Raw genomic sequence first — 121,896 nt, forward strand, 5'->3', positions numbered from 1 at the left:
TCTTTAAAATGTTTCAGCCTTAAGGAGAACGGTGGCCTCAGAGAATCATTTGTAAACTATTTGAGAGTAATTTCTTTGTAGAAAAATAAAGATTTTAATAGTTTTTTGTGCTTTTGCATTGCTTACTCTGTGTATGTTTAGTGCCATCATATGTGGATTCATGGTGATTACATAACTTTCTGATCATAGTGAGCCTGAAGTTGCGTCCTGTCACTGTGGGATATCCTGGACGTCACCTTGCTTCCTCTTTTATTGTGCTTTGAATAGTTTTATAGTTTGCATGCTTTTTTTTCTTTGTCCCGCTTAATCTGAATCCAGAAACTCTAGTACTAACCTTTTCTATTCAGCATGTAAACCACAACAACTGCGGTTCATTTGTTAAGCTGATAAGGTTTTCTCATGGCCAAAGAAGAAAGGTGTTAATTCAACCGATTTTCTAAATACCAACAAGAGTTTAACCTCTTAAGTCATCCATTAAACATTAAAAGAGGCACTTAAAAACAAACACCCTGTGGTTTACATCACATTTATAGGCCAGAACTTGTTATGACAAGTGGACAGTCTTGTTTGAGAGTCACGAGCCAGAACAGTTGTAAGGTGTTACCATCTGCCATGTAGGCTGACGTATAGGTGTACATATACTATTAATAGTAAGTACGTTAGTATTGGGAGGGGTCAGAGGCGGTTACAAACTGAACGCTTTGTTATGAGCTGAGTCAAATAACTGTCCTTGCAATTTAAGAACAAAAGTAGAAAATGCAGAGCAGTGAAAACAGCTGATCAGTAAAAGACACACACACACACGGCTGCTCTACACTGCAGCATTGATGAGACTCAACACATTAATTATAACTAACTACAATAAAATAAGGAAATCAAATTCTGATGGCATATGAAACAGACTTATCCCAGCTCAAAGCAAAGTGGAAGTTGCCCTCTGGTGGCAGCAATATGCTTAACTGCAGCATAAAACATATGAAACGCATAATAAAAACCATTACTTATGGAATTTAAATACTACCTTTATACTTTTTTTTAAAATTTCGGGAAACCTTACATTTTCAAATTCTACACAATTGTCGTAAACGCACCTTTTAATGTATAATCTAATATCCAATCAGAACCAGAAATACTTTATTTATCCCAGCAGCGAAATACAACAAGAAGCAAAACATTAACAAATAGAACTAAAAATAACAATGAGAAATATAGAAATGTACAAAAGGCAATTATGTAAATGTACACTGTTAGGTGTGAAGGAGTGCATGTTAAGTCCAGTTCACAGAGAGGCTATGGAGCAGTGAGCTGTCTGCAGCCAGAGGGGGATTATTGTACAGAGTTATTGCAGACAGAGTCATCCTTAGCAACATCCTTGCACTAATAATAAACATTTGCCTACTAGCACGATTCTTAGGGGTAAACAAATGAATATAAAGAGTTTTAACTCAATAGAAATAGATAGTTTTAGAGAACCAATACAGTATAAATCGCTATCATCATGTCTTATGGTTTGTTTATTGATACTGAATTGATCAGTTTTCCAGAAGGCACTTTAATACATGGCACATTTAATAACCTTTGTCCACACACTGAGCACACCAAGATTTACATTGTGAAGTGAATAGTCTAATTTTTCACCAAACCCGTTGAGCTAAAGTAACCCAATAAGATATTTACACCGAATAACAAGACAAGAAGCGTGTTGAGCAACTCCTTACTCCTGGTTGGTTTCTCAACAGCATAACGGGAAAACAACACTGGACCCATTGTCATGAAACAATGTTGGAAGTGAACATGTTCAGAGGAAGAACCCATGGAAAACTGGATCGGATCCGAAATACCGGGCCAACAGACGTCATGTTTTACTTGAATTCATATTGCAGGATTTGGAGATATACGCTTTTCGTGTTTTACACCCAAAAAAAAGTTATTTATTTTAAGTTAAACCTCTTAATCATGTTAATCAGTTAATCAGTATTAGAACTCAGATGTGTTTTTAGCATTCAATCTTCTATTGAAAGGACACAATCAGCTTATTGGTATTGGATGTGCGTGTTGCATAATCATGAAGGTTTATGATAGGGTACAAAGTCCACTGTTGGCTCAGAGCCTGGGGTTTAAAAGCGGCCTGCAGCTATAAACACCGAGCCATTATTATCTGACACACACATACACACACACACACACACACACACACACACACAAAAAAAAACACACACACACACACACACACACACACACACACACACACACACACACACACACACACACACTGTAGCTGTCGTGTCTGTTTGTACCTCGGAAGCTGCAGGAAAAACACACCTGCGGTAGAAATGTTGAGGAAATCTCTGGTGAACCTCGGACTGCGGGTGAACCGGCAGCAGCACGCCGGGATTCAGAGGGGGAAAGCCGGACTGAATGCGGGGAATCATGCGGGCATCCACCGCCGTGACGCAGCCACCACCACCACAGTGATAAATGACTCCATGAAACAGAAAACTATGGATGATTTAGGCGGACCGAGTTTCATGACTACTCTAAACTGGATGTTTGTAAAGGGGTATTTCAAAAAGGCGCAACAACTGCAGGTAAGTGGAGGGTATCTGTGGATGAAAGGACTGCTGTGTTGTGGTTCGGTTTCGACCTTTTCGACCATAAGTCATTTCAAATTCATTTATGGAGACTGACTTCGATTGTATGCCAAGTTAAAATGACATCATGGCCTAAGTAAAGGATTAGTTACCATATACAATATGTAATACAAATTACAAAATACCAAAATGTTTGTACTAGTGTTTCCGGATTCAGATTAAACGGGACAAAGACAAAAGCATGCAAAGTATGAAATTATTCAAAGCACAATAAAAGAGGAAGCAAGGTGACGTCTGCTGTAGTGACAGGATGCAACTTCAGGCTCACTATAATCAGAAAACATTGTTAAATGATGTAATCACAATGAATCCACATATGATGGCACTAAATATATACAGAGTAAGTAATGCAAAAGCACAAAAAACTATTCAAATCTTTATTTTTCTGCAAAGAAATTACATTATTTACCTCTGCTGTGTGTGTGTGTGTGTGTGTGTGTGTGTGTGTGTGTGTGTGTGTGTGTGTGTGTGTGTGTGTGTGTGTGTGTGTGTGTGTGTCTGTCAGTGCTGTGGTTTTGCATATAAGATGCACTCCCTGAATCCAGTGCTGAAAGGCAAATTGACTCGTTTGTATTTCTGTTGCTGGCAGCAATGAAAAATGACATCACACTCATTAGAAAAGCAAAAAGCAAAAATTGCAGAAAAGGCTTTTTTCAGCATCTCAAATATGGACATTTTCTCAGTTTTTTAGTAACATTACCTTGGAATCTGAGAAACTGCAATGTTTGCTTCTCCATTGAAATATAATCAGTAAGTTACAACCCTGGTGGAGGCAGTAAACGAAGCAATAGATATTTTAATAATCAAAACAAAACTATCTGCATGGGTAGTAAAAACAATGTTTAACAGCTTGATTTGCAGAGCAGAATTGACTCCCTTTACACTTCCAAATATGAATTGCTGAACCGGTTTTTCCACAATATATACAAAAAATGTGCACCTGCACTCTTAAGGTAATACAAGTATTATTAACCACATGCTTGGCCTTGCCGCTCAAACTATTTAGGACATTCAGTATAGTCACAATTCACCTTAATGGAGGCATTATATTGTGATTAATAACTTCAAAAAACTGTCAAGACAAAACACCACCATATGCATACAACTACGGTAAAGAAAATAACTGTAATCCCTGAAATATCCAACATCGAAGTACTTGTTTTTGTGCAATCTAAACAAATAAATAAATAGTAAACTCGATAAAAACCTAATGAGTGTTTGAGAATCAATACAAGTATAACAAAACTCAGGTTAATATTTTATTAGACCCAGAAATAACAAATTGATCAGTCTTCCTGTGGGCAGCTCAATGTGTGTGGTTCTTTGGCGTATTACACATCGAATATCTCCATGAACGACTCCCTCTCTGCCCACAGATTGAGCACAGGAGGATCTATGGCCCTCTGTGGAAGTCAAAGTACGGGCCTCTGGTCGTGGTGAACGTGGCGTCCGCAGAGCTGATCGAGCAGGTTCTGAGGCAGGAGGGGAGGCACCCGGTCCGCACAGACATGCCCCACTGGAGGAGATACAGGGAGATCAGGAACCAGGCCCACGGACCCCTGACAGAGTGAGTTTACTTCATTCTGCACAATTTAACACTGCACAACTGTTCCACTTTTACATTTTGATTTACTACACATATTTCTTTCACAGTATTTTCTTATTATAGTTTTAATATTTGTAATTTACATGTTATTTTTTATTTAGTAAAAGTTTGTGCTGTGGCTCGGGCCAGTACTCTAAAATCATCCATGGGCCACACACAGACTGAGCAAACACCAGTTCAGAGAGACAACATCATAAAGATTACTGCCCAACCTCTTTTACTGCAAACATCAGATTAAATGTCAACACAGCTTCCTCAGAAAACAAGGACAACGCAGGTTCTGGTTTGTGTTCCTCACCTGGTTGTTCATGAGCCATAGTCACAGCAACAAACTGAACGCTTTGTTATGAGCTGAGTCTAATAACTGTCCTTGCAATTTAAAAACAAAAGTAGAAAATGCAGAGCAGTGAAAACAGCTCACACACACACACACACACACACACACACACACACACACACACACACACACACACACACACACACACACACACACACACACACACACACACACACACACACACACACACACACACTATCCCATTTCACAGAACAGTACATTTTCGATTGACTAACGTTTTTTAACCTCTTATCTCGTTTTGTCTGTAAGCCCATTTTCTCTCATTAATCTCCATTGTTTTTGGTAGAATGGGGGCCAAGTGGCAGCGCATCCGCAGCATCCTGAATCCTCGGATGTTGAAGCCCAAACACGTCTCTTCCTACACGAACACCGTCAACGATGTGGTGACGGACTTCATCCACAGAGTGGCCTGGCTCAGGGAGACAAACGGTGGCGGAGTGATGGTCAACGACCTGACGGAGGAACTCTACAAATTTGCTTTTGAAGGTCAGTAGTGGACAAATCAGCTGTGGAAACTCAACAGAAAACATCTGGGTTAGCAATAGAGAGGTTAGAGGAAATAAAATGCAGTTAGAAAGTTAGTGTTTGACTAACCAACTGTGTTATTTTTCAACACAAGTTCAATTGGATAATGTTTTGGGCTCAAAGTATTCTGCAGGATTTTCTATTTCTGTTATTAATCTTTAAAGTTTGTCAATGATATCATCTAAAAAGTAAACAACGTAGCGCACGAATACAGAGCTGAAAGAAGTACTTAGATCCTTAACTTTGATTAAAGAAGTAAACGATCCACTGCTAGTAGAATTAAGAAGCATAATTAGCTAAATGTACTTAATGTTTTAATCACTGACACATTAATGTTAGAGCCTTAGAGAATGGATTTCATGTGTTTCAATAAAAGTAACAAATATAATATAAGTTTTAAATAATTGTAGTTGAATAAAAAGCACCACCTTTATTTTTACCATGGTGGAAGAATTTCCCAGATGCTTTACATAAAAGAAAAGTATCATAAAATACTCAGGTACAAGCCCTACATCCAGAATATTAATTAAATAAAATGATTAGTTGTGCAGAATGAGGAGCAAACTTTAGATATTGCATGTTCATACTTGCAAAATAATTATTACAACAACACTTCTGACTTGTTTATTCTTGCAGAACAGATAATTAGTAATCCATTCGTAATCAGTGTGTCAGTGTGTGTGTGTGTGTGTGTGTGTGTGTGTGTGTGTGTGTGTGTGTGTGTGTGTGTGTGTGTGTGTGTGTGTGTGTGTGTGTGTGTGTGTGTGTGTCGGGGCGTAAACTTTGACACAGTTGTTGGATGTTTTGGCCTTGACACCTGATTAGATACTCAGTTTATGTACACAGAGAAATAGTTTGACATTTTTAGGAATGTGCTTATTCCATTTCCTTCAGATAATTAAGTGATCAGATACGGCTCTCATGTCTGTGTGCTAAATATGAAGCTACAGCCATTAGCTGGTTAGCTTAGCTTAGCTTGGAAACAGGCTGAAAAAGCTAGTCTGGCTTTATTTGGTTTCATTTATATGATAACAAAGTGAAAACAAATATGAATCTATCATTTTAGAGAGGTTTATCAGCGTACGAAGCTAGGCTAGCTGTTTCCCCCGTCTTTTTGCTAAGCTAAGCTAAGCTAACTAGCCGTAGCTTCGTATGTAACTGGCAGCCTTGACAGTGGTATTGATTTATTTTCATCAAGCTCTAGGAAAGAAAACAGATAAACACATTCCCTAAAAGGTCAATATATTCCTTTGAACAGCAGCAATATTTTTAAATGATGGATTTACTTTCTGTATATCATGCTAAATGGAGCAACAGGGCTGTGCAAGGCATGACAAATAATAACACAATGAGTACAATATTGCAGCAGCAGCAGCAGCATACGATTATATGTTATAAGGCTTGTGTTCTGTATTTACTTTGCAATGCCACAAAGCCAGGGGTATATAACATATTATTTTAATAACCAGTTTTGTGTGAAAGAATTTAACACAACCCTATGAAACACATTTGGTAAGAAATGGATCATAATATCACCCAAAACCAATGTTTCACTTTGCTAAAAAAACAAGTGATATCGTTATTTCGGTTTTTTTTATTGGCCATGGTGCAGTTCCACCATTTTGGAGCCAAGATAGCAAACAGTTATAAAGTTTGTTTTATATGTCTTTTTAAACGCAGGTATCTGTTCAGTGTTGTTTGAGACTCGTATGGGCTGCATGGAAGAGGTAGTGCCGGAGGAAACCCAAAAGTTCATCATCTCCGTGGGAGAAATGTTTCGTCTCTCCAGCATCATCATCCTCTTCCCAAAGAGCACCTGGCCCTACATCACCTTCTGGAAACAGTTTGTGGCTGCCTGGGATCACCTCTTCAAAATCTGTGCGCAAGTATTACCTGTTGTAGGCCGTTTGATACTGAAAACGTGTTTTCTATATAATATCAGAATCAGATTCGTCCCACAGAGAGGACTTTGACATATCACAATAGGACAGTGCAGGAAAGACAAACTGAAAGAGTTGACTAACATATGAAATAATGAGGTGAGGTGTGTGGAATCAGATAACTACACCTGCAATGTATGATAGAAGTAGAAGATAGAAAGTACCATCCTTCTAAGTGAATGTTTAACAAAGTTAATGAAGAAGTAGCTAAGAGTCAAACATTAGTGAAGAAAGAAGTATAAATTGCATGATGTTGTTTATAAAACAGTTGTATTTAATGTTTAGATACCAGTAAAGTATTACATTAACTATTGAATGTTATACCTGTAAAAATTAATTTCTCACACTTGATATATCGCAGAATTTTCTATTTGCATGTCTCGATATCTTAAATCTGCACCAGTCTTTCAAAGTGTGAAAACATGACATTTTACACACACATTTAAAGTTGTATTGATGCAAAGTTGCTTGATGATGTGTTATCCAAAACGGTTTCTACAACTCAAGCATTTTTTCTAAACCTGTGCAAATGGGAATTAATGGTTGCCTGGGACTGTGGGACATTTCCAAAACAACATAACATTACATATACCTTATTACTCATGTTAAAACAAAGAATGTAACTTATTAAAACATGTCCTCTCTTGCTTTGAGGAATTTGAAGTATTACAACACCTTTTGCTGTTAGAGTGCAGCTCTTTCTCTGCCAGTCCTCCTCACTGATTGTTATCTCAGAAAAGGGGTTACTAAAGCTCAGGCTTCATGGCCATTTGCATTATCAAATCATTTCAAGGACACTAAACTGCGGTGACTCAAAGTCACAAAGTTCAACTGACAGCTCAGAATGCCCTTTTTCCTTCTGTGTTTTGTTGATTATTTCGCCATCTAGTGGGCAAAGGTATCAAGCCAGTTTCCTCGTGGTAATGGGCTCTATTATGATCATTTTCAGGTTTCATAATTGTATGATACAGGCATAACAAGGCCTCTTTAAAAAGATTGAATGGTTTATTTATCATATACAGTGTAGTTTTGTCAAGGAAAATTCGGTAATCCAAGGCTCCTCCAACAATGCAACATACAGAATACTAAAAAGAGTTGTGCAAAAGACATATTGGTGCAAGTAAGTTCCAGGAAAATAAAAAACAATGTTTGTTCTCTCCCACGATAAACAAAGGTGCCATTCTGCACAATATGCAGGTTTTGTCTTTATAATTTGGCATTGCTATTTCTATTTCTTTTGCAATAAAATAGTCCATTACACAAAATGCTGTTGAAGGAAAAAATTTGAATGTAAGACCTTTTTTTCCCCTCACAGCTGAGGAGCTGGTGCAGAAGAAGATGGAGCAGATCCAGCAACAGGTGCACCTGAAGCAGCAGGTGGAGGGAGCGTACCTCACACACCTGCTGCTCAGCGACCAGATGACCGTCACCGAGATCCTGGGCAGCATCACCGAGCTCCTGCTGGCAGGAGTCGACACCGTGAGTACAGACAGAGTGTGTGTGTGTGTGTGTGTGTGTGTGTGTGTGTGTGTGTGTGTGTGTGTGTGTGTGTGTGTGTGTGTGTGTGTGTGTGTGTGTGTGTGTGTGTGAATATCTACAGCATGTTTACTCTTCCTTGTATTAAGCCCACTCCTAACCCAGACTTCTTTCAAACTGAACATCACCACGCGGTGCTCAGTGGGAGGGCACCAAACTGGAACCTCACAGTAAAAACCTCAATGATAAGCGTGTGTGTTGCTCTCTGTTGCAGACCTCCAACACTATCTCGTGGTCTCTGTACCAGTTGGCAAAGATACCAGAGATCCAGGAACAGCTGTACCAGGAAGTGATCAGTGTGTGTCCCGGGGACAAGGTGCCAACCAGTGAAGACATCGCCCACATGCCGTACCTGAAGGCCATCATCAGAGAGACGCTACGGTGAGAGAGACTGTCTGTCATTTGTTTTAATAGGACACCGGATAAAGAAGCTGCAGGTTCTGGCAGTGGGCCCTTTGTTTGTTCTGGCTGATAGGAGTAAGTCAGTAAGTAAGTCAGTAAGTAAGTAAGTACAATTTTATTTATATAGCCCCCTTCTCAACACGAATATACAAAGTGCTTTACAGGCAGTACACAGTAAACAATTACAGCAGTAAAATGTACCATAAAAGGCAAAACCCCCCGAATAAAACACAACAGTACAAATGAACACCAGTGTAGGGACAGCTAAAAACTCACCTCCCCCGACACCCCAGAAGCGTGTTGGAAAAGGTGAGTCTTCAGCTGCCCCTTAGACATTTCCACTGAGACAGCGGCTCTCAGGCCCCGGGGGAGTTCATTCCAAAGCCTTGGAGCCACCGCCTCAAAGGCACGATCCCCCTTAGTTTTTAGCCTGGTCCTTGGCACCCTTAAAAGGCCTTGCTCAGGGGACCTCAGGGCCCGGTTTGTCCTGTAAGGGTGGATCAGGTCGTGAATGTTGGCGGGGGCTTGACCATGGGCAGCTCTATATGTAAAAACCTGAATTTTGAACTGTATTCTGAGATGGACAGGGAGCCAGTGCCGGGCGGAAAGGATCGGAGTGATGTGGCAAGTGTTTTTGTACCGAGTGAGTAATCTGGCTGCAGCATTTTTGACCTGTTGTAACCGGTTTATAGATGTTTTGTTGAGGCAGGAGAACAGAGAGTCACTGTAGTCAAGCCGGGACGTGGATAGCCATCTCCAGTTCTACATTTGTTAAAACGCCCCTGAGCTTGGCAATGTTCCTGAGGTAGAAAAAACATGTACGGGTCAGAAGTTTGATGTGTTTGTCTAGTAGCATAGCATGATCGAAAGTTACACCAAGGTTTTTGATATTAGCCCTAACGTTGCCACTAAATGGTCCCAGATGGCTTGCTACCTTAGAGGCGATGTTATCAGCTGCTAAGATCAGGACTTCGGTTTTTAAGGCATTGAGCTGTAGGAAGTCGCTAGACATCCACTCCTCAATGGCAGACAGACATGCAGTCAGGGTGTTTACATTTTCAGGTTTGGATCTGTATATCATCTGCATAACAGTGATACGAGACCCCCTTGAATTGACTAATTAAGGGGCCTAAGGGGAGCATGTAAAGGGAAAAAAGAATGGGGGCTAAAACAGAGCCCTGGGGCAGGCTACAGGATAGAGGAGTGCTGTGTGAAAAGAACGGGCCCACAGCCACGGAGAAACTTCTCCCACTAAGGTACGAGGCAAACCACTGGAAGGCAGACCCTGAGATGCCTACCCACTCCATGAGTCTATCTAGCATGATGTCGTGGTCCACCGTGTCAAATGCTGCACTCAGGTCCAACAACACCAGAACTACGTAGTCACCTGCATCCGATGCCATCATGATGTCTTTGGAAACCCTGAGGAGAGCGAATTCTGCAGAGTGATGTTTTCGGAAACCTGATTGGAATTTGTCAAGGATGTTATTGTTATTCAGAAATGTGTGTGTTGATTATCAACGACTTTTTCTAAAATTTTGGACACGAATGAGAGCTTTGAGATGGGCCTGTGATTCTTCGGGAGGGAGTGATCTGTGTTGGGTTTTTTAAGGAGAGGCTGAACAACCGCCTGCTTAGAAAAAGATGGAACAGAGCCAGTGGAGCCAGTGGAGCTGTTTATAATTTGGAGCAGGGGCGGGGCGACACATGACAAAACTTATTTTAGCATGGAAAAGCATCCAGGGGGCATGATGAAGATAGAGCTCACTACAGCGGTCAGGTCAGCTGAGGTAATGCAGGAGAAATTGCTCAGCGTGGCCTGCCTAACTGGAGAGATAGGGAAGGGGGAGTGGGAGTGGGTGATGCTCGACCTCTCATCAGCTACCTTGTCTACAAAGAAAGTTAGAAAACGGTTGCAGACGTCCTTTGAAAAAATGGGAACAGAGGGGGTGGACGGGTTTACAATGGTTGTGCTTGCTGGAGGAGATTAGATAGAAGTGAGAAGAGCCAATGTTAGTCTTTTAAATTTGTTTTTGTTGCTCTGTGGTCCGCAGGTTGTATCCGGTGGTTCCAGGAAACGCCCGAGTCACTGTTGAAAGTGAGATTGTGGTCGGAGATCATCTCTTCCCCAAAAACGTGAGACACATTTCAGACACAAATCCTGAAAAGTTGAAAGAAATGACGCTGATCACTGTCAACTTTTTATAGGAAATAATATAAATCACCCTTTGTAGTCGTGGCTGTATCTCCCTTCTTTCTCAGTATCTGTAACTGATTACAACAACATGTATTCTGTCATTTAATCACGTGACTTTGTACATTCCTCCCAGACGCTGTTCCACCTGTGCCACTACGCTGTCTCGTACGATGAGAACGTTTTCCCCGACCCTCACTCCTTCCTGCCCGACCGCTGGCTGCGAGGAGCGGATGAGAGGACCAAGCAGCATCCGTTCGGGTCGGTGCCGTTCGGCTTCGGGATCCGGGCGTGCCTGGGCAGACGGGTGGCCGAGCTGGAGATGTATCTGCTCCTCTCCAGGGTAAAAACCTCTCTCTGCTGTTGCTGCAAAACATTTCTAGTTAGGCACAAGGGTTAAGCCTCACATGCACCGACTGGTGTGTAAGGATTATTCTCCTCGGCACATTTTAACCAAAGTCTCTTCATTTTTATTTCAAAGTTGATAAAGCAGTACGAGGTGCGTCCGGATCCTGCAGGAACCACGGTGGAGCCGATCACCAGGACCCTGCTCTGCCCGGCCAAACCCATAAACCTGCAGTTTGTGGACCGACCCCGAGCGGGGGTTTCTGTCTGAGCTGGTTTAGTATTCACACCGTGTTCCCCGCCTGTTACCGAGCACTTGTTTTTAGAGCGTTCACATCATGAGGGCCGGCTGGAAGGCACCACAAATCAAACTGGATTCAGTTGTAGTCTTTTGTCTGGTCAGGATTAACCTTTCCTCTAGTTCTTATCTTGTTTAAGTTTTAAGTTTAAGTCCCACAAATTTCATTTTTTATCTTGGAAGATAAAAGGAGATTGTCGTTTAACACAATAATGGTTTAGCCTTGATCACGTGTCCAAGATTTTAGAAATGTATTAAATAATGCCATGTCTCCTAGGATGCTTTCTGTGTGTTTGCATTTGCTCCTCAGGTTTATTGCGTGTTTCGGCTAGTTTTCCCAACTCCAAAATACAAACCTGTAAGTACTCAGATCCTTTACTTAAGTAAAAGTACAAATGCTATGGTCTTAAAATACCCCACTACAAGTCCTGATTTCAAAATGTTACTTTAGTACAGTATGATATATACTTAAAGTACCAAAAGTAAAATGACTCACTCACTGGCCCTAAATGTACTTCAAATATCAAAAGTAAAAGTAGTCGTTAGGCAGTGTGGATCTTATCACGGTATTTTATTATTGTGGATATTATTTTATCCAGTTGTTACACCTGTAAGCGTATTGTAGTTTGTCACTGTGGACAAAGTAACTACATTAAAATAAATGGAGTAAAAACTTTGATATTTGCAGTAGTAGAAGTAGCATTAAAAAGAACTAAAGTACAAATAAATCAAATAATACTCGAGTAAATGTACTCAGTTACTTTCCACCACTGCCTTTAGGACAAGTCTTTGTGTTTTATGTTTTCTCACTGTCACAAATCCCAGGACGTGTAAACTGCCCCCCAACCCAACAATCAAAAGTTCCTCTTTAGGATACGATAATATAAAATGGACCTTTATGAATCCCTGTAGGGAAAAGCACGTGTCAGATAAGAGTAAATAAAACAAGAGTACGAAGAAAACCAACAACAATAAGATTTGGTAAAACACAGAGTATCTGAATTCACATATATACAGCTATGATTGTAGATAATTATGAATTCATATGGATAAATATATATGTGCAGGTGTTTTGTACATACAGTGCAGGTTATTGTTTTTTTTAAAGTAATTCTGTGTCGTTTTATAGTCAATCTTTGCACAATTTTTAATAATTGACCATCTATTTTTCAACATTTTACGTTTTTATGCAGTTGTTTTGCATCTCTGTGATTTCATTGATCTATTCTGTGAAAATGTTTTTACATGATTTTCTTCTTGTTGTCGACCGATGGCCTTTTGTTGTAAATGTTCCAATACAATCTATGCCTTTTCATTAATACTAGTATTAGTTTTTGTCATTCATGTTCACATCTTAGATGTAGGCAACACTACAGCTGTGGTTGGACAACATGTATCAGAACATTGTTCCCACATACATTAACACATAATGTTAATTAAATACTCTTCCATGAGCTACATGTATTATCTGACACATAAAAGCTTTCATTATAAAACAAATGATATAATTGTTCTTTCATACGTTCACTTTGTTCTGCTTAACCCTTGTGTGGTGTTCATATTTTTTTACTCAGCCAGTGTTCGTGGGTCTGGTGGACCCGCTGCATTTTGGGGTTTTTAATTCAACACAATCAAACTATTTTATGTTAAAATACTCAACAGATGTTTACTTCATCCCAATTACAAGCAACATAAACAGCATATATGGTTCATATTTGCCCATTACCTTTGTTAGAACACATTAATGAATTAAAGTTCAACTCTTTTTCTGTTGGTTTTTCATAGAATATACTAAAATAATCAAATATATTATAATCAAGATATAAGTGGAATAATACAACCCGTTTACAAATGAAGCAAGGTTTTACACAACTGATTTTTGATCTGAAATTCAACCCATTCACGTCAGTTTACACAGCACAAGCTGACCACATACAGCAACCAGTCAGTCTAAACAACACATCAGTCCCATTGAACACATTGCCTTTTCATACCAGGCTATACAACACCTGAGGGCAGAGTTTGTACTGTGTATGGGTTGCATATGAACATTGCACTTGATGCATGTATTCGTGTTTTTCTGTCCATCCACACACTTTGCGTGTCAGACACGTAATGCAACAACATTACACACTCACTTCAGCCTCTGCAGATGGTGGTTCTGGGTGTAGGTCGTTTTGGAACTAGCTGATGCTAAATCTCATCCTCTTCTTCAAAGTCGGACTCAAACCTTTTCAGTACTATGATCCTCAAATTCTGTAACCTCTCCTGTACATCATCATCAACATCTTTTATGTCTTCCAAAATCAATTGCAAGGCCCTCTAAGCATTGAATCTTTTGGCCATCTTGGTCGGTTGTGATAAGGAGCCACACTGTATTTATTGAGTCCTGTCCTCCAACTTGAGACTGGGATAGAATATAAAAAATAAACATTGGTTCCCGCAAGACAGAGGGTAAAATGTGAGGGAATGTGAGAACAGCCAGGTGTCAGTGTTTGAACAGCAGACACACACACACACACACACACACACACACACACACACACACACACACACACACACACACACACACACACACACACACACACACACACACACACACACACACACACACACACACACCATACAAAGGTTAAGAGATAAACTGTTGATTTTTTAATTCCCTTTGAGCTGTGTTGTTATTGTAGCAGGTTTCTGAACATTAATAAACCAATGCTGCTCTCTTGTGGACAGTTCTGGTGCTACATGATTTACCAACATGCTAATTTAGCTCTTATTTATTAATTATTTAACAAGAATAATGCACATTTATAAATATGTTTGTATTTATGTCATGGTCCCTGGAAGATACTGACATCAAATATTGATTATTTATTAGAGGTCACTTCCAGTAGCTGCTCTAAAATATCAATAAAGTTTCTTCTTCTAATCAAAATCAAATTCAAATTCAGATTCAGAGGTAAATACGGTACTTTTACTCCACTACATTTACTTAATAACTTTAGTTACTTTACAGGTTTGGATTAATGATGTGAAATACAATCAACGTTAAGTCTGACTTTAGCTCCACCTGGAGTAAATTCACAAGCTGCAGTATACAAAGCCATTAAAACTAGCTGCACCTTTACCAGCTTTGAGAGCACTTAATGATCAATCATTAGAAAGAAACACATCATATTATTCTAAATCGACCAATCTGCAGAATAAAATCCCTGCACGTGTTCCCCCAAGAGGGAGTTTCTCCTCCACAAAAGCAAAATCAGAATGGATCTTTACACACAATGATATGATTATGGTTATTGTTTCATCCTGTTTTTATACAGAGCCTTTTAATGTTGTGGTTGGTCTGAGTGGACCTAATTTAGATGTGTGCATAAGTACTACAGTACTGCATTATACCAAATCAGCTTGTATGGACACAGTACTAGTGTTTGTGATTGTTAAAATAAATGTAGTGGAAGAAGAAATACAATATGTGTCTCTTGTAGAAAGAGTAGAGATATAAAGTACTTCAGTACAAATTTGTAAACAAGTACTTAAGTACAATAATTAAGTAAATGTACTTTCCACCACTGAAAAAGAGTAGAGACTTGTAAAACCACACACACACACACACACACACACACACACACACACACACACACACACACACACACACACACACACACACGCGCGCAGTATGTTAACGTTAGTTGCTCAAGGTGAATTTGAATGACATTTGTGAATCTCTCGGCGTCACTCATCCGGATAGAGAGGCCCGCTTGGCCGACACTTGCAGGACATGTTGACCCTCCATCCAGAAACAACGGCACTATTGTAAGTCAGAGTGGCTTCTCCATACTAAGTCATTAACACACAGACACACTCATTTAGGCGAGATTTCCGTCTGATTGGGAGTGTTTCTCACTGAAGCTGAAGTCTGTGGAGACACACTGGAACTGCAACAGGAACGAGGCCAGGTTTTGCGGTGTAATATTAACTTTTAAGTCGGTTTTAAGAGGATATATGATCCGGGTTTAACACCCGTGTCTTCAGAGAGCAGAGTGGGCTGGGCTTGGATCTCAGTCAGAATATCCGGCAGCAGGAGTAAACATCCCAAATCTCTCCGGCAAATAACGCGATATGGCGAAGGTAAGCACAAGAGAGGTTCTTTTTTTTGTGCAGCATTAAAGTAGTCGCTTAGGAAGTTAAGCTAAGTTTTCAAAACTACGCAGGAAAATCACACGTTAAAAAGTTATGTCTGCAGCACAGTCGTGCACGCAGTGTGCTTCAAATGCATGACATGTAAATGTATTATTTTCCAAACTGCATACGTGTAGAATCAGTCTGATACTTTATTTCTGACTGACTGGTTTCAGCTAACCGCTGCGTTACGTTCACACAGCAGTGAGATGATGCAACAGGCGCTCAGGATTTACTGTACATGGAATGGAGGAGTTTTAGCAACAACTATAGAGAAAAGGTCTTTATACTTAAGCAAAAGTATTAATAATGAAGTGTAGAAATCCTCTGTTACACGTGAAAGGCATGTATTCAAAGCATACTAGAGTGAAAAGTACAAAAAGTACTAATCTTGCACAGCTGCCCATTGTGAGGATAATATGTTACCATTCTTTATTTTAACTATTGATTCATTGAAGTGTTCACCCTCTGCAGCTGGCCAAGATGGAGTTTATTTTAACTTTTTTTCCATATTTAAATTGTAATTAAAAATACTAAAAAACGTTAAAAAAAACAACAACAAAAACAGCAATAATACTAATAATATATGATCACTAATTTGTCAATATATATTTTCATTATTGAATATGTAAGTGCCTTAAGGTCTCAGATAAATGGGTGGATTACAACTTTTTTCTTTTATTCTCTAAAATGTAGCGCAGTATAAGTGTGTCTATAATGGAAATCAAGCAAAGAAAAGGTTTTCAAATTCTTAATATACTTGCAATTTGAAAGGCTAATCATTCCCATCCCCAGTCTGTTCAGAATATAAATGCACTTTTATTAATAATTGCCACATTTTGAAAAAATCTGTCATCAATTCTCACAAAAAACTTCGTAAAGAGGAAGCCCCCCCCCCCCACCCCCCCCCCACCCTCCCCATGACAAAGCCTGACAGTGAGGCAGTGATTAATTTACAAAACAACCACGCCTTAAGGTCCTTTCACTCATCATATGATCCAAATCATTTACTCATTGTCATGGAACACTTCAAAAAGTCAAATTGACATATTTTCTTGCCGCTGACGGATGTTTTATGTCAACTGGACAGCAAACTAAATTACATTAAAAAAATGTCATGCAAAAAAGTCCTTCTGTTCATGAATAACCGAAAACCAACAAGGTAGAATCACAACAGGTAAACGCAGCTAATCCTTGCATTCATGTTGAGTACCTCTGGGTGCAGTCTATACCAATACCGTGATATATTATCAGTATTGTGTGTTTTAAATTGTACTTCATTTGATAATCAGAGACTATTTAAATGAAGCTGTTTTTAACGGCTTTGGACACATAGACTTTAACTGCAGTGTAGCTGAGCATGGTCATAGTGAAAGCCCTCACTTTTGGCTAATGATTTATTTTAGTAACTTTCTAATGATTGAGTAACACGGGAGTATGCATCAGCCACATTCCTGTCATTCCACGGCAAAAATAAATCACCTCTTTTCGGAATTGTGAAACTTGATTGAATCAGCAAGTTTTGGTTTACAGAAAAATGATTATATTGGATTTATGGTAATGAGAGTCTCATTCTGTGTGTTGTTGTTGTTTAAAAGTGTTGAACCTCATTTGGTAAACACATTTTGTTGTTTTTTAGAAACTATGTGGGACCAATTATCCAGTCAGCATCTGCTTCATAGTGGTGAACGAGTTCTGCGAACGCTTCTCCTACTATGGCATGAAAGGTAAGCAGACTTTCAAGATTTCAAGAACAAAAAAAACCTTAAAGCTCCCCCAACCATTTTCATACAACCACTAAAATAAAATTGTGTTCGAATGAGTGCATGTGACATAATGATATCAGTAAATTGGAGAACTTTATTCCTGTTAAATAGCATGCGTTAAAACAGAATGAAACATCAAACACTGCGCATTGTAATCATATATATAATGAAGACTATAAACAGATTCAAAGGCTTTATTTTCATGTGCACAAAAGTTGGCCTACAGTGTCTTTTCTCTCCTTTCTTTTATGTATTGCTTGATTAAGTGTGTTTGATGTTTCACATATCAGATGTATGTGAATGAATAATGATGCTCTGCTTGTTAATCTGGTTAAGCGTGTGGGTCGATAGAGGATATACGGTATAACAGAGAGTCAATAGGGATAGATACGTCTCTGTCCCCCCCCTCACATGACCTCACTTACATTCAGATGTCCGTCACATTACTTCAATCATACGCACACACGCACACACGCACGCACGCACGCACACACACACACACACACACACACACACACACACACACACGCACGCACACACGCACGCACACACACACACACACACACACACACACACACACACACACACACACACACACACACACACACACACACACACACACACACACACACACACACACACACACACACACACACACACACACAGGTAAATATGCCATGAAATCGCTGTTTCCTCTTCAAGCAGTTTGAATTGAAACATTCTGCTAATCATTTCATTTAAAGACTGGGATTGATGCAGGAACTGAATCTATCTTGATTCTTTGAAGTGCAATTCAGAGAGAGATATATAAGACACTGAATACAAATATGAAGAATATATTAATAGAGAAAATAAAAAAACCTAATCAAGAGTTTTGAATAGATGCATACCCTTGCACACAAAAATCATTGTTATTATTACTCGATTCCACTGTAATTCTGGAGCAATATTTTGGTTTTCAGCATGAACAATTATTATGAATATTAATAACATGTGGGATTTTGAGGCCTCATGCTTGTGTGTGTTCACAGCGGTGCTCACGCTTTACTTCCTCAACTACATTGGCTGGGACAAGGACCTCTCCACTGCCGTGTACCATGCCTTCAGCAGCCTCTGCTACTTCACCCCCATCATGGGAGCGCTCATCGCTGACTCCTGGCTCGGAAAATTCAAGTGAGTCCCCGTGTCATCCCTGCATGTAATAAAGAGGACATATTCTGTTAATCTTCAGGTTCATATCAGTATGTTGTGTCTCTACTGGGACATGTATCCAGGCTTTAATGTTCTCATACTGCCTGTGCTGCAGCACCTCTTTTCACCCTCTGTCTGAAACCAGAGCCCAGTCTGCTCTGATTGATTAGCTGGCCGGCTCTGTTGTGATTGGTCAACAGGCTTAGAGATGTCCCGCCCCTTAGCTTTTCACTTACGATGTGTTGGAGTGCTAGCCAATAGAAGTGCAAGTGTTACATGGGGATGTCATTATGTTATTTGCAGACCATTTAGATGAACACCATGCATCGGGCAGTATTTGAACACCCAGAGCTTTGTCTAAATTGTGCAACACCCTCTATTAGTGGAGATGACTCAATGACCACACACACACACACACAGACACCCACAGATCATGTATAATAACCAGCGTGCAGCTCTGAATGTGCGTAATGCCTCTCCACAGGACCATCATCTACCTGTCCATTATCTACGTGATCGGACATGTGGTGAAGTCGGTCGGAGCCATTCCCACCGTGGGAAGCAGCGACGTGCACATGTAAGTAATCAGGACCATATTTTTTTACATTTCTTTCAATATTTTGCACAGGATGATTATCAATAATTAGAGGAAAGCAATAAATTAATCACACTTTTTTTCTGGTGGTCGATTAAAAAAAATAGATGTATATTGAGTGTGTATTTCCTTCAGTAGCATCATCAGTCGGTTATGTGTGTGTGTGTGTGTGTGTGTGTGTGTGTGTGTGTGTGTGTGTGTGTGTGTGTGTGTGTGTGTGTGTGTGTGTGTGTGTGTGTGTGTGTGTGTGTGTGTGTGTGTGTGTGTGTGTGTGTGTGTGTGTGTGTGTGTGTGCGTTTTGCAGCGCTCTGTCCGTGGTAGGTTTGATTCTCATTGCTTTCGGCACCGGAGGAATCAAACCCTGTGTGGCGGCTTTTGGTGGTGACCAGTTTGATGAAGAACATGTAAGACAGCACACCTCCTCTTCAGTTCAAAGACACGTGAAGTTTGTATTCTCTGGACAAAATGAGGAAAAATACCCCATAATGAACCAGTAAAAGTCAGGTATATCCAGGAGCAGATATCACTTAGAGTGTCGATGATGTGATTCTCAATGCTTACCCTGCTTCACGGTACACATTAGTTGTACGAAGAGTTTCTTTAGGTTTTTTTGTGTAAAAGACACCAAAGGAAGTTATGGTGTCTTTAAAAGAGGCTTTTCAGCCACATCAGATCACTTGTAAAAATTCCAGCCTGGATTTACTTCCTGGGCGTCGAATACAAACCATTTAATGGGCATCTTGCCTTGATACTGACATCTGTATGAGATACACCAGGCTGCTAAGTTACCCCAATTTAAAACCACCCAGGTTATTATTAGATACTCATAGCAATGGTTAGTATTAAAAGGATGGGTCAAACAAACACAGGACAATTTGACATTTGAAGGGACTTAAAAGATGACAAAATACAGTTTTTTAAAAGAGGTTTTCATTGTTCGCCTGCAGGGAAGCGAGAGGCAGAAGTTCTTCTCCATATTCTACATGTCGATAAACGCTGGGAGCCTCTTGTCCACTGTGATTACACCCGTACTGAGAAGTGAGCCAACACTTTCTGAATATTCAAATCAAACCCATAGATGTCCGTTGTGTTAAAGCCGTTAACGCTGGCTTATCTCCTGCAGGTGATGTGCAGTGTTTTGGTGGAGACTGCTACGCTCTGGCCTTCGGGGTTCCTGCTGCTCTGATGATCGTGGCTCTAGGTGAGTGCCGATCAACCCAAAACAACCTCCAGTCAAATATTGTCCAGTAGTGACAGTATCAATGGTTGCTGCATAACTTCATATTGTTTCCAATATGGCGAGAGGCCAATAACCACTAATATTTGAAAGTAAAAGAGCATTTATTGGGGTCTATTCTGAGCTACCTTTCGAATGTCTGAGCTCCTCTACTACATGTATTTGTAAAGCAACTCATTTCTGTCACAATCGCATATGTGGATTGGTAAATAGAGATCTTTTTCAGTTAAAACATCCCCATCACACCTTCTCCAAGCAAAGGAGTTCTAGTAGGTTATGTAAAATAGTTTGCATAAATGCACCTGAAAGCTTATTTGAAGCAGTTGAGTGCATGTCTGTATTAGGGATATCACAAGAACCAAACTTCCGTCTTAAGTGGAAACCAAATATTACACTAATTAACTGACTCACAAACTATTTCAGGGGCAATAAAATGTAAATAAAGATAATATTCATAGTTATAATAATAATAAATGTAATAAAAAAGTGTTTGGGATGCTGTTAACTCTCTATTGAGGCGTCTAGAAGCTGCACCCACGTTTTTCACCCTGATAATGATATATTGTGAACAGTTAGAGTGTTGAAATGAGCAGGAGAACAGCTACGTTAGCTGTTAGATTTGAGCTATTAGCTGTTAGCTGTTCAATTGTAGCTGAAATAAGCAGAACAGCTATGTTAGCTGTTTGCTATTAGCTGTTAGCTGTTCAATTGTAGCTGAAACAAGCAGAACAGCTACGTTAGCTATTAGCTGTTAGCTGTTCAATTGTAGCTGAAACAAGCAGAACAGCTACGTTAGCTATTAGCTGTTAGCTGTTCAATTGTAGCTGAAACAAGCAGAACAGCTACGTTAGCTGTTAGCTATTAGCTGTTAGCTGTTCAATTGTAGCTGAAACAAGCAGAACAGATACGTTAGCTATTAGCTGTTAGCTGTTCCCTGTTAGCAATTTGCTACCAGTAAAGGAGTAGCTATATAAAGGAACATTATATCGGTATCAGGAAGTGTTAAATTGTGATAAGAAACTGTTGTTTGTTTATAAAATCGATATTGGAGAACAATTCATGAGTTGATTAACTTTCTTAAAGAAATCGACCAACAGGAACAAAGGTGTGAGGAAATACATGGAATTTATGGTTTTGTTTTTGTGTTGTCACCCTGATACTGAATTGATATGGAGAGTCTTTCTGTTATTTTGACAAAGTTTGTATAAAGTCCAGCTTCTGGTGTGCTGGGCTTCCTCTTGATCAAGACTCCCACTTATTTGTCCTGACAGTCAGTTGTCTCTGCCTCTGAATCCCCCTCTGATACTTCATGCTCTACAGACACGTCTCTGTGAAAACAAGCTGTGATTTTATTACCGGAGGGGCCCCCAACACATGCAGCGAGGGCGAGAGAAAGTACGGACTCAGTGTTAGAGACTTGTTTACCGTCATATTTGTTTTTACTCTGGAAGAATTTCACAAAGCATTGTAAGAGGACAAAACATTCATTAGCCCTCTGTCAGATAGCGCAGTTTTTTCTCAGGCAGAGAAGAAGAAATAAACTAAGGTACAAGAAGTATATTTTCTGAAGTAAAAGTAGCATTAATACAGTCTAAAAATACCCAGTTACAACCAGTCCTGCATTCAAAGTCATAGTCAAGTTAAAGTACCAAAGTATTAGCTCTAAATATGTAGAATGTTTTTTTATCCCACTTACTAAAATGTATTTGTCATTCTTTAACTTCTAATATTTCGAATTTATTTATTTATTATTTTAAATGTTAGGTTTTTTATTTTATTATTATTAATATTTTGGATTTTATTATTTTAGTGATAATATTTTGAAAGCAGTTATTCCAACATACAGTTCCTTGCACTAACTTAATCTGATATTGCATTGGTTCACTGTGGAACGTGCGTAATAAAAGAGACATAGTCCAGCATGCTCTATTGCCACATCTGAGTCGTTCCATTGCTCCCATAACACAGATAAAGGTGTTATTTTTTAATTTCATTTTGTTCTTCTCAACAATGAATTCATGCTTCTGCATTGTCAGGTCGTTTTCATTTTCTACCTGGTTCCAGTATTTTGTTTGAGTTGCATCAGTGGAAATGCAATATGCTCTAGTGAATGTGACTAGCTAGAGAAAGTAACAGAAGCCCACGTATGTTACTCTAATTGCAGAATTTCTTTTCATCTTTTTTATTGGAAAGTCCTTTTAAAAATAAAGGAACAGATCATTGGTTCTTTCTTTTTCCGATTTTGTGTTATCACCCTATGTGGGAAGATCGTTTCCTTGGATACTTGTACTGAGCTGGGAGCATAAAACAAGGGTGTAATCCCAAAGGTTTCAACAAAAAAATCCCGTGTAAAGTGCAGCGTGCTTTGTGTACATGATTGTGTGTGCCTTGGTGTGTCACAACGTTATCCAGGTTAAGATTTGAGTGTGGTCCAACATCCAATGATCTGGCTTGTTTACCAGCAGTAACTTCCAGCAACAATTTGCGATGCCATCTCGGCTTGACCAGGATGAGTTGCATCATTTTCCTGCTTTGCTTATGTAGGTTAGGGCCCATTTGAGTTTCCTTTTCCTGAGCATGTTAAGGTTTAGCTTGAAAGTTCGTTTAAAGGATGTAATCAAGTCCCTTCACCATACCACTCCCTCAGCCATTTGGGCGAAAAAACTCCATTTAGAAATTATAATTATGCCTCATATTACTTATATTTCTGCTTGCCTTTAAATTTGATTGTACATACAACTGCCCTTATTCCTCCAAATTCATTATTCAAATCAGAAATGTCACTTCTAATTGTTTGGTACGTGTAGACTTAGAAATTATTATTATTTATTATTTATTATTATACAGTGTTTCTTTAGTGCTAGAAAATTGCACAATTTGCATTATATTTAGCTTTACACAATAACCACAGTGTTGGAGAATCTAATTTATAGCCTTGATACTAATCTTAGTTACATTCCACCACTGGAAATCCATAGTAGTTCTGATACCGAGCGAGTGGAGTAATTGTTTGCACAACAGCAGAGTGATTTCCAACATAAACAGTTCCCTGCACTAACTCTAACTCCTGTTGCAGTTGTGTTCACTGTTGGCAGCGGGATGTACAAGATGACTCCTCCCCAGGGGAACATCCTGCTGGAAGTTTGCAATTGCATCGGGGTGAGTCGTTTCCCATTGCTCCCATATCACATGATTTATGAAGGTGTTATTTTTTTACTCTGTTGAATCATTTTGTTTTAAAAAAAAAGTGAATTATTTGCATTGCTTCTGCTTCTGTCTGAGCTGTCCACTTTTCCATTTTCATACCTGGTTTCCTGTTTTTGTTTGCAGTTTGCCATCAAAAACCGCTGGAAGCGATCGAAGTATGACTCTAAGAAGAAACACTGGCTGGACTGGGCTGAGGAGAAGTACTCGGTAACAGAACCACTCTTAATGTTAACTCTAAGATGCAACAATTTCAATATTTCTATGCATTTTTATGTCTGAGAACCAGAGTCTTTTCTGAGAATGACAGTTAAGAAGGAAAAAAGAGCATTGGTGGTTTCTCCTTTCTTCTTTTCGAATTTTAAGGACTATAAGATACTAAATTCATCCCTATGGGAAAATGATATTCCTTGGATACTCTGGATACTGAGCTGGGAGCAAATAAAAAACAAGCGTAATTCAAAGTTTCAGGACAAAACAAAATCAGTGGTAAATGATGTAGTGTGTGTATTTCTACATGATGGTGGTGGTGTGTGTGTGTGTGTGTCTACAGAGGCGTCTGATCCAGGAGATTAAGATGGTGCTGCGAGTGTTGGTGCTCTACATCCCGCTGCCAATGTTCTGGGCTCTGTTTGATCAGCAGGTAACTGGTCCAGAACATCATTTTTCGATGCCATTCCCTTCACCCCCAGGATGAGTTGCAATCATTTTGAAAGTCCTTGACTTTTGCCTATAATTTGGTTTAAAGGGGCCCTATTTGAGTTTCCTCTTTCCTGTAGCATGTTATATAGGTTTTGGTGCATGTGAATGGTCTGTAAAGGGTAGAATCCCAGAGGTCCCCTCTCCCACACACTCCCCCTTTGCCAGAAAACACCTCCATTTGACATATTATTATTATTATTGACTTTACATATTACTTATAAATTCTGATTGCCTTTAAATTTGATTACGGTAACAAGTACAAAATTGTTCTTATTCCCAAAAATATAGTTAGAAAGTTAAAATATCATATTTCTTTGTTTGGTGAGTGGAGAAACATGACTCCTTTACTATCAGCATACTTTCGTAATTGAAATCTAAAATGTGTCATGCACCAAAAAGCCTTTGCCAGTGATAAAGATCCTGCCCTGATTGCACAAAATTGCACTATTTCACATTTGTGTCAGTGCCTTGATTGTACAGCACAAGGTCAACATATTGTGTCATAGTGCTCTTATAAAATCCCATAACTACCTGTTATCTTGTCCTATGGCCGAAACTCAACACAACCCAGTGATTATGGGAAACCTCAACACCGCTTTACACATTCCTGAGCTTCATTCCTACTGAAATCATTCTTCATTTAAACACACAAAGCATGGAAGATGTAGAGCACGCCAGAAATGTGCCAGTTCTTCATCATTGTTCTCTCCAGGGAACGACAAAATAACCCTGCTGTGGCCAAATTGCCTTTATGCTAAGCTAACAGTGAATCTGATGATTACACTGAGAGTAAAATCTGTGTTTTTCTTTATTGCAGGGTTCCCGCTGGACGCTTCAATCCACCAGGATGAACATGGCTTTCGTAAGAGTTTCCTAACCTGAAATAACAACCGATAACACTTTTTATTGCACTTTGATATCAGTGGGTGGGTTTGATAATCATCTTCACATGTTGTCTTGTAAGAATGACTCTCCTTTAGGGCTGTGTTGCAATTATAGCATTGTATGCTGGGGAATTACACTGTAATGTCCTTGATAAACCACTAAACCACACCCTAAAAAGTCCCAAAATGTTTACTGCTCTCCGGTTAATTTGAAATCCTTTTTTTTTTTACAGGGGAAACATTTCACTATTGAGCCAGACCAAATGCAGGTACGTGCAGGGTGCGCTGCAAAGTGCACAACAAGGACGTTTCAGAATAGTGAACAATCAACTCTCTGACACCTGAGAGTGTATGACCAATTACAGCCACATGCCAAAGGAAAGAAAGGCAGCTTTTTTTAAATAATCAACCATGTTTTCCTGTTTCTGTGTGAATTAACACACTAAGTACAGCATGTGGTTTCTGTAGTTGTTAGGTCTAGAAAAATGTTGGCTTTTTTTCTTCAGAGAAATGTGACTCTATAGGTTCACTTAACATTGATGTGAACACCCTCAAACACAACTATAGCTCTTACACCTTTTGATATGTTTATTGTAAATGCTCGTTTCTATATTTTTTTCTTGTTTCTCATGCCGTACTTTGCCAGTATGTGTTATTTATTTTCTTATATATTTATTGTACACACCAAGCAATTTTCTCTACTGTGCAGAGAAACAAAACAACAGAAAATGTGTCACATAATCAATTCAATGCCTGAATATATATAGATACTGTATGTATATATCTATATATATCTATATATCTATATATATATATGGATATAGACTTTATATACACCCGCCAACCATCTGGAAACATGTTATTTGATGCAGCGAGTGACTCTGACTTTCTTAAAATGTTTTATTTATTATTTATTTTATTGTTTTTTCTTGTTATTTTTTCTCTTGCGTATTTCCGCTCTTGTTTTTCTTGAAATCTTATTTATCATGCACATATGCTGCATGTGTGCAAAAACAGCTTACCGTGAAAACACTTTTACAGCTTTTATCTCTGCCATCTCTTTAGAGTCTAAATGGAATCATTATGAGTCTTTTATTCACGTTACCCAAACCTTTATGATTTTACGAGGTTTAGTCAGCTTTTATGGAGTCATCTCACGGTGGGTTTTCCCTCCCTTTTTCTCACTAGATGTTGAACGCTCTGCTGATTCTCCTCTTCGTGCCCATCTTTGACCTCATCATATATCCGCTCATTGGTCTTTGCAAGATCAACGTCACGTGAGTAGAAGCCTGTTGTTTTGTATACTCCCACCTTTATTGCAGAAATGAGCATTTAAGAGACCTCTTAAGTGGAGAACGAGCCATGTGACCTTAACGTTAACATCCCATCGATACGAATAAATGGTTAACAAGTGAAGGAAATGTTTGCTAAGCACACGTACAAAAACATACTTTAACAATTGTATATCTCAGGATTTAGTGGCTAATTTTTTTTATTTCAGGATCACATTTCATAACCTGAAATCAGGTGGTTTCAAATGCAAAAGAAAAACTCCACAGAGATTCTCTATAATCACTGGTTTTATTCATGTCTTTCAGAGAATATCTCAGGTTGTTAGCAATATATTTGCAACACTGATGAGGCCAGGGGTTTAAAGTGTTTCTGTGTGTCCTGCAGGCCTCTGAGGAAAATGGCCGTGGGGATGATTTTTGCAGCGCTGGCCTTCGGAGCAGCGACCATGGTGGAGATCAACGTTGTGGTACGTTCTGTATGATGAATCTCCCCTGTTGTTATAGAAACTAAATGCCTTACTTTCCTACACATATTTGACATTATCTGCATGCACTTAAGATCCTGGAAAACCTGGCATTTTTTAAACAAGTCACTGGGGCAATAACTGGTCCATTTGAAGCTCTTTTGCTTCCAAACATTGAAAGCAACTATTGAAAAGAAAACACCTTAAATACACATTAAGGTATTTAAGGATTTAACTAAAGAAAAATGACTTTTAAAAAACTGCCTTATTTGCCTATTTAAATAGTTCAGAAAACCACTTATTTAAATATATTATAATATTAAAAATTAAATTACCAAATTAAAACAATTACGTTATTATTATAGATATTATTATTTGTAACATTCATATTTTTGGGAGTTTTTTTTCTTCCTCTTTTCAAAGGCGGTTGCTCATATTTAATTGATTTAATTCATTCATCTTTTTCTCCTCTGTCTGCTAGAAATCGGTGGTGGATCCTGCCCCGGCGGGTAAATGTCTCCTGCAGGTGTTTAACCTGGCAGAGGGTAATGTGAGTCTGAGGATGCCCGGCAGCGATCTGTTCCAAGAGATGATCCCAAACCTCCAGGTAAGAAACTCATTCTTCTTCTGCAGACACAAATGTCACACTCATGTGAGGGAGTGCTGATCTGGGCAGACCGTATCACTCTTGAAAGTGAAAATGACAATACCTTTTACTTAATAGGTAAAAATCCTGCAAAATCTTAATGTCTCTATTTCAGGACCCTGCTCAATATGAGACGCTTCCTGCATCCGGAGAGGATCTGGAGTTTCAAGTCACCTTCAACGGGAAAACCTCTGTGTGTAATACCACGTTCCACCAGAGGGAAGCATACAGTCTCATCCTATACCCAGACACTGCTGGAATAAACTGCCATGTGGTGAGTGAAGGGAATCTCCTTCTCTAAATATCTGATAAAAGAAAAATCAGACGGGATGAAAACAAACTGATGCGTCAGTATGCTGTGTAGTAAGGTGTGTGTGTGTGTGAGTTTGTGTGTCCTGTTTTAATCTGCAAAGTGGGACCGAGATATAGCTGGCATATAAATGATCTTGGATACGGTTATACCAAACATTTAGTTTTCCATTTGTGAGTACAGGACAAAAGGAACAAAAGAAACCACTTTGGTTTTTTAACTTTCAGGTCAGTGACTACATAAAGAAAAATGAAAATGGGAAACCTCTCCTCCGGTAAAACATGTTTAATCTTCAAAGTCATTCAACTCATTTTTCATTTTAAACTGTGAAACATTTAAGTTAATTCATCCCTTTCTGCTAAGCAAAAGTAGGTCAATTTCACTCACTGAAAAGATAAATGAAGTTCTCTTGAATTCTCGTCTAATTCAACAGGTTCCTGAGCACACAGCCGGAGGCGATCAACATAACTATCGGAGAAGTGTCTTTTTATCTGCCCTCGGAATACAGCATGTCTCTAAACCAGACTGTGGATCGGGGAGAGTGAGTAGGAATTACTCTGGAGTCTAAATTAGTAAAACAGCAAAAATCCTAAAGCCCCTGACTGTTCAATTAGCTTCTGTACATTTACACTTAATAGCATCTTTTTATCTTATCTTCTAAGCTTTCCAGCCTACAATTGTATTGCTTTGTCTCAGTAAAACTGCTGTCATAGCTTCATATCGCTGCTGATTGCAGATTAAATAAACCATACTTACACTACTAGACTGACTAGCACATTTAGTGACAAGCTGGTGAACGTATTAGCATTTAGCGGCTAAAAAGCAGTGTGTTCCTGCAGAAAATAAGCAAGAATTGTACTTCTTAAAAATGCAAACACTCCTCCAACTTCAGAATTTAAATGTAGTTAAGTAAAAAACTGATTTATAAGAATAATACTTTTAATTTGAATAATGCTTTTGTGATAAGCCAGAGACACTTTAGCTTAGACGCTGTAGAAGCATACTTAAAAAATGGAAATGTGTGACTAACTTTTTTATTCAATGTTGACTCTTACAAAGCTAGACAAATCATATGTTTGTTCTTCTCTAATCCTATGCATTCTGCTTTGTTTTTCTCTAATTCTCCTCCTCCTTCCTGCACCTCCTTTCTCTGGTTAGATATTCAGCTGTCAGCTGCAGCTCACCTTCAGGGAAATGCTCTGAACTGAACCTCGGCCTGCTGGACTTCGGAGCTTCCTACACCTTCATACTCGTGGAGGTCAGGATGCTCACTGTATAAACACATCTGAATCCTCAAACAAAATGGCATTAAATGAACCCTCTGTGTGTGTGTGTGTGTGTGTGTGTGTGTTTTTATCAGGAATCAGGTAACATTGTGGCTCAGAGGATGGAGGATGTGAAAGCCAACAGCGTGCACATCGCCTGGCAGATCCCTCAGTACGTCCTCCTTACCATAGGGGAGGTCATGTTCTCCATCACAGGCCTGGAGTTCTCCTACTCGCAGGCTCCGGTCAACATGAAGTCGGTGCTGCAGGCCGGCTGGCTGCTCACTGTGGCGTTTGGAAACGTGATTGTGCTGATCGTGGCAGAGGGAGCCGGACTGGAGCAGGTATGAAGACATGGGAAATTGTGGCCATTTTATTTATTGGAAAACTTGCCTTTCATGACGATTCCCAAAATACTTATGGCTCTCTCTCAGGAGTGCAGGTCACACACTAACCCGTATTTTACTCGCTGCAGTGGAAAGAGTTCCTGCTGTTTGCCGGCCTGCTGCTGGGCGTCTGCATCATCTTCTCCATCATGGCGTACTTCTACACCTACGTCGACCCCGACCAACTGGACAAGACTTACCTGGAGGACTCAGGGAAGGAGGAAGATGATGATGACGAGGACCACGTGAAGAAGAAGTCTAATGACGTAAAGCTGAACAAAAGAGGAAAGAGCACCAAAATGTAACAGTGCTGCTTTACTCCAACTTTTATCTGTAGCTGATTTCAACATGATTGATGATTTATGTGAAATGTTTTATCTGTTGTATTTTTTCAATTTGAAGGTTCTTTTTTGTCTGAAAATGAACATGTGATCCATGGACATTCCTTATGTTTAGAAGTAATGTATTTGTTTGTCACAAATATTGTGTGGAACCTTTTTGTTATACTCCAGTCACTTAAAAATGTTTAACAGGGAAGTATTTTCATGAAATAGTGTTTTAAAGAGGAAAAGTCCTGTGATCAATGGTGTTACTTTAAATGAATGTCAAATGTTATGTTTATATATGTTGCGTGTTGCTCCATGTCAAACAGGCATTTTTTATGAAGCTAAATAATAATCGTATTCTTTAACAGAGGTTCAGTTTACATTGTGTGTGTGTGTGTGTGTGTGTGTGTGTGTGTGTGTGTGTGTGTGTGTGTGTGTGTGTGTGTGTGTGTGTGTGTGTGTGTGTGTGTGTGTGTGTGTGTGTGTGTGTGTGTGTGTGTGTGTGTGTGACCAATGCATCTGGTGGTTTTGTATGTTTAGAGGCCTTTAAAATTCAGTCCGTAACATAAATGTTGATGTGAAAACCTCCCACTACAGTCAGAATCAATCTCAAATCATGATTATGTTCAACTTTAATGCGTCAAAAAAAGATCTGTATCTTTTATTTGCTGTGTCAGTTCCAAATATGAAATTTGACGGCATCTTTTACACAGGGAAGGAAATTCGAAGCTACTTGCACTAACACATAACAATACTTTTTGACAAAAAAGGCAATGGGATTGTATTTTTAGGCCTTTTTGCTCTCTGCAAATTGAACTCACTTACGGAGTAGCAGCTTTAGAATCATACAAAATGTATATGTGATTTATTTTTGAAGCTTTCGTTCTAAAAAAAACATGCAAAACCAACATTATTGTCCTTAGAAAGTCAAAAAACATGTGATGGAATTTTTTTTCTTACACTGGGAATTGTTAATTATGCTGCTTCCTGTACAAGTCCATAAATATAATGTGATGCTGGGGCTTGTTTGGCTGTCTGACCATTCTAAAGATTAAAATGTGCATTGTTATGTACATTTGGATAACATTTTGTACATCAAGAAAACATCTGCTCATATTTGTTGTGTTAAGATTGAATATTGGAAACAAAATGCATTTACTATGTTTATAAATACATGTGCATCCTTTCTCTCTGAGATGTGAGACCTGTGTGTATTCAGGTCTTTAAACAGCTTTCATCAATCAGAAAACCATTACCATCATCCTTCTGTGGCTGTTCAATGTCAATTTTCATTAGTCAGTGACAGGAAAACATTATGCACAAAACAGATGTTCGTATCTCGGCAATATTCACTTGAATGATGTGATTTATTAGCATACTAAATTGATTCAACTGGCCATTTCTCTTGCTTTAGGAGAACCAACGGGATTAGTTTGTTCAGGACAACAACACCAGGAAATGATGGCGTCCCTCATCACATCATGATCCGTTCGTTTGTGACATATCACATCCGGAGGTTAATCCCAAGGACGTTGACAGATGAGAGGAGAAGGAAAAGGGGACAATACAGACTGTCTCTACGGCCTCTCGTACCATCTCTTAAAATCTTTATAGCAAGGTTGGAATGGCCCTAGTGGCGATACGGTGGTAGTACATCGTCCAAAATTACTTTACCCATTAATTTATATTGGGAAAGAGACGCACCCAGCACGAACACGTTTAAAGACCGTGTTTAAATCATTAGGGTCTAAAGGTTGTACAATGTTATTAACGCAATTTGTCGAATTAGGTTTTGCCTGAAAGACAAACTCAGGGGGGAGCAAAACTTACAACGATTCTGATTGGATCCCGTTTTCTATCACGTGACTGATAGCGCATGCGCGAATTGACGGCGGTCTTTTGTTTGCGTTTGAAATCAGACGGGTTTTCCACAGTTAATTTAGGTTTCTCAGTGTCGTAGTGTGATCCAATTTCGATAAATTCACGGTCTTTAAGCAGACTACGCGTTTGAGGAGCAGTCTACGGCTGGTTTACGTTTAATGACGGTACGTTCTCTCCTTATTTTCCGAGCAATGAGCTACCTAGCTGGGTTAGAATAGGAGAAATATCACGTTGAAAAAGCTAACTTCAACGTCAGCATCCTAACGTTAGAACAACACATACTTCCGATTTTTTCATCAGAGTTACTTTTCCTTTGTGTCAATGCTGAAAGACAATGTTGTGTGTGTACGTCAGTGACTGTTAAACAAACTATGAGCTCAACCCAAACATGGGCGTTGATATTTACTTGCCACAATGTAACTTGTACATCTAATTAAGCATTACAATATCTATGTGGATAACGGTATTTGTTTGTAGTACATTTGAAGTGTCATTCCTCCAATCGGAAACATGCTAGAGAAATGACACCACATACTGTAGGAGCTCAGGAAACCTAGATCTGCACACAGAAAACAGCAGACACATTTTACTGCTGCATTTATCTAAAGATATTATTGGTGTCATAGTGTGATACTGTCCTGGCCGTTTGGAAGAATTGATCTATACTGACTTTGTCTGAATCCTTGATTTTTTGACTTCTAAGTGACATAGAAACTACATGATGGAGGAGTGGGGATGGTTGCAACAAGTTGTTGTCATGGCATGATATAGACCCTACATTTATAGACCCTACAGGAATTTTGGAGGCATTTAAAGGATATTTAACCCACATAGAAATGTATATTGCTCTTTTGAATATGTGATTGTGAGGTAAATAATGAGGAACATTTTTCTTCCAGGTTCTTTATTTCTTCACTCAGACATCTTGACGCGTTTATACAGCGAGTGATGTTGCCTTGGCTGACAATGGCATCTTTAAAGCCGCCCAAGCAGACTTCAACTAATGTGACAGCATCAAAGATCAAGCACAAGATCCTCAGTGAGTCTGTCATTCATTTTACACACATTCACAATCATTTTTTTCCTTTATGTTGCAGAGCTACGTAAGAGAATATTTTTGAATTAATATTGTGATGCTTCGTCCCCAGACACGTCCTCCTTCTTCAAGGTCTCTTTGAAGACCAACAACAAGGCCTTAGCTGTTGCTCTGGGGGTTGAGAAGGAGAGGAGAAGGCAGCTGGAGGTGGCCATTGTACACTATCAGAAACAGGTGGAGGCACTGTGCTTCGAGCTGGCCGCCAAGAAATACAAGCAAAGGAAACTGGTTGGTTTATTTACCTAAAATTAACATTAAAATCAAGCCGGCAATAACTTCTTACCATGGAATTAATTAATAATGCACAGACTGTCTCTGAAGTGCTCTGTTTGATTTGATGATTGATTGTATGGACTGTGATTCATCTTGTTTTTGTCTCCCAGCTCCTCATCTTGGAGGCCCTCCGTAGCAACACTCTGCAGCATTTGGACATGGTGGATGTGTTGTTCTCTGATGGCGTAAGGATTCCTCTCAAGAAGTTTAATAGAACCCAGTACAATATTTATCTCCTGTAAACATGGCAAACAGTGTGTTGTTTTAAACCAAAGTGATCTGGATATCTTCATAGTCAAGCACAGACATGGCGTCTGATTTCCCCCTGATTTTCCTTTTCCTTGTTTTTCATATATAATATTTCGGCCCAGATTTTTTAAAATTATCTAAAATAATTCACACATTTATAAGATTGAACTATAGACCTGAAATGCCTGTAAATGTCCAACTTTACCTCACAAAATATGTTACTGTTACTGCATTTAAATCCACACAGAATAAACTACCTGTGGACAACGAGATCTTATCTGGTGGCATCGACAAAGAGAATCTTTTAGTAGAAAGGTGAGCAAATACAGTATTCAGATCAAAATATACTTTGAAATACAACTTTTTCAAGTTGGCTCTGAATGACATCTGCTATTTCTTTCTCTTTGTCTTGTTTAGTCTTACAGATGTGCAGCCACCTCAGCCAGAAATGGCACAACCTGTGTTGTGTCATTTCCAAAAAGAAACAGCGGACTTTCCCGAAAAAAACTCATGTTTAAACGTTGCTAATATCCTGAACATACCCAGAAAGTCCACAGATGCTTTCAATGGTACGGAGCTCAATATTTTGTTGTTGTTTCTCATCTCAAATAACCTGAAAATTCCCTGGAAATAAGTAATTTTTCACAATTTGTTTTTCACAGATAACAGAGATTCAGAGAAAAGGCGTTCAAGTCGGCTTATACAGATTCCCCAGACAGGAACATCCGGTCCGCGGAGCAGCCTGAGGGAAGAAGTGGAGAGGCTGTCTGCGATGTTCTCACAACCTGTGCTTGATATGAAGTCAATCCTCTGTTTACAGAAAACCCAACACTCAGCTGTAAGCACATGTGAAAAACCCCAACCATCTCTTTCGGATGACGTTCCCCTTCCAAGTAGCTCAGTCATGGAAACCAAACCACAAGAGAAGACTGTGCTTCTGAATACAACAATGGAAATGACGGTAAGTGATTCTACGGAGATAGTCATGGTGGAAACCAAAGCTAAGAAAAAAGCGAGCTCTGCAAAGCCAAAAGCCAAGAAGGATAAGGAACAAGCCTTTGGGTCAAGTGCAGCGGAGAACCAACAAGAAAAGATCTCTGCAGATTTGAGGTCGAGTGAAGTTCAGAGTGCTCCCACTGGGACTTTGTTAGAGAGAGAAGGCCCTGCACTACATGATATAAGAAGCCCAGATGATATTGAGCTTCCATTTCCCAAACCACTGGGTAGGAGCGGCAATAACTCTCGCATTCCCAAACCGAGCAAGAGCAAGTTGGGACCTGGAAACCATAAGAAAATGGAAATGGACAAACAGAAATCCCATGACCATAAGTCAAAAGCAGAGTCCAATGGAATTAGCAGATCGGATCTGGGTGATTATTTCACAGATCCTGATTTTGAATACTCAAAATCCGCCAAAGGTGTAAACATAACACCAGAAAGGAACGGATGAAGAAGAAAGAAGGTCAAGAATCACATGCAGGAGGACCACGGTTAAAGGCAGGAGCGGTTCCTCAGCCTCCAGGAAAATGTTTGTGTCTTTTCCTCAGCCACCACGTGAAAGTGAGAGCAGTCAGTCCTCATTGCAACAGCCTCACATAGAAGTGGAAGAAGAACAACGTGAGGAAGCATTGAACGAGCGAGAACCACCGGAGTTCCCGTTTTGTGCAGTGGAAGTCACGCATTCAGAGTTCTCTAAACCGCAGCGCAAAATGAAGACAGAAAAAAAGAGTCAGAAATCCAGTAACAGAGGGACATTTGTGGTCTCAGTGGCCAGGGAAAGCCTCTTCTCTAATGGAGCGGCACCACAAGTCGATACCCTAGAGCAGGACTTAATGCCTTCTACTGAAACATACGATTGTGAGACAGGAGACCCGCCAACAGCCATGGCGGCTGGTAATGATCTAGATCATTCAGAATCCAACCTGCACAGTGATGGAGACCGTATCAAGGAAACGCCAAGCTCCTCTAAGCGTCGTTGGCAGGCCACCATGGACGGAGAAGCCCTTCAAGAGGATTTGAGTTGCAATGAGGACCTCGAGTTACTGGCGCTGGAGCAAGACCGCACTTCAGCATCAGAGTGTCAGATATCTAAAAAAGCCAGGAGAGAGGAAAAGAAGAAGAAAGGGCAAAGGGAAAAGTGTGTTGACCATTTAAGTGACAGAAAAAAGAAGATCAAAAGTAGCATCAAAAGAATAAGATCTAAAAATGAAGCGTGTTATCTTGAGGAAGGCGGGGATGCCTCACCTGTCCGTTGCGATGACGGTCCTGAGAGAAACGAGGAACAATTAGACGATTTACTAATGGCTGACTCGCGTGCTCACATAAATGGAAAGGACGACAGCTTTGACCATTTATTTGATTCAGAACCAAACGAGTCAAAGACCGGGATGTCACAGAATCCAAAGTGGTGTAGAAACACTCCCAAGGTGCACACATCCACAGAAGGCCAAAAGCCAAGGGAGACGTTTGTCGTCTACCGGCGGAAAACCCAAGACATTGTTACATTCAACAACAAGAGAACCACTCGCGTGTTACACAAGCTGGACACCAGGGAGGAGGCGGATAAGGACCTGCTGACGGACGAAATGCCGCCATGGATGGACGCAGATGTCCTGGATGACACTGAGATGGACTCTTTACTCGCCACTCCCAGGAGGAAGACATCAGGCCGAGCGGCAGTGATCCAAGAGTCTCCTGCGGTCACTGAACCCTCTCAAGGTGTGGTAACCATTGTTTGTCTGCAAAAATGGTTTTTATTTAGTGTAATAATGTAGTGACATTGTTGGTCCAACAACATCAACATTGTTATGGATGTATTTAATGTAAACGATTGCAAGGACATGGCAATTACTGATAGATGGATAGATACTTTATTCTGGGAAGTTCAGGCATTAAATATTTAAGAGTTGGAATTAAGTACAAAAATTATACAATTAAAATAAACATAACCAGCAATTATAAACTTATTTGCAATATAAAAGATATGTATCAAAGAATACTCGATATGAAATGTTCTGGATGAGTTAAATGTTCTATAAAACACCAATGTGTCACAGCAGCAGAAATGTAGATGCAACCAATTAAATGACAGCTATTGGTTTTAGCATCTTGTTATGGGTATTTTTGAAGGACGTAGTACCACCATTTTTAAAAGCTAAATATGGAAATACTAGGAGAAGAAAACGTTTTCATTTCATGTGAGCAGCTTTGAAGTGAAGCACAGCTGAAATTGGGTCTTGGTTTCATGTTGTCCTAATATGAAGCAACCAGGATTAAAGGGTTGGTTTTAAATCAGTGGGCTTGTGTCAATGTGTTACTTACTCTAGATGGCATGAGGATAAAAACAATATACAGCTGTGAGCATCAGAGAAGTGTTTTACACCCACCCTCAGAAGCATTTGACTTTATGCTGTTTCTGTCAACTACTGCAGGTAATACGCTGACTGTAGAAGCGTATACAAGTTCCTCACACAACCCCACCTCAAGAATCTCTCCAAGGTTCAAAATTGTTCCATTTAATAAAAAAAAAAAGCAACTTAATTGTGATTGTTGTGCTGCAGCAGGGAGAGTCTTAACATCACTGACCAACACCATTGCCACCCCAGAGAATAAAAATGGAGGCAGGAGCCAGAGACGGAAAGGTGTTGTCAGCTACAAGGAGCCGACCATCAACTGGTGAGGAGCCTCCACCCATCCAATGGAATCAGTTTAGATAAAACCAGAAAAACAGCAGCGGGTAATCACGTGTATTTCTTTCTCCTTTGAACAGCAAATTGAGGCGTGGAGATAAATTCACCGACAGCAACTTCCTGAGTTTGGTGTTCAAGGAAAAGAAGAAGAAGAAGCCGAAGCAGAAGAAGAACCAGAACCAGCCTGAGAGATCCGTTTTGGTCGACTGATTCTTCCCTTTTGTTGATTTTATTTTGAACCTGGTTTATTTCAAATTGTTGTTTTTTTTATTCCTCTTAATAAAGACTATTGATCAGTCTTTTTTGCGTTTGCTTGCAACCATATTTTGTAGATTAGACTGGACAAACGTGAGTCTGTGTAAGAAGAACTCAGATGTTGTGTGTAAGAAAAAGTAGCCATGTTACATTTTAAAAGTCCTGCATTCAACATTTTACTGAAGTGGAAGTATTAGCATCAGAACACATATTTTGAGTTTCTGCGTTACTATAATTTATGCACTACTGCTGGATATCTTGATCTAAAAATACAGCCGTGGAAAAAATGAAGAGGCCACTTCAGCATGATCAGTTTCTCTTATTATCAGGTACGTCTTTTGAGTTGTGTTTTTTATTGTATTCTATAAACTACTGACCATTTTTCTCTGTGTTGGAATGCAACAGACACTGGAATGGCCTCCATGCATTTAGAGATACAGATTTAAGAAACAATTAGAGCGGTCTCTTAATTTCTTCCGCCGCTGTATATGTAAACGTTTATGCTAAAAATCTAAACTTAAAAAGTAACTGAAGTTGTCAAATAAATGTAGTGGTTTAAAAAGTAGGATATTGGCTTCTAAAATGTAGTGGAGTAGAAGTATAAAGGAGTATTGAGAATACTTAGGGAAAGTAACTCAAATTTGTGCTTAAAATGTACTTTAAGTATCAGCACTGCTTCCCAGTAGTGTAGCTGCTCAGAGAGATTGACAGGGAGGGCGGGGTGGTGGGGGGGGGGGTCATGAATTAATTACTCCCGGTTGTTCACCTGAGAAGTCTGCGCCTCGTCGCTGTCAGAGGCTTGTGTTCCCCGCAAAGCTTCCCATATTCACTTCAGCACGGTGCTGACCCGCCATGTGAAGTTCTGTTGATGGTGGATCCGAGTTCTGTGGTGAGTACAGACGCCACCTAATAAGTAAGTCTCTTATTGACTTGTTTTTCGGTGTATTCTTGCACAGAACGGACGGGTTCAGTTTGAATCTTTCAGTTTCTTCCAGGTGGACCGCTGTATTTGTTTGTGTCTCTGTGTGGGTCCAACAGGGTGTCAGGTTCAAGTCCTAAAGGGAAGCAGTCAATTAACCCCTTATCCATAGGTTAATGTACTGCAAGCTTGCAGCACACAATAATATAGACACCTCTTGCACTTAACCTGAACATGTTGTAAAACCCTATAGTTACTTTTATTTTGGATTCATTAAATGTGTTTCTACTCGGCCTGCCTAGTATATAATAACGTTTAACAGATCATTAATATCTTGTCACTTTATAGGGGATGTGTTACATGTTTGGGCTTTACAGGTGGTATAAAGCCTGTAAAGACAAAGCATTTCTCCTTTTAATTGAATGTATTTAAAGTATTTGTTCTTTATTTTAAATTAGATTCAATACACTTTTTGAATAAAGACATTTTATAAGATCAGGCAAAACAACGGTGACATTAAATATGAATCATTATCTACAACAACTGGGGGAAAGACTGTATGAATAAATGTCAAATAAATAAACAGCATTTTATTTTGTTGGAAAGTTATTACATCTTTGGGTTTCTGCAAGCCCTCTTCGCCATTAGTGTCTGAGATCTTATCGTCATCTTACAAATGAGGTAATATTAAGTCTTTAAGTCTTCCTCTTTTTTAAGGTGTCATACATGAAAGGAATTCCCTCAGAAAATGGAGGCAAGGCAGCTGAAAAGAGAAGTTGAGGCCCTCATGTGAGTTGATCAAAAAGCTCAGTGTTAAAAATAACTGTTACAAAATGCAAAATAATTCATGTGTTTATAATCTGAACAGAGGGGATTACATCGGGCAGAAACTCAGAGAAAACTCCTTTGATCCGAAAGGGAAGGGGACCTCCACGATGCTGGATGACCTGGTACAGACATTATCTGAGACTCGTAGAAAACACAGAAAGAAACGGATAATTATGAAGTGTGTTTCATCGGTGTGTTTGCAGGCTCACTATGACCTGGCCATTACGGTTGCCCTGTGGTGGTTGGACAAAGAAGAGGGCCGGGATGTGCTCGATAGAGACATCATGTAAGCTGCTTCTGAATTTAAAGTCTATAGTTAGACTTTAAAGGTGGTAGTGGAGGTATTGGCTCTCCAGCTGAAGTTAAAGTATAATTCCACAAGTCAAATTCACGAATTAAAAATCTAACTTGAGTAAAAGGTGCAAAAGTATTAGCAAGGGATCATGGCAAGGCAGAAGAAAACAAGGCCTCCTGCACCTGCTGTGGAAACACTATGCTCGTCCTTCCTTCGTTAAATCCTTAAATGTATTTTAATGGAACTCTCCTCTGTTCCACAGTGGAGCAACGAGCTGCTCAGGAGGCGCTCAGTACCCGAACCGCTTAGAGCGAGAGGCCATGATCCTGTCCTCCTTCGCTGGGATTGTTATGGTGAGTTAAACATGAGGTCAAATCATCAACTATCACATCCAATTTGTTTTGTCATGTGGCCCTAATCCCCCTCTGTATGAGGTTCATACTGCACCTATCTAGATTAGACATCCCTTTTTATTTGCTAGCTGCATTTAACCTCTGCTGTGCTGTCCTGCTCCAGAATCACCTTCCAGTGGAGGAGATCTTGGCTCTGTACCGGTGCAAACCAGCAGCCTCATTCCCCAACCAGCACTCCAAGGTGAAAGTATCCCATTAATTCACACTTGGGTTTAGAAGAAACAGATCTGTACACATTAGTTTTGGTCATTTAGAAATGCTAGTTGTCCATTTTTTAATTTTATTTTTGTATCTAGGGCGCACTGGTGTACCCCTTCACTCTGTCCTACCATCCGTTAGCCATGCTCGGGTCTTACAAGGCTGTGTACCACTCCAAGAAACACAGTCAGTGTGACAAATATATCAAAGCTCTTGAAGCCATTTTATTAAAAAAAAAAACACTGATCTAAAAAAAAAGTGTAACTTATTTTTGAATCCATAAAATGTCTCAGGTCAAAAGCTGAAAAGATGGCTGTCTGAGAGGATGAAGACTCGAGGCCCGTGTAAACGAGTGACAGCGCCCTCCTCCTCCTCCTCCTCCTCTTCCTCCTCCTCTCATTCCTTCCTCACTGTGAGTACCCACAGCGACCTCGTTTGCTCATCTGATGCAAATACAGCTTATTTCAGAGGATGTCATCTGTATCACTGCCCAATCACATACCGTATGTAAACAGGAAGTACCTACTCAAGCTGGCAAATGGAAATAGGTTGCAGAGTTTATAATGTGTCTTGGAAATATATAATGAATCAGAGAAATCCGTATGTAAGGTCTCTACTGCCCCCCTGTGGATCTACACACACACTTCATGTATCTAACCCCTCCTCTCCTCTCCTCTCCTCTCCTCTCCTCTCCTCTCCCCTCCTCTCCTCTCCTCTCCTCTCCTCTCCTCAGGACATCAGTGATCGCCCTGAGGGGACAGCTGAGCACTACGAGGGATCACTGCAGTCTCTGCACGACTGAAGACTCCTGCTGTTTTGGTCTTTTACGTTAGTTTATTTGGGTGTTGAAATACTTCCAGTTCTCACTTCTGCTGTCCTGACCTTAAGTACTCTCTCCATACTGTCACACTGAGAACAACTCCATATTTAAAGACTGATTTAAAGGCAGTACTTTTTCTTGTGATACTTAACATACGTTTTCTTGATGATATCTTTGTAATTCAGTAAGGTTTTAAATGCTAAACATGAACTGTTTACCATAGTGCTATTAGTACTTTTACTTACTCACACAGGAATGAATCAGAACACTTGTGAGCATAATATGATATTTTACATTTATTATAAACTTTATTATACATTCTGCAACCTGTTCTCCTTTCTGTGTGCAGACATTTCCAAACAAATACCTTACATAACAACAGTATTTCTTGGAAGTTGTGCTAGCTTGTGTACTTCCTGTTTACATATTGATACGGATGTCTCTCTGGCATTTGCTTGATTACATTTCTCAAGTTTTACTTAGAAATGAAGTAGATTGAAGATGGATTTATGAACAGCTGCTGCAACCAATTCACATGATAAAACAATGAATTATTAAAAATACAGCTGGAAAATTACAGTTGCTTTGGTAGCCTACATTTCTCAAAGAAAGGGCAAATAAAAGTAAATGAAACATCACTCATGCATCAATCTGACTTTCTTTCTAAATTTCGACTCGTCCCACTATTTTCTCATTATTCTAACTCCTCCTTCATGTGGCCCTCATCATCATCTTTTTAAAATCCCCACTTCTTGTCTCCCAATCTTTTTTCTTTTAGATTTTATTTTGAAACTTCAGATTTTTTTCTGAATTTCTGACATTTCTTCAAAATTATCAGTTTTTCTTTAAAAGATCTGACATTTTTTTTCTTATTTCAGATTTTTTTTCTAAATGTCTCTTTATTTTCTCATTGTTCTAACTCCTCCTTCATGTGGCCCTCATCATCTTCCTTGAAAAATTCACACATTTTGTCTCCCGATTTTTTTCCTTTTTTATTTTCTTTTCAAACTTCAGAATTTTTTTCCAGATTTAAACTTTTTTGAATTTCTTCATAATTATAATTTTTTCCCTAAAAGATCTGACTTTTTTTTGACACATTTCTGAAATTTTCTGTAAATGTTGACTTTTAAAAATGTCTGAGTTTGTGCACATATTATGACCGCATGGAGGTTGAACAAATAGTAAGAAGAATTTCAATAATGAAGCCAGAAATAAGAACAACTCAATTATTCACATTTTCCAGAATTTCAGCTCCAACAGTTTGAAATTTCAGCAAAAGTTCACATGCTGTGTTGTTTTGTGATGACCTCTGACATTCTGCATGCAAAGATTAATCCACTTGATGAAGGATTAGCATATAAAAAGTCTCTCTGATGTGCATATCAATAAAGAGGGCACCGTGGGTCAGTAATTTGCCTGGTAGGACGTTTGCAGTGATGATTCAGGCGTTTCTGCTCTATGCCCAGGATCAGGACCATTGGCAGCGATGCCAGGGCGTTAAACCCCCCGCTCATTGAAATACCAGCTGCTCACCCTTTGATTGAGGTTTATATAGCGCGCTCCTGCTGCTGCTTAGTGAGACCAACATTTCCCTTAGGTGACCGGCTCCAGGACTCTTTGCATGATGAGCAGTAAGGTACGTTTTCTGCATATACTTGATTCATAAAACCTGGTTATGAAGCATTCTGGATATCAATGCAACCTCTAAAACATGTCAAAAAGAAACTGTTATTTGGTTATTTGCATCCTGATAGGTGTGAAAATATTGGAGTTAGGCTTTCTCACCTGTAAACTCCGCAGGTAGGATAGGGTTTTGGGTTGGACACTGACTCTGTCCTAAATGCAAGAAGCAAGAAGTGTTTTACCTCATCACTTAAACCTGTCTTTTACATAATGTTCATGAAGGCTCTGGGTGGGACACTAATTGTGCAATTAATGTGAAAAGAGGCATATTATCAAATCACACAGATTTAAAACACTCCAAAAACTTCATATAGTCAGGCGTGGATGAATACTGCGGCAACTAGGATTAGAATGAAATGTTCTTGTTCTTGACCATTAGCCTTTATAGGAGATGTGTACAGTATTATATTCCTGTCTGATAAATGTTTCAAAGCTTTTATTTAGCATGTGCACAATAGCTACAGCATCGTTTTGGGAATGAAAATACTGGGTCCTAGGCTCCTCCAACCGTGTAACATACAATTTACCAAACATAAAACAGACCCAGTGTTCCATTCCTGCTACTTCCATGCACCAATACTGCTATTGCACTGACCTCTCCCTGATTCCTCTCCTGGACTCAGATCACATTTTACGAGGACAGGAACTTCCAGGGCCGCTCCCATGAGTGCGACACCGACTGCCCTGACATGCACCCCCACTTCAGCCGCTGCAACTCCATCAAGGTGGAGAGCGGCTGCTGGGTGCTGTACGAGAAGCCCAACTACACCGGGTACCAGTACGTCCTGACCCGGGGGGAGTACCCGGACTACCAGCGCTGGATGGGCTACAACGACACCATCCGCTCCTGCCGTACCTTCTCCTATGTGAGTCAAAATGTCTGCTTCATATGTTTTGGTTTTAGTGTTTTGACCTGGTAGACAATGAAGAAGGGGAATGGATGAAAGAGCTTTTGTGTGCGAAAAGAAAAGGAAGTTATTTAGCTTTCATCATATCAATCTTCCCTAAAGCCGATGGAGGACTTCCTACACCGATGCACTTCCTGGGGGGCGGCAGTGGCTCAGTCAGTAGGGACTTGGTCTTGGGACCGAAGGGTCGCTGGTTCACGTCCCGATCGGACCTAAAATAAGAAGCTGGAGAGGTGCCAGTTCTCCTCCTAGGCCACTGCCGAGGTGCACCTAACCTCTATCTGCTCCCTTGGCACCGGGTACCTGGCTGCCTGGCTGCCTCTCTGCTCTGCCACCTCTCCTCTGCATGTGGTTGTGTGTGCATGTATTTCCTCTGTGTTTGTGCATGTATATCCTCTGTGTGTCAACACAACAGAGTAGAGAAAGCAATTTCCTTGTAAGGGATTAATAAAAGTATGTTTTCTTCTTCTTCTGTTTTAACTTGGTGCTTTACTGTGTTTCATCCAGACCAGCGAGGGCCCCTACCGGATGCGCATCTACGAGCGTCCCAACTTCCAGGGTCAGATGATGGAGTTCAGCGACGACTGCGAGTCGGTGCAGGAGAACTTCCGCAGCCGGGACATCTACTCCTGCAACGTCATGGAGGGCTACTGGACCCTCTACGAACACCCCAACTACCGCGGCCGCCAGTACTTCATGAGGCCCGGGGAGTACCGCAAGTTCAGCGACTGGGGGGCCACCTGCGCCACCACCGGCTCCTTCCGCAGAATCACAGAGTTTTAATTTAGCAAGAATCCGTAATGTATGCATGCTATTGCTTTTAATTACACTCCATCTTTAAACATCTCCTCCAAAACAAAGATATTTTTGTGGAAATGCTTTTGAGATGTGTGGTAAAACTAGGGCTGGGATGTTTCATTTGGCTATGATTGTTTTGAATATCTAAATAAATGAATCTATTATAAACTGTTTTCTCTGTGCGTCTGTAAATATATGTTTTGGTGTTGACTGATTTAACTGACCGACTCGAAAAACGAACACAAAAAATCCATCGTTGGTCGTCCCATTTTACAGATCTTATTTTGTTTTTGTTTACAGTGACACTTTATTTCTCGACACACATATTTACTCTTGACTTGCTGCTTATAAGCATGCATATTAGTAGTATATTGGCTCTTTATAAGTCATTATAAAGCATAAAGCAAGCTTAATAACATCTGACCATATTCTACAAATACTCTGCGGCAGAGTCTCTGCCAACTGCGCATTGACAGTAAATAAGAAAGTCCTTGTTTATACATGCTAATGTATATTAACTCTGAGTCGCTTTAATGAACTGTAATGTGAATATCAATCTTAATATACTCTGCTCAGATGGGGGCAAAGAGTAGTCACTCTTCCTTAATAACACTTACTGAAAATGGTCTATTCTTCTGTAAAAAGCGATCATTACACAGGTTTAAAGTGTCCAATTAACCCACAATTCAGACTTTCTGTATCCGAATATCAATAATACTAGTTGACCAGAGTATGTTTTATCTTGTGGATGTTTTATATAGAAACATATTGTGAACTAGACCAAATCATTTGAAACTTTTTGTTACTTATGAATGACCAAATTGTTATTATGAGCATTAATGTGACATCAAATGTATGAGTCTACCTTAATATATGCATAACCCTAACAATAATACACTACAATATCAATGTTGTATTTATTGTTGTTTATGAGATTCACATTGTGGAAAGTGGAAAAAAGTGTGTTATCTTCCTCCTATTTTAGTCCTATCCCTCCAGATACAACAAGCATCAACACTGATCTACAATGTGTGTCCTGTTCACTCGTCTGTTTGTGGCTACAGCAGAGAACACGGTTCAAACCTATATCTGTTTCCCCACGCGTACATATATCTTCAGGTTCTTACACCCGGTATGACCACACTGAATACGTCCCATTTACAACAGACAGAAGACGGGTCAAAGAGCTCAACCCTGATTGTGCTGCAGCGCCGGTGGCTGTTGCTGGAAGCTGCACAGCGTTAACCCTTTATCCCAGCGGACAAACAGGAGACTCCTGTAGGGTCTTTGCTGACAGCAGGCCTTATTACAATAACAACACCGGCTAACGTATAAAAACATGGACTCCCTTTGGTGGTCAAAGCACAGAAGGAGGACTAACAGCAGCTGCCATCATGGGAAAGGTTGGTATCCAGACAAGCCGGCACTGAGATTTGTCAGAAACTCTGGTGTGAATTCACAGATGGGAATATACTTTCAGTAATGTTTATTTGTGTTGTTTTACATCCCATTGCTACTCACTTACTGTATACATGGAAAAATATGTATACATTTCTCTTTAAATTAGCTTGAAAGAGTAATGTTTATTTGTGTTGTTTTACATCCCACTGCTACTCACTCAAATGCAAATAACTAACACTGTATACATGGAAAAATATGTATACATTTTTTTTAATAATCTTTATTTGTATAGCACCTCTTGTACAAGAATTGCAGTTCAAAATGCTTCACAGTTCAAATACTTCACAGTTCAAATACTCACATCAAATTGATATCACATAGAATACTGTTACCAGTAAACAACATAGAATAGACGTATAGAAAATACATTTTAATTAAAGGTACAACATTAAAATTGTGCATTAAAATGAAACACAACACAAAATCAGGCGACAGGTTGAGATGCATCGGAGTGCATTGAGAAAGTGCAGCACAGAGAGCTGGCTTCCTGAAAGGCTGAATACCATATATTCTGCGCATCGTTATAGAGATATTTCATTACTTGCAGAGAAGAAAGCACTCTGTGAATCATAGTGATCGATAACGTGTGAGAAATTGGCTGAATGTGACTTTTTTGTTTTGGTGTTGCTCCATCAGATCATCTTCTACCAGGACAGGAACTTTGGAGGCCAGCACCACGAGTGCATGAGCGACTGCTCCGACCTGCACTCCAAGTTCCACCAATGCCGCTCCATCAGGGTGGAGAGCGGCATGTTCATGATCTACGACCGCCCCGGCTTCATGGGAACGCAGTACTTCATGAAGAGGGGAGAGTACTCCGACTACATGAGCATGACAGGAATGAATGACTGTGTCAGGTCCTGTCGCATGATCCCCATGGTGAGGCCTTTTGCAAAATATACCCTAAATATGCCTTAAAATGCCTCTAAACCTTCTTTCTTAGATAATAAAGATAAAATATGGTCGGAATAATTAGCTAAAACGATTAAACAACTGATTTTCCTCACAAACAGACAAAAGTAAAGCTGTAATTTGGGCTTCTGCTCTTCATCTGCCCTGGCATTAATAAATGAATAAAGGGATTCACTACTTCACGTAAAGATTATTTAAGCAGCCTGTCCAGTAAATGACTCATCAAGTAAACGTTTATATGTGAAATTAAATTATTCGAGGGGAACAACTTTCCTTTAGTTGCAATTTAATAATTTACAAATTCCCAAATAATCAGAAATGCTGAAGATTTTTTGAAATTCTGCCAAAGATGAAACTTTCAGCTCAATTCAAACCACAGCATACTGTAGGTCTGTATTAAATCCAAACTCTTGATCCTTTAAATTCATTTGGCAATTGGTTTTGTCCAATATGTGTTCTTAAATTAGTAGATAATGCTTAAAAGAAAAATCTGGCATTTTAGAAATGTCATTTTCTTGTCGGGAAAATTGATACATGAGCAGCCTGTTAGCTTATCTTATCATAAAGACTAGAACACAGGGGGGAAACAGCTAGCCTGGCAACGTACAAAAGAAACCAAAATATGACTACCAGCACCCCAAATCAGTCATTTTTAATTATAACGTTATTTCTTTTAATTCTCTGTTAAGGTTTGACTTGGACAGAGCCAGCCAGGCTGCAATGCTGATTGTTTATGCTAAGCTAAGCTAACTAGCCGTACTTTCTATACATTTTTTCTTTTAAATGTATTCATGTGTGGTGTCAATCTTCTCATCTAACTCTTGGCAACGCAGCTAAGCATGTTTCCCAACATGTGTAACTATTCCTTTAAACCAAACGCTTTTATACAGTATATTAAAGGTGTGTAACTTTTGTTGGGAGGTGAACGTTTGACTTTCCCTGCCCTCTGCAGCACAACGGCACCTTCAAGATGAGGCTGTACGAGCATTTCGACATGGGAGGTCAGATGATGGAGCTGACAGACAACTGCCCCAACCTCAATGACCGTTTCCACATGTCCAACTTCAACTCCTGCAACGTGATGGACGGCCACTGGCTCATGTACGAGCAGTCCAACTACAGGGGACGTCACTACTACCTGAGGCCCGGCCAGTACAAGAGCTTCAACGAGTGGAGCGGCAACAACTCCAAGATCGGCTCCATCAGGCGTCTCATGGATCTCTAAAGACAGAAACACAGTTCTTGTTAAATGTCTGCTCTTTGCCCTGTTTCACACGCTGAATAAAATGGCGTCAGTGCTCAATTGTATCCAGTTTTTTTCTTGCTCTCTGCATTTGGAGGGCATGTTTTCCCCTGACGAAGTGAACGGGTCATGGTCCGACATCCTGACTCTCATCAGAGGCCTGAATAAAATCCTGCAAGAGCTGACACATACCACCTAAGACTCTAGCGTTATCTATTGTAGAGTTTAAGGAAAGTTTGTCTGCTTCACTCAGTGTACTGTTCTTTTGAAATAATTTAAAATACATTAGATAATTGAAACTTGCCTTTAGACAACCTTACCACAAGGTCCATTTATTAGCTGTTAGAGCATATCACATGATCTCCATCAGCCAATAATTTGATTTGGAAAAACAGGAGGAACTTTAAACCTTCAGAAATCCTTTTATTGCTCAGAAAAAATATACCTTTCTATGTGAATTTTTCTGGAAAACTGGGGAATCCCCTTCTGCTGATGAGTGTCTTGTGGTATGACCAAACGCTCCAGACTAGCTGCTAAATGAACCTTTTGGATTGATTGTTTTATTTACATTTGGATTTGATTTACACCAGATTATTTTCTTGTTAAAATGTGAGATTTAAACCCTTGTTAGAGCTGTGTGCAGTTATCAACCTGTCCACCAGAGGGCAGTGTTATGTGAGTGTGAATGAATGTGTTATGATATAAAACCAAAGCTCAAAATAACATACCTTTAAAATAAAGATAAAAACTGGAAATCTCAAATGAACATAATGTGAAATGACATCTTCTAATATAATAATTTAAAAAACACATCTTACAAATGATATGTACTTATATGCTCTTAATAAACTAATACATCGATTCTATACATAATATTTTTATCCGTTAAAAACCAATTTCATAACTGATTATTCTTGAAAATAAGAAGATCATTCAGGAAAAATAAAAAAAAGTCTGAGGTTAAACTTAACTTTGGAGAAATTTCTGATAGTAAAGTTGCAAAAGATCCAAATATCTGGAAAAATCATTATCGACTTAAACTAGATAGGTGATAGAAAAGAAAACATGTCCATACCAAGAACTCCTCCAATGCACAACATCTCTCCATGTGCAACTCTGATGAAAGCATAGTCTAGAAAATATATATTATAAAGAAATCAACCCATTCAGTGACAACAAAGAGCTCAGGACTGTTTCATTTCAGAAACCTCCTGCCACAACACCACCCCGTTCCAAACAGCTCCTACCTGTACACCCATCATCTCTTCAGGGTAACACCGTGACACACATGACAAAGATTTCTGGCTATTATAATATGAATGACACGTGCAGAGTCTGCGCTTTGCTTTCACTATATATGTGAAAGGTGGGAGTCTTCAATGAGCTGCACGGATCACACGGGGAAGGCATGGCGCAAGGCAAACGGGGCATCATGGGGAAGGTAAACAGACTACAGGAATAGGAAGGGGGACAGAACACTGTTTTTTACCTATAGGATCCGAAAAATGCTTTTATTTTGAAGTATCAATGTACAAATTGGCCTAGGCTGTTTTTGAGCTTCATACCTGTGTTTTTTCAGATTAGAGGATGAAGTTGATTAAGAAATGCTTTTATTTTGAAGTTAACAAGAAGCAAATAGGGCCTCCAGCTTTTTATCTATTTATCTAGAGCTTAATAACTATGTTTTTTTCAAATGAGAAGAGGATAAAGTAGATTAAAACATGTGGGGAAAGTCTTTTTTTGTGAGGTAAACAAAGTGTAAAGGCCTCCAGGCTTTTCTTTTTACGCCTTCGCCTCCATTTTCTATAATTCTTTCAGAATAAAAGCGGCGAAATGAGATGGAAATATTGTGAGAAAAAGTTATATTTTATTGTGAATTTATCAAAGTACAAACAGGAGGCTTTTCTTTTCAAGTCTTGAGCTTAATTTATTTATTTTTTCAGATTAAATTGAGGAGAACATGTGGAACATGCTTTTATTGTGAAGTAAACGAAAAGAAAACAGGCCCCAAGGCTTTTCATTTGAAGTCTTCAGCTTCATAGTAATCCCGAATTGAAAATATCCAGAAAATAGTCAAATTCGCTCTTGATCCCAGTTTTTACAGCACGATCGTTTAAAAAATATGCCTATAAATCTATTTCTGAACAAAAGTACAACATTTCCCCGGTTTAGATCATCTTCTATGAGGAAATGAATTTCTCTGGGCGACATTTGGAGTGCAGCGAGGACTACGCCGACCTGAGGTGCCTTCTCAAACAATGCAACTCCATCCGGGTGGAGAGCGGCTGCTTCATGATCTACGACCAGCCCAACTTCAGTGGGAACCAGTACTGCCTGAAGAGAGGAGAGTATCCCGACAGTCAGTACTGGATGGGTACCGACACTGTCTTCTCTGTCGCCTCATCCCAACCGTGAGGAACTGTTTTGGGGGATTTTTAAAAAATAGACCAACCAGGTTTATGTTGATATTTAGGTGATTTGAAGGAGATTCTCTTCTCTGAACAGAACAATTTAAGGATTATATCCAAACGCAAATGAGGGTTAGGGTTACGTTTATAAGAATTCAAGGATCTTATGTCACCATGAAAAAACAATATCCAAAGAACAGTAGAGCACTCCTGTAGTTCTTATCAAAAATGAGCATAAGGAGCATCAATGTTTGGAGTTTGGAGTTTTCTGGCAGGTTAAAAATGTGCCTAAAGGATTTTGTTTCAGATGGACTTCTCTTGACAAACTTCATGGCAGTCCATTTTACAGTGTCAAGATATCTTATGTTAACTTTATGGTGGAGCTAGAGGACAAGTCACGTGGATGCGTCCTCTTGGGAACATGAAAGACTGTACTATTTAAGTCTAGACACCAGCCGCTTTTAAAGATAGTAAGGGCTTTCAGAGAGAGCAAGATCTACATCAAGGCTTTTTCTATAACTTAAAATAATGTGTATCCACCCATTGATTCGAAATCGCTCCAAAACGAAATGGCTTGCTCCTTGGCCCATGCTGTCATCTTCCACCAAGTTACATGACATTCTGCCCAAGAGTTGTTTCGCAGTCCTGCTCTATATCTAATGCTAAAATCTGGGTACGTACAGCACACTTTCAGATCATTAACGAATCATCGTATTCTTTTTTAATATTCCTTCACATAAAATGACGAGTTATCATTAAGATACACTCAAAGGATAAAATGCAGCAACATATAAACGAATGATGTGTTTGTAAATGAGTCCTTTATCCGATTTGAACTAGGATGCCAGGGCGTTCAGCATGCGCCTGTATCAGCGGATCGAGTTCGGAGGGCAGATGATGGACCTGGCGGACGACTGTCCGAGCGTGCAGGAACGCTTTCACATGAACAGCATCTTCTCCTGCAACGTCACCAACGGAAACTGGCTCTTCTACGAGCAACCAGACTTCCAGGGCAGGATGTACCTGATAAGACCCGGAGAGTACATGAGGTTCAGTGAGTGGGGCAGCAGGAGCGCCCGGGTCGGCTCCATCAGACGCATCCTGGACTATTGATCTGTTTTAGAGGATCCAAGAGCTATATGGACACATTGTAAATGCTTCATGCTCAGATAAAGACCACCAATAGGACAAGATCCTGTGTGTGACTCTCAGTTGGACCTTTTTCTGTAAAATTGAGTGATTCGTCGTGAAGGATAAGACAAAATCCTGAGAAAACCTTTGAAATATTAATCGGGATTAGAACTGGATACAAGAAAAGCACAGACAACTTTTCTATGACTTGTTGTTCAAACACTCACCATGGTAATAAAGCATTTGCAAAATGGAGTCTTCATATTCCATTCAGTTGTGAGCAGGACCTCAAACATTTCAAAACACGGCATTAGTTTCACGATTCAAAGTCTTTAAGTAGCCTTCAAGCTTTTAAGTAGAGAAAGTGCTTTGTATTGTACCGCAGAAAGCACTGTCCATTAAAAGACATATTTAGAGGATGGATTGCTCCACCTGTCACGTGTCGGCTTCATTTAATATCAGTTTAATCTTGCTGATGCTGTGCAGTACGCAGTCTATTGTACGCAGGCCTTTTCTGGAGGGAAATAGTGATGAACATGGAGGAAAGAACAATAACTCATCACACACCAAGAGTCATCTATACACAAACTGATTTTTCCCACCCACCCACACCCCTGATACATCAACGCTGTTCGGGATATATTTAGATGACAATGCTTTATGCTGTGCAATCACACAGCCGCCCTTTCTTTCTTTTTTTATAAAGCACATTGGCTTGGCTGAGGGTCATCATTGACCGCAGTCTGATGCCAACATAACCATGGGAAAGGTAAGGAACTATGCTTTTATCCACACTGTGTTTTACTCATTATTTTCCATCCAAAGCTCTGCATTAAACAACGGTGCATGTGCAATGATTGCTTTTTGCAGATCATATTTTACGAGGACCGAAACTTCCAGGGGCGCTCTCATGAGTGCAGCAGCGACAGTGCCGACCTTCACTCCTACTTCAACAGATGCAACTCCATCAGGGTGGAGAGCGGCTGCTTCATGATCTATGAGAGGCCCAACTACATGGGCAACCAGTACTACCTGAGGAGAGGAGAGTACTCTGACAACCAGCGTGCCATTGGCCTCAATGATTGTGTCAGATCTTGCCGTATGATCCCCCAGGTACGTCAGAAATACAGAATATCCCCAATTTCGTTGTCTTTATTCCATTTTGTGTGCTATTTTCCAGCTCTTAGAGACTTGTTATATGTCAGGAGTGAAGAGCCTGACTAGTATGAGACTTCAAAGCAACCAAAATATCTCTGGATACCAATGAGATTTTGATAAGGCTGCATATTAACAATGTTTTCCATCCATTACCAGCACCGTGGCTCCTACAGGATGAGGCTCTACGAACGCTCTGAGATGTCCGGTCAGATGCACGAACTGGTGGACGACTGCCCAAACGTCCAGGACCGCCTCAGCATGTCCGACTTCAACTCCTGTAACGTGATGGACGGCCACTGGCTGCTGTACGACCAGCCCAACTACAAGGGCAGGGCGTACTACCTGAGGCCCGGGGAGTACAGGAGGTACAGCGACTGGGGAGGCGTCAGCCCCAGAGTTGGCTCCCTCAGAAGAATCACCGACTTGAACTGAAGACCAGCTGTAATTCAATGCATCTTTCCCCAAGTCTGTGTTTCCCAATAAACTTCAACAGCTTCATAAACATTCATGCTTCTCTTCTGTTTATTAGCCAGTTGTCAGCTGTGGTTCTGTGCCTCACAATTGGTCCTTGAATTTGTTATAAAGGTTATAGGATTCCTAAATGCAGATTCTTCCTTCTAATTGATTGGTCCCACACTTTGGCTTCCATACCATTCAATGCATTAGTTGCCCTCTCCCAATGTTGGCCTCCAATGGGATTTACTGGTGGATATAGTGGCAGAGTACATCCACATGTTTTGTGTTAAACCTTAAGCTGAATATCGAGGGACGCAGCACACACTGGTATATAAATAACGCTGAATATCACAAATACAATGATTCAAAATATGACAGAAAGGGCAAAAAATCATGATGGATTTGGTAAAGCAGGACACATGCAGACACTATCTCAAAGTATAATAGACCATAATAGTATAAGCACATATTTGTAAATGCACAGAATGAAAACAAACTCAAATCTTCAGTTTTTCCAAGAAATAATAATGAACACACCTACGATGATCATCATTTTCACCTTTATTATTTCCTAAAATATACCTATCAGAAACATAGGCTCTGTACGTTCATAACATTTACAAAAACAATGACTAAGTGAGATATGCTATGAAAAAATGCACCAAATGCAGTTTTGTTTTTTTATCTCTCATCATAATCATGGTGCTTTAGTGATGAATAACATCAAACATTGATTTTAAACAAAGATATCCAACCAAATATCAATTAAAATATATATGCATGTAGATTTTGACATTTCCATAACTCTTACTACATGTTATGTGTATTTACTTAGGATATGAAACGGAAGATTTTCTACAGATCCTCTATAGTCGATGTCATCAAAATATAAACCTTTGAAAAATATGAAGTTGCATCTATTAAAGGCACCAACGATTCCCCATTCAACCCCGGAGGATATTTCCGAGAATAGATTCCTTTGAATTAAACAAACATCCAGACATCGATCTTCATGAAGTAAAATAATGTTCATAATTGACTAAATCTGGAGCAATAATGGAGCGTACATATAAGCTATTCATTTTGGAATATCATATTATTATTAAAGGGGAAGTCAAACATGTCCGTCAAGGGAATTGTAGTCCATAGTATCCAAACTGTCAGATACTTGAAGACCCACACACACACACACACACACACACACACACACACACACACACACACACACACACACACACACACACACACACACACACACACACACACACACACACACACACACACACACACACACACACACACACACACACAATCAAGACATACAGTACAAGAAAGCTATGAAACCTTTGGGTTCAGAGCAGCTCAGTCCAACAGCACAGTGTAAACTTACTCTTTTGCACACAGTGGGTTTGCTCGGGTAGAACGTTAGGCAGAGCGAATGGCTTCCTGCTCTGTTATGCAACATATTTAATGCGAAAGGGCTGTTCCATGTTGTTCTGCAGCCATTGTCCACTGGATGTGTGGATACCATACTAGTCTTTTCCTTTGTCCATGCATGTCAAAACACCAAACCAGTTAATTATTTATCCTTTTTTCCAAATACAAATCCATATTTCCGTCCCAATGTTGTGCTCCAACAAAAAGGTAAACATGTGCCAGTAGCCTTCAATTATAACTATGAGAGAATTTGAATAACAATACTTTGTTTGTCAAGAGGTAGTATAAAAAGCCCTGAAAACATGGGGAATCTCTCCAACGGAGACCATGGGCAAGGTAAGTACTGTTTATTTCCCTCTGCTTAAATAAATGTACTACAAAGTGTTTTCAATTTGCTCTCAGTATGTTTTGTGTTTGGCTAAATACTTGTTGCCTCTAGTGACACATTTATTCCCCAATAGATTATCTTTTACGAGGACAAAAACTTCCAGGGTCGGAGCTATGAGTGCAGCAACGACTGCACGGACCTTCACTCGTACTTCAGCCGCTGCAACTCCATCAGGGTGGAGAGCGGCTGCTTCATGATCTATGAGCGACCCAACTTCATGGGCCACCAGTACTTCATGAGGAGGGGAGAGTACCCCGACTACCAGAGGTGGATGGGATTCAGTAGCTGTATCCGCTCATGCAGGATGATTCCACAGGTAAGATGATGAAAGACGAGGGACCGTTTGCTTTGAGGTCTGATCATTTCCAAAAGGCACTTGGTTAAAGAAGACATCCTGTCCTTTGTTCCCACAGTATCGAGGCTCCTACAGATTGCGCATCTACGAGAAGCCCGACTTCAGCGGTCACATGATGGAGTTCATGGATGACTGTCCCTGTGTGTCTGACCGTTTCCATCACCGCCATGTGTACTCCAGTAATGTTATGAATGGCTTCTGGATCTTCTATGAGTACCCCAACTTCCGAGGCAGACAGTACTTCCTGAGACCTGGGGAATACAGGAGGTACCGCGACTGGTGCGCCACCTGCGCCATCGTTGGCTCCTTCAGGAGGGTCAACGAATTTTAGCCATTTAGCGAAACCTTGCTGTAAATATCAAACACTTTGTTTATTAAAGATGTTGAATTTTTAAATCTCCTTTGTGAATGTGGTTTCATTCATTTGTCAAAGTCTGATTTTGTCGTTTGGGCTTCAAAATAAACAGAGCCTTTCATTAAGACGATAAAAAGGCTGTGTGGTTTGCAGATCTGTACTCCATTTGCTGTTACTGGGAACACAAGGGCATTGTTTTGGACATTTTATTATACCTTAACTACAAGCAACAAGAGGGGTAAGCAGCTATACCTGTACGGCATACACATAACCTACCCATGAGAGTAGACACCGCTTCATCAATCTCCTGTGATACTTATTTTGACTCAGTTATTGTTTCTTCAAATAAAAATGGGATTTTATATTTTTTTAGAAAATCATGCGTATACAAAATCAAGCCAGTCGTCATGTGCTCTCTACCAAATGTAATGCCATTTCAAATACAGTCCTCCAGACCTTCATTTAGATAAAGTTATTAAATGATTGTTGTAAATTAATTAATGCTCTGATTGATGGTTTCTCGGGTTTGGCGTCTGCAATATATGTTGTGGGTCACAAACCGAGCCACACATGTTTTATGAGTCTTGAGGATGCAAACAGTAGTTATACTCAATTAATAATAACGATTAGGAGAAGCACTATAGTTAAAGTTAATGAAATGAAAGTTCGCAATGGAACAGCACATTGCAGCCCGGCAGAAAAATAATGTGGCCTGCAAGGTCAACTGAACAGAGTGGACTGTTCAAACAAAATAGTGTATTTGGCATGCAGATGAAATGCATGAATCTCAGGTCTGTGTCATTGCATACGTTTTTGTAGAGATATAATGGTTAGTGTCTTTTTAGCCACTATGGTGCTAACGTAGCAGCTATTTTACATATTAGCCAAACAAGAAATGCCTTCAGTTAATTATTGCTTATGAAGGTTTGGGTACCATGATCCTCACTGCGCAGAGTCCTGATTCAAACATAGATGCCTGGAAAAGACAGCTCCTGTATCCGGAAGTGGCTTTCCATTTGTGCACAGGGAGAAAGTGTAAAAAGCACAGTCCATTTACAGCATATTAGACTACCGATAAAACAAAACCGACTGCCGTAAGTAGGATAAACTGCAATAACGGGACTGCTTAAATTAAAGGCAGTTGATCCTTACAACTTATCTAAGAACAAGTGGTCCATGAACATGTGACCAGGAACCCGAACAGCGTTTTTTGCTCTCTATGCAGCTCTTTGCAGTGCAGAAAAAAAGGAAATATATATATATTTGAACTTTAAAGACAGAAAAAACAAATATTTAATCCAAATATTTAATATTTTAGAGTGGAAGGCTGTGCTGAAGGTAGATACAATATATTCAAAGGTGCAAAAACATTCAGAGACATGAACACAACAACAATAATTAACCGTACAAAAGCGTAAATGCACATGAGCAGTGGTATTACTCATGTGCAATATGGTCCAGAGTGGTCTACGAGGGGGGGGGGGATTGTAAAGTCTGATTGCTGCAGGAAGAAAGCACCTGCAGCATGTGTCCATGAAACACTGCCACAGCTGGTAGAAGTACTCAGATCTTTTAATGGAGTAAAAGTACCAGAGTGTAGGATTACTCTGTTACAAGTAAAAGTCCTGCATTCACAATGTCACTACATTTCTTTTGACTTATTTTCCAGTATGGCCCATATCATATTTAAAAATATAAAATGAAATAATAATAATTCAAATGTTGTATTATAATCATCATTAATGCATTCATTTCAATGTTAATGGGGTTAAGGTGGGGGTTATTTCCATTACTTCCTACTGTATACTGCCAGGTAGCTTAACCTATAATAATATATAATGATTTATTGGTTGATTTATATTCTGTATTATGAAGCCATACCTGCAAAGGCCCTCGTAAGTAGTTTTTCAAAATGAATGTGGTGGAGTAAAAAATACTCAAGTGAAGTAAAAGTACCTCATGATTGAACTTAAGTACACTGCTCATGGTTAACATGGTCTACAGTGGTCTACAGGGTAAAGTCTGACTGCTGCAGGGAGAAAGCACCTGCAGAATCTCTCTGTGAAGCAGCCAGTCACTGAAGGTGTTTCCCAGTGCTGCAAAACAAAGGAGAAGGGGACATGATGTCCAACAGGGATGACAGCTTGGCAACTATCCACCTGTCTCAACCTCCACAGTGTCCAGAGGGCCCTCCAGGACAGGGCTGGCCTTCTTCACCAGTCTGTTGAGTCTCTTCCTGTCAGCCACCAAGTTGCAAGGCGGAAAGTCAACCGTGTTCCTGAAACCATCCAGCATTGAGTCCATAAATGCATACGTTATGTTTTAATGCTATAAGTAAAGGATATGTCCGCTAACTGCTAGGCTAATTTATGCAATGTAAAATGCCTAAAGCTTATGCTAATAACGTTAGCATGCACAACGTGTAGTGATAACTTCATTAGCAAAATGCATTAGTTAAAATATTTGCAATAGAGCTGCACTTTGCATTGCTATAAGATTAGCTCACATCTTTTTTAGTCAGCATGTTTTTGGCATGTCAGAATGTGCAAAGTAATGTCACAGTAGATGTGAATTATGGATGCACCTTGCTAACCAAGCTAGCAAAAGCAACATGCTTATGTTAATCAAGTGAGCATCCTGTATATTTGTTAAAAACGTTACTAGAAAACCGTCTTTTGACACAGCGTGATAATGTGGTGTCACTGCCACAGTTATTCAGTTTTGATTATGATAAAAGAGAGGTGGCTTTTCATTTGTTCAGGTATGCATGACAAGTTAGCATACTATAACAGTTAGCATGAATGACAGATCCTTCACCTGTTAAATCAGGGTTTATTTTGCTGTATTGCTCCTCTCAAGTGCAACCTTCTCCCCTAAATCACGTTCGTTAATCTAATCTGCTGCTTAACAGTAACATGAGATGACTGTTAGTTGAAGAAGTATTTCACATGGATTTAAAAGCAGGTAAGTACTAAACTTTCCTCTTGATATGTTTATTTATGTGCAAGTGCTTGTCAAAAGTTAGGAGGACAATGTAAGAATGTATTATTGATGAGACAGAGAGTGTTCCTATGAGAATAAGGTAAGCACATGTGCAGGTAGCTTGTGTTATGAGATAGTGTTAGCTTAGCTAGCTACATGTTTAATTGGTAAGGATGGAAAACTCATCTTGTGCTCTACTGCTCTTCTCCTGCTAAGAATAACCAAACTGTATTTTTTAACAGTGCTTTTAATGTGGCACACATGCCATATTCGACTCAGGAATTAACTGATTAGATTGTGTGGTTAAAAAGGTCAAGGTCACACATCTTGAAGGCGATATCTCAGGAATGTGTGTTCATTTGTTCCAATAAGGGACGTTTTGAATCCTTTTCTATTACTTTATTCATTTAACAACAATCTTTTAAGTTACAAAACAGAAATTGCGATCAGCTGAGAGGGAACCTTTTTTGATAATACAAAGTCAGGATGTTTAATTCATTACACTAACTGCATATTTGTATAGTTTCTGGGTTTCTCAAAGGTTTGTCACAGATGTGGTCTGTTGTGTCGTTCGCTCCATCAGTGTTGATCAGACCATATGTGGAGAAGCTTCTGACTGAAAATGGAACACGCACAAAGCTCATGCTTTCATAGACAATGATAATAGACAATGCAGATGACGGCTGCCAGAAATGTATGGATGGAAAGCCATTGTTACACTTTTACAGACCCCGTTCAGCAGAAGTCATACTGCTTAATCATCAGCTTTCCACATTTGAATAACAACACGTCATAGCCCCCACACTTCTGTATAAAAGGGGCCTGGAGTCATGGAGTTGGCAGAGCAAGTTGAACCATCCACTTGGAACTACCTAAACCATCATCATGGGCAAGGTAATGGGATGCTTATCTAAAAATACATTTCCACACAGCGAAATGTATACAGCTTTAATGTTATCACTGATATTTTGACTATTTGGTTCCTAAACTTTCTTCTCCATTTCAGATCGTCTTTTACGAGGAGAGGAACTTCCAGGGTCGTTCCTATGAGTGCATGAGCGACTGCTCTGACATGTCCTCCTACCTGAGCAGGTGCCAGTCCTGCAGGGTGGAGAGCGGCTGCTTCATGGTGTACGAGCGCAACAACTACATGGGAAGCCAGTTCTTCATGAGGAGGGGCGAGTACCAGGACATGCAGCGCATGATGAGCATGGGAATGATGTTCGACAACATCAGATCCTGCAGAATGATCCCCTTCGTAAGACACCATTGATGCATCTCTTTGATTTTAATCCATTTTTTTCTCGTAAGGTGTGTGGCATACTTACATCTTCCCTTTATGGTATTACAGCACAGAGGCCAGTTCAGGATGAGGATCCACGAGAGGGAGAACTTCGGTGGTCAGATGAACGAGCTGATGGACGACTGTGACAACATCATGGACCGTTACCGCATGTCCGACTGCCAGTCCTGCAACGTGATGGACGGCCACTGGCTGATGTACGAGCAGCCCCAGTACAGAGGCAAGATGATGTACATGAGGCCCGGAGAGTACAGGAGCTTCAGGGACATGGGCATGAGCGGCCAGAGGTTCATGAGCATGAGGCGTATCACCGATATGTGCTAGACTTCTGTATCTGACTTAAGTAAATAAAAACGATGTTTAATTATTAACTATGTTTGTCAAGCAATTCCTTTCTTTGTGTGAAATGTCCTTAGCCGTTACAGTAACAACAATCAACACTCTGCACTCAGGGTTGGTAGTCATAACTTTTCCTTTAGTTAATACTTTATTTTTAACCCTGTAAAAAGCTTGTTCCCATCCAAAAGATGTTATATGTTCAGATTAGATACCAATATCACAGTTAAGAAGTAACTATGTGATACCATTAGATATAAATATGAACATGTAGAATTTAAGAATAACTGAAATTGAAAGAGAGTTAAGGACTTTGCTTTTTGATTTTTAACAAACAAAGTCTCTTTAAAGGTCCCTTCCCTTAAAATGTTCCGCCACGATGACTTCAATGTTTATTCTGTCTGTTAAACCTTATTATTTTTGACTTAATCTCCACAATTGTGCTGCATGCACCAAAGAACTGCCTCACCTTGCCGTTATAATAATCTCTATAATATTTTGCTTATAATTCAAAATGAAAAAAAGCTACTATACATTTGCTGTACTCAAAAATCCCACGACCACTTTACTCTGGACTATTTTAACATTAGGTGGTAGTTTCGTTATTTCCATGGTGCAACATTATGACAGCAGGGGATTTATTTTTTACAAACAACATGGTTATCGTTCTGTCGACTAAAGACTAGCAAAACAGAGTGGTGTATCTTTCCCCATTGTTCTCACAATTCAGCTTTGATGAGTAAGCAAAGCTATTCTACATTCTGCTAGAATTTGAATCACTTATTTTTAAAGTCAGCCCTTTTAAAAAAGCTGGTGTGGATCCCACATTTCTAAATATGTCAACAGTGTGACGGATCATAACCAACTCAATATTTTGGTGTCGGAAAAAACGTAGTTCCTTTTAACAACGTGTGTAAATCTCTGATATGAATCACTTCGTATCATACGTAATCTGAAATTGTAATAATCACCTTTAGGAGAGCCATGAGTAGCGCCGCAAAAATGATTATTCTCATGATTAATATGTCTAGTCCAAAGCGATGTCTTTATGTTAAATAAAGCAGGAACATATCTATTTATATCCATGTTAATAATCACAACCAATGTGTTCAAATTTCACCAGCTTTAGGTTTATACTTAAGAATGCATTACATGTTTATAAATTACTGACTGAGTTTAGTACAACAATGTGTAATTAAAGGGTAATCTTATCAATGATGTGTTGTATTATTAAAAATGTGTTACCCTTGTCAATTCAAATTGATATATGCACTGCCCGGACGGAAAAAAGGTCACAAGCCTGTGGGGGGGGGGGGGGGCAGTGCTCTGATCTGGGGTTGCTGCAGTTGGTCTGGTCTAGGTTCAGCAATGTGCCCAAAGAATGAGGTCAGCTGACTACCTGAATATACTGAAGGACCAGGTTATTCCATCAGTGGATTTCTTCTTCCCTGATGGCACGGGCATGTTCCAAGATGACAATGCCAGGATCCATCGGGCTCAAATTGTGAAAGAGTGGTTCAGGGAGCATGAGACATCATCTCACACATGGATTGGCCCCCACAGAGTCCAGACCTGAACCCCATTGAGAATCTTTAGGATGTGCTGGAGAAGACTTTGCGCAGTGGTCTGAATCTCCCGTCATCAATACAAGATCTTGGGGAAAAATTAATGCAAGACAGAAATAAATGTTGTGACGTTGCAGAAGCTCGTGGAAACGATGCCGCAGCAAATGCGTTCCGCAATCAAAACTGAAGGCGGTCCAACGAATATTAGAGTGTTTGACCTTTTTTTTGGACGGGCAGTGTATAATGACATCAAATATAAATCTGCTTTCTTCTTCGAACTGCAGCATCAGTATAAAAGATATCTCCACAACCTTCCTTTTGAAAATTCTTTGCTATCTGAATTTGGGTATCTCAAATAAGAATATTTACTATATCAAAATGATCAACCCAGCAATGCACCGTTAAGATTGGACATCTACAAATAGCGCTACCGTCTGTGTGTGTATGCAATGTGGTGACCAAAAACACGTTTTATATAAATATATATATGTATAACTTTTCTGGTTTTATTATCATAATAATATTAAGTTGAGATTTGTATTTTTAAAGTGTATTCATTTTCCATGTGTGTCAACCTCTTTCCCTTAATTTGTCTGTATGACTTTCAGATCACTCAATAATAAGAAACAGAAAAGCATATTTAAAAGAGAATCACTAGATTTTTATTTAAAATCCTTCATAAAGTGGTGCTCTAATAACAGGAGTCCATGATGCGCTTCATGCTCATGAACCTCTGGCCGCTCATGCCCATGTCCCTGAAGCTCTTGTACTCTCCGGGCCTCAGGTACATCATCTTGCCTCTGTACTGGGGCTGCTCGTACATCAGCCAGTGGCCGTCCATCACGTTGCAGGACTGGCAGTCGTTCATGCGGTAACGGTCCATCATGTTGTCGCAGTCGTCCATCAGCTCGTGCATCTGACCACCGAAGTTCTCCCTCTCGTAGATCCTCATCCTGAACTGGCCTCTGTGCTGTAATTTCAAATGAGTGATCACAAGTCAAAGAAATCCTCCTTCGAATATCATATAAGATTTTTCATTTAGGAAATGTTATATTTTTTAAATACCATGGGGATCATCCGGCAAGACTTGATGCAATCACTCATGCCCATACGCTGGTAGTCGGAGTACTCGCCCCTCCTGACAAAGTACTGGTTTCCCATGTAGTTGGGACGGTCGTAGACCATGAAGCAGCCGCTCTCCACCCTGCAGGAGTGACACCTGCTCAGGTAGGAGGACATGTCAGAGCAGTCGCTGCTGGTCTCATAGGAACGACCCTGGAAGTTCCTGTCCTCGTAGAAGATGATCTATAAAAAGGAATCATTATGATTATCAAAGATTATATAAAGTACACATTTCTTTTGGTTTAAGGTCAACCCTGATTTGATTGAATGTAAGCTAATGCAATTACCTTGCCCATCATGGTTACAGTTTACTTCTAATGCTTCAGCTCCAAATGACTGCACACTTTTTTCGATGTCCACCAGTTGCTTTTATACCTGACCTAGCATCAAAGGAAAAAATGACCCCATTGTTGAAATTCCTGACAGAGCAATACGTAGCAGAGGCCCCCATGTACAGTACAATTCAAAGTTACCTTCAACAGTTCATGATTTGCGGTGGTTGCAATTGTGGGAAGAGGCCCTGCTTTGTATTGTCTGTGCTGCTGCACAACACCAGTCGTTTTTTCACAAACAACATACTGTACCTCACGTTGAAGGGCTCAATCAACATGTTCCCTCCGATCTCGAGTTAATTATTGGGTTGAAAAAATACGTGACTGATGCATGAGACTATTGGAGTTGAAGAAAACGTACAGATTTAATGTAATTCAATTATTCTACACCATGATGTATATACAAAAAAACATTAGGTCCCCTTGAGACATCTATTTGCTGTTTGAGATCAAACCATATTTCCATTTTCCAAAAGTAACACAACAGTTAATATTTTGCAGTTTTTTTTATTATTATTTCCAAATAAAGGTGTTTTCATTTTTAGAACAATAGTTCTTTATACAAATGTACTTATAACATCTGAATACTTAGAATACAGCCTACAAAACCATGCTGACATATTCATACAAATGTAATTAATTGAAACTAATTAACTTGGTATTTTATTTTATCTAGTGTACATTTATTAAATACTGTCAGTGATACTGTGCACATTCAGGTTATTGGACCAATTACATAGCTATCAGATATTGAATAATGGGTAAATGAAACATGGGCAGTAAAGGGGTAATTGCTTTTGTCACATCCAAGGCAGGTGGGGGGTCAAAACCAACATGATACTTTAATCAGTGTTCTGTAAATATTGGTGGTTGTAACAAGTGTGGTATATTGAGAACAAAACCAATGGGGCTGGAGAAAGAAAAGTAGACTGAGGAACGTTTCTAAATAACATACGCATCAAGTTAGATGGATCCGTCTTCACCTGCAGGCAACTCGCAAAAGGAAAATCACAAAGTATCAATAGCTGGCAGAATCAGAGGCTGACGGACTATTTAATTGCTTAATTCACTCAGTGCAGATGTTGCAGATAATGTTACACAATGACAGCAGTAACTGTATTCCTGCATAATTGCATGTGATGTAACAAAACCTAGAAAACTTCCAGATATAATTAGATTTTCTTGCTGCCCAAAGCTGATGCAAATAAATTTGTGCAAAAGTCAAGTATAGATCATTTGATATGGACCTGAAATACATTAAATGCTCTTTGATTTCACTGCAACTTTACTGAGAAGCCTTCCAGAGGACAGCTTTATTTGCACTGGCTTCTTAAATATTGACATCATGTTAAATTCCCAAACTATGTAACGTGAACTAAGCCATTTCAGTTGAGACCATGCTTTCGATTTCTAATCCTTTTTGGATCCACATAACTGTGTGGTCTCTCATTCTGTTGTGGGATATGTGCTGCACACTACTTGTGGAGTGTGCCTTTAAAGGTCTCCTATTATGCTCTTTTATATTAAAGGTCTCAAATATATAAAAAAAACCATGTCTCAATGTCAAAATACCAAACAGATCATGTATTTTAGCATGTCCACTATCCCTCTGTTTCAGCCCCGTTTTCCTAAGTGCTGATTCTGTGACTGTCTCTTTAAATTTGAGATGAGCTGAAGCTGGCCGCGCCCCTTTGGAGCGTCATGATCTCTCTGTCTGAAGAGAGAGGTTTCTAACGGAGAAACTCAGCTAAACGCTGCCGTGATTAAACCCCATATTATGTTCCAAACCACATCCAGCATTATTTCTGAAACACTTCTCAGTGTTTACCACTCAAACAGAGACATTATATACAACAACTCTCAGTCCCTCCTGCAGACATCCTGCACAGAGACACAGAGGTGCTGCGGAGGGGATTCAGGTCGCCTGCATATTGTGTACGATAGGTTGAGACGTGTCACATGGGCGGGAGGTTGCCAGGAGTTCAAAGTAAAGCCAGCCCACATTTCCGATATGACGTCATATCGGCAGCAAATCTGGATCAGTTTGTTTGTACCCCAGTTTTTAGAGGCGTTGGTAAGGAGGAAAAGAGAGAGGGTCGTACTTTCTGACATTTGGTGAGTCTCCTTACACACCGGGGACACATGTATAAAAGACAGCAAAAAGTGCATTTTGCATAATAAGGGACCTTTAACAACTGAATTTGTCAAATGATGAAATTATAAATAACAAAAACAGCGCCCTGAATTATTAAAGCCTTCATAAGTTAAGCTATTTCACAGCATATATTTTATTTATGTGAAAAAACTCCAACGTTTTTATAAATAAAGGTATTTATATGCATTAAATTGTTAAGGTGAAAATATGAGTTTGTATATGATGGATATAGAGGAAAACAGAACCAATTCATAGGCAAAATAATGATCTATAATTTAGACCTCATTTTTCAATTTTGTATAACAGTTGCATTCAATTCAGACAAAATAAACAATGAAATGTAATTAAAATATTATTAACAATAAAGATTGCATAGAACAGGTTATAGATGGAGTTATTTTATTTCTGAGTTTTGTTGAACACAAACCAATTCAGTTGTAAAATTAACAGGAGTCAGTAATGCGTCTCATGGAGCTGAATCTCATCTGATCGTATCCCATCTCCCTGAAGCTCTTGTACTCTCCGGGCCTCAGGTACATCATCTTGCCTCTGTACTGGGGCTGCTCGTACATCAGCCAGTGGCCGTCCATCACGTTGCAGGACTGGCAGTCGGACATGTGGTAACGGTCCTGGAAGTTGTCACAGTCCTCATTCACCTCATTCATCTGACCGCCGAAGTTCTCCCTCTCGTAGATCCTCACTTTGTAGGACCCTTTGTGCTGTACAGAGGGTATATATTGAGTTAGTCTTTTTAAAGGAAACGATTTCCTCGTGAGAAATGCTGAATTTCTTTGATATCATACCATGGGGATCATCCGACAAGACCTGATGCAGTCACCGAAGCCCATCATACGCTGGTAGTCAGAGTACTCGCCCCTCCTCATGAAGTACTGGTTTCCCATGTAGTTGGGACGGTCGTACACCATGAAGCAGCCGCTCTCCACCCTGCAGGAGTGACACCTGCTCAGGTGGGAGGCCATGTCAGCGCAGTCGCTGCTGGTCTCATAGGAGCGACCCTGGAAGTTCTTGTCCTCGTAGAAGATGATCTGAAAACCATGGCTGCATTAGAATATGCATTGACATAATTTGATCTAGAAAGCGTTTTGAATACTCTGCTTTAATTGCACGATGATGTAGAATCCAACAGAGCAGTTAAAGTTGAGTATGACATCAACGTGGATGGCAAATTTAAAACAACCCTGATGTGAACAGCTTAGTATGGAATCGTTATCTTAGTGCGGTAAAAGTGCAAAAAAGGATGCATCTATGTAGCCTTTGTGTGCCCAAAACTTCAGATAACATATGAAAACACTGAAGCAAAGACAAGAACTGAATGTGTGCAAACACTAGAGAATTTAAAACAAATATACCCATGGTACACTCACCTTGCCGTGCATGGTGGCTGATATATTGACTGATGCTATAGCATTCCTATCCTGGATTTAAGCCTTTTTTATACCTAACGTGGCATCCAAACAATCTATGGCACCATTGTATGGAAGCCATGAGTCAGCAGCATGCAATGTTGGACTCTCTGTTTGTGAATGCTGATGGGAAAGTATTTATTATACGTCCTCTCACAGGCTCTATTATTCTAGATAAAAGGGCTTGTGTGTCTGTGAGTTAAAATAGTGATTACTTTGACTTAATGATTCAATTTGTGTGGTTCAGAGTTAACTGCTGGGGAAAATATGTTAGTACATGTTTGAATCTTCTCACGGTATAGTATGGATTCATTCTGTTACCATTATGATCAGGCTGGGGTGACACTAACAGCAGTTTTAAATAATAATGTTGAACTTCATTTATCTCAAGTGTTCCTACAAAGGCGCTGCTGCTATTTTAAATGTCTGCATTATTTCTATCAAGGACCCAGCAAATACCGGTTGGATTTATTGTTTTAGAACACATTACCGGATATGTTTTATATTTTGACGTATTTGTACCCACACATCATCGACATGTTGTGTTATCATAAGTACAGGAGTGGACCTTACTTTACAATGCATGCTTCAAGTCGGATACATGTTGGCTGGTTTGCAATGAAACTAGATATACTGGAGGCTGTGGCGCAGTGGAATAGTGTGCAGATCTTTGGGTCAGGGGAGAGTAGGTTCAAGACTTCCACTGCAGTCGGCATGTCGTTGTGTCCCTGGGAAACACACTTCACACAAAGTTGTTGGGGATTGTCCACAGTATGGAATGTATGTAAGTTTGGATAAACGTGTTTCACAAGTGACATGTAATATGCTTTTTACATGACAAGGCCAAATAAGTTGATCGTAGTAAGGTCTATGATAGTTTACCCACTGCAAAGAAGTCAAAAAGGGAACTATAGTATCTAGGTATTGTCTTTGGTTTGTTTCATTAACATTGGGACCTAAACCTGCTTTTTGCATCTTGTCCAGGTCCGTCATCAAAATATGATTTCAATCAAAACAATTATTTGATTTGGCATAAATAAGGAAATAAAAATGTTTAATAAAATGCAAAAATAATAATGTTACAGCTTATTGAACAGAGTCATACGAGATCTTTTTCAGGACTAAAAACTACTGCTTTAGCTGTAATCACCATCATCGTATATATAGACAGCCGTGGAAAAAATAAGAGAACACTTCAGCATTATTGTTCCTATTGTTTAATTATTTATAGGTATGTCTTTGAGTTATAATAATTTCTATTTGATTTTATTGTATTTTCTAAACTACTGACATTTTGTCTGTGTTGGAATTCAACAGACACTGGAGTGGCCTCATTTTTGTATTTCACACGCAAAGAAAGTGACTTTATACAGCAAATCCCGGTTGTAATAAAACAGCTGTAATAAAATTCCAATTTGCTTAGTTTGTGTTTTATTATTTTACAGAATATTTGCATTAAAATGATTTCCTCTCATTGTAGGTGATTATGTGAACGTTTGCAGTTTGCTGTGTCTATGGTATCATAACATTTCTATCCTCTTCATTATAATCCAACAACACATTCCATTGGTGTTGTAAAGATACTTGGTTTGGACAGCTTTGTTTTTTGATTGTCATTATTAATTGTTTTACACAACATGATAATATTTTGATGAAATGAAACAGGAAAACAGCCACAGATTTTATCTTTCACTTTTTTATTTCAAGATGGAAAATGTCTAGCACATATCGGTGATACGCCTCATGCTCATGAACTTCATGCCGCTCATGCCCATGTCCCTGAAGCTCCTGTACTCTCCGGGCCTCATGTACATCATCCTGCCTCTGTACTGGGCCTGCTCGTACATCAGCCAGTGGCCGTCCATCACGTTGCAGGACTGGCAGTCGTTCATGCGGTAACGGTCCATGATGTTGTCACAGTCGTCCATCATCTCGTGCATCTGACCACCGAAGTTCTCCCTCTCGTAGATCCTCATCCTGAACTGTCCTCTGTGCTGTTTTTGGAAAGGTGACAAACAAATGAGTATCTTAATATCAAGTTCTGTGAGGGTGGTCACGTGAAGAAGAATCACAGTATGACATATGCAACTAAATACCCACCATGGGGATCATACGGCAAGACTTGATGCCACTGCTCATTCCCATGCTCGTGTAGTCGGAGTACTCGCCCCTCCTCATGAAGTACTGGTTTCCCATGTAGTTGTTGCGATCGTAGACCATGAAGCAGCCGCTCTCAACCCTGCAGGAGTGGCACCTGCTCAGGTAGGAGGACATGTCAGCGCAGTCGCTCATGCACTCATAGGAGCGACCCTGGAAGTTCTTCTCCTCGTAGAAGGTGATCTGAAAACCATGGCTGCATTAGAATATGCATTGACATAATTTGATCTAGAAAGCTTTTTGAAAACTATGCTTTAATTAAACTTTTGCAATATTGTTGTATAATGTAAGAAATCCTCCTGGAGCCTACCTTTCCCATGCTCATGTCAGTGGTGGACATATTTGTAGATGAGCTGCTGCTGTTGCTGTTGCTGGTGCTGCACTGCTGTCCTGTGTCCTTTAACTCTTGCTTTTATAGCTGCCAAACCCCTACAGAGTTAGTGGGCCCCCATTGTTCAAACCCCTGACCCAGCAACATGGTACAGTACGGAGCACTGTACAGTCCTGTGTTACTGTGTTGTAATATCACATGATTAGGCCATCGAATACTTTAGAAATTGTACCCTTCCAACCAGCTAACACAAAAATGGGCATTAGGGAGCATACCACTATGCAACAATTCCCAGAACAGCAAATTTTGTTTAATTTCTGGGTGGCCAGACGGTTCATTCCCCTAAACTTTTTTTACAGCACAATGTTCAAATGATTATTATCCCAAAAGTCTAAAAGCCTTTCCCAAAACTAAACACTCTTAGTGCCGATGGCCCATCTGTTAGGCTATTATGCAGAATAACGACATCGGACATTTTCTTTTACCGTAACGAACATAGCTCTCATTTGCTGTTTGCTGTTGCCTTTTTTGGCTAGACATGATGTTCAAGACACCATCTACTTCTGTTTATCGCAGGGAGAGTATCCATTTTCAGAGCAAAAGGCCATTAGAGCAAATGGCCATCTGTTCTCTGGATAACGGACCGTTGGACAACTGGGCTTTCGGAATAATTGGTCATTGGATCAGTGACAGTAAACCCTCTCTTTTTCCAAATGGAATGTTTCTCTTCACTATCACTATCAAATGAAAGCCTTAAGATTATGAATGCAGTTGATTGCAATTGCACCTCATCAGATGTTGTTTTTTAAAAGTTCCCCAAGCGTCATACACCGTAAAGTGTTTGAAACTTTTAAGCACTGCCCCTTTCATAAAGTGATAAAGGAGACACGTTCTGACTCTGTTAGAAAGTCATAAAGAGCAATGTATAAATAACGAATGTTTTTTTGGAATATTAAACCTAATTTGTACCAAGCTTAAAAAATAAAATACCCTCTATTTGATTTAATGTTTTGTATTTTATTTTGTGAAGCCTGTAATATTACACATTGTAAATATACCCAGGGTTAGAATCCTTTCATGATCACGATCTATCGATTTTGCGATCAACCATTTGTCGGTTGGGTTAAGCAGTAAGATGTTCAAGATTCAAGATACTATGCAGCAGTTCAGCAATGAGCTTGTAAAATATATAGCTGTGCAGTAAAGATTTAGTGGATACATTAAGTGAACATCATGAGTGTATGTTTGGCCTCATGATCATGAAGCTCATGCACATATCCCTGCAGCTCCTGTACTTTCCTGGCTTCCAATGAACCACCTTGTCTCCGTTATATGGCTTCTTGTAGATCAGCCATTGACATTGCAGACTGGCAGTGGGACGAACGGCAGAGCTCTAGGATGTTTTCACAGACTCCAGTCAGCTCATGCATCTGACCACCGTGGTTCTCCTTCTCGTAGAACCTCATCCTGAACTGGCGTTTTGTGTGGGGGTTATCACCCGTAGTGATATCACAGTTTGACAGAAGCTGCATTAAACCTGCCATGAGTATCATATGACACGCCCTGATGCTGTCCCTCATTCCCATCATGTCAGAGTACTTGCCCCTCCTCATGAAGTACTGGTTTCCCATGTACTACACTAGAGATGGATTTCATGATTCTTTTCCGGGATTCAGTTCGCCAAGAAGAATCGCTCGTTCGTTCGTTCACAACACAACACCGTAGCCTAGTTCAAGGCAAATACATAGCTGCAACTTCATGATGATGTGTTCTTTTAGACAACACAACAGTGGCTAATGTGTATATTCACCTTGACATTTATTGAAGGTAAATACTAATAGGGTACAGCTTGATCCGCAAATGTATTGTCTTACTTTTTTTTGTTCTCTCTCAGAGAGGGCTACTATATAAAGAAATAAATAACGACTCGATTAAAGCTTGGCAGAAAGATTATATTGATGTCCCCATTTAGCCTACTAGGCTAGCGCTACTGACTGACTGACTGACTGAACGAGAACGACTAGAGAGGAATGAACGAGAAGCATTCCTGTCTCTCATTGGCTAAAATTCAACGAGGGCGTCCTAGACTCAACAGACAACAGCATACGATTGGCACAGCGACTACTACAGCGACTAGTCCGTGGGAGAACGAACCAACGAACCAACGAGAGGAAGGTGAATCGACGAATCAGGTCAGTTTGTTCTTTTCAAAGAGTCGGACAAATTCGAAATTTACCGGTCATGTTTCAGTAACAGATGTTACAAAAGCAACTATAATGTTAATACAGGCTGGATCCTGTTGGCCGCTTGTCACATGGGGTTCTCCGGACTCTTCTATAGGCTGACGTCGTCGGGGGCGGGTCCTCGTATGACGTCACCGTCGCCATCTTGTTAGTGATGTCCCGAAGCTCTCACCGACGATATTCTATTATGCAATCCTTCTGAGGTTTATCAGTTATTAAACACGCAATAGTGTCATTGCAGCATCAATGAGTGAGAGGTAGAGGCGGTGTGTTTAGTATGTAACTCCACGCGTCCTTCTCCCTGTACTGATATATACAATACAATATTAGCTATATGCTATCTGAGGCTAAAAACAACATCCGGTAATACTACCGGAATTGGACAAATGTGGTCCGTCCAGAAACAGTGAATTGTCTTTTAATGTTCCGCACCAATATATTGATTATTTCTAACATATTCCAGAGAAACTTTCATAACAGCGTTGTGATGCCAAACAGCTTCAATTCAGACTGAAACACGTTCACTATGCCGGGGGTAGGATCAGCTGCTGGTGTGACAGTCAGACAGTGAATACTTTCCTGTGGCCGCTGCCGTGAGCTAACCGCAGACTAAACGCCAGTGGACGGGCAGCACTGCAGCGGGCGGCAAATGCTGGTGAATCAAATGAATAAACAATGAACCACGACGTTCTGGAGAAAAGGGATACGGTTTGAGAAGTAGTTCTTTAATTCAATCTGGCTTCATATGACAAATGCAACACGATCATCGACCCGACCCAGTCCCCGACTGTTGTTGTTAAAGTAAACGGTGATGTGATGATGCAGCACCAGTAATTCAGCTGTCAAAACACAAATGCTTTGGGATAGCCTACGTTATCTAAGTGTTGTATGAGCATTACTACCGGACATTTTGACCGGCAGGTTTTGAATTTACCGTTTTTCTATACATTTTACCTGCTAAAAACGGGTAATTACCGGCTAACGGAAACCAGCTGCTGCCACATTAGGAGGTCATGCATCGTAGAAGTTAAACTGTATAAACTAACTTGTTATGGTCTAGATAAATCAGCATGGTGAGTATGGTGATCTAGTTCTTAAATACAATTTTCAGCTTATTGCAAAAAGTTCTTGGCTTCTCATGTTCATGTTGTTGTAGCTCATGTTGGCTGATGTCCAGGCCCTGCATACCCTGTAGTGGATGTGGATTACATCTCAGGCACCTCATGATCTCCTGACGAAAAGACTATCATAGGCTTAATGCCTTTCCTCGCTGAGTACGAAGGAATCCATTCGTTTTTTTGTCCAAAAGTAGCTCAAAAATATAGAAATGTAATTGTTTTACTGGTGTTGCGATGTGTAATTGTGAAACAGAGGAAAGTTTTGAATAATTACAATCTATTTCATTTTTTAAGGCTTTTTCAAAACAATGATAGCTTGCATTTAAACTCAATGCAAGACATGCATTTTTATTCTTGCTCTCGGAAATCAATCGTTTGCATTTCATTGTGTTCAAGAAACTATAATGCAATCGTCAAATTAAAGCAGTTATAAAATACAGAATGCATTGAATGACTTAAAGTGTGTTACTTACAGATAAGTGGTATCAGTATGCTTATAGGCATGATCTGGTTTTCAGCTATGTTGTAGGATTTTGTGCACAAGGTGTGCATTGTCTGCAAATATCTATTTTCTATTTACGTATATGTTTATTATGGCATGACTCTTAGAAAATTATTTAAATATATACTAGGAGTAGTGAATCTAGATTTGAGTTTCATCCAATATATTTAAAATGTTATTCAATGTTATGAAGTTTCATTTATTATATTCAATTTTTAAGTAGTATTGTTAATTGGTAGGGATTCTTAATTGGTCTTTGGGATCCATAACATTGTAAACTGACATGGATATTAAAAAAACAAAACAGAAATGGATGTCTAAAGCTTTGCACAAAACTTACTTCAATTTGATAATAGATTATCGGTAGAGCTTTGACACATTGGTAAATACCCCAAACATATAGCCATATTTCTTATTACTGTTTATATTTTTTTTAAATAGCAGATGTGTACTTGTGGCAGTAGGGCAATAAGAGTGACAGAAAGTTAAAGTAGTGCAGAAACGTTTTATTTAGTGGCAATTGTTAGATTCAGTGAACATTTAGTAGCAAGAATCCATGATACGCCTCATGCTCATGAACTTCATGCCGCTCATGCCCATGTCCCTGAAGCTCCTGTACTCTCCGGGCCTCATGTACATCATCCTGCCTCTGAAGCTGGGCTGATCGTACATCAGCCAGTGGCCGTCCATCACGTTGCAGGACTGGCAGTCGGACATGCGGTAACGGTCCATGATGTTGTCACAGTCCTCCATCAGCTCGTGGCTCTGACCACCGAAGTTCTCCCTCTCGTAGATCTTCATCCTGAACTGGCCTCTGTGCTGTTTTTGGAAAGGATTCAAACGAATATCTTAATATCAAGTTCTGTGAGGGTGGTCACGTGTTTAAGAATCACAGTATGACATATGCTACTAAATACCCACCATGGGGATCATACGGCAAGACTTGATGCCACTGCTCATTCCCATCATGCTCATGTAGTCGGAGTACTCGCCCCTCCTCATGAAGAACTGGTTTCCCATGTAGTTGGCACGGTCGTACACCATGAAGCAGCCGCTCTCCACCCTGCAGGAGTGGCACCTGCTCAGGTAGGAGGTCATGTCAGAGCAGTCGCTCATGCACTCATAGGAGCGACCCTGGAAGTTCTTCTCCTCGTAGAAGGTGATCTGAAAGAAAAAAGTCAAAGTCAAAATTACATATATAAGGCAAAAGAGGATCAGATAGAAGTGAATGGTAATTGTTAGAAGTCACAAATAAATAGGGTAATCCCATTTTGTAAACTTAAATGTTGTGCCTATTACAAAATGATTGTAGAAGTACCTTTCCCCTCATGTTCATGTCGGTGTTGCTCATGTTGGCTGTAGAGGTGCTGTTAGTGAACGTACTGCCTCTCTGTTAACATTTAGCTTTTATACCTGTTGAGCGAAAAGAATCAGTGACCCCTCCCCCTCAGAGAACCCCCCTACTCAGCAACTTACTATTGAGGCCAGCAGAATACAGAGGTCATGTCCATTTTTCAGGAACTGCATACCTTGTAAAGGATGACAACTGACTACCACAGTGACAACTCACACTGACAAAAAAGTCTAGTTCTTTCTTAACTTATCTTGCTGAGTATGATAAATTCTAGGATTCGTGGTGTTGACTAATAGAGGCACAGAAATGTAAAAATGGTCAAGAAGAAATGTTTTGCTGGTTTTGCAATATGTAATATTCAACCAGAGAAATGGGTGACTGTCATTTTCTTCTTACTTTTAAAGCTTTTTTGGAAAACAAAATAGCCAGCAATTGAACACATTGCTTTGGACCACATTTTCCACATACGTTTTCCCTGAAGAGGCTCCCTGACACCTCAGTCTTTAAGTCATAATGTACGTTTAGTAAGATGGCAAGCTACGATATGACTGGTAGAAGGCAAATGAGTAGTGTGTCAGTTCTGGTTGCCGAGTCAAACAAGAACTTATGACTATAATCACCTTATTTGACAAAGTGACCATTTTTATAGAGGGGTGAACATTTTCCATTGGCCGACCTGGAAGTGAGCTTAGCAAGGGGTCTCTTGACAAAAAGCAATGAGATTTCCCGGTTGGATTTTTTTTATATCAAATAATCTCCGTGGCAGACATATTTTATTCAGCAGGAAAATATCCACATATTAAGACCAATTCATGGTTTTTGAAGCGGCAGAAGTGAAAGCTATCGTTGGGCTATAAACAAACTACACATGATCGAAGGCTGCGCTTCACTGCTTAGCAATAGGCCGACCTTTGTGGCATAATGACTTTGAGTGTTTATTAGGTCACTTGTTAGCAATTGCCCTTTCATGACACATAGACGCTTAGGACATTCACCACTGGGGTCATTTCTGCCACATTTCCCCCTTATTTGACAAAGCGACTGTCGTGGCGTTTTAGTCCTTTCCTTTTAAAATGAAAAAGCCACTTTCAAGAGGTCGGGATTCATGACGCGCCTCTCTTGGTTCCCAAAAAACATGTGCCGAGATCGTCGAGTTGAATATTCAGGTATATTGGGTGATCCGGCACAATAAAGGACATAGACTTTCTTTTTTTAACATAAAGTAAAAGGTATGTCTCCGTTTCCAAACCATAACAAAAAGAACACGGTCAAAAAGATTACACGGCATCCGGTCTAAAGACACCCAGCTGTGTCTGATTGCCCCCTACATACGGGCACTCAGACATGCACACAAATATAGGTTATTAAATAACTTATTTAATAATATTCTAAACAGTATTGTGGCTCACAAAAATACATCTAAATGTTCTAAACTAAAATGGCTCTAACAGTGACCATCGTTATAGTGGTGCAGTGAAGAAGATTTTTCGTTGGCCTTGACCAAATCAATGAGATTCCCCATTGGAATTTTGATATTGCAGAAAATAATCTCTGTGGCTAACACACAATTATGATACTCATGCAGCTTCGAACATTCACCAGTGAGATTCTTACTGCTGTATTTTATTCTGTAGAACAAAACGAATAGTCTCTCTAACCACAGACCTTATTTCAGGCGTATCACAAAAAAACTGTTAAAAAAAAGCGCTGACTTTTAAACAAAGGAAGTGGAAGTTGTAAAAGTCATTCTGGGGTTTTTGGACTTGTTGTGCACCACTTCATTGACCTAACTCCTGATATTCTGCACCTGACCCTAGTTTCAAAGTCAACAGTTGCTGTACACAGCAGTTAATCTTGAACTGCAGTGATGGACAATCACTTACATTATCTCAATACGGTACCTGAACTTGAGTATTTCTATTTCATACTACTTTATACTTCACTACATTTCAGAGGTGAATATTTACTTTGTAGTTACTTTGAAGATACAGATCAATAATTTAAAATAAATCAACACATCATGAACGACAGCGTACGTCGGTATAGTTAGAGAAACTTTATCGGATGAAAATGTTTTACTAAATGAACCTCTCAGACAACCTTTGTACATAGGAGCTATGCATCGTAAATATTGTTGGAGCGAATGAACAATGCTTCAGTGTAGGAGAAAACACTGCACCATAACTTATGAACTCATCTTACATCTAACAAGAATTTAAATGAACTGACAACAGTTTCAGGCCGTGGGTTGTAAATCTTTCACTTGTGTTTTCTGCAAATTGAGAACATTTTCTCTCAGTGATTCAATGTGTCTCACAAAAGGAGTTGTGGCTGGATATAGATGTATGAACTGGCACATTTGGAGGAATAGGTGATGTTTGAAGCTTTCCTTCGTGGCACAAACATGAGCAAGCATTACCTGTCTTAAGTGGCTGCCATTTATATGTTTATTTTCAGTATCTTAATGAAGATGTTTCCCGTGTTAAAGGTGAAATATGTAACCCTCGTTAGCTTTAAAAATTGAAAGTATATTTTCAGTGTAATTGATTATCCATAGTGGGTTACCAAATATTTGAAAACACAGCAAATGTATTCCTTTTTCAAGAATATGTAAAAAGAGTGACATTTCTCATCAGATTTAAAGCATCTAAGGATGAACATGTGTCTGATGTTGTATTTTTGTTATAGCATAATATGTCTTTTTGAATGTTTGACAGTAAGCTTGACAAAAGTTAAAGTATTGCAGAAATTATTTATTCAGTGGAATTTGAAACATTGAGTGAACATTTAGTAGTAAGAATCCATGATACGCCTCATGCTCATGAACTTCATGCCGCTCATGCCCATCTCCCTGAAGCTCCTGTACTCTCCGGGCCTCATGTACATCATCCTGCCTCTGTAGTTGGCCTGATCGTACATCAGCCAGTGGCCGTCCATCACGTTGCAGGACATGCAGTCGTTCATGCGGTAACGGTCCATGATGTTGTCACAGTCCTCCATCATCTCGTGCATCTGACCACCGAAGTTCTCCTTCTCGTAGATCCTCATCCTGAACTGTCCTCTGTGCTGTTTTTGGGAAGAGATTAAACAAATGAATGTCTAAATATAATGCTTTATAAAGGCTGTCACCACAGGCTGTCTCGTCCTCCGAATGTCCGGATAAACTCCTGAACGGCCCATCCTATCCAGGCTGATCCTGTCGCTGGTCAGAGAGCTTTTTCAAAAAGTTCTTGTGTCAGTAGTAATTCTATGGTCCGTTTTCATGGCATGGTTCAGCCTGGCTCTCGCTGCCGCAGAGAGCACAAAGCAGTTAGCTGCCTTTCAGACTGCGTCGGTGTAATATTTTCAGTATTGAGTTTTGACAGATCCTCATTTTTGTTGAAAACTGTAACAGTATGTAGGTTTTTGATTAGTTAAAGACATTGAGTATCTGAGTGTGCATGTAAGCATGTGTTCCCATTAAGGCACTCTGTCTACTAACTGTAGAAACGTTACAGAGGAGGTAGCAGTAGTTGGCAGTATACTGTTTCTTTGTGTTCGAGGCCATTAGTGCTTGCCTTGCAGTAGTGTCATGCTTATCAGACTGAAGAGGCAGGTGTCAGTCAGACATCCTCTTTATAACACAAAAACTATTGGTGTTAGAATTACTGCTAACATTTTTGTTTCACTTGCAGGATATCGTTGGTTGTCAACCCTAATAGAATCACTGTATGACTTATGCTGCTATATACGTACCATGGGGATCATACGGAAAGACTTGACGCAGTCCCTCATTCCCATCATGCTCATGAAGTCGGAGTACTCGCCCCTCCTCATGAAGTACTGGTTTCCCATGTAGTTGTTGCGGTCGTACACCATGAAGCAGCCGCTCTCCACCCTGCAGGAGTGGCACCTGCTCAGGTAGGAGGACATGTCAGAGCAGTCGTTCATGCACTCATAAGAACGACCCTGGAAGTTCTTGTCCTCGTAGAAGATGATCTGAAAGAAGTGAATTTCAGTGGTTAGAAATGAAGAAACACGGTGAATACGGTAATCTTTTTTGTGAAATGAAATTCCTGCTAATAACAAAAAGACTTCTAAAAGTACCTTGCCCCTCATGTTCATGTCGGTGTTGCTCATGTTTGCTGTAGATGAGTTGTTGCTCCTGAACTGCTATCCAACCTGGTTAACCCTTCCCTTTTATACCTGACTAACGTAAAGAATCAGTAACCCCTCCCCCTCAGGGAACCATCTTACTCAGCAGTTTACCATTGAAGCAAGCATAATACAGAGGTTAGGTACATTCTTACAGGGACTGGTGACCTTTCAGAGGATGACAACTAACTCTATCTCGTAACCCTCTCTAATGGTTTTGTTGCTAGGTGGGACTGTGAAACAAAGGAAGCCACATTTCCTTATTTTTAATTTCGACTTGTCTTAATACAAAATAGTTATTATCGAGCACAATACTTCTTCTGCCTTCGTAAGTATTTTCCCGTCACCTCATTCCCAGCTACGGTACATCATGAAGGTTGTATAAGACGGCAAGCTGTGATTAGTCGGGATCTCTTGGCGGATACACACCAATCATTTATTACTATATCATCGCCTTTTTAAACAAAAACCAAAACTGTGTACTCTGAATGTAGAGGTAGAATCAGATGATACAGCTGGAAAAAAACCCCACAAACTTACAACTCATCAAACATATTCTGTTTGTATGAAAGTGGGTTTTTTCCAGAACAATGGGCCTTTGTAACGACGGCTATTTGTTTTAGCGATAAGTTGATGTCACACAAATTAGCTTTGGGTTCAATATGAGCTTTTTGGGGGTGTTTATTCGGGTTTCATAATAATGGACGGTTGAAACAATGGCATGGCACCTAACTGTGAACCAAGAGTACATGTTGAACTCTTGTTGTGTGTTAAATGAAAAATTCAACTTCAGTAGGAAGTCCTGGTGTTCTTTCGACATACAAACAAAAGAGTCTCCTCCATATTAACAACGAGGTTGATGTAATGGCCCATCATTTTATTTAATCCCAACAAAAAGTGTGTTCTTTCATTTAATATTAATGATAATAATTGTTCTAATTTAGCAATAAAGTGCTATACGAAAGAAAATAATATAGTATGTTGAGGGAGAGTCCGAGGAATCAGGGCTGATGTAATGTTACAATCAAAATGCTTCATTATTTGGGTTGGGAACAAAAACATTGAACTATAATAGCTGAGTTCCTCTGATATTTAACCAGAACTCAAGAGTAATAATTAATGTCTCACTAAATGGCTTGAAGAACCAACATTAGCTAACACGTTCTGCCTTGAGTGGCTTTGTAAGCTTCATAATGGGCCGACGACAAATAACCTCTATGACCATATTCTCTCTCAATATGATGTGCAGGCGTTCACTCAAGACTTGAAACCCTTAAATACTGAAGCCATACTTTGAGAAATAAAGAAGGGAATTGCATTTATGACACCTTAAAGTAGTGTTTTGTTCACTCATATTTGTTTGTGCTAAAGTGACAACAGTGAATTGTGTTATAGTCAGAATCAGAATCAGAATCAGAATCAGGATCGGTTTTATTGCCAAGTAGGTTTACACATAAGAACAATTTGCTTTGGTATATGTGGTGCATGCAAAGACACAGAAGAAGCATACGTAGTGAAACTAAATAAAAACAGTACTGTTATGACAGCAATTAAACATTGACTTGAAGACTAACGAAATAAGAATATCAACACATGATAAATACTATACACTGTATTCAAAGTGGAGAGCTTCAAAAGGGGTGGTTTTGAGAAGATCGTGTGGAACTGTGTAGGATTTACTCATTTTTAAAATGACAACATGTTGTTTGCGTGACGTAACGTAATGTTTTTTTGGGGTGGATAAAAGTCGGTGTCAGCGGGGGTCCCGGGCCGTGTTGATGAAGCCGGAAGCAGAGGGGAAGGAAGTGTTCAGGTGGGGAGAGGTTTTGGTCCTGATGGAGCGCAGCCTCCTGCCAGAGTGGAGCGGGGCAACAGTTTGTGTCCAGTTTAGTCTAGTTTATTAAACACAAATAATACCTTGTTTTAAAAAACGTAATAGTGTCATTTTGGTTTACTTACCCAAAGTTGTTTCACATATCTACCCAGTATATTAATCCTTCATCCTATATCAGTTGTAAGGCATTCTCTGTTTGGTTTATAGTACATATTACAACAGATTTCTCATCAAATATGAAACATGTTAGGATCAAAATGTCCATTGCTAAAAGTAAAAAAAACCTTTATAAATGATTTTAATTAATGATGTGTAACAGTTGGACAATAAGCAGGACAGAAGTTCAATTCAAGGTGATTTTTTTATTTGACATTTGATCATTTCAGTGAACATTCAGTGAAAATTTAGCAGGAGTCGGTGATACGCCTCATGCTCATGAACTTCATGCCGCTCATGCCCATGTCCCTGAAGCTCCTGTACTCTCCGGGCCTCATGTACATCATCCTGCCTCTGTAGTTGGCCTGATCGTACATCAGCCAGTGGCCGTCCATCACGTTGCAGGACTGGCAGTCGTTCATGCGGTAACGGTCCATGATGTTGTCACAGTCCTCCATCATCTCGTGCATCTGACCACCGAAGTTCTCCCTCTCGTAGATCCTCATCCTGTACTGTCCTCTGTGCTGTTTTTTTGGGGAGAATAATTACGAATTAATGATTTAATCTCAAGCGTTGTGGTGTAGTCACTGATAGTAGAATTGACAATTGCAGTTGCTTCTTTATACCCACCATGGGGATCATACGGCAAGACTTGATGCAGTCCCTCATTCCCATCATGCTCATGTAGTCGGAGTACTCGCCCCTCCTCATGAAGTACTGGTTTCCCATGTAGTTGTTGCGGTCGTACACCATGAAGCAGCCGCTCTCCACCCTGCAGGAGTGGCACTTGCTCAGGTAGGAGGTCATGTCAGAGCAGTCGTTCATGCACTCATAAGAACGACCCTGGAAGTTCTTCTCCTCGTAGAAGATGATCTGAAAGAAGTGAATTTTAATGGTTAGAAATAAATGAGCAAGGTATAAATGGTGATATTACAAACAGTTATTTATGCCTGTTACAAAAAGACTTGTAAAAGTACCTTGCCCCTCATGTTCATGCCGGTGTTGCTCATGTTTGCTGTAGATGAGTTGTTGCTCCTGAACTGCTATCCTACCTTGTTAACACTTTGCTTTTATACCTGTTCAACGTAAAGAATGAGTGACTCCTCCCCCTCAGAGAACCCCCTATTCAGCAACTTACCATTGAAGCCAACAGAATGCAGAGACTTAGTACATTTTTCAGGGACCTGGTACTTTGTAGTAGAGGACAACTGCAACAACATCTGATGCTTCACAACGTTAGGACAAAGATACTAGCATTTTCTTTGCCTTTTTCCCGAAGTATCACATTCCAGGTGTTTTTTTATATTGACCAATAGGAGCAAATAACTGTAATCACAGAGGAAATATAATGATGTGGGGGTTCCCAACAGGAAACACACCTCTTTGTTCAAATTGAATGTTCATTTAAGTGTACATTAGTGTTCTCAAAAGTTGGTCTCTGAGTCCCTTATTCCTAATTAAATCACGTAGGTTATGAAAAACACCAAGCTTTGATTTGTCGGGGGCCAACGCGTAGTCTATTAAGCCTCTCAAGAGAGTGGCAGCAAGAATCTGACACACTGATCATCTCACCAGATACAAATAATGTGTAGTCTGGAAGTAAGAGTTGTAATAGACGAGATCACTGAAAACAAAACAGAACTAACATTCAATCCATCAATGTTATTCACAGACGATTGGGACACCGTTATAAAGATTGACCTAAAAGAATGACCTATGTGCTGCTGTTTGTTGCTGAGAGAGAGTGTGTGTTCCAAATAATGGGCCTTCGAAACAATGAACGTTTGTATTTGGGATAATGGGCTGTCGGACATATTGTTTTGCATTTGGTCCAAAGGGGCCTTTTTTCAAACTCAAGGATAATGGGCAGTCAGAACAATCACATTTCACCAAACTTTGACCCTGGACTTCAGTCATTGTGGAACTGTAATTGTTGGTAATCCCCCCCCACACCCCCACACACCCTATAGCATTCCCCAGTTAAATAAGAAAGACCTGTTAGTTTCAGACATTTATTTGACATAATATCCACAATTTACCTTTTAAAATAAAAACAAGAGTGTCTTTGATAAATAAACGATTGTATAGGTTTAAGTTAAGACCCTCAGTTTCAATGATTCTTAGTGAGCAGTTCATTCAATCAATTGAGTATGACAAACTTTGATACCCTCATGAGCCTCAGCCAACATTCAACAAACTCAACAACAGCTGCTTTATTAATCTTTCATTTATATAGAATTTAATTGAACTGACTAATGGGAAAATGAATCATTTGGGTAAAAACTCACATATGAAATCTGGATATGAAAACTGAATATTAGCTTACATTTGCTAGCTTCAGTGGCAGTATGTTAGATGGGTCACAGGCTGCATTTGCACCTTTAACTCGGAATCTCTTAAAGTGTGTTGTGCTAATGTGTGCACAGTGGATTTTGTAACACTTGTTTCGAAACAGATTCAGGATCAGAATCAAGGTTATTGCCAGGTACCTTTACACATACAAGGAATTTAATATGGTGTGGTGGTGCGAACATAAACACTCCAAGAGAATAACTTGTAAAAGTAGATAAGAAATATAAAGGTAATGAAAAGAAGTATTTTTAAGGAACGATTTAGCGTCACAAAAATGCTAAAGACAAATATTTACACCAAATGTAAATATACAAAGAACCTTGAATATATAATTGTGTAATTTTGTTTTACATTTATATTATTTTTGAGCTCCAATGCTTATGATTTTTTTTAATATACCCAGAATAGTAATCATTTTATCAAGATAAATTGTAACCCTGTGACCATTTGGTTAAACACTAGAATATAAGGACCATTTTTCATTGGATTTCAAACACTGAATGATGAAAATGTGCTTAGTTTTCTAAAAAAATATACTGTATGTTTTCGTGACTCATATTTTTTGGTGTAATATTTCAAAATATGTAACTGTAAAAGTTAGACAACAAGCTTGAGAAAAGTTACATTTTGCAGAAAGTATTTATTCATTAGCCTTCAATACATCCAGTGAACATCCAGTGAACATCCAGTGAACATTTAGTTGCAAGAATCGGTGATACGCCTCATGCTCATGAACCTCTGGCCGCTCATGCCCATCTCTCTGAAGTTCCTGTACTCTCCGGGCCTCATGTACATCATCTTGCCTCTGTAGTGGGCCTGATCGTACATCAGCCAGTGGCCGTCCATCACGTTGCAGGACTGGCAGTCGGACATGCGGTAACGCTCCTGGATGTTGTCACAGTCGTCCATCATCTCGTGCATCTGACCACCGAAGTTCTCCCTCTCGTAGATCCTCATCCTGAACTGTCCTCTGTGCTGTTTTTGGAAAGGATTCAAACAAATCTTAATACCAAGTTCTGTGAGGGTGGTCACATGTAGAAGTATCACAGTGTTTCATATGCTACTAAATACCCACCATGGGGATCATACGGCAAGACTTGATGTTGTCCCTCATTCCCATCATGCTCATGTAGTCGGAGTACTCGCCCCTCCTCATGAAGTACTGGTTTCCCATGTAGTTGGGACGGTCGTACACCATGAAGCAGCCGCTCTCCACCCTGCAGGAGTGGCACCTGCTCAGGTAGGAGGACATGTCAGAGCAGTCGTTCATGCACTCATAAGAACGACCCTGGAAGTTCTTCTCCTCGTAGAAGGTGATCTGAAAGAAGTGAATTGTAGTTGTTAGGCAAAGAATCAGCAAGGTGAATATTGTGATCACATATTAAATAAAGTATTCTGCTTATTTAAAATGGATTTTCTAAAAGTACCTTGCCCCTCATGTTCATGCCGGTGTTGCTCATGTTTGCTGTAGATGAGTTGTTGCTCCTGAACTGCTATCCTACCTGGTTAACCCATGCATTTTATACCTGACCAATGTAAAGAATCAGTAACCCCTCCCCCTCAGAGAACCCCCTATTCAGCAAATTACTATTGAAGCCAACAGAATGAGGAGGTTATGTCCATTTTTTCAGGGACAGGGTACCTCATTTAGAAAGACCTTTTCTCTCTATACAGAGAGGATTCCCAGCAGTGCTAGTGAATAGGTTCGCCCGTATGAAAGGGTACAAACTGGATGTGTGAACTGGATGTTGGATATATTTGATTCATTTATTTAAAGTGGGAATACTTGGCTCTGTACAGCACCCATTTTTAGAAGTTTTAAATGAATAGTAATATTAGAAATGCTTGTAGTTATGAAATATGAATCCCCTCACAAAACACATGATCTTCAATGAAACATTTAGCGTGAAAAGAAGTCATCACAACATTTGGGCTTTTTCTGTTCGATAACAGTTTGATAAATGAATAAATGATATGACAGAGATTCATGTTGGAGTTTAACGTTTTATTTCACATAGAATGCACTTCATGAAACACATTCAGAAGTCAAAGAAATGGAAATACATACACTACACATGTTATACATACGGTAATATATACTAAGATATGTCATATGATCATTTCACGGTGTTTATGGAACCTGGACCTGTTCTCGCTAAACACATCATTTGCATAACCAATATCTACCAAGATACCTGCACACCGACAGGCTAGAGACGTTTTTCACTTTCATTTCTTATATAAATAAAGATAACAAATGATAAAGCAATATCTACTAATGTATATAGTATATGGAGGATTCGAAATGTCAAATAATTGGTAGAGATAATGAGTTTGTATGTTTTGTGAACTTTAATTTTGATGGGTGGAATTGAAGGAGAAATCAAATATAAATTGACATCTCTAAATTGTGGCTCAGGAAAACAGACACGACACTTTTGTGCCGACTATTGTGCAACTTAAGACACACACAAGACACAAACGGACATAAAAAACCAGTGGATTTTGAGCAGCTTGATAATCTATACTGAACACAGGATTTCAGAAATGTAATGCAGTAGCTATTACTGAAGAACCCAGATGCAGAAAAGGCCGTTGTGTTTATGTTAAATGTGATTTAAATGAATGATGCTGTTAATACAGCTTTGAAGTAAGACACTGAGTAGAGTACGTTTTTTAAAAGCGAGATAACATCATTTTGTAAAGATTTCCCTTAAACTCATTCAACATTTCATAAATTGAAAGGGTTCATTTCTATTGAAACACCAATGTCCATTGCACATTTCATACAAATATTTCCTGTATTCCCACGTTTCTATTACTCCTGAATCTTCCCTTAATCAAAATATAAATCTGTATATTTCTTGAAAATCTAAAAAAGCCAGTGTTTTATATTATGGTCCTTAATATCACTTGGGTTAACACCAGAACGACACCAATTGTTTTTGTCTCTGGTTTAGTTTAAAGTCATACGCTTTCTACCGTTATGGAGGGTGGGGATGATTTCTCAAATTAAACACATTTACACATCTATCAATCAATCTACCCTACAGTAATTAAAACATGCCAACCCCTTTAAAAACACATATTTCATCATCATCATCATCATCATCATCCTCATCATCATCATCAATGTGTATCTAATGTGAATATACTGTAGATCAGCCTTTCTCAAAGTGGGTGCCGCGGCACACTGGGGTGCCCCCTGACTGTGTCAGGGGTGCCGCCAAAAAAATTACGTATTCTGACATAATAAAAAAAAGAAAAATCCCCCCCCAAAAAAATATTTAAATTTGAATACATAAATACATTATTTTACCTACTAATGGATTACTAACATTGTAAATTAATGTTGATAATAGATATTATCATTTTTATTTAAAAAAAATAAAATTAAGAAATCTGACTCGCGGACCCGCCCACCGGGGTCAGAGGCCAGCGCAGCGCATTGTTTGATTTAACTGCGAAAATACATTTAATTTCAAAAAGAGCAAGGGACAAGCAACAACAGCATGGATCGTTTTTTAAAAAGAAAAGCCCCACAAGAACCGGACATGATTGACTGTAACATGGAGCCTCAGCCTGCATGCGAGCCTTCGTCCACCAGCCCTGAGTCTGCATCATGGCTTGTTTGTGTAAGTGTGAGAGCGTGCCTGCGCTCTGCGTGCACGTCGACCTCTCTCTCTCTTCCTCTCTCATTGTGGATTATTGTGTGTGTGTGTGTGTGTGTGTGTGTGTGTGTGTGTGTGTGTGTGTGTGTGTGTGTGTGTGTGTGTGTGTGTGTGTGTGTGTGTGTGTGTGTGTGTGTGTGTGTGTGTGTGTGTGTGTGTGTGTGTGTGTGTGTGTGTGTGTGTAGGTGCGCGGATGGCACGGATGGAAACAAGGACTATGATGACATTTTTAAAACCTGCATCTTTTTCTTATCTTATTCATTGTATCTCATTTTATTTATTTGTTGTCATGTCTACCCCCTTTATTTTATTTTAACTGCATCCTGCACTTCATTTGAGTTCTCCTGGTCTCAATTTGTTGTTGAGTGCTTGCTTACTTCTTGTGGTTTTATGACATTTGTGACTGGTTTATTGTTTAGTGAAGCACTTCTGTGTTTTTAAAGGTGCTGCTAGATAAAGTTCCTATAAAGTTGTTATTATCATTATTGTTATTCACAGTTCGTGTTGCACTTTACTGTCCCGTCTAAATAAACAGGACATTTGCATTTATGTTTAGGCTATGCAGTTATGTAGTGTCGTTTTTAATCATATTTTACATTGGGGTGCCTTGGGATTTTATGCACTTTTGAAAGGTGCCCTGACTGAAAAAAGTTTGAGAAAGGCTGCTGTAGATAGTATGGGGTCTATAAACCACAAACAAGCATTCAAACTGCATTTTCTTCTATTGTTAAACTTGTACTCTGATATTTGCAGTTTGCAGAGCTCCACCAATCAAAGTGTCAAAGTTCTTAATACTTTATAACCATAGTCTTTTGTGTAGGGTTTCAGATTTCAGATTTTTATTCAGCAGTTGATGCTTTATGCTAAAAATCACTTAGATGCGCTGATCACATGATACATTCATGGCTGCCTAACTGTGATTATAAATGAGCCAACCAGTCGAAACATTTTGTCAAAAAAGTTTTATTATTTTGGCATATTTAAACATTTTCACTCCTCTTTTTACATATCGGTGATACGCTTCATGCTCATGAACCTCTGGCCGCTCATGCCCATGTCCCTGAAGCTCTTGTACTCTCCGGGCCTCATGTACATCATCTTGCCTCTGTACTGGGGCTGCTCGTACATCAGCCAGTGGCCGTCCATCACGTTGCAGGACTGGCAGTCGGACATGCGGTAACGGTCCTGGATGTTGTCACAGTCGTCCATCAGCTCGTGCATCTGACCACCGAAGTTCTCCCTCTCGTAGATCCTCATCCTGAACTGGCCTCTATGCTGTTTTTGAGAATTTGTTTAAGTTTCAAGATTTGTGAGAATGGTCTCTCATAGTAAGATCATGTTTTAATATATGCTGCTATATACTTACCATGGGGATCATACGGCAAGACTTGATGTTGTCCCTCATTCCCATCATGCTCATGTAGTCGGAGTACTCGCCCCTCCTCATGAAGTACTGGTTTCCCATGTAGTTGGGACGGTCGTACACCATGAAGCAGCCGCTCTCCACCCTGCAGGAGTGGCACCTGCTCAGGTAAGAGGACATGTCAGAGCAGTCGCTCATGCACTCATAGGAGCGACCCTGGAAGTTCTTCTCCTCGTAGAAGGTGATCTGGAAAAGGTTAAAAAAAAGATGTGTAAGGGATTAAGTCTTGAAACAGTTTTGAAATGATTGATAATCTAAAATAATTGGTGAAGCGAATGTGCTTACCTTTCCCATGTTCATGGTTGCAGTTGTTGTGGTTCAGAGAACTGTGATGCTGGAACACTGATGTCGGTCCTGTTTTAACTGATACTTTTATACCTGAACAAACCCACAGCATCTGTTGCCCCCATTGTGTAAATCCCTGACCAAGCAACATGGTATAGAGGCCTATAGAGTGCTCAGGGGCATTTGTCACATTTCCATGTGACTGGACCCCCTAGAAGACCTTAGAATGGATCTTTCCATAGGCAAGTCATCACAATGAGCTTTTTTGTAACAAAACAAAACAAAAACAACAGTCTATCTCACACATTTAAACACACAATGTGTGGCCCTCTGATTGCTAAGCGGACAGTTATTAAACATGTCCGTCTGACAGTGTATCACAAAACGGATATTGATTTTAACATTTGTGTAGTTTTGGTCACAACGACATTGATTACATTTTTTTCTAGTGGTGATATTTGAGATTCCAAAGATAACAAAACTATATGTTTTTTATTAATTCAATCCAAACACTGTGATTAGATGGAACTAGAGGATAATACTCCAAATGTGATACAGCATGGAGTTAGATCATTTGACGCCTAAACTACATATAAAGGAGGAAGACAGTATCAGGGGTTATTTATTCATTTGGCTGGTTGGGTAAAAAAAAAGGCTCATAAAAGTGATTGTCTCTTAGGTGTTTGACAAAATCTTTATTGAAAGATTTGTCGAAGATAGACAGGAAAGGAGAGAGACGGGGGAAGACATGAATCAAATGGCATCAGAATCGGTATCAGAATCCTTTTATTGGTCCCACAGAGGGAACATTTACATTTGCTACAGAGCCAAAACAAATGTCAAGATAAAGGAAAACACACAATGTACAAAATACACATCCTGAAGGAGATATAGCAGCCAGGGAAATATTGCATTATTGATAAGGGCATATTTATGTTTATATATTGCACATAAACTGGTATTGCACAACTAGTCAGTTTTTGTTTTGTTTTTTTGTATGTATGGGGGTCTACCGGGGGCCATGCTGGTTGTAAAGTCTGACCGCTGCAGGGAGGAAGGACCTGCGGTATCTCTCCGTGAGACACCGCGGGTGCAGCAGCACCTGCAGGAGTCTGTCACTGAAGGAGCTGCACAGTGCGGACAGGGTGTCCTGGAGGGGGTGGGACACATTGTCCAGCAGGGAGGACAGCTTGGCTGCCATTCTCCTGTCTCCCACCACCTCCACAGTGTCCAGAGGACTCCCCAGGAGAGAGCTGGCCTTCCTAATCAGTCTGTTCAGTCGCTTCCTGTCAGCAACCAAGATGCTGCAGCCCCAGCAGGCCACACCATAAAGGATGGCTGATGCAACCACAGAGTCATAGAAAGTCTGAAGCAGTGTCTCCTGCACCCCAAAAGACCTCAGTCTCCTCAGCAGGAAGACTCTGCTCTGTCCCTTCTTGTAGAGAGTAGCAGAGTTATATTTAAACCCCAGCCTTGGGTAAGGTCTCTGAGGGGTCTCAGGTGCTTCTTCTCAGTAACTTGTCAAACTGTGAGACAGCAGGAAGACAGAAAGAGATGTCTGTACGCTTCCTTGCATCTATTTCTCTGGTGTGGACCCATATGGTTCCAATGGTCTGAAGAAGGCGCTGTTAACTGGCTGTCGAATGTGTGTTGTGTATGCTGGAAAGCACACACATGATTTTAGAGTTTTGAGTAACCCATGTGCACGAGGGTCTTTGGCAAGAGGGCTTCAACTTCTTTCACCAAACCAAAAACACCTCAACAACTCAAATGTGATCCATCCACTGTCTGATATTAGACACATACAGAATTGTGTTTTTTCCCCCTAATTTGCAATGATTTCCAAGCAGGGTTGTCCTACTTCAAGCAGAACTCCTGTGGATAAGAATTGGTGATGTGCTTAATCCCCAACTCAGTGACAATTTTGCAATAAGAACCAAAAACCTTCCTCACAAGAAAAGGGAAAATACAGGATGACCTTCCTTTTCAGTGGTAAGGCCATTTATTGCATTGGATTCGTCAAATTGTTTGGCTGTAACTTCTCTGGTTTTCTAAAAGACAGTCGTGTTTGTTCTTTCCCCTTGCTATTTCTTTATCTGTCGTTTTGCATTCCTCTCTGTCTCAATTGTGCTATACGATTCTACAATGCATTGGTAAGGATTAGTTAGGGATGAGTAAAAAGGTTGAGGCTAAATCTACAGTAATGTAAATAGTGTAAAAATGTGAAGGTTGTTTATCTGGAACATTTGACCTTAATACCAAATCACCCTCAACTACACCTTTGTATTCCAGTAACTTCAATATTGTGTCTTCTTAGTTGAACTGGGACAATTGGGAATCATCCATCTTTTTTGAGTTGAAGGATGTTTGAATCCTGGGGTGGGCACCTAAAGATAACCCCATTGGTTGGCAAGATTGGAGTATATCTAAGTTACTGGGTTCAAGGTTCAAAGGTTTTATTGGTCATATGCACAGCAGATACAGCGTATATGTTGGCAATGAAAATCTTATATCCCAGGCTCCTCCAACAACTCAACATACACAGTGCAAATCAGATAAATCAAATAGTGCAAAAATTAGACAAGAAAATATATACATATGTAGAGTACATTGAAAGTATTTAAATATACTGTACAGTAATTTAAATATACACTGTTGTTTGAGGAGGTATGGACAGATGCATAGATACTGTTGCTTATTTTTCCGTAAATAGTTTGATTGCATTGACTACTTAATTAAACGTTACCTCCTGTATTTTCTAATGGTTTAAAATGGGCAGAATGTTGAAGATATAAGGATACTTATCAATTTTACATTTAAAGATTTCCAGTCTTGAATTAAGGGGACATTTCATTCATGAAACTGCCACTCTGAAGAAGTTGGATGCTGTTAATCTCTGCTCCTCTAAGGTGCTAATTGTTATACTCATCCTTGTACGCTGTATGCATCTCTTTATTGCATTACAAAGACTGGGTTATATTTATTCAGAACTGCTTTCTCCGCCCTTACATTTGTGTGCTGCAATCTTTTAATATGTTCCCTTATTGAAGTCAAATGATTGGATTACAATGCTGGTAACGGCTGTGTGACTGAGCTTGGGAAATCCGTTTCGGTTCATTCTTCAATTTATACTTAGTATAATTACGCAACAATCTGAAGCTCGCATCACTACTGCCCGTTACAACTCAAAATGTTTCACGTACTGTTTTACTTTCAGTTGTTCTTCTTGTCTGCCGAGTGTGATATAACCTGGATCTTTCAGATCTAGGGGCTCATAGACCATGCACCCAACCTGAGAATGGTAACTCATCATGCCTATGCAAATCACTCTGGAGATGGCTTCTGCATATAGTACAACGTTTAGGACCAACTCTTATATGTTCTATTTAACGACCAATGTATTCAAGTGATGGATGCATTTCCACGGCTTAGCAACTATGAACAATTGGGTCTTTTCCAAGACATCGACAGTTAAATTGACTTAAAAACTGACTTGCACAATTTGCTGTCTTAATGAAAATTAAGATAAGACAAATGGCTTTGTCGGGATAACAAGACTAAGAGCACGACACTGCTTTTCAGCTGAAAGTTAAACATGGCATAAATGCTCTGCATCACATACCATGTTCAGTTATTAAGCTTAGCATGTAAACATATTGACATTTGCTAATTACCAAAACCTTCAAGTATTTAGTCATAAAATAAGTAGACTGTTGGACAAGTCTGAATTTGGTTTTAATCGTGACAGTTACTAGGTGATCACCAATCCACTCATCTGTCACGGCCAAATAAATCAAATCAAATAAATACTGTGACACCACAATTTAGAAAGTAACATCATTTATTGTTGTCATAATGTACATTTAGCACATATCCATAATGCGCCTCATGCTCATGAACCTCATGCCGCTCATGCCCATGTCCCTGAAGCTCCTGTACTCTCCGGGCCTGACGTACATCATCTTGCCTCTGTACTGGGCCTGCTCGTACATCAGCCAGTGACCCTCCATCACGTTGCAGGACTGGCAGTCGGACATGCGGTAACGGTCCATGATGTTGTCACAGTCCTCCATCATCTCGTGGCTCTGACCGCCGAAGTTCTCCCTCTCGTAGATCTTCATCCTGAACTGTCCTCTGTGCTGTGTTTGCCAGAAGAAAACATAAACATTAGAGAGTAGAATGATAGAATCTGACAGTGTTGAAAGCTATCGGTCAAAGATCACCTACCATGGGGATCATACGGCAAGACCTGATGCCATTGCTCATTCCCATCATGTTCATGAAGTCGGAGTACTCGCCCCTCCTCATGAAGAACTGGTTTCCCATGTAGTTGTTGCGGTCGTACACCATGAAGCAGCCGCTCTCCACCCTGCAGGACTGGCACCTGCTCAGGTAGGAGGACATGTCAGCGCAGTCGCTCATGCACTCATAAGAACGACCCTGGAAGTTCCTCTCCTCGTAGAAGGTGATCTGAAAGAAATTCAAAAGTCAAAATGACATATGTTTAGGAAGATTGACATTTATTTATTGAATAATTAGCTTCTTTTTTTTTCCTACCTTGCCCATGTTGATTCAGGAGGTGTTGCTGATCTCTCTGAGAAATGTTTCTGAACTGATACTCTGCCTGTCTGAACAAGTCACATTTATACCTGGCCAGAGACAAAGACTGGATGCCCCTCTATTGTTCAAATCCCTGACCCAGCAACCTCCTATAGAGGCCTACTGTATAGTTTTGAATTGCTCACCAATATGCCCATGGTCGCGGTCATAACCTCTAAACAGAATTTTCCTTTAACACAAATAGAGATATGTTTTTCAAAAACGTTTCAGGAGAGTGATTATATGAGTTTTCTATATACATTTCTAAAAAGTGTTGTACTACATTACTTCGGTTTGAGGAAATGTCTAGTCAAAACCCACAATTACCTTAATTACATTAAATATTTATCCTTATTTACTTATTTTCTAAATTCCTCTGAAACAATAGGAGTGAACTAGCTAGCTTACATTCTGCCCAAAGCTAGACAACCATAGGATAACTGATAATTGTGTAGTCATCTGAAATGTGTATATAATAACTAACAGAACACGCTGCCATTCATTTGGTGTAAGTGAAAGAAAATGGCTGGAGAAAATGTTCATTAAGGATTGTCATTATTGTGATTATGGGCATCATGGAGCTATCGCCACAGGAGTATTTTATTAGCATGTTGAATAAAGGAATGGAGATGTTGATTTGACATACCATATGTTCTCAATACATTGATTCAGATATTTATCTGTTACAATCTAGAGCCAACTATGAAATGGTTTAGATTTTACAGATCAAATATTACACTTTTTGTTTGCTAGTGGAGAAGTCACAATGACATTTCGGTGGCACCCGTTATAACCCCTTTGTTTAGGGTTGGGGAAACTGGACCCAAGTGCAGTAAATCAAGGGGAAGCAGGTAAGGGTCAAAAACAAAAAGCGAGCTTTATTCAAAAGCTGTTGAGGCAACAGGAATAGGCAGGTAACATGGAAGGGATCAGGGAAGAAATGACGACGACCGAACAACAGACAAAAGGGAAACAGGGACTAAATACACATGGGTAATCACAAGACGAGAGACAGCTGGAAGGGGGAGGAGAAACACAGGGGCAACAGGTGAACACAATGACGCAATCAGGCACAGGAGGGAAACGCAGACAGGAAGTGAAGCTTAACGAGTGACACAAGAGGGGAAAACATTTCAAAATACAACACAACACAAGGACATGACACCCTTTGAAGTGAAGGCAGACTCCAAAGTGTGCTACTGGACTCTCTTAATATGCTCATTGTTCTGCTTGCATTTCGAGTAAACCCTTTATATATACAGTGTCCTGTTGAACATCGACATCCTGGAAATCTAAAACTGGACTTACGTTGAAGTGAAAGTTGTTGCATTGTGTTGTTGAGACTTTATGTGTGCATCGGCTCCTCTTTGAGCCTATAGTTCTACTTAATAGCCTTCTCTACAAAGCCACGTGCCCTGAGCTTGTATTCTTAAATATAAATGGCTGGCAGGTGACAATTCACTGCTTGCAAAAAGAACAACTCCTTCCTCAAGTCCCTGACACCACAAGCTGATTGTAAGCCAGTGGCCAATGTCAGTCCATTGGTTAGTGTGTGTCGCCTCAGTTCTTGCACGGTGTCGCGTGTAATGGCACTAGTTGGCTCTTGCTGCTGCCGTTTTGGGAAATTCAGAATTTTGAATGAGCAGAGGATTCAGTCGGTGAGAGAAATCACTCCGATTGGCTCTTAGGCTCAAGCGAATCAGTGCAAGAGAACAGATACAGACATAAGGAAAAGAAGCAAGGCACTAAAGTAGAATATTCAGGTACAATACTTGGATATTTTGACAGCAACAGAGCCAATGACACGGCTTGTATTTCTACAGTTTTCCAGTTTGAATGACAAATCCAAAGATAACTGTCACAATAACTTCACGGTATTTCCCAGGTGCAGAGGGTAAGCGCTGGTTTGCTGTAGCAGACAAGCTTTAGTCTTTGCTTTGTGTTCAAGTGTGACTTTGTGGCCAAGTCACAGGCAATATGAGGAAGCAGTGGTCCTCCATTTCCTCTAGTGCTCTGAGTTCCTTTTAATGTGTCTAAGGTGTACTCTCACTCGATGTATTGCCTTATTTCATATTTTTCTGACAAATTTGTGGTCTGAATCCCTTAATCCCCTGAATCAAATAAGAACATAGAAGTATTTTTCAATTTACGAGATTTTTATTTTGTAAATGTTGGTCCAAAGCCTTGCTGACATAAAGTACTACAGAAAGGGTCATTTATGAACGGCTCGCCACAAAATGAATTGACTACCTGGTGGAGTATCTGTTTTCATCTTGGAGCTTGTTTCACTCTTACTATATCTCCGAGTAATTCCTGTTTCGTTACTTTTTGTCTTCCTTAATTGCATATTTAAATCAGCTTTATAGAAGTCATTAATATAAGTTATCGCTGTGCACATAAGTAATTCATATTTCAAACATGTCAGAAAATGCATCAATTCCTTGGTGAAGAACTCTGGCTTAAATAGACTGTACATGCTTTATACGTTTGACGACTGGCGAGCTGCTTTCAGAACAACCAGCACCAGTATTATTTCATTGACAACATTTACCCGTGCAGACGTCATGTAACTAAATATAGGTGACAAGATTCTGCTAACCCTCGCTCCATCAGCAGCCAACTACTCATAGTTTACTTCTAGTTTCGCTGTGCAGGGAAGGTGTTGTTGTCCCACCTTAGACTCTCACTGTGCAAGGGGGTGCAGCAATCAAAGTATCCATCATCAATAACTCTAAGTAGAAGTCCCGGATGACGCCGCGGTATTGATTTGCTGTTTGTGTCTGAAAAACTCTGTCGTGAAACCCCTCTTTAACTGAAGGCACATGGACGGCGTTGCAGAGGTCGTTGGTTGACGATGATTCAATATTGTTTTGCTTGTTTGAAGTACAAGTTTTAGGAAGACAGATTCACATCAGTCTTTTATTAATACCAATATCATACTGGACTCCAAAAGTCCCTCTGGCACCTCAACCTATGCAGTCCATATGCCCGATGGATATTTGTTAAAATAGTACTCCAAGTATTTAGATATGCGCTTTATTTTGTCACCCTTCAAATGTCCTGCAGATGATATTATAAAGAAGTTGAAACTGAGACTTTATCACTGTTATCGAATCTCAAATGTGTAAACCTGAGGCCAGGAGAGTACAGGAGCTTCAGATTACAGATTATTCAAACAGATAACAAGACTCTTGAAACCAATTTTCCCCTTTCTATTTTTTATTTTTATGTAGTTATTATATGCATGAAAGTTTACCTCATGATATTTTACAACCCTAATGCCCATCTCATCTTCATTGACATCGCCTCCTGTACCGCCCAGGCCTCAGACAACCAGTGAACAGCAAAGTCGAAATAGAAGTATGGAAAGATTTATTTAGCAGAATTTAGTGAACATTTAGTTGCAAGAATCGGTGATACGCCTCATGCTCATGAACTTCTGGCCGCTCATGCCCATGTCCCTGAAGCTCTTGTACTCTCCGGGCCTCATGTACATCATCCTGCCTCTGTACTGGGGCTGCTCGTACATCAGCCAGTTTCCGTCCATCACGTTGCAGGACATGCAGTCGGACATGCGGTAACGCTCCTGGATGTTGTCACAGTCGTCCATCATCTCGTGCATCTGACCACCGAAGTTCTCCCTCTCGTAGATCCTCATCTTGTAGGATCCTCTGTGCTGTAGAGGAAATGTTTGAGAAAAGCAGGCGAACAATATCAGGAAAACATTCAAAGAAATCTGAAGGAATATATCTTGAAGAGATGACCATCCTTCTGTACCATGGGGATGTTACGGGAAGACCTGATGCAGTCGGACATTCCCATCATGCTCATGTAGTCGGAGTACTCGCCCCTCCTCATGAAGAACTGGTTTCCCATGTAGTTGGGGCGGTCGTACACCATGAAGCAGCCGCTCTCCACCCTGCAGGAGTGACACCTGCTCAGGTAGGAGGTCAGCTCAGGGCAGTCGCTGCTGGTCTCATATTGACGACCCTGGAAGTTCCTGTCCTCGTAGAAGATGATCTAAAACAAAACAACAGTGCTTCATTTCTAGTATTTACAGTGAGCTCTGGGAAGGATTTGAATTACTGTCTAATGAGAATGAATCATAAACTTTAAGCATTTTGGAGTGTTTTGTTTTTCTGTTGTTTACTGAATCACTTCCAGTACCTACCTTGCCCATGGTCATGATTATTACTTGGTTGGTCACTTCAGGACTGAGCTGTGGCTGCGGTGTGGCTGGTAACCGTTACTTTTATACTTGCTCAATGTGAAAAAGTATATAGGGCTGCTATTGTGCAAACCACTGAGCCAGCAACATGCCATAGAATCATGAGCAGTCAGAGTGCTGAACAGTAATTATCTAGCACTATACCTCTGGTGGAAATGCATGTACTGTACACATACGGCATTGTTGTCCAACATAGAAAGAGAAGTTTGCAACCGTAATATTACTGCCATCGTTATCTTTCACAGTGCACTGGATATTTCACTTACTAAATGAATAGGAATATCTGAAACATGTTAATTAATTTTCTGGCTAATCTGACTACATGGATCCATTCAGTGATATTTGGATTTATATATAATATGTTTCACATTTTTATAAACCTATTATGTTGCCTTATAAAGTTCTGCTGGGATAACCTTTGATACACTTTTGTAGTGGATTACACTTACGTTACAGTTTCATGGTTGTGATCATTTAGCTCTTCTTGAGTAAAGTGTAAAACCAAACTTCAACTTCAGATGTGGCCGGTCAGAAAACACTTTGATGCCTCTGTATTTATATTCTTCATACAATATTAAGTCATTTATGTTTGAAAGCTCTTCATAATTTAAAATCAGTTTGTGTTGTATGCTGCTTTTGAGTTTAATGACTTAATTTACCAACTTTTCTCTTGCTATTGGAACCCAGCTCTCATATGTTGGATGTCAGGGTTACTGTTACTCTGATCAGAAATCAATTTTGGAAGCGGGTGAGTGAGGTTAATTGATGCAGGCGATTCATGCTGTAGGCTGTTTCACTTTGGAGCAATGGAAATAAGACTAAGAAAAAAAACGAATTACAGGCAAACGAAATAGTATGTGTTCACTGGTAAAGCCACTAACATTGTGACCTGGCTTGACCTTTTGCCCTCTTTCTGGTCTGAAGGAACAGCCCGGTAGAATGATTGAACTGAAGAAAAGCTTCTCTTCTTCTCACTTTGTCCCTCTTTTTTTCATTTATCTGGAATCTCTAAAGATTGTATTAATAGAACAGACAGAATCGGAGGATGAAACCCTCATTATTAGTCACATGCATGCACACAGCAGAGCACACACAGTGAAATTGGTCCTCTGCATTTAACCCATCCTAGTACTAGGATAGTGGGGCAGCTATCGTGCAGCGCCCGGGGAGCAATGGGGAGGGGGGATTGGAGGTGTCCGGTGCCTTGCTCAAGGGAACCACAGCAGGGCCTAGGAGGTGAACTGGGACCTCTCCAAGTAGCAGTCCACTTTCCATATTTCAAGTCTGTTCGGGGACTTGAACCGGCAACCCTACGATTCCCAGTCCAAGCCCCTACTGACTGAACTAATGTACCCTGTTCAGTGTATCAATGAAGCCTAATTAAGTAATCAGACTGCTGCTCTTAACTTTATATCTTTTCATGACATTTACTTTAATTCAAAAGACCCCAGGGAACATAATTCAGCACAAATGTGATTATAAATGATTGTGATAATATAATACCGAAACTGCACGGACAACTTCATCAGTGATGTATTTATACCTTTTTTATTTCAGTCAAACACATTTCATAATATGCATTTTATATGTAATGCAAATATGGCTCAGTATGGTTTGTTGTTCAGCATATAATATACAATTTGATCAACTAATCAAAACCTTTTGTATCTTTACAAAAAGTTTTGAACTGTAGGGAAATGGGGAGACTCTACTCAATTCAACATCCAGTTTTAGAGTTTCAACATGTTTGATATGATGACCCTGGCAATAGACCTTACATTCAAGTAGACATGTTGACTGGCTATAGCAGACGCTAGGTAAAAAAACAAAATCACATTAATGGGGATTACTTTGTTCCATTAAAAGATAGGTTAAAAATCTGACATCCCACATTATGCACATGCCCATCTGTACGGTATAAGAGGTATAGCTCGCTGAAGTGAAAACAGAATTTAAGATGTTTCAATATCTTGCTACGACGGGTCAATCGTGAATGCTGTCACACTTGTTTAAGTTGAACACTTTCAACTTAGAGCGTTATAGTCGAGTGCTAGCAGAATAATGGCCTTACATATTTCTATTTAGTTTCAACACTATATCTAAATTGAATCATCTTCTAATTTCAAGAAACGTGTAGAAAACCATGCAGTGCCATCTTTTTAATCCATCTTCATTTTTTTAATGTCTCAAGTATCATATATGACATAACACATTTCAAAGGAAGGTAGAAGGAAGTCTTGACCTGGCTATAGGATGCATTTAATACATTAGCAGCATTAACCACAACCCACACTGTCCTTGGACATACAGTTGGGTGCTGGAAATTATTGCAATTTCTTGTCTAATTTGGTGCCCAAAATATCTTCCAGTCTCATTGGTTGGTGTGTGGAAACTCAATCATAAATTGAAACATTCTTTATTAGATTTTGTTTATGACATGTTAAAGCATCGGCCCTGTTCTGTTCTTTAACAAGAGTCCATGATACGACGCATGGATCCGATCCTCATGTCCATGGGACCTGTTCCCATATCTCTCATGCTCCTGTACTCTCCGGGCCTCAGGTACAGCATCCTGCCTTTGTACTGGGGCTGTTCGTACATCAGCCAGTGGCCGTCCATCACATGAGCAGACTGGCATTCGGACATGCGGAAACGGTCCTGGATGGAGTCACAGTCGTCCATCAGCTCGTTCATCTGGCCTCTGAAGTTCTCCCTCTCATAGACCCTCATCCTGAACTGACCTTTGTGCTGTAACACGAGACGCAGAGAGACAGAAGATTATAACAAGAACGTTGTGGAGAGTTTCTAATAAAAGCTTCAATCTGAATCCTCCTATGTCAACAACACAAAGTGCATACCGTTGGGATGTTGCGGCTGGAGCGAATGCAGTCACTCATGCTCATTCCCATCAGGCGCTGGTTGTCGGGGTACTCTCCCCTCCTCGCCAGCATCTGGTGGCCTATGTAGTTGGGACGCTCGTAAACCATGAAGCAGCCGCTCTCCACCCTGCAGGAGTTGCAGCGGCTCAGGTAGGAGGTCAGCTCAGCACAGTCGCTGCTGGTCTCATAGGAGCGACCCTGGAAGTTCTTGTCCTCGTAGAAAATTATCTGAAAATAAAAAAGCACATTTAAAGAACTATTTCTGAAAGATCATCTGAAATGTAAATAGTTTTTTGACTACATCATAAAAATGGTCACTTACTTTGCCCATTTTGGTGTTGGGTCCTTTCCCTGATGGCACTGGTACTATGAAAAGCCACACCCAGTGTCACTTTTATACCCTTCATGATAGCTAAATGATCTATGGAGCTATTGTTTTGAATATCTTACTCAGCAGGGAACCAAACAGTTTGTTAAATTGGTTTGTAAATGGTTATTATTCTAGACTGTATGCATCTGGTGCAGTGCCAACCGCAGGGACTCTGCTGTGGGGTGCAGGTGGGTGACGTCGTGCTGTCAGTGTTAAGAGGTGACGGTAGTAAATACACATTTCAGGTACTTGTACATAGATTGTATGCTACTCTAGAAAACAAATCCATACATTTTTTAGGGATATTTTGAGATGGATATTTTTATCAAACAAAAAATGTATACTTTTACTTTTAAGACGACAGTAAATTTTGCTTGTAGGATCAGAAAGACATTCAAAGAAATCTGAAGGAATATCTATGAAGAGGATATGCATGAATACTTAAGACATGCATAACTGGAATTTAAATTAGATATCTGTTTGCTTAATTCAAGGATTTGAATACTTCCTCCACCACTGAGGTTGTATTAGACTGATTTTTAAAATCATACGCAAGAAATACATGGACTTAAAAGTGAACACATATTTAAGTATTCTCTCTTTCATATCATATTTATATTTTACCCAACCTACCTGTATTCATTTATAGCCATTTAATCATTAATACAATTTAATAATTGGTGTGGATCGACTCATCCAGACATAACAGAAAACCATAAAACCTTATCATAGCTTCAAATAAAAAGCCGATTCTATAAATGATGACATGACATTTCATCCATGTATTGTAATGTTATGCAAAAAACAAAGCACTCTAAATAATATTATGTTGTATTATAATATTACCTTTTAGCAAACTGTATCGAAACAAAGTTTGCAATAAAGTCAGTATAAAGCTGAGGTAGAAGTTTATTCAGAGGTATTTAAAACTGGAGGTGTTCCCCAGCAGTTCAGAATTGTAGTTCTGCAGGCAGGAGCTTTTATTGAATCCATTTACCTCTTTGTTGGTTTGAAATTGCAGCGTTTCCCAAGCTGCAGGATTCACAAGGAGCAGGTTGTATGAAAGGTAAGGAACAAAAACACGTCACCCCTTACACATAACTAATGATATCCTCAAGATGTGTTATTTTGAGGGCCACAGAGGACAGTATACAACTTTCTTCAGTGAGTAATAATCTGCACTTAGTGGACCCTTTAAGTTCAAAGTCAGCAGTTAAATGTGTACGTGTTAACCTCTCAACAAGATGATGGGATGGAAAAAGAATCTACTTTCAGAATTGTGTGCTGTAAGTGTATACCTGTAGTTGTGCTTTCACTTAGAGTTACATCAAACTGCATCGCATAAAGCTGGTTACAGTATGTTTTACAGAGTATAAATAAAGGAACTATGACCTGCATTACACCTGTTTAATGCTAATTGAAAACAACAGATTTATAATCATGCTCGAGTGTGTTATCATTAGGTTAAATGACAGCTTGTATTGTGAATTAAAGGATGTTGTAAGTCCTAATAATACATGTGTGAATAGTTATTATCGTTCCTGTATTTTTATGTCATAACTGCCACGCTATCAGCAGGTTTGTTATTTGGATTTTGTAAATGTAACTGGTTATACAATGTGTGGCTAAGCAGAATGAATATGATGCACTACTAGCTCACTTTATAGACCAGCTTTGCAGAGTAACGCTCACTGAAACCAATCTTCAGTTTGATATAAGACAACACAATGACAAGTTGACATTTGATTCCTCTCTCATTTTATTCAACACATTTGTTTTTCTCTGCTTCAACAGGAATCCATTATACGCTTGACTGAGTTGAGCCTCATGCCGCTAAATCCCATTTCTCTCATGCTCCTGTACTCTCCCGGCCTCAGGTACATCATCCTGCCTCTGTACTGCGGCTGCTCGTACATCAGCCAGTGGCCGTCCATCACGTTGCAGGACTGGCAGTCGGACATGCGGTAACGGTCCATGATGTTGTCACAGTCGTCCATCATCTCGTGCATCTGACCACCGAAGTTCTCCCTCTCGTAGATCTCATCCTGAACTGGCCCCTGTGCTGTTGATGTTAACAGAGAGGAGGACAAGTCAACATGAAGCTTGAAATGTTGCTGATTAACTGATAGAATGCATGATATTTGTGTAAGAAGTAACAGCTCAGCTTCCACCTCAAATCAATATTATAATAACTAGACATTGCTTTTCATAATGCCTGCATACCTGAGGAATTAGACGGCAGGATCGGAAAGAGTCACTCATGCCAAAAGACATGTTGTCGGAGTACTCTCCTCTCCTCAGGAAAAACTGGTTCCCCATGTAGTTGGGACGATCGTAGACCATGAAGCATCCGTTCTCCACCCTGCAGGAATGGCACTTGCTCAGGTAGGAGGTGAGCTCAGGGCAGTCACTCATGCAGTCATAGGAGCGACCCTGGAAGTTCCTGTCCTCGTAGAAGATGATCTGCAGAAAATAGAAAACAGTAAAAGCCGATTTTGATTAAGCCCAAACATTTAGTTTCAAGCCCCTTTCTTTGGTCTTCTTCAACTCTTTACATTGAGTGTCTCCTCAACTGAAGAAATGCTTGTTTTCTAGTTTACTCTCTACATACCTTGCCCATGTTTGATGATCTGTGTTTGTGGGAATCTGTCCAACAACCTGTGGCTGCCAGGCGGCTTTTATACTTTATACGCGCTGTAACAGGGTTTTGTTATTCAAATGATCTGGAAGCTGATGAATAAGCAGCTCTGCGATCGCTGTTAATTTCATTTGTGCCATCATGATCCACAACAAGGGGAGGGGGAAATAGGTGGAAGACACAAGGCAGAGGAGGGAGAAGGACTCAGCTAGAGTTATACATTTCTCTAACTGTATAAAAATGAGGGTGAGATGAAAAACACTGAGTTTGATCACAGTTGAAACAGACAGTCTAAAGGGATTTTCAGGCGTTGTTTGAATTAGCTTTAGTTCAGACAATTGGTGTCTTAAGTAAAGTGAAGACAATGTGCCACAGATCTATGTTACACCCCATTTAAACTTTATATTTGCAATGCCCTGAAACAAAACCACAGTAAGACTAAAAATGGGCTTTAACCAGATTTAGATTTTCATATCAATTCATCTTTTGAACTCATGGTTTAAGGTCAGTTATTTTTTGCGATGTGCATCATTAATGTACAGTACCATGAAACAACAAACATCAGGTTTAATTCAATGTGAAAGAAACATCCTTAGAGACTTTTTCTCTAACTCTAAATCCTTATCCCTGCTGCCTGAAACAATACAACCCTTTATTCATCTTTCTATGAAAAGCTCTCATTTAAAATAGACCTTTCTCACCCAGCCTTGTAAGACACAGTAACTTATAACATCCCAAAATACTTAATGGTGATTTCAGCAATGAAGAAATGACATTGCGGATTTGATTGGATTAAACTCGGAAGAAAACTCAGTCTAAGTTTTGAAAACTGTGTTAGTGTAAATCAAATAAATATGTTGTTGTTCGGAAGTCTTTATGAGTCATGTGATCTCTTTTGTTTACATTGCTTTTCATAAGCATGCTTTTGTTTGGCTGACAACATGTCACTAACAGGTATTCAACCATCTCCGGAATAAAGTAGAAGACAAGACGCAGCTATGAAATATTGGAATTAAAGATAGGAGATCCCAGATTCAAGGTTAACTACAGCCAACCAGTGTCCAAGAGTTAAAGACTGAATTTATCTTGGGATCATATATATCATGTAATGTCCTCTTCTCTTCCAAATATTAGACCACATAACATACCGATAATCAGTTGATAGGGCCAATTCAATGGAAAAAATACACATAATTATCACTAAACACGTATGTTGGCTTTTATGTGTCACGTTTTGGCAATTCTTTGATAGGAGGCTATCTCATGTGGACAAAGGGAAATCAAACTTAACCAAAGCATTTTGCTGATATGTAAATCAGGTTAATTTAGATGACAAAAGCTTCCCCTCGTCTGCACATTCTGCATTTCGATATAAACCACAACACAGCTGCAGCTGGGTGGCAGGCAAGTAACAGCAGGAACAATGGGGAAGGTAAGGAGCAAATGCGGTTTGCTCTTCAGTCTTTCAGCCTGTTGCTTGTTAGCATTTTAATGGCAGCCAGGCACAACAACACTCTGTAGTTGTATTTTTGCCATTCTTGGACGGTAGTTTACCAGTATTTGTCTGCTTCCTTTAATCCAGATTGCATTCTTCGAGGATAAGAATTTCCAAGGCCGAAGCCATGAGTGCAGCACCGACTGTCCTGACCTGCGCTCTTACTTCGGCCGCTGCAACTCCATTAAGGTGGAAAGTGGCTGCTGGGTGCTGTACGAGCGTCCCAACTTCACTGGCAACCAGTACATCCTGAGCCCGGGGGAATACCCTGATCACCAACAGTGGATGGGATTCAATGATAGCATCAAGTCATGTCGCTCTATCCAAAATGTAAGCCCAGTTACCAGTAGATGCTTTTTACAACACAACCAACAGAATACACAGCAATGGGAGTCATGGTGAATTGATGCATGTGTTTTTCATTTAATATTATCATTAATTCAATGGTTTCACCAATCTGGGATAAGTTTACCACCAATCTGTTGATATGGTAAAATACAAAGTGAAATTGGACAGTAGATTACTAACAAATCATCATTTATATTACAATTTTAAAAATCTAGGTTAACTTTTTGCAGGAGTATGCACGGCTCCAGTCAAATGCAACAGAGTGCGCCAACCAAGCAATAATCAGTCAAAGGCCGACAGAGAAAACGGGGAGATAAAAGGCTCATGCTTTGGCAGCAAGATGCTTTTTGTCCATGCCAATGCACATCAGTAATTGAAGGAAACTAGGAAAAAAGCCAAGTAACCAATTTGTAGATGTGAAACAGAAAATGTCAAACAATTCAGATATGAAATGCTGAGATCGATCAATTAACTTTAATCCTCTAACTCTTTCAAGGTATATGGAAAGTCCTGGAAGATCAGATTATTCGAGAAGAAAGATTTCGAAGGTCAGGCTGCGGAGTGTGTTGCGGATTGCGCATCAGTTTACGAGGCCTTCAAGTTCCAGGAAGTTCACTCCAGCGTGGTTATGGATGGTGCGTGGGTCCTCTACGAGCAACCCAACTACCGCGGGCACCAGTACTTCCTGGAACGTGGCGAGTACAACAACTACACAGACTGGGGCGCCACGTCTCCTGCTGTGGGATCGTTCCGCATGATCACGAAGTTCTAGAACAACATCGTCTACGCAGGGTTCTGCAGCCCGCTATGAGAGCTATGTGTGAACGTTCCGGTCACCAGAGTTCTGGAATTCCTGATGAAATCTGGCTGAAGAGCTTAGAGTTCTACAACACTTACAAGGTTCCAAAGTCCTGTGAGAAACACAACTACAAATTCCCCCAAGAGTCTAGAATTCTACACCACTGAAGTTCCGGAGTTCTTGAGTCGGTTCTACAACCCCCAAAGAATGAGTTCAAGAAGGCTATGATAAAAAAGACCTACTTCTTCCATTTAAACACCTTATCTTTTTCCCAAAACCCTGTTGCACTCAAATAAAAACTAACATGTGTTCTTACCCAGAACAGTGAAGTCTGTATTTCTTCCTATTAAGACACGGCACTCTTGTCTTCTTGTTCTTTTTCACACAGTATACATCTTTAGACGAACTGATGGACGTTCAAACTAAACATCAACACACACATGTATTACACAGTTAGAAACTTTGTCCGAACATTTCCAAAATGGTTGACGTTAGACAGGTGCCAGCAAAGGTTTCTGCACATATCCGGATTAAGGATGATTGAATGTAAACCTCCCAATGTAATTCTCTTATGATTCCAAAAATATGTTCGTGTCTCATTATCTGCAGTTACTCTGAATGACAATAGTTCATCTTGATCGATATCTTGATCTTGTTTTTACTATGGTGCTTAAGGATGTGAGACATCACGTTCTGTAGGTTGTCAGAAAAGAGACGGACAACTTTTATCTTTGACTAAATGTGTTCGTCCTTCATTCTTCAACAGGGGGAAAATGTTTCTCTCAGCACTATGTCAATCCGTTACTGTGTAGTGAGAAGGACAAACAATCGCAATACTGGCACCAAGTTTATTGCAAGTGGTTAGCAACAGACAATTGTGAATAAAGTCAATATCAACAACATTTAGACATATTTTACTTCACCAATTACCCTGTCATATCAGAACACACATCATACACAACCCCACACCGTTTCCAGAGCTGAAGGGTCATGTTCAGTGGTCAGTTCTGAAAAATGCAAATGCTAAACTTACAAAAATATGTATACTGTGTTGTTTTGGGTTCTTCTGTATCATTACTTTAATTTGAACCAAACAAACACTAAATCATTGCATATTTCGTACATAAAAAAGATATAGAACGTATATTATAGAAAGTGATTGTGAATAGAATACTGCTAAGAGTGTATCTTACATTAAAGCGTTTCTCAAACTCACAAACAAAACCCTGTTATTGCAGCGGTTCAGATCGGTTTGGGTTGAGCAGCGACTGATGCTCGGATACTTGGCACTGCGAAACAACCATTGTGTGTAGAAAGGCAATTCAGTACGTGAGAACAATGGGCAGACTCTAGATGAATATTTTAGATTGTAATAACTATTACATGCTCTGCTAACCATGCAGAGTATTGTCGCTGCCATGTATAAAGAGTACTGCGTTTGTTAGAGGATGTAGTATTTTGAGAGCTACAGATGGAGAAGGTGAGTTACGTATTCTAAGTATGTATTGTTTTAGTTGCAGAAGCTAATTCTTTTTCTAAATGTTGTGCAAGAAACATAATCGTCAGAGGTTTCTGTCGATCAGAATTTAAAACGCACGAACAGATGCAGATGAAACCCTCTTTCTCTTGATGCGTTATTTTCAGATTGTGTTTTACGAGGACCAGGACTTCCATGGAAAGTCCTACGTCTGCAAAGGGAACTCGACGGACCTGCAGGGCTTCATCCGCCGCTGCAACTCGGTCAAAGTAGAGGGTGGATGGTGGGTTCTGTACGAGCGCAACAGCTTCATGGGCTACCAGTATGTCATTGGCCCCGGGGAGTACAATGACTACCGTCACTGGATGGGCTTCAATGACTGTGTCAGATCCTGCAGGATCATCAAAAACGTAAGTGCTATAATAACAACAACAACAACAACAACAACAACAACAACAACAACAAACACTAATCACACTTCTTCCTTAAAAAATAATTGATCTGTTTCTGGTTTCAGGTCAAAGGGATTCACAAGCTGAAGATGTTTGACCGGCCAAACTTTGAGGGCCTTTCTTTGGAGTTGACAGAAAACACAAACTCTATCCAGGAGAAGTGGCTCGGACGTCAGGTCCAATCCTGCAAGGTCCTGGAGGGCTCTTGGATTTTTTATGAACATCCTAACTTCTGTGGGCGCCAGTACCTGCTGGAGAAAGGGGAGTACCGACACCACTCCGCCTGGGGAGCTCTGAAATCAAATGTGGGCTCCATCAAAATAATCATGGGGCTTTAAAATTCATCCAGTCTGTGATATTTATTGTAAAGCATTCCAATAAATGTATTTGATCCTAATGCATGATTTTGTCCATGTGAATTTTAAATTCAACATAAAGACAGCAACACATTAACAATAATTGGTCAATATAAAGTGTATGAGTTACATAAAGCGAGACTGGGACTAGGACCAAATTACTTAAGTCTAATGTCTGTTCCATAAAGGTAAAAGGTAATTCACCAAAGTGTTATGATTGATTAAAGTCCTGCCACGTTCAGGCACACAGCACTTGGTTTAGGTCAGCGAGAGGTTCCAGTCTTAGTTATATACTGTAGTGTTTGATAAAGGGATTGAGTCCAAATGACCCACAAGATCCAACAACACACCAGCATATACCTCCTATTGCCAAAGGTGAGTCAAAGGATTATTGATTCAGCCTTTTAGCGGATTAACGGTGAAAAGTCATGAAAAATAATCAAACTATTTACTGTGTCTGACACAGATGTTCTGACCTTAAATTATAAATACGTACACTTTCTAAAGAGGCAGATCCTTGATTCAAATATTGTAGGTTGTTATGTTTATGATACAGAATCTGATGCATGGCAAAAAACATTCTTGTTTTGTAGGTAACCAAAACCAATGACACAAAGCAGAGGTCAAGTAGGTACTTTTGCACTTCCATGCACATTCCTTAATCCATATAATGCCATACAAAAACATTAAATTGATCTCTATATTACCGTGCTTCAAAAAAGTAACTAACATTTGTGATTAAAAAACATACTAACTAAGTCCAAAAGTTCTTAGCATGCTGTTAACGATGCTCATTTCCATCTGAGCGATGATGGCTGAGGTATGTGCACATTTGTGCTCTAAAGCATGTGTTGGTCCTGGTGTCTGGTCTTCATGCTGCTTTACGCCTCCCTCTTCGTCAGCGCGGACAGTCGTGTGACTCTCAGCTGATGGGAGGGCAGGGGGGAGGTCAAAGAGCTCAGCTAAACCTGTGGACAAAGAGGGGCGGCTCTCTGATGAGTCAGCAGGATTTGGACTGTAAGAGCCCAGAGCATGCCAGCTGCTGTTAGTGCTGACGCTCAGCTCTCTGGAACAACACCGTGACCCCGAAAAAACACAAAGGGAGCGCAGCCAGAACGTTCTCCCAGCTGGAGGTATTCACCTCTAAAGCCTCATGTTTACTGCAGCCCTGATGCTTTCAGTGGCCAACAGGAGTGAGACCGAGATTCTGAGGGAGCCCACCACAGTGAGCCAGTGTGCTCCCTCTTGTGGATGATGTTTGGAGATGCAGCTCAATCCGTTTTGTGGTTGATTTATTCCCAGCCCTTTCGTTTCAACTAACAGAGATGTTAATGCTTCATGCATGCAGTTATTACTTAGGCGATAACCTGGTGGCGCTACCTTCATGCACAGTTTAGTCTTAAGTTTCAGAGTTCGGTGTGCAATAACTTGACATGCCTGCACCGAGTTCAGACCCAATCCAGCATCTTTACAATGAACCGGAGCAGAAATAGACATACTACTCATGGCTTTAACTAAGTAAAAGTAGTTAAACCACAGTGTAGAAACACACAACTGGCTCCCACACTAGTAGGTGCACATAAAACTCAGATTCAAGGAGAGCACACAGAAAACATTCCTTCTTCAGCAGAGTATATCTGGAGCTGCAGTCCACACTGTTTCTTGGTGTTTGTCCTTTAGTTTCAGCTAACAGAAATCTTAATGCTTCATGCAAACCGTTATATATCAGACCAAAGTGTGCTTGCAATGCCCCCTGAATTTCAAAGTTAGTGTACAACTACTTTCCATCTGCAGCAGTTGAATGTGAAAACAGACTTCATGTGTCAAAACTAGTCTGCAGAGCACTTAAACATTCAAGTATCAATAAGCAAATGGAGTTTTTGAGTTGTAGGGCAACCCTTTTTTCCTGAAAGTCTTCCTTTTCTTAAAGACATGATTCAAGAAGTATCCGGATAGCCTTAATGTCAATGTTAATAAAGCTGTGAAATCATTAAGTAATCTAGTCAAAGTGGCTGCATTACTTCAACGACACAGGATGTGAGGTTAAACATATTGAAATATTGACCAAAAACGGTAGAAAAGTCTTGTTATTTGAGGTCTCATTATCCAGCCATACTGGTTAAGGTACTGTACGCTAATGGTCAATGCTATTCAATACACTTTAAAGGACAAGTAGCAGGTAATATGTTAGCTTTTGCTCTGTTTGTTTCTTTGAATTATTGGTTCACCGTGAAGGCATGTGAGAATAACAAGGTTTTATGTACGAATTCAAGTACACAAGGGGTGAGTAACTGATGAATACATTGAGCTTTGGTTGTTTTATAGCTCAGTTACCCAGTGACTCAGTTACCCAGTGACTCAGTTACCCAGTGACTCAGTTACCCAGTGACTCAGTTACCCAGTGGCTGAGTCTTCTAGTTGTATGATACCCGTTTTATTTGGGTTAACATAAATTCCTTTAAGGTTACACACTGAGTACCACATTTCCTTTAACTCAGTTATTTATAAATTATTCAAAACTGTAGATATGATTTGTCTCGGAGGCCAAGAGGAACTCTGTTAACCCAGGGGAAAGAATGTCAACTCTGGCTGCAAGACTTACCTTGTATGGCAAGAAAAGGAGAGATGGGAGAAGAGAGACGGACTTAACGTAGTAAGAGAGGGGGAGAAGGGGGTGACACAGAAACATACAAGACACAGGGTCAAACACATTAAACAAAACCTAGTGCAGGGGTAAAAATAGCAGCGAGGAAGCCGCTAAAGCTGTCAAACAACAGCGTCTGCAGCAGCACTGTGTGCATTACAGTTTAAATGAGTGTTTCTTTATGAAATGTCTCCTAACAATACTCCTGATGTTCAATAAGTGATGCACGGCAGGCCGCTGATGAGAGGAGATATGACAGTTTGATTGGGGATGAAAGCAGCCACATGAACAGCGTCATGTCAAAGCTCTTTGATCTGCTTTAAAAATGACATGTTATTATTAACTGAGCAAAACTGTACCGTGTTCAGGGACACTCATCTGAAGCTGAAACCCACTGAGGCTGAGCCAGCGTTTATAATACCTTTCTTTTTTTTTGCTTCTGAATGTGCACAACTTATATTTCCCTGGTTGAGAACGATAGTAATAAACCTGGCTGTTTGGGGTGTCCTACCTTCAAGACATTACTAACATGTTCTGTTGTGTTATCCCTTTACAACTGAGCCCTGCTTGTGTTGGGAATCAACAGCAAAATGATCAACACCTCATGGGGTTTATGTTCAAAGTAACAACACATGTTATAAATATGTAGTGCCGTAAAAAGTACAATATTCCCCCCTGAGATGTATCGAAGCAGAGTTGGCAGAAAACTGTAACGCTCAAGTAAAGTAAAGGTACCTCAAACATATACTGTACAGTGCAGTATTCACCACTGCCTTTAAGTTATGCTGAATTTGAGTATCTTTTAAAAATCCCACCTCACTTTATTTTTTCCTTTTGATTTTCTTTTCAAAATTCAGATTTTTCTTCCAGATTTGAATTTCTGACTATTTCTTCAAAATTCACTTTTTCCTAAAAAATCAGATTTATTTTCTAAATGTTGACTTTTAAACATTTCCCACTATTTTTCTCATTATTCTAGTTCCTTTTTCATGTGCCCCTAATCACATTATATATCTCAGCTCTTTTACTTTTAGCTCTTGAAAACCATTGCAGACTCTATTCTTCAATAGAAGACATGCTGCTGCTGGGTTTTTGAAATACATACAATCATACGCACCTCACCTAACCTCACCTCACCTCACCTCACCTCACCTCACCTCACCTCACCTCACCTCACCTCACCTCACCTCACCTCACCTCACCTCACCTAACCTAACCTAACCTCACCTCACCTCACCTCACCTCACCTAAACACAAACACCTTTTCTTCCAATTCACCAATGTGTTAAGCTTGATTGTCCTGCCATGTTGAGGCACACAGCACGTTGGTTTAGGTCAGCGAGAGGTTCCAGTCTTAGTTATATAAGTGTTTGATAAAGGGATTGAGTCCAAATGACCCACAAGATCCAAAAACACACCAGTATATACCTCCTATTGCCAAAGGTGAGTCAAAAGGATTATTGATTCAGCCTTTTAGCGATTAATGGTGAACAATAATCAAACTATTTACTGTGTCTGACACAGATATTCTGACCTTAAATTATAAATACGTACACTTTCTAAAGAGGCAGATCCTGCACACTGCTTGATTCAGATATGTTCTGCTGTTTGATGACTTTATGTTAGTTAAATTGCCTGTCTGGTTAGTTTCACAAACAAGTAAATGTTTCACAGGAGACCACAAGATGGCAGGATTGCACACACAGTATTAAATTGGGTACAGTAGCTTAGTTTATACAACCAAATAACCTCTACAAGATGATGGAAGTGCACCACTAAAGGAATACGTTAAAGCCAGCCTGCTTTGACATTCCCTTCATTTTGCAAAACATTAAAAAGAGCAGCAAAATGTTTTCATATCAGCTGTTTAGTTCAAATGAATTCCTTTGCAGATAACATACTTGAGGATGATTATTTTGTTGAAGCAGTTGTATATAAAGCATGGGAGATAAGAGTAGTAATAAGGCAGAGCGGTGTGGATAAACAGCAGGTGTACGGCCCTGGCAGTCAAGAGATGAATCACACCACTTTCCCCACATGCACAGTGAATATGGATCCATGCAGTCACCCATTTCTGTATTCATGTCTGTGCACACACACCTTTGTGCTAAAGGTTTACCAGGGAGCCTGATGTGACGTCAAAGCTGGGGCGAAGGAAAAAGAAACAGTATTGCCATGGAAACCCGCCTCCCTCAGTTCCTCTATGATCTCTGATCCACGGCGGATCGGGGGAACATGAAGGCTTTGTTATTGCACAGACATGCCGCCCCGCACACAAAGACAATCCTTTCAGGTTACCACATGGCAGGGATGTTCAAATGTTTCTGGACAGCAGCTGACTTTGTGTTTATGTTTAATGTCAGACAGCTCTATAAATAGTTTTTATTGCCTGTTTAAAGTATAACTGAGGATGGAGTGCCATTTATAGAACTTCAAGGCTGAACGAACATTTGTAAGAGGCTTTTTTTAAATACTTATTTGGATTACTGAACTGTGTCTCCATGTAGCCTTGTCCTCCGGTACACTACAACCCTGGAACTAGGTTGACATTACACAAATATCTGTATCAGTCAGACATTAAAGTCTGATTGAGTTTGTGAATTGTACCAGTCTTGGTACAAAGCAATCACAGCCAGAGTGAGCAAGTTGATGACTTATTATTGTGACTGGTGGCAAAACCAGACAACATCCAAAGGTGAAGAAGAAGGGTTACATACACGAACATGTCTGACTGCATTGCCCTTGACTCAATTGAGAATTTTGGGTTTGAGGGTAAATCATCAGACACATTCAAGGTTGTTTGTCACCAGGTTACTAACAGGTTCATTCATTTAAATGTGCGTTATGTTGTGCCTCCTAAAGCTCTACTTAGACTTCTTCAGACTCCTCACTTGAAACTGTCCTGTTGTTTGCTTCATGTAAAAAAGGGACTCTCCGGACAACGTTGAGTCCCAGTTTCTCAGACATTATCTGGAGCTCATATGAGAAAGAGGCCCTATCATGCCCCATTGGGCCTGTAGGTTTTTGTTTTACCCGTAAACCTGCCGAAAAAAAGACAAATAAACAGCACCAACAGAAAACACAGTCTCCTTTGGGGAGGTAATGATGTCATCAAATCCTTTTTACTTCATCATACTTACTTTAAATTGTATGACTTACAGTAATAGGTGCCTTTTATAAATCCACAGGAGTTCGTCTGATGGCAGAGCTGTCACTCAAACAGTGTGAACGCGCCCACTCAGCCCTGAGAGGAAGTGCAATCAGCCTGAGTGAAATCACCTATGTGTGCACCATGGGTTTGCAAGGTCTGTTCATGTGGTGGTGATCCTGCTACCAGCTCCTGCATACTAATAGTAATCAGTCCACTGTTATGTGACCTGTGATTGACAGACTGATGGTGCTAGTTGGGTTATTAAATTGTGGAGGTTTTTTTAACACAAAAAGATCCAAGGAGCTAATTCCAAGTAAGGAGGAAAACATGGGCGTTTTATTCAAGGTGGAAATAAGCCAGACTTTGATACAGAGGAGGCGCAAAGGATGCTGTGTTTGGTGGAGCCCAATAAGAGGTGAGTTTCCCCATTATTTAAATACATGTCTGCCTGTTTTTCTGCCTGCTATGGTGTGTGTGAATGTGGCTGAAGTTGGAGATACCCTGCAACGTTGGGAGGTTATATTCCTTGGCCTTTACAAAACCAAAAACGCAGACTAAATGTCCAAGGAGCTGATTGTCAGTGTTTATCTGCTCTAATGTAAACCGCTAGCATGTCAAACAGCAGTAGCTTATCACCTCATATAGGCTAACTGTGAGTTAGCATATATACACTTATTACCTACACTAGCTTGTGGAGCTTAATGTTAGTGTTTTTGCTTTTTAATTTGAAGACTCAAACTTGATTGTGGCTGGGTATGATTACCCTCAAGCTTGGTGTTTGTTTTTGGGTGTAAAGCTTCTCCTTTCATGCTAGGGTGTGTGTGAATGGAGCTGTAGTGCGAGAGATACAGTACTGTGCAAAATGGAGAGGGTATGTTTTTGGGTTTTGGAAACAAAAACACAGGATCAATAAATAAAGCTGTGTGTTTATCAGCTCTGCTGCAAACAAAAAGAAGCATGACCTGTAAAACTACAGAGGCGTATCACCCACAGGTAATGGGGGATTAGGATATCACATCAGTATATCATTTACTAATTCAGTTACATAGATCAAAGTTCGGTTACTTTGTTTGTAGAGAGACATATTTTAAATAATTGTTCTGATTTAGATTGTAGTTTGGTAAGATTATCCTCAAGCTTTGTGGTTTTTTTGTACAACTGTTTTGAAACTGCATAGAAAAGTACAATGACAAACTCCAAGCTCCTTAACATGTGTATAATTCCTCTATAAAGCAAAGCTATACTTTACATTTAGAATAGAAATAAACCAGCTATTGTTGGACATAGAAAAAATATATACAAACAAGTGTCATAAACAGGATTTGAAAAACCAATAAGGTCAAGCTTTTGTTTGTTATGTAAGTATCTACATCTAACTAATGACTGGTGGCCAATTAGTATCCATTGTAGTCTATAAGTGTGAAATCTTGGCCACTGTTTTATGAAGCATACAGAACAGTGACGCAGTCCAGGCCCGCAGTCTGAGAGACGCTGATATGGATGGTCTCTAGGAGGAATGTGGCATCATGCAAACTGTTCTCCGCTCTCAGTGCCATCTTCCAAAACAGATGTCCCACTTGAGAATCTAAAGGAAGGTCAGCGTAGCATGTAGCGAGGCACCTATGTCGTTCCAATGTTGACCTCGGGACGGAGGATTGAGGGCAGTCGTCTGGATGTGGACGGTGTCGAGGCCAGCTGCAAATTTGTGTCAATTTCACATTAGAGTGCACAGACATGAACTGGAAAAAAGCTGTTAAGAGCAGCCAGGAAAGGGCAGAAGTGGACATTCAACTATGAAGTGAGAACAACCGAGTTTTATTCTGTGTTGGAGGTTTGGCAGTATCACTTCTTTTTATTCTGGCTACACACACACAAGTGTCCTCTTTCTTGGTGCAGTAAAAAAGAGTGGACTTTGATTCTATGTTGAAATGAAATGCACACAATGATGAAGCTGCAGCACCGGCAGTATGAGCAAACGTAAAGAGCTTTTTGAACATTAAAGCATGGAGACATGTCCCAGTAGAGACACTATATACTGATATGAACCTGGAAATTAGTATAATAGGACCCCGTTTAAATCACATCACATCTAACGCCCTCAAATGCTCAATATTCAAAACCAACACCAGCAGTACAAACTCCCATTTCAGCCAGACATTAGTCATTTAATGTGATGAATGTTCTCTGCAGTATTTTAGTTTTTAGGCTGTTCTTTTTTTTAAAGCTCATCTGGTTCAAACCCTCCGTTTAAATCTCCGGGGGTTCATCTTTCGTCTCTGGCATGCACATGTTGTCCTCTTCAGTCACGAGGAGTTGTTGTTGTGTTTGCATTGTTTGACGTCATCATCCTGATTTAATTTGCATCGAATAGAGACGCCCAAATCTTCCCTGTGTCTGGGTTTCCTGTGACTAAAGTCTAGGGGATTATGATGTGTATTTGTCACTTGTATTTACAGATTTGTTGCACCTCTTTAATTCAAGACAGATCTGCATTTATTTTCTTTGTTATGTATGAAATCAGAATTCTGCAGCTTCATAACGGCTTGTTTTATGATGCCGCCTGCTTTACCCTGAGATGTATTTGGTGCAGACTTTGACACTGTTTGCTTATAGTTTGTAAAAGGTTGCCATCCTGTCGCATAACAACAACTGACCTTGTGATAAAGGTGACAGTCCTGTTGTCCTGCTTGCATAACACAGATTTTTTTTCTCACCTGACACCAATTTGTATTTCCATAATGTAAATGTGGACTGAGCTGTTTATCAACGTGATTGCTTTGTGTTTGCTGCAGAGCCGTGAGGCGGTAACGTCCCCCGGACTTGTTCCGAGTAAAAACCCCACAGATGGCTTTAATTGTACAGCAGCTCGATGATGCATGCTTGCCAAACCAAACACTGGTTTATGACTGAGGAGGAAAGGAGGACTGCAATGTGTCCAACACACACACACACACACACACACACACACACACACACACACACACACACACACACACACACACACACACACACACACACACACACACACACACACACACACACACACAGGCAGACCTTGGCTGGTGCTGCCTGTCGCTGGCTTTCTGAGTGTTTACAGTGCAGTATAAGGGGGGATCCTGGGAGGCAGCTATTTTTAGCTCTGGTTTCATCATTCCTCTCTCTCCGCTCTGCGTGCAGCTGCGTGCTGGAGCTGAATTCTAATGAAGTGAGGAGCGGATGGCTATAAAACACCTCCTGTTTGCATCCCACAGCTCGGGCTGGGAAAGAACTGACACTGGTTTAGAAATCAAACACAAAAGATTTGGCATCATAGCAACTTTGATATTCATTCAGTTTATTCCATGCAGCAACACGGTGTCAACTAAACGTCTGTATGGAGGCGTATTTTAAATTGACATGAGTTTAAAGCACAGGTTTTTGTCCTGACCAGGTGGTGAACTCCTCAGCCTCAGTGTTGAAGGGTAATTTCACATTCAGGCCAATCTGCTGCAGGACGATGAAGCCGCCACTGTTTCCTCTGCGGGTTGCCACAACAGCCTCAGCATCTTATGATCTCACCCTGTCATGTCTTGCGTTGCATAACCCCTTACCTTTCCCCCAACCTACCCCCACTCTCACCCTTCAACACTTGGTACAAAGAAATGAAAATGCCACAGGGACAGGAAGCTAACATCACTTTATAGACATGGCCAGGCTCTGGACCAATGGGTACAAAAGGTCATGTCCCTGATTTTGGTTTTAGACTTGAAAGCTGCACTTAGCCGCTCTAATCAATATTTTTAAAGATATTTTTAAAGGAGCTGAGCTTCTCCTGTCTGGCGGTCGATTTTGGGTCCCAAGGGCCACACGTAAGAACTCTTTTATTTCCCCATGCTCTACAGACATCCAACACAGAAAAAGGGAATGCTTTCTATCTTCATAAAGTAGCTCCCTTTTCATATTTCTAGAACATTTCGCTGCTACATGCTCATTTGCACTATTGTATAATATAACTTTTGCTTTACTTTAAGAATCCAAAGACACTTTTCCACTGAGACGGACACTACAGTGAATGTTAACAATTCATCTTTGGCTCTGTGTGATGTGAAAGTTCTCTCACACATATTATCACCTACCTCTGCAGCTCCTGTAACTCTACGAGCATTTTGTCTCTCAGCTCAGTGTTTGGGGTTTTATAGGCTGCTGTTTTTCTTGAGAAAAGGCCAGAGGGACAAATTTAGAAACTAGTGAAGGGTAAAACATTTATCCGCTAAATAATTATTTGTCTCAAGTTGGTAGAGAAGAAAACCAGAGTGAAAATGAGGATTTATATTAATCACAGCAGTTAGTTATTGCTGTGTGCAGATTAGTATTTGATGCTAACTTATTGAACTAGTTGCAATACTTATGTGCAGAATGAATAACCCTCACAGATGTAATTCTTTTACCATAACTAGCTATCTAATAATGTTGACAAGATACACTGCCCGGCCAAAAAAAGGTCCCCAGCCTGTGGGGGGCAGTGCTCTGATCTGGGGTTGCTGCAGTTGGTCTGGTCTAGGTTCAGCAATGTGCCCAAAGAATGAGGTCAGCTGACTCCCTGAATATACTGAAGGACCAGGTTATTCCATCAGTGGATTTTTTCTTCCCTGATGGCACGGGCATGTTCCAAGATGACAATGCCAGCATCCATCGGGCTCAGATTGTGAAAGAGTGGTTCAGGGAGCATGAGACATCATTTACACACATGGATTGGCCCCCACAGAGTCCAGACCTGAACCCGATTGAGAGTCTTTGGGATGTGCTGGAGGAGACTTTGCGCAGTGGTCCGAATCTCCCGTCATCAATACAAGATCTTGGTGAAAAATGAATGCAAGACAGAAATAAATGTTGTGACGTTGCAGAAGCTCGTGGAAACGATGCCACAGAGAATGCATGCCGTATATTAGAGTGTGAGACCTTTTGTTTTTGGGCCAGGCAGTGTACTATGACATCAATTGCATATAAAACAGGTTTTACTAAATAATGGCGAGTATGTTTTTTAATTGGAGGCCAACAATCTTAAGAGCCCCTTTTTATAGTGCATGATTTACCATTCACTGTGCAATGTGTAATAGCATTGTTCTCCCGACTTTGAGTTTACAAGCTGCTCCACAACGTCACGTAATGAGAAATGTTTCAGTATGAACCATTATACAATAATTAGGTAAAAATAGATGTATGACTAAATACGGTAACTGAGAACTGCTGGCTGTTTGATGGTTGATTAGGACTCCTGACATCAGTATTTCTAAAGCCTTGGGACACAGAAGCTACAATCCTCAGGAAATGAGGTTTGAACTAGGAGACCTCAGCTCAGTGTGTATATTTTTGGAAATTAGCTTCGCTGTAGCATTCTCTTCGAAGGGAAATTGCCATGGAGACCGAACAGCAAAACAAGCTCGTGTTTGAATCAGATGTTCCCAAAGCGAGGCCTATTGATAGCCCTGCAGAGTGGAAAACGGACATAACTGGGATGAACTGGTGTTTTCCTTTCTTCAACCTTTCATCTCAGCCCTTCCCGTTCCCTCGTTTTTGTTTTTACGTAACCTCAGGCATCTGCGCCTCTCACGCGTCACCAGATCGGTATAAGCACGATAGCTACCACATCTATTCTTGGAAACATAAACTGAATTTTGCTCCGAAGCAGCACAGTAAGGCTTGTTTAGAGAGTCCGGTTGCGTCACATTAATTGAGATGGCAGTGAGAGTGTGCAGTGTTTGAGCCGAGGAGGCACCAGAATAGCAGATACATGGCAGGCCCTGGGACGCAGTCAGACCTGAGGAGAAGCAGGATGTCTTTGATATATGCAGGACAGTTTCCATCTTGTGAGGAAACATTTTTTATGGTGGGATCCCTCTTGACTTTAATGTGTGGTGTGTTCAGCAGATATGCCTCTTGTTATACAGAACTCTGTAAATGTTTTAGTAGTTTGGTTCCAGCTACTCTGGTTGTCCCACAAATGTTAAAAAAGGATATTCAGAAGATGTGTTTTTACATTGTGGTTTTAAAGGGGCCCTTGTGTGCTCATTTTCAGGTCTGGATATCTATATAGCGTCTCTACTGGGACATGTCTCCATGCTTTAATGTTCAAGAAGCTCTTTATTGTTCTCATACTGCCTGTGCTGCAGCTCCTCTTTTCACCCTCTGTCTGAAACCGGAGCCCAGTCTGCTCTGGTTGGTTAGTTGGCCAGCTCTGTTGTGATTGGGCCACCGTTTAGAGATGTCCCGCCCCTTACCCTATCAAGCTATCCAAAAGAAGCACCAGTGTTAAATCGGGATGTCATTATGTTACAGGGGTAAACAAAGGAGTCCATTGGAGGTCTTTCAGGCAGGAGGGGAGTGTGTGCTCACAGGGATTTTAGCCTTTGCAGACCATTTACATGCAGCACAAATAGACTACAGATACGGGAAACCCCAAAAGGATAATCGCGCCTGACTAAGTTCCAAAAGAGAATTGACATTGCATGTTTATTTTTGACTTTATTTAACTATACGGAGGATCATGTTGCTGTTTTCTTTTCTGGGTTTCTAAGGTAACAAGCCAGAAGTGACGTGATGAAATAGTATGAGAAGAACAACCTGAGTAAAAGCATTCATTAGGTTGTACCTCTGTTTCTTTTTCTTCTATTATTTGACATCATCTCTCCTTCTGAACAATATATGAATCTCTTCTCTTCGGTGGCTCATTATTCTCCTGACTTCTATTCTCCTAACATCAATATTTCAAGTCGAGAGTCCTCCAGCGTGTCTCATCAGGTCGGAGCGGACAGGTTCTGCTTTCTGTCCTCCAGTCTCTGAGGTAAATGTGCTGCACTCTTCTTGTTTGAATGTATGTGAAATTGATTTACTGGGTGTAATGATGTGCTCAGTCAGGGCAAATGAGTCAGTCCAAGCAAAGAGAAGCCCAGGGTGTGTTTATACAAGGTCCATAGGAGAATAAATGAGGGGTGCTTTACGCTGTTCATCTGCTTTGACACTTTTAAACACTGGACTTGCTGGATTCTGTCAACAACATGACCGTGAGGGATTGACAGACCCTCCATCAGAGAGAGCCTCATTTCAATTTTAGTTAGTGCTTTATCTTAAAGGCTGTTCCCGGGCATGATTGGAGAAATATGCCTTTTAAAATATGCCTGGTGAAAGTTTCCAGTGTCTGTTTTCAGGCAGGAATACGGTAACATACAGTGTACTTGATTAAATGACAGAACTTCCTGTCAGTGTGCGTGTGAACACAAGCTGCACTGGTGTTATGACCCACAGCAAGTGTGTGTTGCACATATGTGACACCAACACATGATATCAGAATTCAATGTGATGGAGGATTGCAGGAGGAGACAGTGTCATAGATCAGAATAATACTCTTTCAAAGGAGTAACCGACTAAAAGGATCAGCCAAACCTTTTCTCAGTTGAATTATTCCTCAGCTATATTTACAAATGTTTGCATTTCCTTTAAAGAGGACATATTCTGCTCATTTTCAGCTTCGAATAAGTATTTTGTGTCTGAACTGCGACATGTCATGCTTTGATGTTCAAAAAGCTCTTTATTTTTCTCATACTGCCTGTGCTGCTGCACCTCTTTTCACCCTCTGTCTGAAACCAGAGCCCAGTCTGCTCTGATTGGTCAGGTGGCCGGCTCTGTCGTGATTGGTCAACAACTTACAGATGTCCTGCCCCTTAGTTGATCACGTACAATGTGTTGGAGCACTAGCCAATAGAAGTGCGAGTGTAACCTAGTGATGTCACT

General features: G+C 40.1%; 24 protein-coding genes and 1 pseudogene across 27 annotated transcripts in view; 13 read left to right on the forward strand and 12 right to left on the reverse strand.

Moving 5' to 3' along the window:
• The window catches only part of eaf2 (ELL associated factor 2), a 4,005-nt gene extending 3,902 nt beyond the window's left edge, over window positions 1-103 (forward strand). Inside the window, exon 6 of the mRNA XM_063888337.1 lies at window positions 1-103. This exon is cut by the window's left edge and continues 1,679 nt beyond it. The gene's annotated coding sequence lies outside the window, so the exon portion shown is untranslated.
• A 2,056-nt stretch (window positions 104-2,159) lies between these two features.
• On the forward strand, window positions 2,160-13,355 carry LOC134867093 (sterol 26-hydroxylase, mitochondrial). Its single transcript, XM_063887421.1, has 9 exons — window positions 2,160-2,588; window positions 4,028-4,218; window positions 4,902-5,101; window positions 6,821-7,018; window positions 8,396-8,559; window positions 8,831-8,997; window positions 11,073-11,154; window positions 11,349-11,555; window positions 11,694-13,355. Exons 1-9 carry the CDS (start codon window positions 2,334-2,336, stop codon window positions 11,826-11,828), a joined length of 1,599 nt encoding a protein of 532 aa, XP_063743491.1. The 5' UTR covers window positions 2,160-2,333; the 3' UTR covers window positions 11,829-13,355.
• A 2,237-nt stretch (window positions 13,356-15,592) lies between these two features.
• slc15a2 (solute carrier family 15 member 2) lies at window positions 15,593-31,554 on the forward strand. Its single transcript, XM_063887420.1, has 21 exons — window positions 15,593-15,986; window positions 17,677-17,764; window positions 18,835-18,976; window positions 19,479-19,571; window positions 19,894-19,993; window positions 20,537-20,627; window positions 20,713-20,790; window positions 23,903-23,985; window positions 24,157-24,240; window positions 24,584-24,673; window positions 25,550-25,594; window positions 25,850-25,885; window positions 26,805-26,893; window positions 27,294-27,375; window positions 27,854-27,979; window positions 28,134-28,292; window positions 28,556-28,602; window positions 28,762-28,869; window positions 29,487-29,586; window positions 29,689-29,937; window positions 30,069-31,554. The coding sequence occupies exons 1-21, from the start codon at window positions 15,978-15,980 to the stop codon at window positions 30,282-30,284; spliced, it is 2,115 nt and encodes a 704-aa protein (XP_063743490.1). The 5' UTR covers window positions 15,593-15,977; the 3' UTR covers window positions 30,285-31,554.
• A 651-nt stretch (window positions 31,555-32,205) lies between these two features.
• Window positions 32,206-35,254, forward strand: LOC134866808 (shugoshin 2-like). The gene is made up of 7 exons (XM_063886960.1): window positions 32,206-32,350; window positions 33,086-33,225; window positions 33,335-33,510; window positions 33,666-33,740; window positions 34,052-34,119; window positions 34,222-34,373; window positions 34,467-35,254. The coding sequence occupies exons 2-7, from the start codon at window positions 33,135-33,137 to the stop codon at window positions 35,252-35,254; spliced, it is 1,350 nt and encodes a 449-aa protein (XP_063743030.1). The 5' UTR covers window positions 32,206-32,350; window positions 33,086-33,134.
• A 76-nt stretch (window positions 35,255-35,330) lies between these two features.
• LOC134866807 (shugoshin 1-like) lies at window positions 35,331-37,792 on the forward strand. Of its 3 annotated transcripts, none has more exons than XM_063886955.1 (3): window positions 35,331-36,522; window positions 37,365-37,479; window positions 37,574-37,792. In XM_063886955.1, the coding sequence occupies exons 1-3, from the start codon at window positions 35,331-35,333 to the stop codon at window positions 37,701-37,703; spliced, it is 1,437 nt and encodes a 478-aa protein (XP_063743025.1). In that variant the 3' UTR covers window positions 37,704-37,792. The 3 variants fall into 3 exon arrangements, with proteins under 3 accessions (XP_063743025.1, XP_063743028.1, XP_063743029.1); XM_063886958.1 differs by having other exon boundaries at window positions 37,368-37,479; XM_063886959.1 differs by having other exon boundaries at window positions 37,410-37,479.
• A 719-nt stretch (window positions 37,793-38,511) lies between these two features.
• LOC134867672 (uncharacterized protein C2orf80-like) lies at window positions 38,512-41,787 on the forward strand. 2 transcript variants are annotated; one of them, XM_063888403.1, is made up of 9 exons: window positions 38,512-38,637; window positions 39,385-39,456; window positions 39,536-39,617; window positions 39,699-39,781; window positions 40,053-40,143; window positions 40,307-40,384; window positions 40,500-40,587; window positions 40,695-40,813; window positions 41,135-41,787. In XM_063888403.1, exons 2-9 carry the CDS (start codon window positions 39,416-39,418, stop codon window positions 41,201-41,203), a joined length of 651 nt encoding a protein of 216 aa, XP_063744473.1. In that variant the 5' UTR covers window positions 38,512-38,637; window positions 39,385-39,415; the 3' UTR covers window positions 41,204-41,787. The 2 variants fall into 2 exon arrangements, with proteins under 2 accessions (XP_063744473.1, XP_063744475.1); XM_063888405.1 differs by having other exon boundaries at window positions 38,525-38,661.
• An 831-nt stretch (window positions 41,788-42,618) lies between these two features.
• Window positions 42,619-44,783, forward strand: LOC134867095 (gamma-crystallin M2-like). The gene is made up of 3 exons (XM_063887423.1): window positions 42,619-42,857; window positions 43,528-43,770; window positions 44,320-44,783. The coding sequence occupies exons 1-3, from the start codon at window positions 42,843-42,845 to the stop codon at window positions 44,593-44,595; spliced, it is 534 nt and encodes a 177-aa protein (XP_063743493.1). The 5' UTR covers window positions 42,619-42,842; the 3' UTR covers window positions 44,596-44,783.
• Window positions 44,784-45,786: 1,003 nt separating this feature from the next.
• LOC134867410 (beta/gamma crystallin domain-containing protein 2-like) lies at window positions 45,787-52,198 on the forward strand. Its single transcript, XM_063887951.1, is given in 7 exon segments — window positions 45,787-46,013; window positions 46,708-46,950; window positions 47,936-48,205; window positions 49,593-49,667; window positions 50,399-50,588; window positions 50,591-50,637; window positions 51,475-52,198. Coding segments are annotated over 7 exon segments (1,107 nt in total). The 5' UTR covers window positions 45,787-46,004; the 3' UTR covers window positions 51,748-52,198.
• Window positions 52,199-52,351: 153 nt separating this feature from the next.
• Window positions 52,352-53,427, forward strand: LOC134867096 (gamma-crystallin M2-like). Its single transcript, XM_063887424.1, has 3 exons — window positions 52,352-52,534; window positions 52,636-52,878; window positions 53,080-53,427. The coding sequence occupies exons 1-3, from the start codon at window positions 52,526-52,528 to the stop codon at window positions 53,353-53,355; spliced, it is 528 nt and encodes a 175-aa protein (XP_063743494.1). The 5' UTR covers window positions 52,352-52,525; the 3' UTR covers window positions 53,356-53,427.
• Window positions 53,428-55,090: 1,663 nt separating this feature from the next.
• si:dkey-57a22.15 (uncharacterized protein LOC795575 homolog) lies at window positions 55,091-55,959 on the forward strand. Its single transcript, XM_063887425.1, has 3 exons — window positions 55,091-55,152; window positions 55,278-55,520; window positions 55,618-55,959. Exons 1-3 carry the CDS (start codon window positions 55,144-55,146, stop codon window positions 55,888-55,890), a joined length of 525 nt encoding a protein of 174 aa, XP_063743495.1. The 5' UTR covers window positions 55,091-55,143; the 3' UTR covers window positions 55,891-55,959.
• A 3,761-nt stretch (window positions 55,960-59,720) lies between these two features.
• On the forward strand, window positions 59,721-60,570 carry LOC134867865 (gamma-crystallin M1-like). Its single transcript, XM_063888730.1, has 3 exons — window positions 59,721-59,790; window positions 59,903-60,154; window positions 60,248-60,570. Exons 1-3 carry the CDS (start codon window positions 59,782-59,784, stop codon window positions 60,521-60,523), a joined length of 537 nt encoding a protein of 178 aa, XP_063744800.1. The 5' UTR covers window positions 59,721-59,781; the 3' UTR covers window positions 60,524-60,570.
• A 2,169-nt stretch (window positions 60,571-62,739) lies between these two features.
• Window positions 62,740-63,663, reverse strand: LOC134867868 (gamma-crystallin M3-like). Its single transcript, XM_063888734.1, has 3 exons — window positions 63,510-63,663; window positions 63,166-63,405; window positions 62,740-63,070 (listed from the first exon to the last, which is right to left on the reverse strand). Exons 1-3 carry the CDS (start codon window positions 63,519-63,521, stop codon window positions 62,792-62,794), a joined length of 531 nt encoding a protein of 176 aa, XP_063744804.1. The 5' UTR covers window positions 63,522-63,663; the 3' UTR covers window positions 62,740-62,791.
• Window positions 63,664-66,091: 2,428 nt separating this feature from the next.
• Window positions 66,092-67,235, reverse strand: LOC134867867 (gamma-crystallin M3-like). Its single transcript, XM_063888733.1, has 3 exons — window positions 67,095-67,235; window positions 66,513-66,755; window positions 66,092-66,428 (listed from the first exon to the last, which is right to left on the reverse strand). The coding sequence occupies exons 1-3, from the start codon at window positions 67,104-67,106 to the stop codon at window positions 66,153-66,155; spliced, it is 531 nt and encodes a 176-aa protein (XP_063744803.1). The 5' UTR covers window positions 67,107-67,235; the 3' UTR covers window positions 66,092-66,152.
• A 1,574-nt stretch (window positions 67,236-68,809) lies between these two features.
• LOC134867863 (gamma-crystallin M3-like) lies at window positions 68,810-69,744 on the reverse strand. Its single transcript, XM_063888728.1, has 3 exons — window positions 69,601-69,744; window positions 69,234-69,473; window positions 68,810-69,127 (listed from the first exon to the last, which is right to left on the reverse strand). The coding sequence occupies exons 1-3, from the start codon at window positions 69,628-69,630 to the stop codon at window positions 68,852-68,854; spliced, it is 546 nt and encodes a 181-aa protein (XP_063744798.1). The 5' UTR covers window positions 69,631-69,744; the 3' UTR covers window positions 68,810-68,851.
• Window positions 69,745-73,969: 4,225 nt separating this feature from the next.
• On the reverse strand, window positions 73,970-74,946 carry LOC134867860 (gamma-crystallin M3-like). The gene is made up of 3 exons (XM_063888725.1): window positions 74,803-74,946; window positions 74,406-74,648; window positions 73,970-74,303 (listed from the first exon to the last, which is right to left on the reverse strand). Exons 1-3 carry the CDS (start codon window positions 74,833-74,835, stop codon window positions 74,025-74,027), a joined length of 555 nt encoding a protein of 184 aa, XP_063744795.1. The 5' UTR covers window positions 74,836-74,946; the 3' UTR covers window positions 73,970-74,024.
• A 2,640-nt stretch (window positions 74,947-77,586) lies between these two features.
• LOC134867861 (gamma-crystallin M3-like) lies at window positions 77,587-78,987 on the reverse strand. Its single transcript, XM_063888726.1, has 3 exons — window positions 78,925-78,987; window positions 78,574-78,816; window positions 77,587-77,904 (listed from the first exon to the last, which is right to left on the reverse strand). The coding sequence occupies exons 1-3, from the start codon at window positions 78,955-78,957 to the stop codon at window positions 77,626-77,628; spliced, it is 555 nt and encodes a 184-aa protein (XP_063744796.1). The 5' UTR covers window positions 78,958-78,987; the 3' UTR covers window positions 77,587-77,625.
• Window positions 78,988-81,153: 2,166 nt separating this feature from the next.
• On the reverse strand, window positions 81,154-82,116 carry LOC134867862 (gamma-crystallin M3-like). Its single transcript, XM_063888727.1, has 3 exons — window positions 81,940-82,116; window positions 81,593-81,835; window positions 81,154-81,486 (listed from the first exon to the last, which is right to left on the reverse strand). The coding sequence occupies exons 1-3, from the start codon at window positions 81,970-81,972 to the stop codon at window positions 81,211-81,213; spliced, it is 552 nt and encodes a 183-aa protein (XP_063744797.1). The 5' UTR covers window positions 81,973-82,116; the 3' UTR covers window positions 81,154-81,210.
• Window positions 82,117-83,934: 1,818 nt separating this feature from the next.
• On the reverse strand, window positions 83,935-84,806 carry LOC134867859 (gamma-crystallin M3-like). Its single transcript, XM_063888723.1, has 3 exons — window positions 84,742-84,806; window positions 84,390-84,632; window positions 83,935-84,289 (listed from the first exon to the last, which is right to left on the reverse strand). Exons 1-3 carry the CDS (start codon window positions 84,772-84,774, stop codon window positions 84,011-84,013), a joined length of 555 nt encoding a protein of 184 aa, XP_063744793.1. The 5' UTR covers window positions 84,775-84,806; the 3' UTR covers window positions 83,935-84,010.
• Window positions 84,807-87,930: 3,124 nt separating this feature from the next.
• LOC134867869 (gamma-crystallin M3-like) lies at window positions 87,931-88,834 on the reverse strand. The gene is made up of 3 exons (XM_063888735.1): window positions 88,694-88,834; window positions 88,352-88,594; window positions 87,931-88,260 (listed from the first exon to the last, which is right to left on the reverse strand). Exons 1-3 carry the CDS (start codon window positions 88,706-88,708, stop codon window positions 87,988-87,990), a joined length of 531 nt encoding a protein of 176 aa, XP_063744805.1. The 5' UTR covers window positions 88,709-88,834; the 3' UTR covers window positions 87,931-87,987.
• Window positions 88,835-92,516: 3,682 nt separating this feature from the next.
• On the reverse strand, window positions 92,517-93,336 carry LOC134867870 (gamma-crystallin M3-like). The gene is made up of 3 exons (XM_063888736.1): window positions 93,251-93,336; window positions 92,921-93,163; window positions 92,517-92,832 (listed from the first exon to the last, which is right to left on the reverse strand). Exons 1-3 carry the CDS (start codon window positions 93,257-93,259, stop codon window positions 92,557-92,559), a joined length of 528 nt encoding a protein of 175 aa, XP_063744806.1. The 5' UTR covers window positions 93,260-93,336; the 3' UTR covers window positions 92,517-92,556.
• A 3,313-nt stretch (window positions 93,337-96,649) lies between these two features.
• Window positions 96,650-97,536, reverse strand: LOC134867866 (gamma-crystallin M3-like). Its single transcript, XM_063888731.1, has 3 exons — window positions 97,464-97,536; window positions 97,070-97,312; window positions 96,650-96,968 (listed from the first exon to the last, which is right to left on the reverse strand). The coding sequence occupies exons 1-3, from the start codon at window positions 97,476-97,478 to the stop codon at window positions 96,690-96,692; spliced, it is 537 nt and encodes a 178-aa protein (XP_063744801.1). The 5' UTR covers window positions 97,479-97,536; the 3' UTR covers window positions 96,650-96,689.
• Window positions 97,537-99,672: 2,136 nt separating this feature from the next.
• Window positions 99,673-100,771, reverse strand: LOC134867864 (gamma-crystallin M3-like). The gene is made up of 3 exons (XM_063888729.1): window positions 100,722-100,771; window positions 100,379-100,627; window positions 99,673-100,268 (listed from the first exon to the last, which is right to left on the reverse strand). Exons 1-3 carry the CDS (start codon window positions 100,728-100,730, stop codon window positions 99,987-99,989), a joined length of 540 nt encoding a protein of 179 aa, XP_063744799.1. The 5' UTR covers window positions 100,731-100,771; the 3' UTR covers window positions 99,673-99,986.
• Window positions 100,772-102,510: 1,739 nt separating this feature from the next.
• LOC134867872 (gamma-crystallin M3-like) lies at window positions 102,511-103,530 on the reverse strand (annotated as a pseudogene).
• Window positions 103,531-104,753: 1,223 nt separating this feature from the next.
• Window positions 104,754-106,371, forward strand: LOC134867871 (gamma-crystallin M2-like). The gene is made up of 3 exons (XM_063888737.1): window positions 104,754-104,839; window positions 104,990-105,232; window positions 105,747-106,371. The coding sequence occupies exons 1-3, from the start codon at window positions 104,831-104,833 to the stop codon at window positions 106,020-106,022; spliced, it is 528 nt and encodes a 175-aa protein (XP_063744807.1). The 5' UTR covers window positions 104,754-104,830; the 3' UTR covers window positions 106,023-106,371.
• Window positions 106,372-107,311: 940 nt separating this feature from the next.
• Window positions 107,312-108,379, forward strand: LOC134867873 (gamma-crystallin S-1-like). The gene is made up of 3 exons (XM_063888738.1): window positions 107,312-107,529; window positions 107,694-107,936; window positions 108,044-108,379. The coding sequence occupies exons 1-3, from the start codon at window positions 107,521-107,523 to the stop codon at window positions 108,314-108,316; spliced, it is 525 nt and encodes a 174-aa protein (XP_063744808.1). The 5' UTR covers window positions 107,312-107,520; the 3' UTR covers window positions 108,317-108,379.
• The last annotated feature ends 13,517 nt before the right edge of the window (window positions 108,380-121,896 follow it).

The sequence above is a fragment of the Eleginops maclovinus genome, chromosome 7 (assembly GCF_036324505.1).
Source record: "Eleginops maclovinus isolate JMC-PN-2008 ecotype Puerto Natales chromosome 7, JC_Emac_rtc_rv5, whole genome shotgun sequence".
Lineage (NCBI taxonomy): Eukaryota > Metazoa > Chordata > Actinopteri > Perciformes > Eleginopidae > Eleginops > Eleginops maclovinus.

Bases quoted from the DNA above. Each gene is read 5' to 3' on its own strand.
- LOC134867093 (XM_063887421.1), top strand. From the start codon at position 2,334: ATGTTGAGGAAATCTCTGGTGAACCTCGGACTGCGGGTGAACCGGCAG. The intron at 8,998-11,072 runs GTGAGAGAGACT...TGTGGTCCGCAG, and splicing joins ATCATCAGAGAGACGCTACG to GTTGTATCCGGTGGTTCCAG. The intron at 11,556-11,693 runs GTAAAAACCTCT...TTTATTTCAAAG, and splicing joins TGTATCTGCTCCTCTCCAGG to TTGATAAAGCAGTACGAGGT.
- slc15a2 (XM_063887420.1), top strand. The intron at 18,977-19,478 runs GTGAGTCCCCGT...GCCTCTCCACAG, and splicing joins TCCTGGCTCGGAAAATTCAA to GACCATCATCTACCTGTCCA. The intron at 19,994-20,536 runs GTAAGACAGCAC...GTTCGCCTGCAG, and splicing joins ACCAGTTTGATGAAGAACAT to GGAAGCGAGAGGCAGAAGTT.
- LOC134866808 (XM_063886960.1), top strand. From the start codon at position 33,135: ATGTTGCCTTGGCTGACAATGGCATCTTTAAAGCCGCCCAAGCAGACT. The intron at 33,511-33,665 runs GTTGGTTTATTT...TTTGTCTCCCAG, and splicing joins AATACAAGCAAAGGAAACTG to CTCCTCATCTTGGAGGCCCT. The intron at 33,741-34,051 runs GTAAGGATTCCT...AAATCCACACAG, and splicing joins ATGTGTTGTTCTCTGATGGC to AATAAACTACCTGTGGACAA.
- LOC134866807 (XM_063886955.1), top strand. From the start codon at position 35,331: ATGTTTGTGTCTTTTCCTCAGCCACCACGTGAAAGTGAGAGCAGTCAG. The intron at 36,523-37,364 runs GTGTGGTAACCA...GTTGTGCTGCAG, and splicing joins GGTCACTGAACCCTCTCAAG to CAGGGAGAGTCTTAACATCA. The intron at 37,480-37,573 runs GTGAGGAGCCTC...TCCTTTGAACAG, and splicing joins AAGGAGCCGACCATCAACTG to CAAATTGAGGCGTGGAGATA.
- LOC134867672 (XM_063888403.1), top strand. From the start codon at position 39,416: ATGGAGGCAAGGCAGCTGAAAAGAGAAGTTGAGGCCCTCAT. The intron at 39,457-39,535 runs GTGAGTTGATCA...TAATCTGAACAG, and splicing joins AGAGAAGTTGAGGCCCTCAT to AGGGGATTACATCGGGCAGA. The intron at 40,814-41,134 runs GTGAGTACCCAC...TCCTCTCCTCAG, and splicing joins CCTCTCATTCCTTCCTCACT to GACATCAGTGATCGCCCTGA.
- LOC134867095 (XM_063887423.1), top strand. The intron at 43,771-44,319 runs GTGAGTCAAAAT...TGTTTCATCCAG, and splicing joins CCTGCCGTACCTTCTCCTAT to ACCAGCGAGGGCCCCTACCG.
- LOC134867096 (XM_063887424.1), top strand. The intron at 52,879-53,079 runs GTACGTCAGAAA...ATCCATTACCAG, and splicing joins CTTGCCGTATGATCCCCCAG to CACCGTGGCTCCTACAGGAT.
- si:dkey-57a22.15 (XM_063887425.1), top strand. The intron at 55,521-55,617 runs GTAAGATGATGA...TTGTTCCCACAG, and splicing joins CATGCAGGATGATTCCACAG to TATCGAGGCTCCTACAGATT.
- LOC134867865 (XM_063888730.1), top strand. The intron at 60,155-60,247 runs GTAAGACACCAT...ATGGTATTACAG, and splicing joins CCTGCAGAATGATCCCCTTC to CACAGAGGCCAGTTCAGGAT.
- LOC134867868 (XM_063888734.1), bottom strand. The intron at 63,071-63,165 runs GTATTTAAAAAA...TTGAAATTACAG, and splicing joins CTTGCCGGATGATCCCCATG to CACAGAGGCCAGTTCAGGAT.
- LOC134867867 (XM_063888733.1), bottom strand. The intron at 66,429-66,512 runs GTATGATATCAA...CCCTCTGTACAG, and splicing joins CTTGTCGGATGATCCCCATG to CACAAAGGGTCCTACAAAGT.
- LOC134867863 (XM_063888728.1), bottom strand. From the start codon at position 69,630: ATGTCCACCACTGACATGAGCATGGGAAAG. The intron at 69,474-69,600 runs GTAGGCTCCAGG...CATGGTTTTCAG, and splicing joins CTGACATGAGCATGGGAAAG to ATCACCTTCTACGAGGAGAA. The intron at 69,128-69,233 runs GTGGGTATTTAG...TTCCAAAAACAG, and splicing joins CTTGCCGTATGATCCCCATG to CACAGAGGACAGTTCAGGAT.
- LOC134867860 (XM_063888725.1), bottom strand. From the start codon at position 74,835: ATGAGCAACACCGACATGAACATGAGGGGAAAG. The intron at 74,649-74,802 runs GTACTTCTACAA...TTTTTCTTTCAG, and splicing joins ACATGAACATGAGGGGAAAG to ATCACCTTCTACGAGGAGAA. The intron at 74,304-74,405 runs GTGGGTATTTAG...TTCCAAAAACAG, and splicing joins CTTGCCGTATGATCCCCATG to CACAGAGGCCAGTTCAGGAT.
- LOC134867861 (XM_063888726.1), bottom strand. From the start codon at position 78,957: ATGAGCAACACCGACATGAACATGAGGGGCAAG. The intron at 78,817-78,924 runs GTACTTTTAGAA...CACTTCTTTCAG, and splicing joins ACATGAACATGAGGGGCAAG to ATCATCTTCTACGAGGACAA. The intron at 77,905-78,573 runs GTACGTATATAG...TCCCAAAAACAG, and splicing joins CTTTCCGTATGATCCCCATG to CACAGAGGACAGTTCAGGAT.
- LOC134867862 (XM_063888727.1), bottom strand. From the start codon at position 81,972: ATGAGCAACACCGGCATGAACATGAGGGGCAAG. The intron at 81,836-81,939 runs GTACTTTTACAA...CACTTCTTTCAG, and splicing joins GCATGAACATGAGGGGCAAG to ATCATCTTCTACGAGGAGAA. The intron at 81,487-81,592 runs GTGGGTATAAAG...CCAAAAAAACAG, and splicing joins CTTGCCGTATGATCCCCATG to CACAGAGGACAGTACAGGAT.
- LOC134867859 (XM_063888723.1), bottom strand. From the start codon at position 84,774: ATGAGCAACACCGGCATGAACATGAGGGGCAAG. The intron at 84,633-84,741 runs GTACTTTTAGAA...CACTTCTTTCAG, and splicing joins GCATGAACATGAGGGGCAAG to ATCACCTTCTACGAGGAGAA. The intron at 84,290-84,389 runs GTGGGTATTTAG...TTCCAAAAACAG, and splicing joins CTTGCCGTATGATCCCCATG to CACAGAGGACAGTTCAGGAT.
- LOC134867869 (XM_063888735.1), bottom strand. The intron at 88,261-88,351 runs GTAAGTATATAG...TCTCAAAAACAG, and splicing joins CTTGCCGTATGATCCCCATG to CATAGAGGCCAGTTCAGGAT.
- LOC134867870 (XM_063888736.1), bottom strand. The intron at 92,833-92,920 runs GTAGGTGATCTT...TGGCAAACACAG, and splicing joins CTTGCCGTATGATCCCCATG to CACAGAGGACAGTTCAGGAT.
- LOC134867866 (XM_063888731.1), bottom strand. The intron at 96,969-97,069 runs GTACAGAAGGAT...TTTCCTCTACAG, and splicing joins CTTCCCGTAACATCCCCATG to CACAGAGGATCCTACAAGAT.
- LOC134867864 (XM_063888729.1), bottom strand. The intron at 100,269-100,378 runs GTATGCACTTTG...CTCGTGTTACAG, and splicing joins CCAGCCGCAACATCCCAACG to CACAAAGGTCAGTTCAGGAT.
- LOC134867871 (XM_063888737.1), top strand. The intron at 105,233-105,746 runs GTAAGCCCAGTT...AACTCTTTCAAG, and splicing joins CATGTCGCTCTATCCAAAAT to GTATATGGAAAGTCCTGGAA.
- LOC134867873 (XM_063888738.1), top strand. The intron at 107,937-108,043 runs GTAAGTGCTATA...TTCTGGTTTCAG, and splicing joins CCTGCAGGATCATCAAAAAC to GTCAAAGGGATTCACAAGCT.